Here is a 142,709-nt window from a genome sequence, read left to right as displayed (position 1 = left end):
GAATGTAAGTTTTACCGCACACACCCTCTCCCCCCCACTTCTCCCCCAACCTTATACTGTATATACAACTCTAATGTCTCACATGGAATGTAACTGATCTGCAGAAAAGCTCCCTTGGCTTTTGGGGTTTACTCCTGTGTAAGTGGATAAAAGGAACACCTTCATTTTTTACCTCAAGCACAAGGGAGTGCGGTGGGGTGCCAAGATTATATGCACAGAATAATATTTAGTCATAGGGTGCTTCATGGCAACCTGCTTATTGTGTATCCCTCTTTAATTTGTTTGCAGTGAGATGAAAGGGTATTGGCTGTTTAACAAACATTCATTCTGCTTTGTTTTCAGGGAGGTGACATGTCAAAGCTAAGTGCATTTTCCTGGCATGTTTCCAGTTGCAAAAAGTCTGATCTTTGGGGGAAATGGGCTTGTTGTGGATGATGTCCCAGTCAATTATAATCACACAACTTAAATTTACCGCTATGTGATTGAATCCCACCTGAAAATAGAAACAGTCTGGAAGCACAGTTAGTCTATTTATCACATTGTTTACAAATACATCTATGCCCAAAGTGGTTTTTCGTGCAGATACACAATGGGGCAATGCTGTGCTGCCACCCTCCCAATAGCGGTTACTGAGACAGCACACAGGAAGGGCGGTGGCGAGGTGGCGCTGTGTGGAAGGACCAGGCTGGCTCTGCTGGTACATCTGTGTAGCCCCAACTTTGCCCTCATTGTGGTAAGCAACAGTGGTGCCACTGTCAGGACATGGGGATACAGTGCTCCCTTAACACACCAACCACTCCTGGTGTTCATGTAAAAAACCCAAACAGTCTAAATACAGTAGCACAATCATTATGATACATAATAAAAAAAAGATCATGATTAAAAGTTCATCGAACATATATCCACATTTAAGTAAACAAAGTTCACCAGTAGGTAAAGTAACAATATCCCATAATACTTGAGCCCAGAACCCTGTTTTATCCAAGTTTTACACAGAAGTGAGCCTTCTGGGTTTCAGTGGTGTTCTCTGAGAAGCAAATGTGCAAAAGATGCCATGCTTAAAATAACATTCAAACCTGTCCAGGAGGACAGGCGCGAAACAGCAATGGCGGTCCTCTTCAGTTGTTGAAGAGGGGCTCCGCGGAAAAGGGTCGTGCGCTGCGGCACAGCGACGACCCGTTTAGGAAAACCACGGGTAGAGTGAGCCCGTGGCCGTGGGATTCGGCGGGCACCAGGAGCGACCTCGGATACGCAGAAGGGACCCCGTAAGGGGCTCCGGAACGTGGAGGGGGTAGCGGTGCTGTGAATCCATCGCTCTTTCCGCGGAAGCGAAGCCGCGCGGCTGCTGCTGATGAGCGCTGACCTTTCTTCTTTGAACATTTGATTGGAAACAACAAACTCGTGAGTAAGAAATTTGAGGCTTTATTTGGACATCAAATTGGTGAATTTCGGCTGAAAGCGGGAGACGCTAAAAAGGAAGTCAGTCTTCCGTCCCTGTTTAAAGTACTGAGCAAAGTTTTTTTAAAGCGGAAGCGTTGAAAGGAGTTTAAAAGAAGTTGGAACTTACCCTGCAAGTTTGGATTTGATTGTGAGACTGTGCTATACCTCTCTATATTTTGTGGATTATAAAGTTATAAGCCCCAGCTCACGGGCTGCCTGGATACAAAGTAACATCAGACTGTGGCAACTGTGTATAGAGACATAAAGTTACATTGGGCTACTTTGCAGTTACAAAAAAGGAACTGTTGTTCACACCTTCGCAAAGAACCTTTATCATCTGCAGTTTAAAGTGAATTTAGAGGGTTTCCCCCCCTTATTTTGGATTTTACCATATTTGGGAATTAAATGGTGGAAACTTTTGGGGAGCTCCCCCTGCTGGATTGTGGAAATATAAACCTCTGAGAACTGCTGGTTGTTTTGGAAATCTTTTTGCCTGGATGATTGCTTTTCCCATGGGATTTACAATTTGACCTTGAAACCTAGACAGTTGTGGAATGAGTGTGGCAGGAAAAACAAGGGCTGCCAAGAAAGCAAAACAAACTGAACTATTGCAATCAACTTTGCCTGTGCAGCCACGTAGATCATCTGTTCCAATTGTGACAGGTCTGCAAGAAGGACAATTCAAACAGCCAGTTTTGGAGGATATGGCTGCAGGAGGATTAGACCCTATTCCTAAAGAAATATTGGATCAACTGGCAGCATTAAATAAGAAAGCTGATGAACAAGCGGCTAAATTTGACCAGGTTACAGCAACGATTAATAAGTTGACAGACCAAGTTGCTCAAAACACACAGGCGATAGGAAATTTTGAAAAGACTATATCAGAGAACCGAAAATTAGCTGAGGACGCAAACACGAAAGCAGACCAAAACAAAAAAAGGATTGAGGAATTAAGAGGGGAAGTAAGACCACTGAGTAGACAGGTCACTGAACAACAGGCCTATCTGTCTATGGCGGAGCTGAAAAACCGGGAAAGTAATCTTAGGATTAGAAATATTCCAGAACTAGAAAAGGAAGATTTGGCTGGCTTTTTGACTGCAGAAATATCCAAGTTCTGGGGTTTGGCAGAAGAGAAAGACTTCAAAATCGTCACCGCTTTTAGATTGGGAAGAGTGGCCAAGAAAGATAAACCAAGGGATTGCTTGATCATATTGAGATACAAGCAAGAAAAAGACAACATACTTGGCCTACATTTTAAAAACCCATTGGTGATACAGGGAAAGACAGCAGAAATCTTCAGAGACATACCAAAACAATTGTTGGACTTAAGAACTACATACAAGGATCTGGCAAGATTATTAAGAAACAACACAATCCCTTACAGGTGGGAATTCCCCCAAGGATTATCTTTTAATTTGAAAGGGAAGAAGGTGAGAATCAGAACAGCAGAAGAGCAAGAAAAATTCCTAAACGATCACGGGGAGGACCTTCGAAAAGGGACAGCAGGTACCTGGCCACCCCCCACGCCTGGTACAAAAGATCCACCTCCAGACATAGACGAGAAGGGAGACAACCCCATCGGCTAACAAGCTGATCCAGGATGTCTCTGCAGCTTTTTAGTTGGAATATCCATGGGGCAAATTCCCCTGAAAAAAGGAAAAGGATTTTTCACATTTTGAGGAAAGAACAACTAGACGTCATTTGTCTCCAGGAAACCCATGTGACTAGGCTCCACAGAAGAGTGCTAATAAACAAGCGACTAGGCCAAGAATTTATTTCATCAGCTAAAGAAAAGAAAAGGGGAGTCGTGATATATGCAAAGGAGAGCCTAGCACCAAAATTTGTGTTCAAAGATGAACAAGGAAGAATTTTGGCGATCGAAATACAATCACAAGGAGAAAAATTTTTGATAATTGGAATTTATGCACCAAATGAGGGGAAATCTGAATTTTATGGGAAGCTGCATGAGACAATGCTGGACCATATGGACTATAATAACATCATTCTGATGGGAGATATGAATGGGGTTGTCTCCACACACATGGATAAGTCACAAAATCAAAATGTGACTAAAGATGGCAGACTACCAAAGACTTTTTTTGAACTCACAGACAATATGGACTTGATTGATATCTGGAGGACAAAGAACCCCCTAGGTAGAGAGGGAACATTCTTTTCTGAGGCCCACCTATCCTGGACAAGAATCGACCAAATCTGGATATCTAGAGGACTGGCACCCAAGACCAAAAAAGTAGAGATCTGCCCTAAAACTTGCTCCGACCATAACCCCTTGAAAATGGACTTGAGACTTACACCAGCTGGATCCTTCAGATGGAGAATGAATGATGCATTGTTTAGAGACCAGGAGATAGTGAAGAAGGCCCAAAAGACGATGAAAGACTACTTTGAACTAAATTTGAACACTTCGGTGGAAAAAAAAACAATCTGGGACGCAAGCAAAGCTGTTATGAGAGGGTTTCTGATACAGCAGAATTCTATTAAGAAAAAACTCTGGAACGGTAAAAAGGACAAGATCTTGGAAAGGATAAAAGACGGAGAGAAAAAGTTGAGACTAAATCCAAAATCAAAAGAAGTTTTGAGAGAAATAAAATTCCATCAAGCACAATATGCAAAACTGATAAATCAAGAAGTTGAATGGAAAATCAAACAGATGAAACAAAGATCATTTGAATCGGCAAATAAATGTGGGAAGCTGCTATCATGGCAGCTGAAAAAGAGACAAAAACTGAACTTTGTTACCAATCTAGAGGTTGAAGGAGAATGTATTCAGAAACCAGAGGAAATTAGAAAGTGTTTCCAGAGATATTTTAAAAAATTGTTTTCCCAAGGACCCCAAGTGGAGACTGAAATAAATAAATTTTTAAAAAGCTATGGCCTACAAAAACTAACACAAGACAAACAAACTGACCTGAATTATAAAATAACCCAACAGGAAATCGAAAATGCCATTCAGAACATGCAACTAGGCAAATCCCCGGGCCCAGATGGACTTACCTCCAAATACTATAAGATATTGAAGGAATACCTGACTCAGCCATTGATGGAGGTATGTAATCAAATTATGGAAGGGAAGGGGGCACCAGAATCGTGGAAAGAGGCATTCATCACTTTGATACCAAAATTGGAATCTGAAAAGACTCAACTTAAGAACTACCGTCCCATCTCACTCCTAAACGTGGATTACAAGATTTTTGCTGACATTTTGGCAAATAGATTGAAAAAAGTCTTAAATGGAGTTATTCATAAAGACCAAGCAGGCTTTCTCCCTGGCAGGCATTTGTCAGATAATACTAGGAACATTGTTGACGTTCTGGAACTTCTACAGACAAATTTGAATACAAAAGCAGTTTTGATATTTATAGACGCGGAGAAGGCCTTTGACAATATATCTTGGAAATTTATGAAGAAGAATTTGGAAGGGATGGGAGTGGGAAGGGCGTTCCAAAATGGCATAGATGCAATATATTCAGAACAAAAGGCTAAATTGATAGTAAACAATGTGGTGACAGAAGAGTTTAAAATTGAAAAAGGAACACGACAGGGGTGCCCCCTATCACCCTTGCTATTTATTTCTGTCCTTGAGGTTTTGCTAAATTTGATCAGGAAGGATCAGCAGGTGGAAGGAATACAGGTCGGAGGAAAACAATATAAACTGAAGGCCTTTGCAGATGACTTGGTTTTGACATTACAGGAGCCGGTGTCCAGCACAAAAAGAGTATTGGAATTAATTTCTGAGTTTGGTCGGGTGGCGGGATTCAAGTTAAACAAACAAAAAACTAAGGTTTTGGCAAAAAACTTGACACCTTTAGAAATAGATGGGTTTCAGAAGGAAACAGAACTAAACGTTGTTAATAAAGTGAAATACCTGGGGGTCAACTTGACTGGGAAAAATTTGAATCTGTTTAAAGATAATTATGAAAAATGTTGGTCTGAAATTAAAAAGGATCTAGAAATCTGGTCAAGATTGAAACTTTCCTTGTTGGGAAGAATTGTAGCAGTAAAGATGAATGTATTGCCAAAAATGCTGTTTCTGTTCCAGACCCTACAGATCGTGGACAGAGTGGAATGTTTTGGAAAGTGGCAGAGGGACATTATGAAGTTTGTCTGGCAGGGCAAAAAGCCCCGAATAAAATTTAAAATATTAACAGATGCAAAGGAAAGAGGGGGTTTTGCCCTGCCGGACTTAAGGTTGTATTATGAAGCTGCATCCCTCTGCTGGCTGAAAGATTGGTTTTTGCTAGAAAACACTGATGTCCTAGATCTGGAAGGGTTCAACAATGCTTTTGGGTGGCATGCATATTTGTGGTACGACAAGGTAAAGTCTCATAAGTTGTTTAAAAACCATATTGTAAGGAAATCTCTGTTTTCTGTCTGGACTAAATACAAGGACTTATTTGAAAACAAGACTCCGAGGTGGTTATCACCGATGGAGGCTAAAGCCACAAAAATACTTAATATGGGGGGTGGCTGGGCAAAATACTGTGAAATAATAGAAAGAGTGGGTGACACTTGGAGGTTGCAGAGCTTTGAAAAATTGAAAGGGAAGGTGCGAGACTGGTTTCACTATGCCCAAATTTTAGAGATCTTTAAAAAAGATAAAAAAATTGGTTTCCAGGTGGAAAAATCAAAATTAGAACTAGAATTACTTGAACCTAAGACGAAAGTGCTTTCAAGAATGTACAACTTGCTGCTTAAATGGAATACTCAAGATGAGACAGTCAAATCAGCCATGATAAAATGGGCACAAGATATTGGATACAACATTATGTTTGAGGACTGGGAAAGGTTATGGACCACCGGTATGAAATTTACGGCATGTAGTGCCTTAAAGGAAAATATTATGAAAATGATGTACAGGTGGTACATGACCCCAGTCAAACTTGCAAAGATATACCATTTGTCTGATAATAAATGTTGGAAATGTAAGGAGGCTGAAGGAACTTTTTACCACCTCTGGTGGACATGCCCGAGGGTGAAGGCCTTCTGGGAAATGATTTATAACGAGTTGAAAAAGGTATTTAAGTATACCTTTCAGAAGAAACCAGAGGCCTTCCTCTTGGGCATTGTGGGCCAGAGGATACCTAAGAAAGACAGAACCTTCTTTCTATATGCAACGACTGCAGCAAGAATTCTCATAGCTAAATACTGGAAGGCACAGGAGCTACCCACACTGGAAGAATGGCACACACAACTGATGGACTATATGCAACTAGCCGAAATGACTGGCAGAATCCGAGACCTGGGAGAAGAGGCTGCGGAAGAGGATTGGAAAAAATTTAAGGACTATTTACAAAAACATTATAAGATATATGAATGTTAAAAATTTGCTAAGGTTTGAGGTAAATATGCTTCAGTATTGAAATTCGGAGTTGATAGAAACAAAGTTAATGATTGAGAAAAGTTTTAATTTCAGAGTGAATAATTAGATGAAAATACAAAAACACAGGAAACAAGGTATTAATTTGCTGTTTATATTTATTATAAAGAATGCAGGGATGGAGGAGATGGGGAAGTCCAGTGGATGATGAAAAAAAAAAAAAAAGACTTCGAAAAATGAATTTTTTCTTGTTTAATTTCTTTTTCTTTCTGTAAAACCGCTTTTGTTGTGTTATTGATGATGGATTTAGATTCTGGAAAAAAGCAATAAAAAAAATTTATAAAAAAAAAACAAACCTGTCCAGGATTAGAAAGCAGAGCTTCATTTGATATGCAGTTCATCATAGGTCAGATCAGGAACCCATTTTTTACAACATAGAAGCTCAGGCCCTAGAGCAGTGGTTCCCAACCTTTTTGTGGCCATGCCCCACCTAAGTATCTCTAAAATCCTGATGCTCCCCCCCCCCCCGGTGACATATAATTCTTATTATTAGAAAAGTGAACTCCTATTTACATGGAGGAAGTCTAAAAGGCCATTCACTGTTAATAACTCATTCTTGCTTCAGGATGTGAACAGAAATCGGGCAGTGGCAGCATGGCGGCAGCAAGAGGCCCCATTAGCTAAAGTGGTACCTCAGGTTAAGAACAGTTTCAGGTTAAGAACGGACCTCCAGAACGATTTAAGTTCTTAACCTGAGGTACCACTGTACTGGTGAGGTAGGAATTTGGTTATAGGATGTGACTTAAGGTAGTGTCTGATAATAACACATAAGCTATTTCTTTGGTTCCTGTGTTGCCAACCACTGTGTGACACTTTCAATGCTAGACCTTTACCTGTCCCTCTAAACAACTGGCATGGATGCTCCGCAAAGATGCCACAAACACCTTTTTTCATGGCTGCCACGTGCACACAACACTCCTCAGGTATCATCTGTACACACCCTTGAATAGCTGCAATAACAAATAGCAATGCAAGTACAGTAGTGCTTATTTATTTCATAACATTTATACACTGCTTGCTGGGGGTGGGGAGCCAACCACCCTCAAATCAGTTTGCAAAAAGTAAAATGAATATATGCAGTAAAGCACATGCAGTATACCATTTCAGGAACTGTTGAATAGTCCTGCTGATTTCAGTTTAGATAGTTGAATCTGAATGTATAAGGAAGGGATGGCCACAGACTTTTTAGTACCTGAGGTGAACCACAAAATGGTGCCTCTCCATCCCCAGCAGGGAAGAAGGATGTGCAGACCATCTTCACACCCAGAAGAGGGTGTAATGGGGCTGGGCTGGGCTTTGCTTCATGGTATTACATGTGACACGGAGCCACAGCCAATCCTTACTCGCTTGTGTACACACACACATACACACAGAGAGAGCCAGAAATATACACATTATAGTTAAATGTGAACATTTTTAAATTTTTTTGCATGCATTCACAGAAAATGTAATCAGTCAGAAGAATAGAATACTTAGGATTTTTTTTTTAATGGAATAAAAACTGGCTGGAATAAAAACAAGTCCATTGCTTGGCAGGCAAACAACCAATTATTTAAAAATGATATATTGCCCACTGGTGCAACTAATAGACCAGAGAAACTAAAGGACAACAGTATCAATAGGACACAACAATCTGTTTCTAAAAAATAAGTGAGAATATATTTTCCCTTACCAGACCACATTTGAATTTTGTTTTTTAAAAAATCACATGGGAAAGATATCAAGGAATCAAACAGAACTACTGTTATCAGGGGTTGTGGCCATTGTCACAAGTTGTACAATAATCTGCTGCTGCTCTAACATATAACCTTATTCAAATATAATTATAGCATTCTGGGACTTCCACGTCTCATCAAATGTTTGCATAAGATTTAGAAAGAAATATCTGTTCTGAGCTTGACTGTTGCGAGTCAAAACATTTTCTATTCCTAGAAGTATAGATTGCTGTGAGATCACCTGGATTTCCTCAGCTCACACTTTAAAAAGAAAAGAAAAAGCAAAGCTAGCATTTTTAAAAATTATTATTCCTGGTGGGCAAAAAAACAAAAAGGGGAGACAGAGTAGTGAGTCACTCATTATGTGCTGCAAGAGCTATGCAACTAACTGCAAGGAAACATTAAACCTCTGAATCATTCTCTGTCTGCCAGACCATGGAAACCTGGCAGTTCTAGCATGGACATAAGAAAACGCTTGTCTCCCAACCTGATTTTTTTAAAAATCTGAAGAAATTTGACACCACAGTAGCTGGTTTTGAGACATCAAAAATGAGCTCGAAATATGTCATTTATATCTCTGAAATGTATCGCTTTATTTTAAAGCAGTGCGTGCAGATAAAATTCCATTTGTGACATTGAAACTGGTTATCAGCTTCTGTTAGTGCATTCTGGCATGCAAAGTAAGTTATAACCTCATCATTTGCCTTCATGATATTATGTGAGACAGAGGGCGAAGGGGACGCAGGGTGAGTGATTTCAGTGCCCCATTACCACCACAAGGTGGCCTTAGTTAAATATATATTTCAGCACAGCGTGAGAGGCAGAATGAACATGCATCTGTGTTTTGATACTCCTGGGCAAAAAGTACTCATGAATGCTTGACCAGCAGTGGAAACAGTGTATGGCAGGCATCCCCAACCTGCGGCCCTCCAGATGTTTCGACCTACAACTCCCATGATCCCTAGCTAACAGGACCAGCGGTCAGGGATGATGTAAATTATAGTCCAAAACATCTGGAGGGCTGAAGGTTGGGGATACCTGGTGTATGGCTTTCACCAATAGAGAAAGTAGCTGCATGAAGGGGTTGTGCTTTCCCTGTGTCTGAGAAACACTGCTCCCAGATATTGGGTAAGAGTGTTGGTGGTGCATTACAGTTGAGGCCAAATGCAACTTTTGCATATGGCAAAGGGGAGGGGGGAACATGAGAAGAAAGCATACTTTGCAGCAACCCTCCCCTTCCCTTTCTTACCTGTATATGGTGCTATTGGAGCTTACCTGCAAATGGAAATTAGTGCATCCCCTGTGTTTGGGGCTCCCTGTCATTTTAAGGTGAAGGTCACAATAGCTTTGGAATATGATTTTGGTCTCTGGATTGTGTGTCATGTTAATATAAAAAAAGCAAATAAATATATAAACAATGATGCCATTGAGATTCTGGAATGATGACTACCCTAGTCGCAGCACTTTTTATAATGGCAGGCTTAAGTCCTTCATATCATCAGCAGTGAAATAAGTAGGAGATAATACCACACTGAAGCAACATCACTGTCATCAATTTTAGAAAATGACTCAGTAGATCAGCCAAAGCTTTACCGATGACAGCAGTGTGTTGTTAACATCTTTCTCCGTAGTGTCATTGGAAGTAGGGATATGCCAGACATCATTCCCTGTCTTAGAGATCAAAAACAGAAGAGAGAGAGAGAGAGAGAGAGAGAGAGAGAGAGAGAGAGAGAGAGAGAGAGAGAGATGTTATTAATAGATTATACAACAATCTGGAATGGTTGTCACCATAATGAAGGACAAATAAGGGCAACCCTTGTATTAGCTAAGTGGGACAGTTGCTTTCTGATTGGAAGTTCCATTTTAAGAACTGTCTCTTCCTATAATAATCTGCAGTGCTTTGGTGCATTGCAAAAAGGTTATAGATTTCTTCAAGTGGAGGAACTCGTCTCATCATAGTTGATACTGGTGGTGCCCTAATAGTGCTCTGATAGAACTCCATTTTGCTTGTATGCGTGCAAGTTAAACCACAAATAGCTTTGGGGGAGAGGACAAGAAGATTGTAACATGTCTGTTTATATAATCAGATTTTCCTCTTCGGTGCAGCTCATTCCTCTTTTGGGGGCTGTTTACATTTAGGTGGCCTTCCCCTGGGGAACTAACACTGCAGATGTCTAGTGCTATGCCATCTGCCTTTCATGTTCCTATATCCATTATGCCCATGGCTGCAGCTTAAAGGACAATCTTGGTGGGTCGGGGGAATAACCTTTTTTTAAAATAAATTTTAAAAATCACAGGAGGTACTGCAGAGAATGAGCACAGGAAAGTTTTTAAAAACTAGAAAAAGAATAAAACAGGTTTGGTTGTTTTTATGGGTGCAGAGATAGATTTGGTCAAAATGGCATGAAGGAGAAACCTGCGACATCTTGCATTGTGTCACTAATACAGTCTGTTTCTGTGTTATTACTGACAACAGTTTTGTGAATGGCCCACTTTTAATTACTGTATATCACCTGTGTTACTGTATTTCAGTTCCCTCTGGCCTCACTTTTCTCCTGTAACTATGTAATCCAGGATAGGACTTCATGCATCTGCTAAAGGGGACTCTAGTCCACAAACACTTGTTGTTGTTGTTTAGTCGTTTAGTCGTGTCCGACTCTTCGTGACCCCATGGACCAGAGCACGCCAGGCACTCCTGTCTTCCACTGCCTCCCGCAGTTTGGTCAAACTCATGCTGGTAGCTTCGAGAACACTATCCAACCACCTCATCCTCTGTCATCCCCTTCTCCTTGTGCCCTTCATCTTTCCCAACATCAGGGTCTTTTCCAGGGAGTCTTCTCTTCTCATGAGGTGGCCAAAGTATTGGAGCCTCAGCTTCAGGATCTGTCCTTCCTGGGAGCACTCAGGGCTGATTTCCTTCAGAATGGATAGGTTTGATCTTCTTGCAGTTCATGGGACTCTCAAGAGTCTCCTCCAGCACCATAATTCAAAAGCATCAATTCTTCGGCAATCAGCCTTCTTTATGGTGCAGCTCTCACTTCCATATATCACTACTGGGAAAACCATAGCTTTAACTATACGGACCTTTTTTTGGCAAGGTGATGTCTCTGCTTTTTAAGATGCTTTCTTATGCTGTAATAAATGTATTAGTACTAAATGTATTAGTCTTTAAGATGCTGTAATGCTCTTGTTTTTTTGCTGTAACAGACTAACAGTTACCCATCTCTGGCTGTTTGGGACCTTCAAGTGACGGGGAAGACATGCTACAGTTCTCTTTGCTGTGGCTGAGGTTTGCTGTGGTTGTGTTTGCCAGCAACTTGGCATCCAGGATTGTAAGTTGGCAAACTGCATTTCTCCCATTAGAGGGGCACTATTTGAGATGATATCATCTGTCTGTTCCAGTCAGGGTCCACAAGCTCCTGCTATTCCAAGAATCTAATTTGTGTGTTATTTTATTTCTTACATTTCTATGCCTTCTTTCATCCAAGGATCATGGGGCAGTTTACATTATAAGAACACAAAAATACATAACATAGTAACAAACAGAAACAGTAACTCCTCCACCCTGACACATAGGTTGTTTAAGGCTTGGGATAAGAGGAATGTTTCCCCCCCTAATGCCTAAAGATATGTACGGTAGTTCAAAAGAAAGCAGTGTAATGCATTTGGCACCAGCTTGGCTCCAGGAGTTGCTGGAAGGAGTCACACAAGGCACTATCCAACCATCTTAGGAACTCCACTCCAGATTTGTGTAGGGTTTACCTACCTTTTGTTGTCCTGAAGATATCCTGCAAGGCAGTGGAAGTATAGGAACAGTTTCCCTAGAGGGGCTACCTTTCCAGTCTGACAAGCCCCACCTGCTCTTCAGCCCAGGAGATGTAATTTTCAACAACAACAAAATTCAGAGAAAACAAGCCATCCCATCCAAGGAGTTAATGACTTCTGTTGAACATCCACCAATACGTTATTGAGCTCATAGCAGTTATTTCTGAAATGCCAACTGAGAACTATTTCTGGCTGGCTAGAATCCATTTGAAGCAGGCCAACAAAAGATATAATGGGGCAGGATGAAACAAGGGTGTAAGTGTGCATCTAGTGAAGTTCATGGAGCCAAGCGCTTTGAGAAAGAGTACTTAGGCTAGAACCTAAGGTTGTAACAGATAATCATTTACTTGGAACAGCTTCCCCATTTGTATTTCTGGGGCATCAGCCCTGAGCCAATATCAGCAGTTTGATAATGGTACTAGTGGAACAGAAGAAGACAAGTACAAAAGGAATAAATAGAAGTCGACCGATCCTCACTGATGCATCTACAAGCTTGTTTACGCTTTAATTCCACTTGCTGTCTCCTAGGTTGATAGAATCCAAATTACTAAACTAAATAATGAACAGCCAGTCTGGTAAATTTCACTAGTTAGCGATCCTAAACTTTTTAGTGGGGAAGGAATTGAAGAAACATGAAACAATCATTACAATTTATTTATTTTTAAATAAAAATATTTTTAAATAATTATTATTTTAAAAAGTGCTTTGAGAGTCAGTGTGCTCCTGTCCAGAGCATTGTCGAGTATCCTAGAAACTAACTAAGACAGAGGTTCTTCTTCTCTTGTCCTAAATGGAATTTGCCTTTATGACTTTAAAGAAAAAGCATTCAGTGTTGAAGTTTAAAAAGGTAAGGTATTTTTAAAGGAGTTTTTAAAGTTTGCATCTGGCCACATAGGTTACAGTGGCTCCCAAGCTTTTTCCCAAACAGACTACTTGAAAATTGCTGAGGGTCCTGGCAAACCACTTAAAATGATTTTTCTGCCTGTTGTAGCAATTGTAACATTCTGTGCCAGATGCTACATAAGAACTTGTCGCGATTCTTAAGGTTTGCATGTGGTAGATCTAGTGAAGAGCAGTTTCACAGTTTTGATTAAAGTTTTTAAAAATACCCACCACCATTCTATCAATATTCTTTTTGCTGCTTTCCTTCTCTTCCCGATGCCTCAGGTGTAGTTTCCTACCACCACAAATTCTGTGAAAAACATAAAAATTCTGAAGCACCAGAAACTGACAGCAAGAAAAATAGTTCATAAACAATAGGTTGGTTGTGCAAATTAATGTCATTCCATTAAAAGTCCATTCATCTAACTAAATATGCTTAGCATTGGCACTGCTTCACCCTTATGATTCTGGGCCAAATTAGCAGTCATGTTAATTGTATGAATATAATTAATGTGCACCATTATTGTTAAGAAAATAGGAAGCCTGGGAAGCCCTGAGCCAGTGTGGTGTAGTGGTTAAGAGCGGTAGTCTCGTAATCTGGGGATCCGGGTTCGCGTCTCTGCTCCTCCACATGCAGCTGCTGGGTGACCTTGGGCCAGTCACACTTCTCTGAAGTCTCTCAGCCCCACTCCCCTCACAGAGTGTTTGTTGTGGGGGAGGAAGGGAAAGGAGATTGTTAGCCGCTTTGAGACTCTTTAAAGGGAGTGAAAGGCGGGATATCAAATCCAAACTCTTCTTCTTCTTCTTCTTCTTCTTCTTCTTCTTCTTCTTCTTCTTCTTCTTCTTCTTCTGAGACTATGAAGGAATGGGAACTTTAAACCTTTCCTTGGAATGGGCCTCGCAAAAGTCCCATCTCTGAAGCTGTCCTGAAGCTCTTGATTCCTGAGAAGGGTGTGAACAGAAAACAGAATAGTATGATTGTATCAGAAGGCCCAAGGCAGATTTTTTGAGGGATGCAAGACTTTAGCATGTTGTTGTTGTTGCAGCACTGGCCAAACATATATCCACAGCTACTGGGGGTGGAGTACCCATAATTTTCAATTATTTTCTTTATTTCTTTTATTGAAGGTTAACATACAAAGAAGTCAATTTTAGAGAAATTAAACAATATGAATAAATGTTCTCATATCACCACAGTAAACAAATCTTAGAGAAAAGAGAGCTAAATATTGACTGATCTTGACTGAAGAAGAAATACGATAGTGGCATAATAGATAAGGCATGTGTCCACCTGCTGCAAAAGTCAGTAAATAGTGTGTGAAGGGGGTTGCTTTTGTTTTGAGCAACATGCAAGTTCTACAACTCAAAGAACAGTTGAGCTTCCATTTTCCTACCCTGGAAAAAAGGGAAAACATTGATCAAGATTAAATGAAAATGCATAAAGGAAGTTACTAATTCCCACCTTTCACACTACCACAATTGCTACCACTCGTCTTCTGAAATATGTAGAAACTCTGTGGTAACATAAAGATAACTTGCAGAATAAAATTGAAATATGCTGGGCTTTTTTATTTCTTTAAGGAATGCATTATTACTTCAGTGCCATCTGGTGGATTCTGCGTGTAACAGGTTTAAATGTCAACTTTCACACAGAGGCCCAGGTGACCTCAGTGGTTCAGAGTGTCTTTTACCAGCTTAACATGGTAAAACAGCATAGCCACTTCTAGAAAAAGGATGGGGTGACTATTGTCATATGTGGGCTGGTATCCTCCAGATTGGATTACTGCAATGTGCTCTATTTGGGACTGCCCCTGAGGTTCGTCAAGAAGTGTTGCAGTGCGATTGCTCACTGGGGTAGACCTTCCCCATTGTATTAAGCTGCTGCTGAAAGAACTGCACTGGCTGCCAATTAAGCTACTGGACTAAGTTCAAGGTACAAGCACTGGTGTGCAAAGCCCTATACAGCTTGGGACCAAGATACCTAAAAGATAGTCTCGCCTCTTACATACCAAACTGATCACTGCACTTTGCAGGAGAGGGACTCCAGCAGATACTATCTGTCCCTTCTTCTTCTTTGGCAGTCACTAGTAGCTGAGTAAGATTGTCTTCCATAAACACGGTTTTAACAATGAGTCCGTAAGTGACTGTGGAGGCCAATTCTGGACCTACATGTCCTTCCACAGTGGAGACATTGGCTTCTGGGCGGGAGTTGAACCCAGTCTGCATCTGCATTAGAACCATTTTAAACTGTTTTCATACGTGGAATTGTTTTAAATGTTCCCATTGTTTTCATATGCGGAACTGTTTTTATGAGGGCTTGGTATATTTGGAATCTTGGCCGTTGGACAGATAACGAGGTCAAATGGTAAGGTAATTTCCCCCCAGAACTACACATTCACATACATAAACCCCCATAACCTCATTGTATATGTGTGGCTTGTTCAGCATGAAATTAAAGCTACGGATATGTACAATGCAATTGGAAAGAAGAGCAATGCGTCAATATCCACATTTTAATATATTTTATTGGATTTCAGAAATCCATAAATGAGGAGAAGATAACCACTTACACAGAACAATGAGGACTGAGAGAGCAAAACAGTTCCCCTAAAGTGTGTATACATATTTTTAGTTATAGAAATTATATAATGGTAGATCATAAAATATCAGGGTGGTGTAAAAGGACAAAACATAAACCCCATTATAAACAGTACAAAATAATCATTAATGTGACTTGCCAAAGCACTGGCCCTTGCAAGCCCATAAGTATGGAAAGAGGTTGCAAACATGTTATTGACGTTGCCATTTATATGACAGGGTGTACTTGCCAAGTAACTAAAGATAGTTGCTGGCAGATACAAAATTTGCATACCAGCGCAGCAATAATTGTTATAAGAGGTTTACATTGAAGATGACCCTTGAAAGGCTAGCTCTGGAATTTCAACCAGACAGATAAGAAAAGGGCGGCCCAGATTGTAGCAATGAAGAGTCGCAGCTGCTTGTTTAGACATGCTTACAAATACCAATTCATGGGAAGGTTAGCAACTCTGCTCCAGCTTGCCCATCACATTTTGAAAGTTGTTGTGCGGAGTTTGCACAGTTAAATGCTCTGGTGCAGGTTTCCTGGAGAACTGAGAAGAATCATACCAGGTTCCTTACTCAGCAGTGAATATCCAATATGCTTTGTATGTATCAGCAGCTTTCATTTGACACTAAACAATATACATTTGTATTTTAAAAATATAAGTATGGGTACTTGGCTATGTGATTATTGTACCAGTGATGTGTCACTGTCTGATAAATGGTCAATATTATATACGCCTCTGCAGTCATTCCCACCCTGAAGCCTATTGCTGTCTCCTTACCTTGCAAAGTCTTCCTTTGGACATGGAAATGTATTCATGCTTTCAGACCAATCTGCAGTTTTTTCATTTTTGAAAATAGTATTTTTAATAACCACTCATTAATGATAAGTTATTGTGGCAGTGCACATCAATTTTTTCAAAGCCATAAAATGTGCAAATTCAATATGAAACTTTAAAACAAGATCGGAATAAAGCCAGAATAGGAGCAGGAGTCAGTTAGAAACTGCATCATTGCTCGGAACCAATTTGAAGTTAAATTTCCCCCAAAGAAAAATGTTTCCTTAAAGTCTAAATAATAATAATAAAATAACCTGCTTTGATAACTGCAGTATCAGAGTTGCTGTGGCTGCAGTGATATGAGGGAGATTTCTTTTTTGAAAACCCACTATGTTAAGCCCTTCTGCAATTCCAGTTTATGAATGGTTTCTGATACTGAGAAATAAAGGCATCTACAGAGAAATCTGTTCATTTTAATAGCTGGTGTAACAATGTGCATATACTGAAACCCTTACAAAATATATCACATACCAGCAGTTCGGTTGGAATATCTCTTGGAAGTCAGCATTTGCCTTGTCTTAAAGCTGGTCTATGGGGTGAAGAAGTGTAATCAATGGTCTGCTGTATTTGACTGAGTGTAAGATGCAAGGGCGAGACAAGCTTCCCAGCCAAAGGTTTACTTGTAATGGTTTAGATGTCGTCTTTGGGTTGCTGCTGTGGAATTTTACGTGCAAATTTAGTGGGGATAAAAGTGACAGGTTCACATTCAGTAGATAGACAGGTGCTTCACAAGTTTATTCCCTTAGTTCTGCCAAAGCACACCCCCCTGATCTGTGGCATCCCTGCTATGTGTCCCCACAGCTATCCTGTGCCAAATGGTGTTTCTTCCAAAGTTCACAAACGCTGCTGTCAGATCAGAAATAACTGTGACTGCCTGTGCTTTGCACATGTTTGCTTGAATAGCACCATCGGCAGCGGCTTGCTGCAAAGCCTACCGATATCTGAAAATTGTGTGTTGATATGCAAGGAAGGGCTCCCATTTATGATGGATGCACATCTTTGGAACTTTTGAATGGAGTTGAAAAGGTTGAGTGATAATAACTGCTCAAGTACACCTAGCGAGTTTAATGGGTGAATGGGGATTTGAACCAGGATCTTCCTACGTAGCAGCCATAAATATATACAAATTGAAAGACTCCCTGTTCCTCTGAACATTTCAGGAAGATCAGTAGGAAGATGACAATCCCATGATAAACGCTTCAAAACATTACAGATGACAGTGTGGCTCATTCACAGTAGGTAATTTGTTTCAGTGGCATCACCATGATAAATATAACCAATGCAACGAACCCTTGTGACTGTTCTGCATTTGTTCGTTTCCTGTGCTGTCTCTCAAGTGCCATGAATTCTGGGGCCTGAGCAAATGGGACTTTCCATAATCAGTGACAAAAGTCTGGATCACTTTTAAAAATGTGGGTGGCATGTAGTCACAGTGAAAGACAATGGAGACATAGGAAGGCCTGTTGCTCAGAGAACATGCAGAAAGTCCCAAGTTCAATTACTGGAATATTCACTTGGAGCAGTTGGTAGAGCATGAGACTCTTGATCTCAAGGTTGTGGGTTTGAGCCCCACATTGGGCAAATGTTTCCTGCATTGTAGGGGGTTGGAATAGATGATCCCTGTGGTCCCTTTCAACTTGACAATCCTATGATTCCTTATTTTCTTTGCTTTTTTAATTTTTTTAAATTAATTTTCACAATTTTCACAATTAAACACTATCATCATATAAGTATAAAAGAATAAACTACACACACAAAAATAAAAAATAGAAAATAAAACATTTTCACACAACATTGAATCCATATTTTGGGATTACTCAGAGCCCTCGACTTCCCTCCATTCCCTCCCCTGGTTCTTTTATATTATATCAATTTATACATGTCAATAATTTCCTTAATTATCTCCAAATTTAAACATTCTCCTTAACGTTACAAGTGTTTTTTAAAAGCCTGCTACTGTATTAACTTCCCTACAATGCTTTTGTACATATGCAATAAACATTTTCCATTCTTTTTTATATCTGTTATCGTCTTGATTTCTAAGTCTTCCAGTTAATTTAGCCATTTTGGCATATTCCATTAATTTGAGTTGCCAGTCTTCTTTAGTGGGGACTTGTTCCTCTTTCCAGTGTTGGGTAACAATATCCGTGCGGCCATTGTTGCAGACATAAACTGATTCTTATATTCTTTCGGTATATCCATTCCTATAATACCTATTAAAAATGCTTGTAGGGTTTTTTGCTGTTGTTCTTTTTGCACTGGTTATTTTAAACATTTTTTTCAATTCATTATAAATCATTTCCCAAAAACTTTTTATAACTTTAAAAATAAATAAATAAAAAGATTCCTTATTTTCTCTTTTTCTCCTGCAGTGGCTGTATGTTTCTCTTCTGTCTTGCTTGAGGGTACAGTAAACCTACAACTTACATGGGGATTACATTTCAGGGATGGGCCCTAAAGTCAAAATTGCATATAGTGAAAACACATTGGGTGCAATGGTGAGTGGGATTGCCAAAGTCTCATTTCCTAGGCACCTACCCGCTTTTTATTTTTTGCCAAGTGTGTAAAGCTGAATGTGCACAAGTTAAATGCACATAAGTTGTGAGCTTAGTGTACAGTAATATTAAAAATGAGGCAAGGGTACCATTACTCTGCAATCCTAGAGCCCCATGGCCATAGAAGTGGGAATGGTGTGTGTGTCTAAAGGAGGAGATTATTTTATGTGGCCAGTATAAGTGTAGCACCAAAAGAAAGAAACACCCTCTTCCTGAAAAAGTATTCACCAGCAGATGAATATTCTGATCTGAGTGCTTCCTCAAAAGCAAAGAATGCTCTGTAAGCATAAGGATGCAGGACTGAGGTTGGGTGCAAAGGAAAATGACTTGATTACTGCCAGTCTACTGTGAGATATCATTTGTCAGTTCCCATCCACTGACTACATACACATGAGTAACAGGAAGAGGAATAGAGGGATTCTTGTGGTCCAAGCAAGAGCTGTAGGGGGACAATGGGCAACAACTCACACTGCACCCATTGCTGCTTTTTAGAATCATCTTCCAGATAGGTGCAGAATCTTCCCTTAGCAGTTCCACAAACACATGCAGGGCTCCAAAGTTATCATCTACACCTCGTGATCAAACTGTATCAAATACAGCTGATAAGGTGTAATAAGATCAACGGGTTTCAATTTGTTTCTGCCACTCTCCAAACATCAGTTGTTGTAAATCACAGCCTAGTGCCATCTCTGAGCCATAACGCAGTTCAGAGTCAGATCCGCATGAATGTCACATTGTCTAGGTGCATCTGGAATTGCTGTACAACCACATGGAGCTGCTGGTCTACCATTCAGGGTGGAAGCCCTCCAGCCGGCACTCCCACACGGCGCCCTGCCTGCCCCACTGCCTCTGCCAGTGGTAGAGAAGCACCGCCACCATTGGTGCTGATTGTGGGAAAGATAATGTCCTGATCTTGTAAGAAATGGGTGCTGTCCAGCAGGTCACATAGCAATTGGTGGTAGCGGAAGCAGCAAGAGCAGCAGGTGGCAATTTCAATTTTGCATAACTGTTCCTGACTAGGAGTGACTTTGAGAGGGATGATTGGAGTTGTAGTCAAGGATGATTGCCAACAGATGGAGGTATACTTACATACCAAGGTGCAAGGTATACTTAGATACAACTACCCTTGATCAAGAGTTCCACATTTATCAAGGCAGTTTCTGGGTAGGCGTTCTTCCATTTTGTAAAGCTGCAGCTTGCTAGTGCTTTATAGCTATGGCTATGGCCACTTCCATGTTATGGAAGGAAGCTAATCTTGCAGATGAAATCAATCCATTTCTGACAAAACTAGCAGCCTGTTAAAAAAAAATAATAATGCAGAGAAGTTACCACCACTAGTGGTGAAGCCTCCTAAAATTTCAGTGCTTCCTCTTCTTGCTGTTCTTCTACACGTTGGTAGCAACATGAGCAACTTTGGCCATGGAAACCCAATAAACAAGGCCAGCTGCATTCCAATAATACTTTTAGCTGCTGAAAAAACATGGAAGCTTAAATTAGTGAATGTCTTTCAGCAGCAGGTGCTTGCTATCAGCAAGCATGCAAGCAAGAAATCAGGCTGCAGAAACAGGAACTGCAAAAGCCCCAAGTAATTTATGAAACAAACCCATCACAAAAAAACTTAAAGGAAAAGAGGTCAACTGACATAGGTGGTTAAGTTTGTAGCCTCCTGTGACCTGCCAACACCTTCTGCAATGCCACTGACCATGCTCACATTAAGGCCAAGATATAGAGAATATAATCCTGGTGTCTGTGGATCATAACAGTGAAACCTGAGATTCCACCTGGCATGTAGAAGACACTGCTACAGAAATGCTCTTAGAGATCTCTTAAGATGTTAATCAACTATGGAATTCAGCATAATGACTGACGTGTGGCCAAATTAGACAGTGTTCTGTTGGTGTTTACACTTCAGCACTAACATACTGCTCTGTAAAACACATCCTGCTGTCGCATTCCAAGTTTCAAATAGTAAAATTCTAAAAATATTAGTTCTGCAGAGCATCCAGTGGGTGGTGCCAAATAGCAACTGGAAAGCTACATTTTTGTCTCTCTAAAATGTGGTCAAGTCTGAACTTTTGCATTCTATTTTCTAACCATTTCTATACCATTTATCTCTCCATTCCCCCCTTCCAAAAGCCACAATCATTTTGCAATTTTTGTTTGACGGCCTTTTGTGCCATGTATACATTGTTGGGTTTTTTTGCCTTTATACTAAGAGCACCAAAATCCTGGTTGGGTTTTGCACACCACATACATTATGAAATAACATTATTTATATTCATTTATATATTGGTGATATAATATCAGTATATATTATATGGCACTGATCTGCCATACCCTGCTATTCAGTGTTATGTTTAGTATACCTCTTTCCTTGTTCATTTTATATGCATGTCTGCTGTTTTTCCCCCCATTCTGCTTATACAATGTGTGTGTGTGATTAATATTATCTCTATTTTACACATAGACCGACAAAGAGGTCACATTTGGGAGCTTTATAGTTTAGGGGGGGAAACACAACAAAATGGGGGACATGACAAAATTTTAAATATGTGTGAACAAAGAGTTGAGAGTGGTCCTCCTTACCTTTATGAACATTGCAGACATTCAAGGAAGTTGCCAAGCAGTAAATTCAAGGCAGGCAAATAATGTATTTATTCATACCATCCATACCATTGCCATTAAATACGTGGTGACTGCAATGCTTAGACAGCATTTGATACAAATTAATAGGGGGCAAGTCTACCAATAGAACCTTCTTGTTCAGAGAACATAAGAGCAGCCAATGGCCCATCTTGTCCAACCTCCTGTTCTCATAGTGGCCAACCAGATGACTGTGAAAAACAGGACCCTCAAACAGGACCTGAGCACAAGAGCCCCTTCCCTTGCTGTGATTGCCAACAACTGGTATTCAGAAACATTACTGCCTCATATTGTAGATACAGAGCATAGCCCTCATGGCTAGTTGCTATTTATGGCCTTACCCTCCATGAATTTGTCCAAGCAGTATGTCTCTGAATACCAGGTACTGGAGATGAATAACATGGGAAACTGGGCCTTGTTGGCAGCTAGTGAGTGCTTAGAAGTGTCTGGCTAGGTGATGTTAGAAACACTCCCGTTCATTCCAGTAAGACAGTTACTTACATTCTTAAGTTGTTATTGTTTGTTGGCTATGTTTTTAAGGGATTGTAAAAAAAAATGTGCACGTACATACTTTGCATTCTTGGGCATTTCTTTTGCTGTATCAGATGCTCCGTTATCTGATGTTCCGCCTAGGACTTTGACTGTGAGATGAGAAAAGTTAGTCATCTGCATGTTCAGAACATGAGAACGTAAGAATAGCCTGCTGGAAAAAGCCAAGGGCCCATTTTTTTCTGCTAAGTTCTGCTAGTTGCAAAAAAGACACCTCTGTTTTTCCAGTGTCGAAAAAGAAGGAAAAGGAAGAAGAAATGAGGTGTTTTCTGCCATTTGTGTCCCATGTGCCAGTGTTTGTAGCCTGACTGCCTCTGCTTTTAGTTTTTAATTATTTTCCTGGTACTTGCTTATAAAGGTTAAAGCAAGGGAACTAGCCTTTGCTTTCCTTTTCAGGCTTGCTTCCAGCAAAGCTATTTGTGATTTGGAGTGGATGAGCTCCTTGCTAGTGACAAGGACTGTCTGTCTGCATCGGAGATCAACTGTGGCTCCACGAGGGCATTCTGTCTTTCATATGGTGCTGGATCACAGGTGTGATAATTTTTATAAAGGTCATTTCAGCCCCACCTCCCGGTGAGCAGCCTGCCACTGACTTAATGTTTTCCACAGGGTGGTTATATCACATTATATATTGCGCAATCCCTGCCCTTTGCTGTGATAAAAACAGGTCAGATGGAACATCTAGATTACCTGCTTTCAGGATAGGCAAAGCAGAAGGCAAACACAAGAAGCCAGGGTGGGATGTCAATGGGCCTTGTGGTTTCTGCTGACTTTGCAGCTTGGACCATAGTGATATGCAAGGATTAATGAAATCACACTGGTGCACACTGACTGACACTTTCCTCGGTAGTATCCAAGCACATTATAGGGTATGTCACTGACTGAGCAGGCTAAACAAGCAAATATCAAGTAGAGCCTGAACTGTAAACAGTAGACAGCCACAGGGATTATGCTTCACTGAAATTCATTTGTGCTTGTCAAAAAAGCAGCTTTGATCACAGGTTTGGCAATCATGGAATTTAATAATGGGTGGGTTCCTTTCACAAACCTTATACGTTAAGCGTTTCTTCAGAGATGCGTCACTATAGACACCCAGCAAATTTAAAGTAAAAACCCGTGACATATCAAAGGGGGCAAAGAGGATGGGACAGGAGGGTAAAGGAGGGGACCCCTCTTTTTGCTTTCTCCTGCCTTCCTTCTTTCTCCAGACAGGCACAGCCCCATTCCATCTAAGCAATAGGCAGAAGAGCTAGCACATGGGTAGGCAAACTAAGGCCCGGGGGCTGGATCTGGCCCAATCGCTTTCTAAATCCGGCCTGTGAATGGTCTGGGAATCAGTGTGTTTTTACATGAGTAGAATGTGTGCTTTTATTTAAAACGCATCTCTGGGTTATTTGTGGGGCATAGGAATTCGTTCATCCCCCCAAAAAAATATAGTCTGCCCCCCCCACAAGGTCTGAGGGACAGTGGACCCTGCTGAAAAGGTTTGCTGACCCCTGAGCTAGCATTTGCTGCAAGACTCATCTTGGCTGGCCCTCAATGGTCTGTTTTCATGGAGACAATTTACCAGAGGTGTTCACACATTACATCCAATGCATGTACAATCTGTGCACACCTTTGTATGCAAGCAGTTGAGCTGTATGAATCAATATAGATACACTCTTTCACACAAACACCTGTACGTGTGCAGAGATAGCTTGTACCTATGTTCAGTACAGCTGGCAAACACACCTACGGAACAGGTTGAAGGGTGCTGCCGCCACAAGACCACCCAACTCAAGGTGATTTACTTGGGTAGACCTAATATATTATTTCAGTGACCTAAGATGGGCATGTTTCTTTTGCCAACTTCCTATGCCCAGCTAGTGGGGGAGCAGTGGAACATTCACTGGTGGCAGGATGCTTGGTGACTGATGAAGCCTGCTTATTTAGATCACTTGAGAGATGCCAAGTGACTTGCGTTCAGAGTAATTTTTGTCAATAAAAGTGTCACCTGATCAGGTTCCTTCCGAAGCTCTCTTCATGCTGTTTTATCTTTCCAGTTATATATTGCCAGCCTGATTTTTCATTGCAGTGCTGCTGACAGCAATGTGAGTGACAAAAATGCAGAAAATATTAAACAGAAACAAATCTCAGCATCAAATATTATACTTCTCTACACATACTTGCCACCAATAAGGTGAATATAAACTTAGCAAGTGGTTTATACACTGCCACTTGGTATATTCACCTGCTTTGTCCTGCCACTTCCTTTTCTCTAGATTTCTGATCAGTTGTAGAAGTGAGATAAAATTGTCATCATCACTTTGCAGAACAAACAGACTACCCATATACCTCCTGGTGGTGCAGCAATAAAACCGTTAGCATATTTGCCAAGCTAAGCAGGGTCTGGTATGGTATCAAACTGAATGGGGGACCAAGTGTTGAGATTCCTGTATTGCAGGGGTTGGGGTTAGATGACTGTTGGGGTCCCTTCCAACTGTATGATTCTATGATTTACCACAGTGTGTTAAGCCCACAGTAAATGGCTGCCTTCAACTTCTATGGGTGCTCAGGTTCTTCAGAATCCTGCTCACTGCCTCCGATAGTTATTTTATAGGCATTTCAATGCAATCCAAATATGGCCTGCACATGCAGCTGTCCACCTTGGATAGAATTGGGGCAACTGCACAAACTTTTCCCATTCCTAGTACCCTGTTGGTAAAGTGTTAATGAACCTCTTCCACCCCAAGACAGGCAGCTCCCAGTTGGCCTTCATAGTTGTGTTTGGGGTGATGCATCAGCAAATGCTTATGGTTAAGACTCAATCATCTAGTGGCTTCACCCTTCTGGGAAACCTATTCTGCAGTCATATGCCCCTGCATGGTGGTGCAGCTGGAGAGGCCGCAGGAAAATCATCCTCACACTTGGAGGATGATGGAAGAGTGCAGAAAGTTTTGCTGAGTGACAGATGACCACCTGAAGCAGAGCCCTCCTCAGATCAAACTGGGACCCTGGGAGAAAGGACATGGCAGTGAGAAGCCCATCCTCACACCTGGGTTCTGGCATGGCAGAGTCACCCTATGTGAACTGAAGAGTTCTGCAAGTAGGATGAAGCACTGAAGCTACAGCAAAAGGGAATATGGAGGCCTCCATTTTGCAGCTCCTCAACTAGCCTCTGCCATTCTCCCTTTCCAGCAAAGAACAAGCAGGAGAACGTTGGTTGGTAAAATATCATGTTGGTGAAATATACAGTAAACCCCCCCCCCCCCAGTTATGGGTTTGAAGTTAGGATTCACTAAACAGAGAGTGTATAAAATAAACGTATAAGGTGCAGGATGACATGGAGATGGTGTTAAATTCAAATTGGGATATGTGTCTCTCCATGTGCAGCACTAGGCACCAAGAGTGTTTGATTGGAAGCATATCATTGTGAGGGGCCAGCACGGTACAGTATGTATACAAACTTTTGGTCTGGTTTAAATAGGATGCTAGCTGTGTAGAAGCTGATATGAGTATGTGGGTTTAAAAAATGAGCCAAAGAAATAATATATTTTGAGCCAGAATGCGGTAGCCAAACATCATAAACACAGCTTTAATGCAAGATTTCACATCAAAGATCTGCATAAAATATGGTGAAAAAACTCTATGCCCCATAACTTATCAAGCAAAATCATACACAGTCACTTTTCTGTCCCTGACACCTGTGGCAAATGGTTTATCATTTCTTATTTTGTCTAAGCAGCTGTTCTTATGTATAAAATAAATGAATTGTACTACACTTGACTGAATCAGAAATCTGAGATACATAAACACGCATAATAGTTAAATGATATTCCTGTTACAGTTCTCTACTCTTCTTTCTTTCTTTCTTTCTTTCTTTCTTTCTTTCTTTCTTTTAAAAAATCTTTTCTTTTTAAAATTATAACAGAATACTAATACTTTGCTTGTGTTTGGTTTGGGAAAATGCACAGCAGAGCTCAATGCTGGTTTATCATGCTATTCTGTTTCCACAAGAAACAGCATGAAGCCAAGTCCTGCTTAAACCCTTTCACCTACTCTGCAATGAGCAAAAGGGGTTTGCTTGTGAAGCAGCTGTGAAATCAATATACACACATGCAGAAGACATTTTTAGATGTGAATTTGCTGCTGAAGCGACTTTAGGATAGCAGGCACATGTTGCTGTGAAATAGTTTGTGTTTCATAACCTCAGATTTACTAGCCCCATAGCACCGCAACCTATAAAAAGGTTTTAATCTCTTATGCAAAGAGTTTGAGCTATCTTTGCAGTCGATAGAGTTGGTGGTTCTTGGAATAAGATAAGCAAACATGTGTATCTTCGGTGTAACTTTTAAGATTTGTTTGTTTGTTATAATGCTTTGTAGCCCCAAGAAGCGCTCAAAGCAGGTTACAAAAGATTATTAGAATAAAAATCACAAATCTAGACCAGAAAGAGAAAAAACAAGATGCAGTAAAGGGGATTTTGCTTAAATTGTTGGTGCCTTTTAGGTCTGTTCTGTATATTGTAATCATGCATGCAAATTGGCAAGACAGAGAAACAAGCTTTTTTTAAACGAACAAACAAGATCTAGTTTTGCATTTTTGCCTTGAATATAATGACATGAATATAATGCTATTCAATTCTATATTACAAAATAATCCATTTGTAGTATCTCCACTACCCTCCAACCTCGCTACTCAAAAGTTTTTAAAGAAATGTTTAAACCATAGACAAAATTAAAGTCTTCAAAATAAAAGGTGCTATCTAATCTCAAAATATGGAGTTTACGGTTGATTTAAGACTGCATTCATCAGCAACCCTAGAAATTTGGGGATGCCTTGCCAGAATACAGAACCACTAAGAAGCTGTGGACTGGAGAAGGACCACAGTTCAGCTTTGTATGCTAGAAGTCCCACATTCAATCCTTGGCATCTTGTGGAAGAGGGCTGGAAAGGACCACATCTGAAATTCCCTTCCAGCCATTTAGCTTGTTCCCATCATTCAGTATCCAGAAGACTTGAGCAAGAGGGATTGGTATAAGACAGCTTCCCGTGTCCTTGCATTCTGTGTTAAAGTATGTTCTCCAATAAATGAGAGCACATGTTGCGGTGTGGGCCGCCGGGCCAGGCCTCTTGTTGCCAGGCAGGTTAAGAGTTGTTGCCTGGCATTATGATTGGGTAACCGGGTTGCTGGGGCAAATTGTATGTTGCAAATTGGGTGGGTGGGACCATAGTCTTTAAATATTGGTGCACTCTGGTTTCTCTTTCTCTTTGCAGAGTGCAACGGATCACCCGCCCGTCCGCCCTCTTTTCCGGTTGACCTTGCTTTGCCTGTCATGGGGTCGTCTGCTTTGGAGCAGGGGCCTAGTAGGAATTTTGCCATTTGGTGATTGGCTGTGCCATTTGGTTTTTGCCTACTACTCAGCAATTCGTCACAACTTGTAAGGTTGCGGTTAGGCATTGGTTATAATATGCTGGTGGTGGAGGGGTCAGGATAGGCTGTGCCTGCCCCTCCTATTGCGCTGAAGGGAATTCCGTTAAAGGAATCCTGGGGCTTGCCACGATTTTGTCCAATCCCTGTCATGGGACCAGGGCCGGCAAGCTTTCGGGGAGCTGCTGGGGTGAGCGGCGTGGGTCCGACGCTTAGCTCAAATGACCTCCAAGTTTGACTTTCCCTTCTACTGGCTACCGATCGGACCTCGGGATGCCAGTTCTGTCCCAGGCGGGGGGACAGATAGTCATAACCAATGTCTAAACAACCACTCACTGATTTTGTATTTTAATAAAGTTGTGGCCAAAATAATGCCCAAAAACCAAAACTAAAATTACGTGTTATGTGTGAAGTTATTTGAGGGGTGGCCTGAGGACCTACACACGCAAAAAGTGAAGTCATACCAGAAAACCTGTCAGGTCAGCAAAAATCCCTGTTTTTAACCCCAAACCAAGAGCAGTTGACATGCCATGTTCTACTTTTTTGGAGAGTTTCTAGCTTAGTCCTTCTTTGGTCAGAGAACAATGAACTCAATTGACTTCTACTGACTCATGTTAGACTGCTGATTTGGCATGAGTCAGACTCAACATATCCTCCACTATAAAACCACAGCTGTGCATTCAAGGTTTGGGATGCAATGTATCAGACAGGCTCTTCTGTGTGCGTGTTAATGCGTACAAGAAAAAAAGTGTGCAACCTAAGATGTCCATTTCTGAAGCCCAGCTATTTGACCTGCTGCTGATTTGCTCAGAAATCTTAGTATTTATTTATTTATATTTCTTTTATAGTTGCTTAACATTTCATTTCTATTAGTTTTCCCCCTCTAGTTATTTACACAAATTTACTGCCCAATGCTTCTGACAGCATTATAACATTGAAGGAAATAAAACAGACATTTCTGGAAAACTGGATTTGAAATCCCCCAACCTTTAAAGAAAATACCCAGTTCCCACAGATTGCATGTTTAATAACGCCTGTGCCCATGTGTTATGGCACTGACCCCACTCATACCAGTAGAAGCCACACTAGTTCACCCCTCCATACATTCAGAAAATGCTTGATTTGCATTAGCCTACAATCCCAGCATGGTGGGACGACAAAAACAGGGGTGGGAATTACTATGTGAATCTACACTCTATTTCCTCCAGTCTCATCCTGTCCATTTCATGGAAGTGTGTGTGCCATATGTCTCCCCCACCCCATCCTGCTCCCCCACCCTGCCAGCTCCACTTTTGAGCTTCCTGACAGTCTGTTTCCTTTACCTTGAATATCCTCTCCCTCTTCTATTTCCCAAGCCAACTCCATAGTCTCATCCTCTAAAAATCCTTCAACAGACATCTATTCTGCAAAGCCTTTGCTGGATGACAGGTGTGATCTTTCCTCTGGTTTTGCTACCAGTTCATTTTCCATTAGGTCCACTGTTGCTGCTTTCTCTCTCTTTTTTAATCAAAGGAAGCCATTTGGTTTCATCCAGACTTCCTGCCAGGCACAGGATCCTCTTTGCAAGCAAGAACTGGCAGCAACCTTCTCCAGTTTAGGATCCTTGAATCCTGGAAACATCCTATAAACAATACAGCATTCACTTTTGTACTGCAGAAACATATTTGTGTGAAAGTTGAGAAAATTTTAACCACCTCTGCCTGTCTTTGCATACACAGACTTAAGGAAATATAGGCTGTTGGTCTAGGAAGGGTGATGTTTATGAAATCTGTGCTTACCATTTTGGTAGCTTGACCCCACAAAGCCATTTTATTCTCTATCGTCATGTTGGTGCTTTGTAACACTAAAACAGAATTCTGTTTCACCCAAATTGGGAATCTGTGATCCTTTGCTAATTCCCCCTGCTATTCAGTGCAACATTCCCACAACTGGTGCACCACAACTCTGGGCCCAAGATCTTGAAATATCACACTTTCACAGTGACATGTGACATGTAAAAAGGTAAAGGGACCCCTGACCATTAGGTCCAGTCGTGACCGACTCTGGGGTTGCACGCTCATCTCGCTCTATAGGCCAAGGGAGCTGGTGTTTGTCCGCAGACAGCTTCTGGGTCATGTGGCCAGCATGACTAAACCGCTTCTGGCAAACCAGAGCAGCGCACAGAAACGCCGTTTACCTTCCTGCCAGAGCAGTACCTATTTATCTACTTGCACTTTGCTGTGCTTTCGAACTGCTAGGTTGGCAGGAGCAGGGACCGAGCAACAGGAGCTCACCCCGTTGCGGGGATTTGAACCGCCGACCATCTGATCGGCAAGTCCTAGGCTCTGTGGTTTAACCCACAGCGCCACCCGCATCCCTATGTGGCATGTAGGCTAACATAAAATGTATGAATATGAAGAGGTGTGAGCTTGGAAACATTATGCCACAGTAGCAGTTCTTCCACAATATACTATTTGCGACTTGTTGGTCTACACTTTTAAAAAGAGATACTGACTTCCTCTTTGATCAAACTTCCAAACACATGTGATGTGTGGACAGAAAAACACAGTTGAATAATGTTAGGGATTAGGAGAGGCAGAGCACGTCGCTGTGAGTACAAGCCTCAAGGTTCTATCAAGGCTTGATCTGAAATCTCTTTAAGTCAGATGAATTATTGGGTAAGCCTTTAATAGTAAAGGAAGTTGCTGTTTTATAAGCGACTTAAATAAACTATTTCTTCAAAGCACGCAGTGTTTCTTAAGCAACCGAAGCAAGTGGGGCAGCATGTGTTATTACTTACCTACTCTTTGCACAAACATCACTCTGTCAGTTTATAATGGCTCAGGTAGCTGCCACTGTGTTTATACGTTAATAATGTACTTGGGGCAGGGAGAGGCACAGTCATTCTGTTTCAGCCATTGCACAATGCTGTGGAGTGTGGGACCCTGTAAAAATTTTTTTTATTAGCTTCTGCTTCAAATGACAATATTGTAAGAAGTGGAGTTATTGGGGATGCACGTCATGATAGAGAGGCATGCACAAATTTAGCCAGATTTTTTTCCTCACCCCAACGCCCTTGGCAGCACACCCACACAGCAACACCCACACAAACAATTCCTGCACACAGTGCTAGTCTAGATGCAGAAGAGGCAGACTATCCTGGATTTGGTATTATGGTCCTTATTTTATTGGTCTTCAACTGGTGGGTCACACCCAAACTAATAATGGGTTGCCATTCCTTTTCTTCAGTGTTTGCTTTCGTTCTTGGCTACCACTACTGCTGAGCTATGGTCAGGGAGGGAGGGAGGTTACTCCATGCACATTCAAGCCACTACTACCTAGATGTTAGTGGTGGGTGTGTGGGGATGGGTGTGTGGATGGACAGCAGTTTTGATCCATGTGGTGTTCATTGCAAGGGCAAAATAGGTATATGGAAAAGAGACTTCCTGGATGCCAAGATCCAGGTTTGGGGCAAGTACTCTTTGGTGAGAGAACCCCAGACGAGGATTTAATCACACACAAAAATCACAAAATATGAAGCAAAGTAAAGCATGGAAATATAGACTGCTGGACCTTTAAAATATGCCCTTCTTACTTCTAAAGTTCCCTTCTTCTCCTAGCGTAGAAAGAGACTACAAATTTGGTAAGCTAAAAATTGTTCACTTACAAACTTTCCAAAGATCAGATTCACGTGCTTTTCCATACAGCATTCAGAAAAAGTTGCACAGGCAGCAAAACATCTCTTAGCTACAGAAGTGAAAGTTCTTAACTTATTGATATAGGAATTAAAGAGTGGCTTGTGAGAGGCATGCGGCTAAGCTGGAGCAAGCATCTTAGGTGGAATCTAGACACATATTAAAAGTGTTCTGAAAATGCCCTTTTTTAAAAAAAAAAGGTTTTGAAGAAGATATTGAATTTGCCGTAGCTCACAATCACCATCTAGTGTCACATTTGTATAATGCACTTTACAGCACACTTAAAACATTTTAATTGCAGCTGTATAGCTGAGTCCTTAGCCTCTTCACACACTGAGTTCTTCAGGTAGACAGATGGAGAACAAAGGCTTGATTACCTAATCCCTCCCAAGGTGAGCTAAGCCTGGCAGGACAGCTTACTTTATGGCTTTAACCCCTTCATGCATTAACTAGACTTAACCATGTTGGTTATATGAGGCTGGTTATCCCACACTTGGTACAGATGCTTCTATGTGGCACTTTCTTGAAGTCTCTAGCAAGCCACCATCTAATGACATCAGTTAATGCCTTTACAACTCACTGAGTATGTCTACACTGATTCATTTGGCACCCAGATACCAGGACTCCCCTCTCCTAAAAAACAGTATAGTTTAGGGTAGGCTATCAGACAAAGATGTAGAGGAAGACACAATTTGTGGGAATTTTTAAAGCATATATTTGGAAAGACCATTGTTCCTATATCCCCTTACAAAGATCCAGTGTCTAATGACTTTCTTCTTGCTGCATTGCTATGCAAAGTCCGACTCCAGACCCCAGCTAAAGGAGAAAGGACAGAGCAGTCACTAGCACTTCTCAACTAGCACCAACAATTTCTACAATTAATCTAAGATGGCTCATCGATTCAGATTCTGTTAGATCAGCGAAGTTGCTTGTACATTTCATAAGTCAACTGAGTGGTGCTAACCTACACCAATAATGCTGCAGACTCCTTCCCTTTGTTTTAATTCATTATTTTTACACAGCAAAACCCCAGGCACAGCTGCCAGTAATCCTCACTCCAAAGGCTTAGTGGTTTTCTCCCTTTGACTGACTCACTAACTTTACATACTGTGATTAATCCACCTGCCATGAATGAGACTAGCTGTGAAAATACAGTACCATCAGTGCCTACACATTCCCTGAAGGCCTGGTCCTGTGAAATGTCTGCTGGTATACCTTCTCTTGTTTTATGTAAGTGGTTTTCTAAGTCAGTACACCTAATCCCTCAGTTCAAATAAAGCTACCCAAATAGATTACTTGCAGGCGAAGAAACTGAAATTCCTTCTGAGGCTTTTCCCTTCAGTTGTAAATAACAATATTTATTTCATGGATGCTTTAAATATTTTTACCTTGCCAGCATGGTCCAGAAGAGCCTTCAAGGCATCTTAGAATATATAAACACATTTTAAAACAACAGTGTCCCTAAAAACAACAGACAAAATGGTATTAGCCCTCAGGTGATAATACAGCATAACAAAAAATAGCTGGAACAGAGAGATCTCACAGTAACATCCATAACATGATTGAAAACCCACTAACCAAATCCACCTGCTTGCTGAATCGGTACACATCCTGCATACCTGCTTAGAGAGAGAATTCCTTCTTGCGGCGAAGGGCAGGAAAGAAATCTAATTATAGATTTATTTTATTTATTTATACCCCACCAAGTTCTTGAGGTGGCTTACAGTATATATTCAAATAACCATCAAAATAGATGGCAATACAATAGTCACTACAGCAGACTAACAATGTATGGAAGTCCCCACTCCTTTTCTTTTACAGTTTCCAAACAAATTCCTTTCTGCAGCTGAATCTCCTGGCTGTTGAAGGAGCTAAGCATCAGTCCCACACAGGCCAGGATGTCCTCACTGGGTGGCTGCTACTGATCATACTAATCACTGTATCAATAGTAGTGGTGTCACTGATAAAGGCCCTGCTCTTTGACCCAACCAACCTAACAGCTGCCCATAAGTGGAAGCCCACACCAGGACTATGAGAGGAAAAGTATTTCAGGGGTTTGTACAAATTTGAAGTACAGGAAGCGGTGAATATTTAGGGGGAAAGGAAGCATCAAAAGTGCAGAACAGTATTGCTAGGAGCTTTCGGAAACGAAATGTGTTTTTCAAATGTGTTTGTCTTTATTGCCTTCTGCATCGTTAGAATGAATGTGCACAGATTTCCTGCCAATGTGCATCACTAGGACTCTAGCAGTAGCATTATTGAATGTAGTCCATGTTGTAGTTACAGAGGAACCAATTTCAGTTCCTGGGTTTTTCAAATATGCTGGTGAAAATGCCATGTAAACCTTCATAACTGCATATGCCTTTATGGAAAGAGGGCAATTCTGCTTGTGATTGTTTTTTTTATTAGCAACCAACATTCTATTTTGATGCTGTGTGTGTCTCAGGCTAGAAGAGATTTTATTGCTCATTATGGAGGGGCTGAAATATTTACGGCACTCAAGCCTGCTAAATATAATCTTGCTAAATTTAGTGATTTTTTATCTTCCTTTATTTGGAATATTTGCCAGAGCTACTTATGTCCTGTCTCATTCTGAACATTAGTTGAGATCTTACTAATCTGAGCACCATATTTCAAACATTAGTATTATTGTTATTTTTTGCCATTTGTGGAATAATACTGGAATCTGCCCTTTTCATTTCAGACATTTTTTTGTATAAGGCATGACCATTATTTCCAGGAAGCTGGTTCGTTGCAGTTCCTTATTAAATGGTTACCCACACCAAGTTTATTACAGTATTGCCACATCTGTAAATATTAGCACATGACCTTGTGGCTGAGATAAAGATAAATGTGTTGCACAGGCATTCAACTCTATCCTCAAAGGGTCATCCACACAAAAAATAAAATAAAATGATATTGTATGAAGGTAAAAAACCCACACCCAGCATTCAGAGATATGCTGGATTGGCATCACATTGAGTTAGAATTCCTTGGCAAACTGTTTGAAATCGCCCAGATATCTATCAGCAGCTTTCCAGATCTACCATCTGCCCACTCCTTCTCCAGCGTGCTGACTGATGGAGCTGGTCCTTAAAGCTGAAGCAACGTACATTAAGCTCCCTGAACATTTTCCTCCTCCTTGCGTTCTCTCTCTCTGTGTACTCCTCCATGCCTGGCTTTGAGCCTGCACGCTGAACAAAAAGGTGCATTGTTGAATGGTTTAATTACAATGTGATTAGCTCACATACCTACCCAAATCCTCATTTTCTAACACAGTTAAAAAAAAGCTAACGTTTGTATAGCTCTTTCAATTATTCCACCTTGTTTATTATTAGGGCTTTTAACAAAGAAGTAAAAGGCGAACCTCCCTCCTTTTGGTTTCCAGAGTGAGGCCCGGGGCACTTAGACTTTGGCATTTACCCAAATCCAATAAAAGAGAATATTTAAAGTAAAAAAATGTCTTGAGCTACTTGGGTTATGGTCACTGTTTGTCCAATATCCACATGATAATGTTATTGGAGTGTTTGTGATTGCAAAAGATTTATCCTTCCACAGAAGACTCACACAGGGACAGTTATAAGACTTTGTTTTTTTGCTAGAGGACTCCAGGGTGGAACAGCACCTGCAATGTACTCTTCTTTCCTTCTTGGAGGAGAGCCTATCCCAATGGCATTTGCTATGCATACACTGATGGCCATGAAGAAATTACTCTTCTCTGCTGTGCTGTTCGCTGTCTCTCAACATTCCCTTGTGTACATGAATAGAATCAGTGGCATGCAGGCAGTATTTGAGCCAGATTCCATTGACTATGAGGATGACCCAAATACAAAAGAGGCGAGAGCTCTTAAGCCTCTGGTGGTGACTGTGTAGGAAGTAGTAGTGCTTGGAAGGTGTGTTTTGTGATGAAGAGATGATGAAATATCCAGACTTGCCGAAATGTTCTCTTCTGTGCAATTATTAAAGACACAGGAACGCAAGACTTCCATTGCATCTAGCCACCCTACTGACTATGTGAATACAAGATCTGCAGTCTGAGGAGGAACGAGAACATGATCACTTCACGTGGTCAATTCACCAATAATGCCAAGCTCCTGTTTGGTGCTATGGGAAGGAATCTTCTGCTCACACCCACCTTCTGATGTAATATCTTTAGCATCAAGCAATCCTTTGCGATTGCATCTGGAACAGCAGACTATGGTTTGCACTTGCCTTGCACACCAGGATCAAACCCTGATTTGCAATTCTGGCTTGCACAATGTATTATTTATGCTATTTATTAAATTTATACACCCCACCCTTACTTACAAGAGAGCTGAGGACACAAACTGTAACTTGTTGGTTCAGATGTAGCAGCAAACCATGGTTTTCTACAACTATGGAAGTAACTAATTAAGTGTGAGCAAGTGCAGATTTACATAGTGGAGCCTTGGTGGTTTAATCTGAAGCTGAGCTAGGTTTGACCTAGCTGATAATATTTATGATTTCTCTTTCTTCATGTTATTGTTGGTATTTGTTTTACATTATGGTTTGTAGTCTGACAAATTATAATGAGACTGCCGTGGCCTTTGGATAGTACAATAAACTTACTGATTGATAGTGTCAAATCATGGTTTGCCATTAAATCTGAAACAAGTGATCCCACAGTCAAGGCAGTATTGCTCTTTTTATCGAGCCATATAATAAAAGTTGTTATTGTTGCATTTCTGTTTCTTTCATTGCACGCCTATGTGTAGAGTAGGATTCTGAAAAGTGTTAGCAAAGCAGAAAGTTGTCATGGGTGGTATGAAGAAAAGGCAATAGAAGGGGTTGTTGCTGCACCAGAGTGGGAGTCATCGCTCCTTAATAATATCTTGCTGCCTTGAAGCTGTTAAAGTAACAAGCGTTGTCTCCTTGAGTCAGGGGCTGGCAAGCTTAGTGATACAGTCATAAGTCGTAGGCAGTGTTTAATTTTAAAAATGACAGGTCCCTGTCTGGGAGTCATTCCTTCCGACCTGGAAATTCTTCCCCTTTGTACTAAATGTGTGTGTGGCAGAGTGGGGGGGTGGGAAGCAGCTTGTGGTTACTCAGTGGTCAGAAAAAATGTAGTCTGCTCATGCTTGTTCTACATTTATTACTTCATATTTTCCACAGCCGATACTGGAACTAAGGTTGTGTTCACACTCCCGTTTGCTGTGACCTCACTGTGTTTCCAGTGCTGGGTTCTTAATCCATATTCACAGGGCATTATCCAGGACAAGGAATGGGAAAACAGAGGCAGATGTGAGAAAATCAGTGTGCACTTAAGTACGGCTTACACATACTTAAAACTTGGTTTCAGTGGGGACTGAGGGGATTAAAACAAAGGCTACACGGAAGAAGGTAGGTTCTGAGGAGTGAGTGACTGAGAGCTGCTATTGTGGGTAAAAGGTCAGTCCATTTATGCTCCAGGGTGAACGTTTATCAGTCTGTCGGCATCATCTAGACAATACTGACTGCAGTTTGGAATCCACTTAGCTGTTGTTGGGTAATAAGTGACTTCAGGAGGAATGTGGTCACTTTGATTTATCAAATAGTTTTTGGCTTAGAGAACAGGATTTTGTAGTCCTCGTGAATTTGTCCCATTCTTCAGCAGCCTGCCTGATCTTCTGCCTCTTGGCCCCCCCTTCTCTTCAGCCTCCTCTTCTGCCTCTGATTCTGGACTGCTGTCTGCCACAAACTCTTCCTGCTCAGTAAACCCTGCTCACTTCAGCTTCTGACACCTCCCCCTCCCCGTCTGGCACCTGGGAAGGCTGCAGAATGCAGATCATCAGAAAGATTATTTGTACAATGGAAGAAAGGACAGACACAAATGCCTCCTCCCCACTTTGAAAGTAATGTAAGCTAAAAAGAAAAACCCCTAAGATCTCACAACCCCCCCTCCTTTGATAACTTTTCAATGCAACCTCTTTTCGGCAATGGGGGCAGAGAGGATATAAACTTAAGGCATTTGCAGATGATGTGGTGATATCGGTAGAGGAACCCATGGTCAGAGTACCAAGGGTTTTAGAACAAATTTCTGAATTTGGAGAGGTAGCAGGTTTAAATCTTTTTTAAAAAGATAAAAATTATGGTGGAAGATATGAATGACCACATAAAAATGATCTACAATTATCAACAGGGTTAATGATTGAAAATAAAATTAAATATTTAGGAGTATGGTTAACTCCGAGGAATATAAACATTTTAAAAGACAATTATATGAAGGCTTGGAGAGGGGTTAAGAAGAGCCTAGAAATTTGGGGAAGGATGAACTTGTCACTTATGGGGAGGATATATGTGATAAAAATGAATGTGCTACCAAAAATGTTATTTCTGTTTCAAACAATACCAGTGATCAGCAATACAATATACTTTAAAGAATGGCAGAAAGATATCCCTAGAGTTATCTGGCAGGGAAAGAAACTAATAATAAAGTATAAATTATTGAAAGATGCCAAAGAAAGATTTTCCTTACCAGATATGACATTATATTTTGAGGTGTCTGGTCTTTGCTGGTTAAAGGAATGGATATAGTTGGAAAACGCTTCCATATTAGATCTTGAAGGACATGATAACAGATTTGGTCGGCACGCCTATTTGTGGTATGGCAAGGTTAAAGTTCATAAAGTTTAAATCATGTTATAAGGAAACTGGTGTATGAAGAATGGGGGAAGTTTATGATCTATTTGAAAAACTATTGTAAACAATTACACACACTGGTAGGATTGACAGAAAACTTGTAGTAAAAAATTGAACTATGGAATGATAAAGGATTTATGAGTTATGAAAGAGACACAGAGGGAAAAATCATTATATTAAGATCCACAAAGGGGTGGGGGAGGAAGTCAAAGGGGATTATATGTTTATGTTTTTATTTCGCTTGTATATATAAAATAGAAAATGCAAAAATATATTTTTTCAAAAAAAGGAAAAGGACAAAAAAAAATCAGATTTTTTCCCCCAGTACAGTACTGCTTTATATTCTGCCTTTCTATCATGTTGTAATTCAAGGCAGTATACTAAGGATTGCCAAGCAGTCTCTCAGGCATTGCTCAAACTCAGACCTGCATGGCTTCAGCAAGTTCACTGTATCACGAGCCTTCAGACCATGCCCTGGGGCTAAACAGATGTAGCCGATTGCTTCCCGTCTAGTTTAGCTTTAGGCTTTATAATTCCAGTGCTAAACCCAAACCTATGCCTCCAGCAACCATATTCTAGATTACAGCCCCCCCCCCATTAATATGGTTACAGGCTTTCTATATGTTGGTTTATTTATACAGTATGTCTATATGTTTGTTCAATCGATTTTTATTTTGAAAAATCTGCTCCCAGACCCTGGAATTGCCTCCGTTGAGAAACTAGACTAGTCCCACTCCTCATTGTCCTTCTGCTGCCAGATGAAAACCTTGCTGCGGGAGGCTTTGGGGAACTGATTGCTTTTAATAAAAGGGCTGGTGTCGTGTTGTTTTATTGTAGTTATTTGTATGTTTTAAATAGATTTTATAAGTGCATAAAGTTCTGATTCTGTTAATGCTTAATTGTTTTTTAATTATAGTTTTTTCTGTGTTTTTAGCTATTTTTGCTTTTATCTGTAAGCAACGCTGAGTCCCATCAGGGAAAAATGCAGGATATTAATATAATGATAATAATAATTTGTGCTTAGAATTTTCTTTAGTAAGCTGTCCAGAGAGACCTTGCCCCAAAAGAGCTAGAGAAGGGAAGGATAAACTTCCTTCATGGTGGACTGACACTGGAGGATCTTGAGGCTAAAATGAAGTGGGAGTAAAAGAAGACTTAGCTGTACAGTGGTACCTCTGGTCATGTACTTAATTCGTTCCGGAGGTCCATTCTTAACCTGAAACTGTTCTTAACCTGAAGACCACTTTAGCTAATGGGGCCTCCTGCTGCAGCTGCACCATCGGAGCACGATTTCTGTTCTCATCCTGAAGCAAAGTTCTTAACCCGAGGTACTATTTCTGGGTTAGCGGAGTCTGTAACCTGAAGCGTATGTAACACGAGGTACCACTGTACATTACACATTGAGTGTAATGCTTTATTTTACCCTTAGAGGGCACACCAGTCAGGAAGTGAGTTAGGAAAAGACCAGTTACTGGAAATGCCTGACTCCATCCAAATCCATCTAAGTCCAATGCCACCTAGTGACTAAACCACTTAGTGACACTACAGAGTGTCTGAGATGAAGGGTAGAGGTTATGTCCCAAATTGAAACCCAATTGCTCCATGTTCATTTCTTGTTTATGCTAAAGTGTGATGAAGCATTGAGCACTGGCTTACTGAACTAAAAAGCTTCAGAATATTCATGCTGAAGAGGCTGTCGTGATGTGGCTGTTGCCTTGGTATGCATGATGCCAAGGTAAGTCTGATCCTGAGAGCCTCAAACCAGATTTAACCAAGTTTAACTTGTAGCATGTGAATTGATTTGAAGGTATGGCTCATAGTTTTGAAGTCAGAGTTCAAGTCTTTCCCCCCACTGGCTCCAATGAATGTCCTCAGTGTATGGTTGAGTGAAACAATCATTGTGTGTTCTACAAGGGAAATGTTATGTACTGAAGTTCTCACCCTGGGCCAGCAGGGGGATACTGTAGATAGTTTCCACTCAGGTCCACATATGCAAATAAGGAATTGAAAGTGACGTTCAATGATTGGATAGTTACAGAAAGTTGTTACTGATGCATTGTAGTGGAGCTCTAAATAAGCAGGCTGGCTGAACCCTTCAGTTTAGTTCTGTTCTGGCCTGTGAATAAACAAGAGCTGTTCGAAGAATCGCTGTCGTCTGATATGTTCACCCACAACTTAACAGGAAATATATTGGAAACATAAATAGATAGAATCTGATCTAAATGCTGCATCACTAAAATACTCTCTGCTGAGCAGGCCCTTAGTCTGCAAACTGCAAATGATTATAGCATTTATGCCTTGCTCCTTCCTGCTTACGGAGCAGAAATTGCATACCTACAAAGAAAGCTAAATAAGATAATATTTCACATAATTCCTTTCACCTCATAATCTGCATCTGATTATGGAGGAAGGTACTTCTGAGGCAAGATGCAGAACTGACAGTCAGAACCTCAGATTAGAACTGGACTTCAGAAGGTTTGAAATATATTCATAGTTAAGCCGGAATGAACACTTTTGTGAACCATCTATTTTCTCCTTACTGATTGGATCTGTTTTTTGTCTAGTTTCTGCACATGTTTTGGGACTGAGACAGCTCTGCTTGCTGTTGTGGACAGGGGAAGTGCATCTCAGTGGCCTTTAACACAACAGTAATGGTATCCTTCTGAAGTGCCTTTCTGTTACATCCAGTCATGATCTGTGCCTGTGGTGGAATCTTCCCACAATTGTTTGCTGTGAGCAAAGTGCAAACTAGGCCAATAAAAACAAGAAGGCCGTCACATGCTCACCTCCTGTGTGAAATTCTACAGTCCATAACCACAATACATGTTGTTTACACAGAGGAATTAGTTCCAAACGAAAAAAATTATGCTCACAAGTTGGACTGTATAGATTAATCAGAAAAACCTTTTGATGTTACAAAGGGAACCTATGGAAGCATCAGATAGATAGATAGATAGATAGATAGATAGATAGATGATTTAGTTTAGTTTCGATTAGATTAGATTATATATAGTAGGGAAAAATTAATGGAAAATGGAGTGGCATCATAGTGGGAGACCCACAGGAGCAGTAAAATGTTGTGGTTTCTGTATTTTTAAAAAGATGGGGTGTGGGGGCCTGGGAGGTTGGATTCAGTTTGCAGGTTAGTCATCCCTGAACTAGAACCATCTATGAGAACTACAACAAACACAAGTAGGAAAATGCTATATATAGCCGTAGCGTGGTGAACCCTTTTGAGTTCCTTGTGGGTTGGACTGGAGGAAAACCAGTGTGACCTCTCCCTTTGTAAAGTAGGCCACCTTCCAATCATGTAAAAGCCAGAGGTTAACACTCTGCATCCTCCATCTAGAAAAGCCAGCAAGAGGTAGGACCAAAGTTGAAGGACACAGGCTAAAACACTCAAGAAAGCACTAAGCAGATGCAAGTGAGGGCTGTAGCCTGGGGATGCGGGCCTTGTTTGAGGAGATCATTGAGGGCAAGATGGAGATGACTTGATGGGGGTGGAGCACATTCAGTTCCTTGGCCTGAGATTCCCCAGGCCTGCTGTACTGTGTATACTGTTTTAAGCTGGTTTCCAGATCTGTAGAAGGAAGCATGTTTTCCTTGTTCTGCTACAGCTCCACCCTTTCAGTTTGAAGCTTAACTTCTCTAATTGCCTCCTACCACCGTACGCAGAGCCATGTGGGACAAAGCCATTTATGTGGCCAATCATCTGAGTCCAATTAGCTTGGGATCCTTCTTGTCACAGAGATCAGGAAGTGACTAGTTATACTGCTTGAGACACTTTCTGGTGACTAGTGGTCTGTCTGAACAGGAAACATATTGCAAGAAACTTAAGGCATGGGGACTATAAATAGTGCATGTTTTGATAATGGTTTTCTTTCGGGACAACACATTTTACAGCCTATTGGCAAGAACTCTTGCAAAAAAATAGGTCATGACTGGGAAAGAGAGACCAGAATTTCTCTGAGAAGAAAATAGAAGGAAGCTTTCCTTTCAGCTCATTAAGATAGCCATATTAACTTCCAGGAACACAGTAATAAATGCTTGATTTTAAGAGCAATTTATTTTGGCAGCTGATCTCTTCCCCTGCCCCCTGAGCTTCTGTTAAAGAATTCCAGGAAGATATTTTTGAAGCCCATCCTTTTTTTGGTTACCCAAGATCCTCTTGAAGTAATATGCAATGTATTATAAGCTGGCTCACAGATGCTAATTTTTGTTTACCGTGTACATGGGCAGTATCACTCCTACCAGGACCCTTCAGAATTATAATATTATCTGGTGCCACTTAATTCCATTATATAAGCAAGCCTTACTTCCTCCTGTTGATCATTGCTAGGGTGAGACAATTGTACAAAGGAAGACATGGACTCTGTGCCTTTGACAGAAAGAGTTAAGCACATTCAGAGCAATGAGGAAAGCTGCACTTGTGAAAATCCTCTCTTCTAGAAAATGATTTAAGGTACATGAGCTCTGACCTTCATTGCTAGTGATCACACATCCAACTGGTCCAGGTAAGGTAGTGGCAACAGGTTGACAGGCATGCCTTGGCCTTTGTAGATTATGAATATTTGTCAATGCCTTTTGTTCCCTGCAAGTGGCACAATCTTATGGGGCTGTGAGAAAATGGAGACACAGTTAGCCCTCCACTTAAAGGTAAAGGGACCCCTGACCATTCAGTCCAGTCGTGGCTGACTCTGGGGTTGTGGTGCTCATCTCGCTTTATTGGCCGCGGGAGCCGGCATGCAGCTTCCGGGTCATGTGGCCAGCATGACTAAGCCGCTTCTGGCGAACTACAGCAGCGCACAGAAATGCCATTTACCTTCCCGCCGAGCGGCACCTATTTATCTACTTGCACTTTGAGGTGCTTTCGAACTGCTAGGCTGGCAGGAGCAGGGACTGAGCAACGGGAGCTCATCCAGTCGCAGGGATTCAAATCGCCGACCTTCTGATCGGCAAGTCCTAGGCTCTGTGGTTTAACCCACAGCACCACCCGTGTCCCTAGCCCTCCACTTATCTACTACTAAAGCAAGAGTCTCAATAGGGTGACTGTCCTGCAAATGTGGAAAGGCTTCCTTTGAGCCAGGGCTCCATCCTTGAATATTTCAGCACAGTTCTGAAATCTCTCTTAGGTGTGAGAGCTGAGCCACAATATATTAAATGAGTTGATTGATGTGTCTGGCCACAACTTAATTTAAAAAATAACCATCATACAATGAACTAAAAACAACAAAATAAACAACACAGCAGGTAACCAGCAGAAAAGAAAATTCTATTTATATTTCTTCAAAAATAACAGGGGGGGGGGGGGACTAGCCTGTGGCAAACATTTGACTCATCTTCTGTATATGTGAATCTGTAATAAAATGTAATCAGAAAACTTTGGATGGGACTGGTAATAGTCCTAAATAAATAAATAAGATGGGATGGGGTTTTTTTGGTTACTCAATCTGTAACCTTGTTTAAGTATGCCCCCCCTTCCCCCAAATAACAGTATTGGAGTAGACGGCATACTCCACCCAAAAAGGTATGCCAAAAAAAAAATTGTCTTTTTCTTCCAAAGCACACAAAGACTTGACACATTTCCATGGTGATATAACATCACTTGCTGAGGACAGCTTGGATGGCCAGATATCCCATTTTTGGAAATATCTTTTCCCTTGTTTCCTCACACCACCGCTGTACAAAATGCAAGTCCCAACTGGAAAGGCACCACAGTTCCCCAGCCCATGTTGTCCCTAATCTAATCTGGCAGCCTGAGACATTAATACACATGGATTTAAAAGAGTGCTTCAAATCTAAATGGGTATTTTGGAAACACTTAGAAAAACAATTTTAGCTTTGAAATTGAAATTGCAGCTCTCAAAACTCAAAATTGTTTTTATTCATTGGAGCTTGAAAGGATTAGTTCCTTTGTTTGAGGATTATTTGTTGAATGTTGGGGAATTTATCTATATAGATGAGGGGTATGCAACCTAAGGCCCAGGGGCTGGATGCGGCCCAATCACCTTCTCAATCAGGCCCACGGACGGTCCAGGAATCAGCATGTTTTTACATGAGTAGAATGTGTCCTTTAAGTTAAAATGCATCTCTGGGTTATTTGTGGGGCCTGCCTGGTGTTTTTACATGAGTAGAATGTGTGCTTTTATTTAGAATGCATCTCTGGGTTATTTGTGGGGCATAGAAATTCGTTCATTTCCCCCCCTTCAAAATATAGTCCGGCCCACCACATGGTTTGAGGGATGGTGGACCAGCCTATGGCTGAAAAAGGTTGCTGACGCCTGATATAGATAAATCCAGTACCATCCCGTTTGCAATTCAAGCACAAGGGTTAGACGAGGCTGGCCACTCCATGAGGACTCATGCCAAGCCATAGGTCTGTCTCGGTGTTACGTGTAAATCAGGCCATTTTTAAAAGATAAATATTGTTGTAAGATGCCAGGGGTTTCAGGCGCTTACCCAGGGTTCAGTTCCCTACAACCCGAGCCTACAATGGAGAGGCTCAAGAATCAACACACCCAACTCTGGCCTTTGTCCTTCTAACTAACAGCTAGTTGAGAGAGCAGGGGCGCACCCATTTGCCGTCTGACATGGAGCCATTTCCTTTGTTACCTTCACTACCCATACTTTAGGGGAGCACTACCTCACCAAGAAGCTGGCCTAGCTATTTCAGCAATTGAATCCTAGCTGGATCCAGCAATTAGAAAAGGATTTAGGCATGCAGCCTAATCCCCCTGCCCCCCGCGCGCAAAAATCCCCTCACAATATGCTGGTTGTTGTGGCTATCAAATAAACAGAATTGTCCTTTCCAAATGGCTGGGTTTATGCATCTACTTAAACATTATCTGTTTATGTTCACAATGAAACGTACATGTTGGCTCATGTTATTACTATAAACTGGATGAATTCCAACTCTTTTAGTATCTAGTAGCTCTAGAAATCACGAAGCAGAAGCTCACCCTTGTTTAATAATGGATTAAGTAAGGAAGTTGAAATGAAAAACAAAATTGTAAGATAAAACAACCTTGGTTAGAAATACTGAAAGGGGTTGATTAAAAGTAATCCTATACATGTCACTCACAAGCAAGTCCCACTGAGTTCACTGTGGGACTTACTTTTTTGCAGAGATCCTGAGTCCTCCTTCACATGCACACCTTGCAACATGATCAGTGTGCTCTAGGCTTGTGGGGTATCTGTATGATATAGCCATGACCACATGTAAAACAATTTCTGCCCTAGTTCTCTACCCATAGGGCACTCAGCACAGCTTCACAGTATAAGAAAAACAATACCAATCAAAAAAGGTAAGAGAACAAATATCAAACTACCAGAAGCTGCAATCTAAAATACAAACACTGGCAGCAGTTACACTTAAAACATTAAAAGAAGGGGTTTTGTCTCTCTTTCAGGTCTATGGTGACACTCCAGAAAAAAATGCCCTGTATATTGAGGTCATTTGCTCAAGAGCTCACACATCGGCAGAGTATATCATAAGGAGTTTTTCTCATAGACACTGTATCCCACTGGAAGGAAGGTGTTGGATCTGATTACCTGGGAAAGGACCACCTAACTGTCCCAGGTATCCCGTTTACGCCTGTGACATGGGATTGGGCCATGCTGAAGTGGCCCCCTCCTTGATAAGGCATGAGTGTGGATGAATTTTCATCATTTTTAATTCCTGACGCCCCACCAATCTTTCTGTGACTCACTGGCAGTCTCAGTGATTAATCTAAGATTATTCATACAGCTCAATCTCAATGATTAATCTAATCTTATTCATGTAGCTGCAAATTGGGGGGACGTGGCACAGTTGATGCAGGCAGCATACCTAACTTACAACTCGGCTGCTATTTATTAGCTGAGAAAGAAAGTCCATGGAAGGAATTCAGCATAGTGCTATGGCAATCGTTCCATCAGCACAAGCATTTGGGCTTCCTAGATGGGACAGTCTCCCCTCCCTCCTCCCCCTGTGGGGCTGTTCTGGAGGTTCTCCTGACTCTCCCCAGAGCCAATTCAGGGGGAGGAGACGGGTGAAACCCTGTTATGCTAGCAGGGCAGGACTTTCTCTGAGCGGGACTTGTTGGCCGAATCCAGCCTCATCCCTTGATGGCAGGGCCAGGGAACCTCAGTCCCAGCCTGTCAGGCCTCTGTATCTGACCCTTAGAACTCTCCTCAGGCCACACCCCTCACTGCCTCTGCTTCCCACCCTGGGTGTTTTTGCCTGGCTGGAATGTGTCCTTTATGTTATTTTCACTAATACATGAATAACATGATTGAAGAACTACACTGCAAAATTCAGCAAAGTGTTTCATTTATTTTATTTTAGGGACGTGTGAATTAAATGCAAACTAATTTCAGTTTCTCTCTCATCCCTAGCAGTCAGCAGCTGTAATCACTGAGGCATGTACCTTTGAATGATACAGAATTGGAGACTGAGGAGGATGGATCCACCTGCTTTCCACATAATGCTGTGCCCTTTTCAGCCCCAAAGAAGGCTAACTGCCCAATCCTAATGGTATTTACTTGGATTGATTTCAATAAGACTCACTTCCAAGTTTTCAAGAACTTTCAAGAACGCTTTAAAGAGCTTCACACTGAAAACATGGTTTGAGCAATGTTCTGTTTGCAACTGTTTCAGCTATAATATTGTCATAATAGACTAAAATATTATCCTAAGTATGGGATAAGCTACACATGAGGTAAGGAGTTAAGTTCAGGTCATTAAGAGTATGAAGTTTAACAGGTCAGGCTTCGAGCTAAGTTTGAAATAACCCTGAAGGGCACTTTTAATAGATTCCAGGAGTGTAAATAATACAGTGATAATTCAGCCAACTAATATACTAAGTTCCTACTATAGGGTTTCATCTGGGAATGCAGCAGTTGCCTGACAGCTTAATTTTCAGCTGTTGCAAAAACAAACCCAAACCCAAACTCACTTGTTGCACTTTTGGGTTTTCCACATAGCCCACTGTTATGACCATTCTGGCAAGCTCAGAATATCTTGGGTTCCCCTTTTGCTGGACAACTCTTATGGAATGGGATCCTAGTTCATTGGTTACTGAAATCTGAGACAGTAAGCACAAGAATTATAGAGAGATGTGAGGCACTTTGTTGACAAATTTTCAGAGTCTTGTAATGCAGCTTGCCTCTGCGGAGACCAATGTTCAGCTATCTTAGCCTATTAACAGCTACATGATATACGTAACATTGTTTCCGCTGTTCTCACGAAACAATCAGATAATCATAAGCTCAACTATTACAAACTCTGTGAAAGATCTAAGGCAGAACATAGGGCAGTTTTTAAAATGTTTATTCTTGCAAGCAACAGCCTGTATTTCAAGTTCTTTTATAGCCCTGACAGGTAAGAAAGAGAAGGATTACTTTAGGATGCTAAATTGATGTTACTTATCATTTCCTTTCAGAGAATATGCAGCCGGGGGGCAACTTGGTCACGTGGAAAGTTTTTACCACTCATCAACAAGTGATATCGGTATACTGCCCAGGCTTATAAGTCACCTGCTGTTAGCTGATTTTCTGAGCCCATCTACTTTGAAATTTTATGTAAATTGTCATATTCATCTTACTTTTGCCAGGCGGGTGAGAAATTCCAGGGCTGCAGCAGCCCTTACCCAGGTTTTTCTTTTGAAGGGTATCACTGATTGTGTGTGAATTTCAAATATACAGTTGAGCACAAGTAGAAGCACAGATTAATTGGGCCAACAGCTTGGCCTGGCCCACCCATAAGGCAGGGTGAAGCAGTCACCCCGGGTGGCAGAAGCCCCCAAGGCAGCACTCTGAGGGCACCTTGCCCACCCTACTGCCTGTGCTTCTGGCAGAGAAACAATGCTGGCATTGGCGCCAGTTTCTGGTGAGATTGAGATCTCACCAAAATCTCATGCGATCTCACAGAGTGTACAAGATCTTGCTGGAAATCAGCTAATGCCAGTACTACTTCTCCACCAGTGGTGGTGGGGTGGTGATGCTGCAGCAGCAGGGCAGGAAAGTACTTTCCCGTTTTGCCTCAAGTGGTGAAAAGGAACGCGCTGGCCCTGTCAAGAGCCAAGTCCACTGCCTGCACACCAGATCTCCTTGGAGATGTTCAGTGCCTTAAGATACTTACAGAACCCAGTCTTAGTGCTCTCTCTCTTGCTCTTACCTGTCTTTGATGCAAAATGGCAGTTTCCCCCTTTGTTTCTTTCACAGACCCCTAGGTAACAGCACCCCTGGTGGTGGGAGGAGGCATACCCTTTAGCCAAAATGGTTCTCACTTTCCAGAGGAATGTCCAGCTATTTCCTGGTTGATGTGGGAAACTATTAGCTATCACTTCTCTAAATAGAGGCTTAACCAGGCCATTAAAGAAGTACTTCAGGCTCTGTAAGCTCTTTCTTGTCTTGCCGCTCCCTCCCCTATTTTGCAGTACAATCTTTGTGGGTAGGTGTTGCAGGAGGCCCTCAAGAGTCTTGTTGAAAGTCATTGTTTTTAGACAGGCTACTTATCTAGCTGTGACAGTTTCACAGTCCAAACTCTGAGTTCTTTTGGAGCTGGGACAGAAGTTTATAGAGAAGTCTGCAGAAACTTCCCATGGACCCAAATCCTTATAAATCAGACTTGTTCAGGAAATTTATTATTTTTTGTTTAAATCTTTATTTCCTTTTCTGTATCTCTTGAAGAAATACACATCATGTTGTCTATCAGGGCTGAGCTCAAGTTAATAATCTGATATGGAACAGGAGCCTACTGTAACATAAGGGGGTCAGAGCTGAAGGACAGAATTGAAGTCAGAACCCAAAAGCAAATCAGGAGGTAGGATAACAGAGCATATCAGAACCAGAAGCCACAGCAGAGGCAACCAGCAGAGGTAACCTGGCCAGTATGGACAATGGGAGGGCTGGTGGGAGTTGCACTCCAACATCTGGAGACCAGCACATTGGCTATCCCTAGCTATAGGAACACACGCAAACTTGGGAAGACCATGTCTATTAGCCAAAGTGTAACAGCAACTGGAAGGCCTCAATAGCAAGATTGGGTGGGTAGAGGGACTGCACATAGATTCAAATACTACCAGTAAACTGGGAAAATGAGCTTCTGAAATGTGCTGTTTACTTACATTGCCTTGATTTACTCTTTCCTAACTCCTCTGCTGAGTCCTGACTGCCATTGGTCTGGTGTTCCACTGAAACTGCCCTTACTAAATTGCTTCTTCATCTCACTTCATTCTCATCCACCTTTCTGGTACCTTGCTTACAGTTACCCTTTCCTCCTTGATCCCGTCTATCCCTTAGGCTTCTAGGGCTCTTATCTCAACACACTGTCTTGTTATTTAGCAGCTTAGTCATTCAAATACAGAAAACCACACACCCCAACCTCCACAGACTTCTCCCTCCCAGTTGGTTCAGTTCAAAGTTCTCCTCTGGACCCTGTGCAATTCTCACTGTACAGTATATACTGTCATGGGTGACCTCATCAACTCCTGTGGATTTCAGATGGTATCAAGCTGTTCCATTCTATTCTTTCTGTTCCAGCAGCTCAGTCGTACTCAAACATGGCAAAGGCTGAAGTACTATTTCCTGCAAAGTCATTCTCTTCCCAATCACTCATATCCACTGACAGGGTCACCACCCACCCAACCCTGTTGACCAGGCACAATGTGTTGGCTCTATGTTTTTATTTAGCCTTATCCTTTGTCCCTCATTTTCATCCTGCTAACAAGTCATTTCACTTTTCTCTGTACAGTGGTACCTCTGGTTGCGAATGGGATCTGTTCCGGAGGCTCGTCCGCAACATGAAAAGAGTGCAACCCGCAGCGGCGCATTTGCACACATGCGGGTTGCGATTCGTCGCTTCTGCGCATGCACGTGACATCATTTTGCGCTTCTGCACATGTGCAAGTGGCAAAACCCAGAAGTAACCCTTTCTGGTACTTCCGGGTCGCTGTGGGATGTAACCCGAAAGAACGTAACATGAGGTATGACTGTATAAGATTTCTAAATTGTGCCACCTTCTCTCCAGTTCCTTGGCTAAAGCAACAGTGCAGTTCTGGATGCCTTGGTTTCTGCAACTTTCTTCTGCCTCCCCTTCCCTCAAGCCTCTCACCTCTGTCCAAATCTCTGCTGTTACAATAATTCATCTATTGCCAATTGGACCATGTGACACAATACCACTTCTCAAATGGCCACATCCCTCTTTTCTGTCCAGCTTATTTGCCCTGTCCAGCTTTGAAGGGTTCAATGGCCTTGCCCCACCTTATATCTCTGCTATTATTTCTCATCATGCTCCTACCTTGGACCTTTGTGCCTCCAGCTCTCCTTCTTGTAACCATACCTAAGTCTCCTGCCCCCTTCACCATTCTTCCTTGCTGCCATCCCCAAAACAACTTCATTCTTTCCACTTCTTCCTCAGAATGCAACATTTAAAATCAACAGCACACTAAGAGTGATACAAACTAATAAAGTTATATTGGTTTGATTTTCTAGTTTGCAAGGAACTTATGTGCCTCTATGGCTGTGACTATCTTGTTTTGGATTCAACTTTGCAATATTTCAGAATAAAATGAATATAAGAGACAGTGATTTGTTAAATACAACTTATCTTGCAAAAGTGACCTTGATTCCTGTGCTCACAATTGGTTATTTCTGTCTGGAAGTGATATTGAATACGAATGCTTCTAATCTATTTCTAGGAAGAGATAATATGAAACATTCCACAAATAACTGGATAATTTTATCACCTGTTTCTCAGCACTGTCCACAATGAAAGCAAGATATGGATGATCACGGTAAACAACTTTGTTTCAGAGACTAGTTAACATTACTAAGCGGAAACAATGTCCTTAAATTTCATGTGACTTACAAAAAGCAAGAACTCCAAATCAAGAACATAGAGATTGGAGATGTCATTGTAACTAGTGCAGGGTACACCTAATAAATACATTTCACTGCAACATGAGAACAGCACTAATTCTGAACAAAGGTTTGTTGTGACCCTTGTTTTCTCAGTATGATTATATAAGTTGGATTGATTTCTGTCACAAAGTTTTTGGAGCCATTCAAGTAATGCTATTTCAAATTTGAATAGATTCCTCCCCCCTCCACTTTCATTTCAACTCTACTATCCATGTCCCAGCAAAGCTAATGGTAGTGGAAGTTAGTTATGATGGATTACACTTATGATTATTTGCCATGTGGCAAGCAAGCTAGCTTCACCTTAATGTTTTTCAAGCTGCAATTGTAAATACACATATATTTAAATGAATTTATATATGACTGATAGACCTTCTACTCCCTAAGTACCCCTTTAGACTTTGATGGAACATCTGTGGAATTAGACTTACACCATAATTGTGTACATGCCCTTAGAATTCCCAAAGAGTTCCTGTTTGGGCTTACTTTCTGAGTTACTTTCGGCAAAAGCCCATCTTCCAGAAGGTCTATTTAATAATGGCATACAGTGGGACATGTATATCATCTTTGATCCAAACCTAAAGTGCTAGTGCCCAGATATGGTTACAGATAAATGATTCCCATTTAAGGCTATGGTCATATGCACACCTCCTTGGGAACAAACCCATTGCATTCAGTGAGGTTTCCTCCAGAATAAAAATGCATTGAGTTAGGCTGCACAATTGCAGCTCCTAACCACATTTATTAGAGAGCAGGGCTCTATGCACTCCTTACATTTAAAGCACACCACTTCCCCAGAAGAATCCTGGGCACCGTGGTTTTCCCCTCAAAGGGTACACTACAATTCGCAGCATCCTTAACAAAGTCGTATGCTTTCAATATGCTTTTAAATGCATGGTGTGAATGCAGCTGAACCAGTTTATACATTTAGCAGAATCAAGTAACAAAGCTTTTCCTGGACTGTACCACTTCAGGCTACAGGTGGGAGATTATGTCTAAAACATAAGAGCAAACAACTAGGGGCCGTGAGGGTTTCGGCCCCCACAATAAAATATTTGAAGGGGCCGGGCCTCCACAAAGTTGATATGCATTCCCATTCAGATTGTGTGTGTACACTGTGTCATGTGATCAATTATCCAGGGTGGGGCTTACCTGGCCCCCCACAATAGTTTATTCAAGATGGCATGCCTGGTCTGAACCTTGAGGTGGGTATGTATAGAAAACTAGCTTGTCAGGAGTTTGGCCCCTGATATGTTGATTTATGGAGAAGCTGAAAAATTCAATCACTGGTCTGTAGGCTGAAGTTCTACAATCCATGAAAACATTTTCTGGATGCATAAAGCATAGCTGTCAACTTTTCCCTTTTCTTGCGAGGAATCCTATTTGGAATAAGGGAATTTCCCTTAAAAAAAGGGAAACGTTGACAGCTAGTTCAGTGACACAACACATACAGTATCTTGCATACAGAACGACTCAGGTCCAATCCATGGCATCTCCAGGTTCTCCTGGGAAAGATCCCTGCCTGGAACCGGAAAGACAAGTCAGCTAGATCCCTGGTTCCCAAAGTGGAGAGTAGCGCCCCCTGGAGGGCGGTAAGAGGCAAGGAGGCAGCAGGGTAGGTGTAAATGAATACAGTACCAGACTTTGAAAAGCTGGTATCGCTGGATCAAGTTAATCAGTTGCGCAATTAATGAAGTGCGCAATTAATGAAGACTTAGTGAGTCGTGCAAACCGCTGTTCCAAATGATGCTTTGGATCGAGTGCAGCAGAGTAAGGGGGCCACTGGAGATGAGTTATTGGAACCGAGAGGGCGGCGCTGGCCCGAAAAAATTACATGGGCCAGATGGCCCAATGGCCTAACTCGGTGTAAGGGAGCCTCTTCTATTTTCTGCCTTTCACAGGCTTAGGGTTGCGCTCTTCCACCAGTCCAAGCCCTCCTTCCGGCGAATACTGAGAGAAGTCTCAAGCCCTCCGAGAGAGAGAGAGCGAGCAATAAAAAAGGAAGCCGCCTCAGCTCTCCCTGCTTTGCTCCCACGTGCGAGCTCGCGCTGACAGGACTCCCTCAGGCCGCCTTCGGATTGGCCGAGAGAGAGCGAGAGAGCTCGCCTGGAGCCACGCCCAGCCCCAGCGCTCTGGGCTCTGGCGAGCGAGACAGTCCCGGCAGCCAGTGCCGCGCGTATCGCCTCGCGCAAAGTTGCGCGCGCGCGCAAGGAGGGGAAGGCATGTGCGTGGCTCCCAGCAGAGCCCCCCGGGAAAGAAGCCGGAGCGCCGCCGGCTTCTCCTGCCTCTGAGGGAACATGCTGAGCGGGGGCTCTCGGTAAGTCACCGGAGGGCGCGCGCGCGCGTTTGGCGCTTGGGTTCTTGCGTAAGGAGGTCCGGGCGCGCTTCCCGACCGGAGGCGTCGCGGTTCCCGCGGCTGCGCCCTGTCCGGAGCCGCCGGCTCAGCCCTGGCTTCCCTGGGCAATTCTATCTCGCCTGCCCTTGGCCGCGGCGGAGCAGGTGGCATTTGGTTCAGGACTCAGGCGCCCGGGAGCAGCGCTAAATAATTCACCCGGAGTGCGGATCTGATCTCAACGCCGTTGCCTCGAGGAACCCCGGGAAGCCTCCGGCTGGGGAGAAAGGGATCTGAGCGTACAGTCCTTGTTTCTTTAAAAAGAAAGGGCGGGAGAGGGGGGGGACAGAGAACCGCTCGTCAAACAGATAAAAATGTGGCGCGTTGAAAAAAAAGGAAGAAACAGGACGTGGTATAGGCAACCCCAAAGCCACATCCCTGGCAGAGGCGGAAATAAATGAAAATCCTGCTTGTGTGGGTGTTCGTTCTTTCTCGCTGTGTTACTCAGATGTGAACTATTTTGCACTGCGGCACCTTTTAGGGTCTCTTTCAATTCAGCTCTTCGGGCTTAAGAACAGGTGGCTTTCGAGACACACGCTCTGCTATAGCCTGCGCTGCTTAGACTTGGTTTTAAAACTAGGGGGAGATCCCGAGGTTTTTCGAAATATATTAAAAAGATAAGTTTTTATAAGTTGATCAGAGCATTTAATTGTAGCGTTTTTCTTCCTTTCAGTTACTGAAGAGGCTGGTTAGAGTTTAAAGAGAGCAGGCAGTGTCGCAAAACAGATGGTTCCTCGTATTTGTATTAGAGGTTTGGGTGGATTGGGGGAGCCTGTGTACATTGTTTTCTCATAAGTAAACCCTATTGAGCTCAGTAGTACTTACTCCCAGGTAAGTATAGCATTGCAACCCACCAGATCTGATATGGCATAAGTCTTGGAAGACTGCAGGCCACTGTGTCAGGTGGTGAAAGTTTTTTTGATTGGCGGGGTGTGTGTTTATGTGAAGCATATACATGGAGAGGAAAAATGCTAAACTTGGGGGTCATGTGGCAATTAAGTTGTGTTATGCAACTCCCAAATCCTTATGTGACCGAAGACGTCCTGAAGTGTTAGTGGCACATTTCTTAGTGTCCTAAAAGTGACAGGTCATCCGAAGAGAGGTTTTAGAACCTAAAGGGAAAAATGAGGTGCGGTAGATGAGGAATGTAGATAGAAGCCGGCTGGGTGTGGACGGGAAGTCGGAGATTGTTTACAGACAGTTGCAAGCATGCTGTTTGTTCCCTGTTATGGGTGAAGAAGGAGAGCTTTAATAGTATACTAAGCCACAGAAGTGGGACATCCCTATAATAAAAATGTAAGCAAAACATGGCAAGGAGAATGGGCAGTGTAACTCTTCTGCTGCTCCAAGGAGAATGGCTTGTTAATACATGCTGCAAAGTCCATATAATCACCATCAATTAATAATACATTGAAGATGGAATAGTGGCTTGCAAGCTTCGGGAAACTGAACTTTAAAGGAATGTGATCAGCATTTCTGATGGCACTTGTTGATGCATTTGTGTGCTAGTCTTCCTATCAGCATGCTACTTGACCATGTGTGTGCCCTGCATAGTGTGAAATTGTGTGTCTATTTAAGGAGGTGTGTGCATATGCAGTTGGGGGCGGGGAGCGTGTGTAGATTGATTATTCAAGTCTATCTGAGTTCCTCTTGGATTTGTCTTCACTGCACTACGAGTGTGGGGATTTGTGGATGGCTTTCTGCCCCTTTAAGAGGTGTACATACTCCAGCCACATATTGTTTTGTTTTTTCACCTATCTTCTGGTCTGTCGCATTCACATTTTACCCACAATTCGTTTGTTTCTCAATTAATCTGTACTTTAAAAAACCCCTCTTAAAGTAGTATTTTAAAATGTGTATTTAAATTCTCATTTTCCTTATCGTTAAGTTGCCAATAAACCACCACAATGTTCCTGTAAGTACAAAAGTTGGTGGATAGTTAAGTTCTGGTCTGCACCCTCATCTATGCAGTGTGGATCAGGTAATTTCTTACATGAGCTCACACAGGTTGAGTTGCTTAAGAATTTGCACTTTGGACTCTACTCCTGTTCTCCTGACTTCAGAGTTTGTGTAGATATCTCCATTGCAAATATACCTTTGAATGGGTCTTTTGGTGGATAGTGGAAGGCTGAGCAGAAATCGTGTTAAAAATTACTTTTTACTTTTTGAAATATGGCAACCCTTGATTGTTCTAGTGCTGCATCGTTTAAAAAATATTGTTAGTATTTTGTGTCATGTTAATACTATCAGACTATACCTACCAATATTATTCCATATATTGTGAAAAAAGCACAGATTAAGATACTTAACAAAATCTGCAGCAGGTGGTATTTCCTTTATGCCTGCCAGTTACTTAAATAAGATCTGCTGACAGCCTTTTTTCCCTACTGAATAAGGTTAACAACAGCTGCTTGAGTAGGTGACTTTTTAAATAGGCAAACCCACCTCCTTCCATGGCTCCTTGAAAGATTCATAGTAAAGTGGAGATAATTCTAAAGAGAGGCCTTTTTGTTTTTGTTTTGTTTTGTTTGTTTGTTTGAATGAATGATGATATTTGATGGTATTTTGTACCAATCTTTCCTCTTGGCACTGATGGCAGGAAGGTTTGCTCAATAATCTGCAGCAGTACTTAATCTGTCACAATGCTTGCTCAACATCAGGCTTGTAAATATTTTGCAAGAATGTGATGCTATCACTGACTTGTGAAATTCAGTGCGAATGGGTCTCTCTGAATTCATTGGCTCTTCAATTTGTTCTCTCATGTTGGGCTTAATTAGATATGCTACCCCATTGCTATCTACCCTGGCTTTGGAGTGCCAGTGTTTGAAGTGTTCTTTATTATGTTGTTATATGTATTGTGTGCATTTAAACAGAGATTGTTTTGAAAAATGCAAAACAAAGGATCCTGGATATCTCTCCTGAGTGACACAGGTAGGTTGGAATCTTATCTTTAGATTCCAACTTAAATTTACCATTGGTAACTAACAGTCTGATCCACCACCCAGTTAATTTAGGTTACAATTGCACAAGACTACAATTCCCAGGATTCACTGTGTGTATGTGTGTGTGTGTGTGTGTGTGTGTGTGTGTATGACTGATAAAATGGTTTTAAGTTCTAACTTTCACCCTGTTTAGGTGCTTTGTACCAGCAGAAACACATGGGCCATAGCTGTTGGTGTGCTCAAGAGCCACATACGGAATACTTGCATTGCATGCTAGTGCAGCAAAGTACGTAAACTATCTTTACAATTGGCATCCAGGCCAATAATCGCAGCCAAGAAGCAATTTGAGAGTGGAATTTGAATGACGTTCTCACCATTAGAGATGGCCACTTCAGGTCAGAGTTTAGAAACAGTCATGGGAGCAGAAAACGTCTTGTTCCAATTATGAGTACTTGTTGGCTATTTATTCCAGGGTTTTATATATTAAGGAATTGGTGTGGTAAGAAATAACACAGTGGAGGGAAAAGGTGTCTTTCTCTTCTTGTTTTCTACCAGCTCACTAGGGGCAAGCTTCTTAACCTGTTTGATCTGATTCCTGTTTTTTTATATATGAAAATAAGACTTGCAAGGCTTGCTTGCCTGGGATGCTAAGCCCTAATTAACGATGCAAAGTATTGTTCTCTCGATGAGAGAGGCTATGGAAGTGTCCTATTGCCCTTACAGGCTGAGTCACTTGGTAATTGCGCTGGAAAAGTGTCTTGTATGAAGAAACAAATTATAAACAATACTTATTCAAATTTATAAAAGCATAGCTATAGGCATTCATTGCAAAGCCCAGACGTACAGGTCTTCTTTCTTGCATTTGTTTTTGAATAGTAACTTTACTGAAGTAATGTTCCATCCATGGCAAATACTGACTTAAAAATTCTAAGAAATCTTTAACTTATGCAATTGCAGGATGCATATCTCTCACCATGAAGGAAGTACATGAGAAGGCATCAATAAATTGGGGCCTATCTTCCTCCTTGCCTGGAGTATGCATGCTGGATGCACTTCCTGGTACACTTCCTGCCTCCCTGTCCAGCACTTCCTTTTCAATCCAGGGCTGCAACTGGGAATGCACTTGAGTTTGAGGAGGAAAAAGAAGGCTCTTTGGGGCTCCACTGCAGTCTCTCTGTGCACATGCAGCTGGGATCATAACAAGAAACATAGGGTCTACAGTGGGTAGCATCCAACTCAATCATACTCTGCGCAGATCTGCTGAAATCAACATATCGAAGTGCACCGATTTCAGTGGGTCGACTCAGATGGGATTAGTGTTGAAATGTCAACATAGTTTCAGTTACTATTTAGAGAACATACCATACTTTTCCGTGTATAACACGCCCCCTTGTATAAGATGCCCCCTATTTTGGGGGACTCCAATTTTAGAAAATGGCCCAAAGTTGTTTTTGAGCTTTTTTTGGGGGGGGGAGGAGGATACAGTAAATCAATTGCACCGCTCGCTAACGATCACTTGTGTCTGCTACAAGCGTCTGCTCAAGCGCCAACAGTGGAAGTACATAGCAACCACAATTGCCGCCGCCACAGCCAATCCTCAGCAGCCCTTGCCGCAGCCACCAATCACATTACAATCGCCAATGACAATCTGCAGCTCTCAGCTGCAACCAATCACCAGTCACCCCTACCCACAACCCATATATAAGATGCCCCCAGTTTTTAATCCTTTTTTAGTAAAAAAACCTCTTGTCTTATACACGGAAAACTACGGTACATTAGCAAAACTTAATTCACTGATAATTGTGGAAATTGTTAGTATCTGGATTCTCACAGAAGCTATGAAACAAATACAAGAAAGCTGTGATGGAGATGGATTGTGCTGTTGCTTGTTTCTGTATGCCTGTCATTGCAAGCCTCATGTTGTTAAAGAGTTATAACAAACAAACTTTTGAGGAGACATATTTGATAAACAATGCAGAAATACTGTTTTCTTTAAACATAGCACATGTTCTTTAAATTATCATTTACAGGTAAAACACCATCCACGCATGTATCTAAAGTCAGCTTTAACTGATAGCGGTTTTAGAAAATGAATATGCTTTTTTGTGAATAAAGTTTATGACAAAGAAAACATGTGCCGTTCTTGCTGGTGGTGGTGCAGAAACCACCTTTAGGCAGCAACCCTATAGAACATGGGGTTTGTGCCAGGGTGGCAGTTTGTGCCAGAGACCAAAGCGGGCAGGGCAGAGCAACAGATATAGCTTCTGCTTTTGTGCAACAGGTTGCACTCTAGCCATGTAAACACCAGTGGCTTCTACTTATACCTCTGCACACACCCCTCTCCATCTGGAGAAGCACAAGAAGGCATTGTCAGAGTTCAAGGACTCATTCAAGCCTTAAGGCTAAGGCTCTGAAGAGTGGTCTGGAGCAGGTGCTGGTGTGGTCTAGGGAAAAGGGGAGCGATCGGGAAGGCCACATTCTGGCCCCACACCTGAGGTTCCCCGCTTCCTATATATAACCAGTTAAGTTTCATGGAATGCAATGGAAGCAGGTGGGACGTTCTGCTGCAAGTACTGATTCAGGCCACAATCAGATAGTTGTGTGTTCTGGCAAATAGGACTACACCTCTCACCCCTCCCACACCATTTCTAGTGTAATCTTATCAAAGCGAAGTTTCCTGTAAGAAACAAATGAGAGAGTTAAAGCCAGATACATGGGGCATGGCCTTTTCAACTCTTGGAGTAAATCTGTTTATAATAAAATTGTTCTCTTAATCTACAACCACTTTATCTAATGGGGTAAAGCTGAAAGCTTCATTTAAGCAGCCTGTTTGCTTGATCTTCTGCCCCTTGGTTCCTTATCTCCCCACTCGACTTCGGTGTTGCCATTCTTAAGCAGAGAGAATGGTGTTGCATTGGAATGGGATCCCTGACTCTGGCTATAGGCATGGGGACATGAATAACATAACAAGTTTTACTGCCATAGTGTCCTTCAGATGCACATTAGGACTTCGGTTTGGTAGTCTTTTTATCCATCCTTTCTATTTGTGAGAACTGAAATTGGCACATCACCACCCTGAAGAAAGGTGGCAACATTCGGGGCTTTTTAGGGTAAAGTAAGGTGTGTGTGTGTGTGTGTAGGATTGTTCATGTTTGGAGAAAGTGGGTAGGGAGAATAGATTGTTGGATGCTGAATGTTGGAAGATTCAGAACAGGCAAAATAAACCACTACTTCATACAGAAGCAGATAATTGTAGGGGAGGTAGCAGCAGCAGCGCTCACCTGACACCCTGGTTGCCAGGAAGTGGGGGGGGGCGGAGTCAGCAGTGAGATCAGTGGAGTGCTGGATTTATTCTGCTGGTGCACTTGTGTGCTGTACCAGTCATGCTGCTATCTCACCCTTCTTCCTCTACCACCCAGTAAGTAGCAGCAACATGACCAAGCAGAGCTCAAGTGATAGCCCTCCCTCCCACAACCAGGGCTCCCCCCCCCCCAACCAGAACCATATGATTCTGAGTACCATCTGCTGGGATTTCAAGTGGTGAGAGCTCTATGGCACTCGGGTTCTGCTTGTGGGCTTCCCATAGGCATTTGATTGACCACTGTAAGAACGAGATTTTGGACTAGGCGGGCCTTTGGGTCTGAACCAGCAGGGCTTGCCTTACCTTATTTTCTGATCATGCTGCATTCTTTCAATAATGGTATGTTCACAAAGAGCACTGTTAAAATGTACCGGTTAGGGCTAGACAAAACCTACTTCTGCCGACTGAGGCAGAATGCTGATACAAATATCAATGACAAGACAAGGTCACTTGATGTTGTTCCTTTCCGTTGTGTGCAGGATTAGCAGTAGAATATGCCATATTTATCAGCATGGTTGTTAACAGCAGTTTCTGGTTCATGCTCAAGGGACTGCATTGCACCAATCCAGTCTTGAATAATAAATCTCTGTGTAGGGGGAAATGCAAAAAAAGTCTTTATCATGTCAGTTTTGTCATATTTTTCACAAATAATGGTGAACATGGGTTCACTTAACACTTCTGTGTCGTTGTTGTTTTATCTGTGTAGGAACTGCCTTGAGTGAAGTAGCTCAGGCCAGCCCTGATGCTAGTTTTTGTACATACCTGTGGATATGCTCCTTTCTCTTAAATGATTTTCTTCACAAATAATGCTAATTTTGTGCAGCTTCAGGAACATATATAAGTTACAGAGTACTAAAGAACATGAAGGAAACTTTATAGTTGGCCTGAGAAATAGCTGAATTATGGGACTGAAGTCAACTTGGAAACGAGAGGTTGAAATAGCCTGATTCTGCAGAGATATAAGCGTGTGTGTGTGTGTGTGTGTGTGTGTGTGTGTGTGAAACAAGCAAATTCTTTGGTTTTGTTAATTGAAGATAAACCCTTCTCAGACTTCTTAAACCTGCAGATTATTGCTTGGCTGTGCTGGTATAACACTTAAAGGAGCTTTTCTAGTTGTCTTTCAGCATTCATCTAGCATACTTTCAGTATGTTTGTCTATCTGATCATATTGAAACATCATGAACCCATTTTGAAATTTAAAGTTGGTACATAACTGTCAACTGATAATTTAAGTCTTCATTTTCTTAACTGATTAACGCATATAATAAGGCATTTGTGGGTTATTGCATGCATTGTATGCTTTGAAAACTTAACTTGTATACATACAGTTTTGTGTCACTCTAAATCCTTTTAGCAAGCAGATTGAATTTAACACAGCCTTTTGAAATAAGACCTTGTAATTGTTAGTTTGGAATAGTATTGTAGGTGTGTAAAGCTTTATTTTACAATAAATAGTATTGTAGGTGTGGGGCAAAAGTAACTTGCAGAAAATGTAGCTGGAGGTAAAGGGTTAAACCAGCATCATTCATAGATCCAGTATTTTGCCATCATTGTAGTTTAGTGCTTACTAGCAAAGAAGTGAAAAGCATTCTCTTAAGTCTTTGAAGATTTCCAGGTAGAGTGGTTAAAAATCTTCATTTATATATAACTAGCAGGAAGATCTCGATAATCCTGATTAATGACTGGGTGAGTCCATCTGTTAAAGAGAGTTATACCCTCCCTTCCCAATGCCATGATCTCAGTCTGCACACAAAGAGGATAGGACAACAGATGTGTTAGGAAGAATAGAGATAAAAGGTTGCAGAATATGCATAAAATATAACAGTGCCAATTGATTAAATAGTTTTGATTGGCTGCTGAAGCTCCCTCATTCAGCTTTACCCTACAATATCCTCCTCACAGTGGTGGGCCATCAGTGACTCTTCCATGGTTTTGTTAACCCAACTGCTACTTGCAAGTACTTTCTGCTGAAGTTCATTACAGAGGAAAAAAGCTTGAACTCCACAGGTGTGCCTGTGAGAGTCATTTAGGGACAAAGTACAGTGAGGACTGGGACCAGTTTAAAAAAAGGAACATTGCTTTGTTTTCTCTGGCCAATAAGAGCTGTATGCAGGGGAACAAGCACATAAAACAGTACAGTGGCTGAAATCAGGTCTGAGTATAATTAGGTCTCTAAGCTAGGTTTGCCGCTGAACTTTGGAAACAACATTCAAGCTGAAACTAGAGGGAGGGAACAAGTCCACCTACAGATTTGCTGGCATCTTGAAGTTGATTTTTTAACATTAAGATACAAAACTCTCTTCAACCCAACCATCAACTATCTGAAGGACTCTCTCTCTCTCTCTCTGAAAAATCCTCTTATTCTTCCCAAGAGTAATCTTAATATTTGTTGTTTAGTCGTGTCCGACTCTTCGTGACCCCATGGACCAGAGCACGCCAGGCACTCCTGTCTTCCACTGCCTCCCGCAGTTTGGTCAGGCTCATGTTTGTAGCTTTGAGAACATCTTAATATACACACCCTCATTGTCTGCTTTCTTGCATCTAGAGTTGACAATTCCTATTGTGACTGAGGGGGGGAAGGGACTCCAAAATATTTGACGGCTCATAAAATACCATTCTTAAACTTATAAAAATCTGTCAAGAAGCCAAAGAGTTTATTCTTTTACAAGTTAAGTGGGAACGCACTACAGTGGACGCTCGGGTTGTGAACATGATCCATGCAGGAGGCACGTTTGCAACCCGCAGCGTTCGCAACCCGCAGTGCCGTGTCTGCGCACGCGTATGTTGTGATTCAGCACTTCTGCGCATGTGCAAAGCGCGAGCGCCCAAACCCAGAGGTAACCTGTTCCGGTATTTCTGGGTTTGGCGCTGTGCGCAACCTGAAAACATGCAACCTGAAGCATTTGACTATATTTCCAGTGCAATCCTATGCATGTCCACTCAGGATAAATCCCATTGACCTCAATGGTGCCTGCTACCAAGTAAGTAGGAGCCTGAGCTGAATAAACACTGCACTTGAGCTGAATAAATGCCAGAAATATACTGTTGCTTGCCACCCCTATCTCTGAGCAGTGCAAGATTCCAGGGGTTCCAGGAGTTTACCCAGGGTTTGTGTTTCCTTTTGGAATGAGGCACAGCAGAAACATTAACACCCCAAAAGTGTCTTGCCTTTCCCATAGCTACAGCCTTGGATTCAGATAGAAATCAACCATTGCTCTGAGGCCTCTTCAGCCTGCAGCTTTTCTCCCAGCTTCTGGCTCACATAACTCAACTCACATAGCTCAGGCTTTCTCCCCTCTATCCTTGAGTTGAAGCTCACCCATTTGTCATCTGACACAAAGCCCCCTTTCCTTTGTTCTCTTAATGGCCCATCACCCCTGGTGATTACCTCAGCAGGAAGCTAACCTGGCTTGTATTTCAACACTTGCTGGACCCAGGAGTTCAGGAAGCTAGCCTGGCTTGATTAGCTTCTTGCACTTGTTAGATCCAGGGATTTGAAAGGTCTGGCACCCACAAAGTCATAACAATGCTAAACATTATTTTTGGAGCGCTTGAGTAAGTGCCTACAGTCTTCCATCCTGTGTAGGATGTTCAGAAACCTGAATGTGCTATTTTCCTGTATCCACCCAACCTCTGTGTGCTACAGAGGCTTAAGCACCATTCATATTTCATTGGGTGTGCTTTGAAACAGCATTTTAAGTATCTGACTGTCCATCTAAGAGCGTTCTTTATTAATGGGTGGTTCAAAAGGCACTGAAGGTGTGAATCCTCTCTACTGAAAGTACATACCCAAAGTAAGTGAGGTTCAATTAATGTTAAACTTCTGTAATATTAAGGGTGGGTGCTCTGGAAGAAGGGAGGAGGTTTATTTTGTTATTATCTAGTTTAAAAATTGTATGGGTGGAGCAGCTACACAAGGTCTAGGTTTTAGGATAGATAGAAAGGGGCAGGATAGGAGATGAGTTTGCAGCTCAGCTTTCTTACAGTGGGGCACGTGATGGAGTTGTATGTGTGGAGCGAGGATGAGCTACTTCTTCATACTGTAATTTTGAAACAGAATTGGGCACCTCTTCATCCTATGGACATTGAGTCCAGTGGAACATGGATTTTGTAGCAAGATTTGCCACCCTACTGTTGCCTTTCATGGCTGATTTCTGGAATGCTTAAGACTTCAAGGTATTCATGCTACAAAATGGATAATGGTTGTAGTAGAAATAAGATGCGAGTGCAAGCGATTTCTATATATGGGAAAAGTGGCTGTTTTCTTAGATCCTTGAAGCAGGAAAACCCTTATACCATGTGGGCACAATTGTGGGCTTCTGTATGTTCCATTCCAGCCAAGTGAAAGGTACTTGTCAGCATTACTTAAATAATTACCTTAAATAGGTAAACATTCCACCCTATGTTTTCTTTCTTATGCACAGTTGTTGAGACCACAAGCGTAATTAAAAATAGATTTCTGTGCCTTGAAGATTTCTAACTAGGGTCTATTACATGCAATAATAGGGAAGGGAGTGTATTTGCAATTTGATGGATCTGATAAAGTCCCTTCCTAGTGTAAAGGAGAGTGGGCCTGCATAAGAAAGTGTGTTGAGAAATGATGGTTCCAGGCCTGTGCCAAAACATCTCTGTCTTGTAGAATGAGGCGATCCCTTTGACTCCTAGAATGGGCTTTGAGGATGTTCTGGCAAGGGTAGCCAATAGAGAAACCTGACTGAGCTATTGGAACGTTAGGGTTAGTAGTCTGGTACGTTCAAAGAACAAAGCAGATGTCCTTTTTACACCTTAGTGTGTCCGTGTCTGACCACAACATGCTGAAACAGGAATGGGCAGCCTCTCTGTCCATTCTACTCTCGAAGCAGTGACATGTTCCACAGGCTAGCTCTGTTATAAAGTCTCTAAGCAGCAATCAACTGGGAATTACATGCAGAACTTGGATATAAGGTTAGAATACCCAAATCTCTCTTTCCACTCTTAAACTGTTTATTTTCCATGGTGAAATGTATCTGAACCCTGCCTGTTAATTCCTGAGTCTGGATGCAATTGCTTTGTTGGTCAGATGGGTTAAGACTGACCACATTAGAGGCCACATGTGTATTTCTAGTAAAAGGGAGTGATCCCTAACAGCAAGACCAGTGTATCCTATTCAGGTTGTGAAAGGACAGCAGAGTTTTGGATTACACTTAAAGGAGGACAGGGTGTATTCCCCAAAAAGAGATTGGAAAACTTCCAAAAATACAGTAATCTCACCATTCTTCTTCATACTGTAGTTTCTTGACATTTGGAAAAGTATAAATATAAGAACTATGAAATAATCCTACCATGCTGCCTATCCCCCACCCCCAACCTTAATTCTTAAATGTTGGCATGTGATGTGGTGAAGGCTTAATTCCAGTCCATGTGCTCTTACCATGTTAATAATTTCAGCTTGATCTCCAATGTCTTTGGTGTCTGAATTTGTATTGTTAATGTGAAACCACCTCCTTAACTTGAACAACAGGAATTGCTTAGCTATTTCATCTGTTTACTCAGAGTGCATTATCATTTCAAAGCTAGGATCAAGGTGTATCTCGATATGAGCCAGCATAACTCACATGGGTCCTGCCCTCAGTTTGACAGCATATTTTTCTAGCACCTCTTTGTAATAGAGTAATTTATATGCACATTTAAAATAAAACCGAAGATGCTGTAAAGCAGTCAATAGGTTGCTGTCTGCTATTTTGTGTGTTTCATGTAGCACTGTATTCAGGTTCCTGCTTAAAAAAAGAAAAATCAATTTATAGGGCCATGATGGGAATCACCAAACAAATGTCTTAATCTTTGCTTGGAAAACAACTTTATTCTTGCTTTCCCAAGACAAGCCTGCTATCCAGAGTTGTTCATGTACAGTGGTACCTTGGTTTGCAACCATAATCTGTTCCGGCGGTCCATTTGTAAACCAAAACAGGTTGTAACCCAAGGCATGCTTTCGCCAATGGGGCCTCAAAAAAAAATTGTCCGTATTCCAAAAAAATTGGGTTGTAATCCAAAAAAAGGTTGCAAACCAGGACACACACTTCCGGGTTTGACATGTTTGTAATCCAAAACATATGCAAACCAAGGTACCACTGTAATCTGTAGAAGACTGACCATAGACAGACTTCAGATTTCTATGCACTGCATAGCATATATGAAATTCAAAAACATTAAATACAACCTATTTCTGGACAGCCAGAAGTAGATAATCAGTTTCTAATGAGTACAGAATGCTAATTCTGGAGCATAATGTTAGCTGAAAAAGCATAGATATCACCAGGGAGTGTGTTTCCCTGCCTCCCTTTTTGTCTGTCCATCAGACTGTAGCAGAGATGGGAAGCATAGGCATTCCTAAGAGACCAGCTGCCTTGCTCTTCCTCAGCTGTCTCCAAGCAGCAGCTATTCCATCTGGCTGCAGCAGTAGAAAGATGGGAAGCATCAGTTCTGCTGAGACGCCATCTCCTTTTGGCACCTTCTCATCCCTGAACTGTATACACCAGGGGTCAGCAACCTTTTTCAGCAGGGGGTCCACTGTCCCTCAGACCTTGTGGGGGGCCGGACTATTTTTTTTTGGGGGGGGGGCGAGAACGAATTCCTATGCCCCACAAATAACCCAGAGATGCATTTCAAATAAAAGGACACATTCTACTCATGTAAAAACGCACTGATTCCCAGACCGGCCGGATTGAGAAGGCGATTGGGCCGGATCTGGCCCCTGGGCCTTAGTTTGCCAACCCATGGTTTACACCCTTGCAGGTCCTTTTAAGGATGTTGTGTGAGTTTTCTGCCCCTCCACCCCACTCACCTTTTGTGTTCTGAGGGCAGGGAAGATATTTTTTATTCATCTGTAAGCCACTTTGTGTGCCTGAAGAGCAGAATAAAAATGTTTTTTAAAACTGGGTTCAGTGTGTGTCTCCAAGCTCATTTTTAGTCAGTGTGGGTAATGGTTTTATTTTTATAATGAGTTAAATCCTGGTGAAGATAGAAGGGGAGCTTATCCAAGTGGATGGGGAGAGCATGTTTTCTTGTAGCATTTTCCTTGTGTAAACTCCTGTTAATTGCACTTCCTTATTAGCCCTTGTCTTGAACAGCATTGTTCGTACAGGCCAGATCTAGGTCACTGCTTTCTGAAGTAGAAGAGCTGGATAAAAGAATTGAAGTGGGTACTGGTGCAGTCAAGGTCACAGATTTCAGGAAGTGACCTCTGTAGTACTTTATCAGCCACCAGTGCTCAGATGACTGACAGTCCGTAAAGTCCCCTCTCCTCCTGTGGCACAATCTGCATTGCCTTATCTGATCACAAACTTTATTATCAAATGCAATGAAGGATAAGGTAAAATCCACAGCTCTGTCCAAGCCACCAAATTTTAACATAGACATTAATTCTCATACTATAGATAATAGCCTGGATGTTTAGAGGTACCGTTAATTGTTGCAGATATATTTGTACAGTCACATAGCACAAGTTTGACATTGGGTGTACATGCTAAGAGGTTGGGAGGGTGGAAGGCAAACAAATACTCTTCCTCACCTGTTAAGACTGATAATAAATGCAATATATATAGTGTGCCATTATTTAAGTAACTGTGGATACTAGTTGATAGTATTGAAATGTCTTTTTCTATACAAAAGATATATATATATATATATTTCTCTTTTTTAATCAGGGAGATTATTTCATTCCTTTGGTGTCTTGATCAAATTTCAGGAAAACCTTACGGAATTATATAGTGATATAACCTTTTAGTCAGAATATTTCAGCATACTTGATGGAGCTGATTTGTTCAAATAACTTCCAGAAGAGGGAGCCTCCTTTTATTTAGGCATATAATTGCAGAAGCTCATAAACCTTGCTCCTACTGTATTTTTTTTTGAAAAGAAAGCAGTACTTCAGCAACATAATGTCAATTTACAAATACCTGTTATCTCTTCAGCACAAGAAAATATTCATTTACCCTAATTATTTAATAAAATTTATATACAACAAGGTGGTGGAGGCATAACAGGTTGTAGGCTTTTCACCAATTTCTGATTGGCTTAATACTATCTTACTTCACTTTAGTACACTATATCCCCTTTTCAGACTACAGTGGTACCTCGGGTTAAGTACTTAATTCGTTCCAGAGGTCCGTACTTAACCTGAAACTGTTCTTAACCTGAAGCACCACTTTAGCTAATGGGGCCTCCCGCTGCCGCCGCGCCGCCGGAGCACGATTTCTGTTCTCATCCTGAAGCAAAGTTCTTAACCCGAGGTACTATTTCTGGGTTAGCAGAGTCTGTAACCTGAAGCGTATGTAACCTGAAGCGTATGTAACCTGAAGCATATGTAACCCGAGGTACCACTGTATTCAATTCATCTTAAAAGCTTTTCTAACTTCTGGGATTTGTGGGACTTATTTTTTGAGTGATATGAAATGTAAGAATATAGAAAGTTGCCTTATACCAACTTGGATGATTGGTCTATCTAGCTCAGTGTTGTCAACACTGGCTGGCAGCTGCTGTCCAGGATTTTCAGACAGAGTTCTCCCCCTCTCCTACCTGGAGATGTTGTGGATTGAACCTGGGACCACCAGGTTTGGCAGATGCTTTACTACTGAGCTATGGCACTTCCCTATGTTGTTAAGATGATGTTGGACTAAATACAAGGAAGTTGGAGAATCGGGAGCCAGGAGCAATCAGGAGCCAGGAGCTGCAAGATGGGCTGGTCATTGGGAATAAATGAGCAAATCAGGACTGAAAGGGAAAAACTAGAGGCAGGTTCAAGGAATGCACAAGTATACAGCAATAGACAAGAACTCAGGAAGGCTTTATTTTTAATTTTTGCTTGATACAGTAAAGGCCTTTCTACTCTTCCTGCACAGTAAGATCCAGCAGTCAGCCCAAGTGGGTAGTGTCAGTCTAGAAGGTTCTTCACTAAGAAGGCTGCCACCTGAAGTTCAGTGCTTCATCATACAGATTCCTGTGAACTCCTGACAGTTGAGTTTGTTTTATGACTTGGCCTGTGCGCCACATTTTTTACTAAATTGCAGCAGAGGCGTTTTGTAGTGCTTTAGTATACAAACTGCTTGTTTTGTAAATTACCTCCTAATTAGTCTTCCCGTGCATAAAAATACGACTTCCCTTCTGTGGTTTTCATATATGCTCTTTCCAGCTGACACAGTCTGTCATGATCCTATTAAGACACTCAAAGCAGTGGATTAGCTTCTGAGAGTGAGAATATCAGCCCTGTGTGATGATGAGCAGCAATGCTCATGGGCACAATTCAGAAAATTTGGGATGAGGAATAACTGGAGTTGGAGAGACTGTCCTGTGAGAGTGAAACTGCTATCCTATTGCAAGGCAATGAATGATTAACACTAAGAATCGAAGTCTTACATTTGGGAAATGTAAACATGATCTGTCAGTTATGCTTGCTTGGCATTTTGCCCTCTTATGCTTGCTCCGTGTGTACAGCAGATCATCAGATTTTGCCCAACAGAACATGTGATTGCACCAATCTGCTCTATTTCCAAGGGCTGAAAATGTTGACACACTGAACTTCTTTGGCTTGTCAAAACAACTCTTGAAAAAAAGGAGAGAGGCTTAACCAAAGTCCTAATTAGATGATGACCTGGTTTGGATACCTGCCTTGCCTTGCAGGCATGCTCAGATCCAACCTTTTAACCTGCAGATGACTAATATCCAGCCTGCAGCAGTGAGTGTACACATGGACAAAGGTGAACAGCACTGGGAATCCCATAGGAATTAGCCAGTGCCTCTCATACTTCTGATAAGATTTATTCATCACATCTACTCAAAAGAATCGTGCTCAGTTACTGTGAAGGCATCTTGCAGTTACCCTCTGTTCTCCTGCAGTAAAACAGAAGTAGATATTCTCTACATGACACACTTAAAGAATGGGATCTCTACCCCTTCCCACTTTCTCCTGCTTTTGAAACTTTTTGTGGTTTCTAAAGTTCTCTTAAGAGAAAGAAATGCCTTCAGCCATGGTAGCTTCCCTTTCTGCAGATTCACACTGATCCTGTTTCAACTCTGATAGATCATGATGATTCTTTTTTGTGTGTGGATGAAGCTGGTTTGATTCTTTTTTTTTTTTTTGCTTGGCTTCCACGTTGCCAGAATAGCCTATCAGTGGCTCTGCTGTCTCATTTGGGTGTGTAAATGAACTTACTGGTGTTACCAGCTTTGACATTTTCTTTAGGTTTTGTTTGTTTGCTTTTTGCGATTCCACTCAATGACATGTCCAAGCAGGTTAAGGATTTGATATGAAGATGACTAATCTCTGAGCGCGCGCACACACACACACCCCTCCAAAAAATAGGGCCAGTTTTGTAAGCTGGGAGTGAGCAGTATGCTTTAGTAAACTGACTGAACTGGCCCTGTGTTGAGAAAACGTTATTGCCCTATACAACAGCTATGTATAGGGCAATAATGTTCCCCCAGGACCACAGCAACCCATCTAGGGTTATAAAAGTAATCTGAATTGTCCCATGCATTTGAAACTAAATTTTATTTCATCTGTTGCTGACTTGTACCTTTTATATTTTATATGCTCAAGGCTGCGTAACTGATGGCTTGACACTAATTCTGTACTGGGCAACAAATGAAGTGATTGTAGTAGGGCATCATGTGACTGTGGCTTATGGTCCGATTTCTCTCACCACACTCTTATTCAAAGCTTTATTGCTAATGCTTGGCATCTTTTGCTGCAGCAGAAAACAGTGAACTCATTGTAAACTGTGGTTAATGGTAGAAAAGCAGAAACAATTTGTTTTCATGATCAGACCGTTGTCTTGGTACTAGTTACTTGTAGCAGGTACCTGGCAAATGGAACAATGCTCTGCAGCATCCTGTTGTGCAAAACCACTCCTGGGGCATTTGTACTGGCAGTCCCCTCAAGGCCAGGTGAGGGTACAAGCCAAATAATAGACCAGGATACATATGTAGGTGAAAATTGGCCACAGCTTGATTGACTAACAGAAATAGCTGGACCTGGCCTGGCATTAGGACAGAATCTGTTGACGAAGGAATGTCTGATCTGAAGTCTGATCTTGATCCCCACAGGACTGCTGGGGTATCTTATGGGGAGTTATCCAGCATTAAGGACCCAGCATGGCACAAAACAGTACAGTGGTACCTCAGGTTAAGTACTTAATTTGTTCCGGAGGTCTGTTCTTAGCCTGAAACTGTTCTTAACCTGAAGCATCACTTTAGCTAATGGGCCTCCTGCTGCTGCCGTGCTGCTGGAGCCCGATTTCTGTTCTCATCCTGAAGCAAAGTTCTTAACCTGAAGCACTATTTCTGGGTTAGCAGAGTGTGTAACCTGAAGTGTATGTAACCTGAAGCGTACCACTGTACTTCTAATAGCTTTAGATGGCTACTGATCAGCTTGGCTGCTAAGGCCCCTTTTACATATACTCTACCCAATGCCGCTTCTGCCCAAATTCTGACAATAAAGACAAGATGCCTAACAAACATGTGCTGTTCACTGGGAGAAAGGCAAAATCTCCTAACCTAGAGCCAGTTGCAGTTGAGAATAAAATTCCTTTCTGACCTTGTAAACCAGTGACCACTGGAAGTCTTAGAGGGAGCCTTTAAACTGAAGGAGGGAGGATTGGGAAAGTTTGCCCTACTTGTGGTGGGGAGGAAGAAGGCTGGGCAGAATGGCAGGCAGTCCTTTTAGACGAAGGGCCACCAGTCTACCCTTCCCTGAGATCTCACTGGGCTGTGCAGAGGGCCCAAGATCTCGTGGGAGGACTACTCTTTCCCTCTAGCCATAATAGCTACTGTGCCACTCCACAAATCAGCTGATGGTTCCAACATTCTTGCCAGGCCACAATATGTAGAGCAAGACATGCAGTTGTTCAGTCTATAACTTAGGCACAGAAAATAGGTATTAACTTTTTCTCTTGAGTAGCCTTCAGAAACTAAGAGGTGTGCCTTCCCCCAGTACAATATTGTAATATGTTTAAAGAGGAAACTACTTGCATGGTCTGAAGGCGCATGAGCTGAAGCTAAGCAGGTCTGGATCTGACCAGTGTCTGAATGAGTGACTGCCAAGGAGCCACATATACACTGCCTTGGAATGAATTGTGGAATAGAAATGTAAAAATGTAAAATAACTCCCTATTTAAAATTAATATTTGCAGGGTTTTCTTTTTAGACTCTTCTTTTTTTCTTTTAGAAATCTGAGATCCAAAATTGGTGCTAGCACATTGAATAATTGTTGCAAAATAACTTGGCTTGTCTGTAGCAAATTTGTCATTTGCTCTTAACTTCTGATCATTATCATCGTATTAAGCAGGAATGTTCCCAGTACCTGCAGGTGCAAGAGCCTCACGTGCTTTAAAGGTGGAATATGGAGGTGGATGTTGAAACAGACAACTTGTGATTTGTAGTAGGTGTTTGAATGCTTGCTGAGATGCTTTAGACATTACAAGAAACAGGAAGTGGGAGTGAGTTGTGCTTCCTCCTTCGCCCATAATGTATTAGGAAGGGGAGAAGGAGAGTCACTGGCTGTTCTCCTATCTAGAAGGCGGGTGCATCCTGGGATGGGGTGGGGAATTCATGACCCTGCCCTAATCTTGCATGCTACAGTAGAAACATATCATGGATTTACAGCGATAAGAAACAAAGACTAAGTGTGCATAATATATGAGAACAACCTAGAAAAATAGAGCACAGTCAAGAAAACGGGTATTCATGGAGCCTTCCAAAGTCAAAACTTCATGATGCTTAAGACAGAGTGCCTCCACACACAAGTCTTTGTGAAAGTAATATGCTGTACTGAAAGATGTTTTTATGCATGTGCGCGCGCACACAGTGGCATGACCGCATCAAGCACTTCATTCAAAAGCAGCATTGCTTTTTAAATGTTCTCCCTGCTCTATCAAAAGGCCTCAAGCTAGGTTATCTATCATATGTGTGGGAAAATATTACTCCCTTTACAAAAACAAAATACAAAATCCACAGTTGTTCCTTCAACAGCAATGTGATAGTAGGCTGGGCTGAGACTTTTCTTAGAGCTATTGATGCTGTGACTTGATGACCATGGTGGTTTGAGAGTGGGAGGTCCAAATTAAAATCTCCACTCTTCTCAGCTCATTGGGTGGGCCTTTGATAGGATACTGTTGCTTTGGTGGTTTTGATTCCTGCTTGTGTGCGACCCATGCATCGATGGATTTATGCATTTATTCAGTATGATAAACGTATGTTCAAGGTTGCCCCCTGATTTTGATACAGCTTTGTTAAATACATGCTTGCACATGTATAGTAAGCTATAACCACAAACAAATTATGCTTTACTGCCAAGTGAGCAGTGTGATAGTGCACATTGCTCAAATCGTGCCCAATCCTCACTGCCCTTTGTCAGCAAGGGAGAAAGCAGATTACAGTCCTGACTTAATGTTACATTACAAACCTTGGCTTCCTTTTGTGAGTTGTTTGGAGAGAAACAAACCACAGGTGCTGGTTTGCAGATAATGCTTAGTTAGCACTTTCCTGGTTGGCAAAAGGGAGAGTGGGGGAATGAGAGATTTCAACAGCATCCATCAGCATGCTTCATGTTCAGTGTAAGCCATAGTTTGCATCTACGACTTACCGTGATGCCCAAACCAGGCCTTAATAGTTCTTGGATACAGAGCCAATAAGCAGAATCTTTTGTACTTTAGTCAGTCACTACAAAGCTTTCTTTTAATTGGCTGTCTGACTACATTTCTTGGCGCTCTTGCATTAAAAACCATCTATCTAAAACTGTTGGCTTTCAACCAAGATATGTTTTCCTTTTAATATTTGTTAAAAAAATAAGGTTTAATTTGATGGGAGTTGAAATACAGCTTCTTACATGATAGAATCATAGAGCTGTAGAGTTGGAACAGACTACAAGGGGCATCTAGTCCAACTCCTTGCAGTACAGGTACCATGAGGTTCCCCCATCCCATTCGGAAGCATACCAGACCCTGCTTAGCTTTGCAAATGTGTTAGAAGTTTTATTGCAATGAGCCTTTGTTATTCACATTTGGTAAGAGCATCACTAGAGCCAAGCTTGTTACTTTTTAAAAATTAAATATCACTGTGAGGTACTGGTCAAATTAGAAGCTCTCTTGGAATCTAGAAAGGGTAACAAAACTAGATAGTGCCCCTGCATACTGTTGACACTGACTTGGATTTCTGAGTGTAGTTTGTTCCCTGACCTAGTTTTGCTATCATGCATACCATGTGCTCATTAAGTGACGGAGAATTCTGGGAAAGTCTGAAGAGGAATTTAAGGTTTGTTGTCACCTGCTTCTTAAATTAATCCAACTTTTAACCACAAATTACACCTTCCTCCACACTCCCATCACAGTGTTTACACCTATGGTCATTGCTTAGCCTTCAGTCATGTGCCTTCATCTATGTGCAGTGGTGTAGACTGAGTTCGTTCCATTTTTGACCAAGTGGTAAGCAAATAGGGCTCAATGAGATAAGCAGCTTAGAAGGCCTGCTGATTCTTGGGAAACTAAACAGACCCCCTGCTATAAACTGAAAATCTATTGTCCCTCATCCATATTTCTAATTGCTGCTCCTTACTTCCTTGGCTTTGTCCTCACTGGTATTTGCAGAAATTTTGGGAAGGGAACTAGATGGTATTCCATGGACAGGGTTTGCTCCTTTCATGTTATTTAGAAGCAACGTGAATGTAATTGGCTTCTGTCAAACTTTCCTGGATGTTGAGGATTTCTCATCCCAGTTGATCTTCTCTGCCTCTGGGTGGATGTTGGGGAACCTAGAGAAACAAGCTTTGCTTGTAGGTGAAATAAATAGCTGGAATGGCTGGCAGGTTTGGGCTTGTCATCCCTGTGCTTATGCCAAACTTGTTTCTGGCAGTTGTTTAGCAATACTACAGCTGATAAGATCTTGATAAGGTTGGGTGGCTGGCCAACGTTAATGTTGATATTTTCAGTACACATTATAGATTGATGCTATATATCAGGAGGTTGCTGCTATAAAAGGAGCTGAATTATTTGTGTCTGTCTGTGAAAGATGCATGGTGTGAAAGATTCGTGGTGGATACATATGAATGTAGTGATACTTTCAGGAAGGGAGTCAGGGAAGTTACGACAATAATGGTGACAAGAGGAGAAGTTGTAGACTTATTCAATGCAGATACCTTTCCAGGTTCTATTAGTACCCACCCAACAGTTCATAAATGTCACATTTTGATTCTATAAAAAATCATAATTTGTCCCTATGATTGGCCTCTTTGTATGAGGATTGGAGTGGCCAAATATAACACCATTTTTTAAAAAAAGAATCCAGAGGAAATCTGGGAAATTAAATTTAAAATATTGCTTGAGTTGAAAGATTGTACACTGAATATTGCAGGCTTTTAAAATTAGAGCAGAACTTTACTTTAAAAAAGACCCCACTCAAAAGCACTACAAGCATGCCTGTTAATAGTAAACAGTATGTAAAACACATCAGTGAGAAGATTCTAATTTTCATCCCCGCCCCCATTTTTTTATTTACTGGTAGGTGATCAGAATATGCTGTGTAGAAATTGCCATTAACAATGCACTGGGAGATAATGAACTTAATCTCGAATATAGTTCATTAAAAATCTGATGAAGTGGAAGGGAGAATAATGCATAACTTGATTAAATTACTCTTGAACCTTCGAGCCATGATATTCCTGACAATGAAGGAAAAGAGTTTTGGGTGTGGACTACTTCTGGAGCTTATCCCTAGTGAACTACCAACTTGTATCTTGGTGCTAAGGTGGGTTGTGTCAAATTCTTAGTTTTAATGCCATTTACTGATTTGTTATAAATACATCATTGTTGATTTAGGCTATCTCTTTGCCTTCAAGATTAGAGAGAAAGAAACTACTCCTTTGTCCTCTTCCTCTTTTTAGCAAGATCAAGATGATGATGAAAGGGACCCATCCAGATGGACTTAGTTCCTCTTTAAGGGATGCGGTTACTTGTGGCTTTTATCTCAGACTTCAGTCATTGCTACTTAATGATATGCAAAGCATTCACTTTATTACTTCAGCTTCAAGTTTTAAAGGGCCAACGAAGCTTTGGTGGTTGATTAAAATTGGAGGGCGGGTTACTAAAAATGATGCGGCTGTTAATCACATGCGTATGGGTTGTGTCTTTTTAAAAACGTATTGCCGCAATATGCAACAACAAAATAAAATGAAGATGGCCCTTTTAACAATGAGCGGAATCCGAAATTTAGTAAACAGCTTTCAATATTTCCACTTTTCAGAAGAAAGTGATTATTGCATGGCTCTTCTTTTCCCTGGTCTGTAAAACATACATGTTATGAAAGACACGCACACACGTACTAACCCTCTCAATGTATTACTCATGTGTAGGGCATAAGTGTATAAAGTTAGGCCGTGCTTTTAGCCCTGCCTGGGACATTGCTTCCTTCTCATTTTTTGAGAAGAGTGTTCAGCACGTGAACACTTGCCTTTGAGAAGGGGCTTTGGAGGACCAGGGCACCTGACCATGTGGTATCCCAATTGTGAGGAGCCTCTACAGTGGTACCTCGGGTTAAGTACTTAATTCGTTCCGGAGGTCCGTTCTTAACCTGAAACTGTTCTTAACCTGAAGCACCACTTTAGCTAATGGGGCCTGCTGCTGCTGCTGCCGTGCCACCGGAGCACAATTTCTGTTCTCATCCTGAAGCAAAGTTCTTAACCTGAAGCACATGTAACCTGAAGCGTATGTAACCCGAGGTACCACTGTACTTGCAAGCAGGTGCTTGCATGCTGGGCTTGCTTCTCGCATAGCCACGCACAGTGAAAGGATGACACAACAGGGGTGGCTCTAAAAGTTCCTTACTCTACACACTTATGGCCTACATGTGAGTAACATGTGACTAAGGCTCAAGTGCTTAGGTATGTGAGCTTTTTCTTACTGAGCACTAGTGCAAATACTGTCACACCTTTTTTTAAAAAAAAGAAAATGGTTAAAAAACAACAACCAACACACACACTCCTCTTCAATGCTTCAATACTGTTTGACTGCAGCAATTTACAACTATAGCTAGAAGGTTTTTCAGAGTGAACTTTGCAATCAATTAACGTGAATTTGCTTCACATCTTGGAAAGCGCTTCCCATGAGGATCATAATATCAGGCTAATTTAGTTCAATATAAAATGGTTGTGGGTAGCTTTTCTATAAAACATGGAGGCTATTTTAAAACTTTTTTAAATTAAAGGTTGCCAGATAGCTTTAAAGCTAACTTTAGTTAGCCTTACTGTGTGTCTTGGATGCGATTTAAAGCAAAGGCAGGAAATAAAGGCAGAGTGAATGCTTAGTCTTTGTAATAAAAAGAAATTGGAGCACCACATAGGGACTTGCTTTAGTAGTGCTGACAATATCCCAGGAATATAACATGGAAAAAACATTATGTCCAGGAATTGAGCTAAAAGTTAAGATTACTGTAAATGAAGCAGCACGGTGATAAAAAATATACAGTGACCCATAAATACTGTTTAGGAGAGAATATGTGTTAACCACTGAATTATGATGTTTTAATGCTTTAGGGCAGTATTTTCCAGACATCTAGTCCTGGGATACAGTCCCTCCCCCATTAAAGCTGGAGGCTCAATCCACTGTACTCTCTTTAGAAAAAAGTGTATCTGCTTTCCTAGATCAATAGACAAGCATCTTCCTTAGAAATACTGTACAGGTTAGCATAATGAAGACTCAGGGTTGAGGCAGGATTGCTGGGCAAGGTGGGGATTCAGCCTGTTAGTTGCAACATGAGCTGTGCTGCTCCCTTAGTCATTGGCCATAGATCATAGGAGCATGCTGGCCCATCTAGTCCAGCATCCTGTTCTCACAGTGGTCAACCAGATGTCTGAAGGAAACCTGGCAAACAGGACCTGAGCTATCCATCAACCCCTATTGTCTCTCCTAGTATTTCACTGGTTCGTAACTGCAGTCTGGGCAATACAGTGGTTTAATTTTCTGAGGTACACATCATCCTCTCTTTCAGCACACAGAATAGGGCTCAATACCCTAGGGGGATACTCAAGGTAAGGTTGGTGGATTCTATCCCAGACAAGAGGACTGTGGTGAATTTACCTCTCTCTGTATGTGGAGAACCATATTTGATTTACCACTGCTGATTTTCCAGGTGTCTGTAGGGGTTCCTGTTTTTCTCCCACTGCCAGCCACTCTTGCATTTCAACACCTCATAACCACTGCCACCAGGCATTGAGACTATGCTGCCTAGCAAACAGTATAATGAATGGTTATTTCTTATTCACTGTAAAGGTAAAATAATGTAAATACTATATTCAGTTGGTAGCTGTTTCTTTAAGGCTTATGCAGCTAGGTAACAGCTAACTTTCAGCTGCCAGTGGATACTACGAGATCCCAAGCCTGACTTTCAACATTCCATAAATGTTTGAAACTTGGGATTGCTGTGATATTTGTAGCCCTTCCTGTATTCTCTGACTTGGCTGAATAGGCAGTGTGCACTAGTAGGGTTTGTACATACAGCCCTTATATATGAAGAGATTAAATTTAATATTTATGTCCTGTTTTCTGTTAAAGTAATACGCAAAGTTGCTTATAATGGAGAACAAAACACAACGTAGCAAAATGAAACATCAGAACACTAAAGTTGCATATATAATATAAAAACAGTGTCGGGAATCAGAATTTCTCCCGGTTGCTGTTCCTTTTGCTGTTTCCAGCAGAGCAGAGTCTCTGGGGTTCTGACTTGGTTCCACTAAAGGATCACTCCAAAGGGTTGCTTTTCCTTTGGCAGTCACTTTCCAGGCAGCAGTTCCTCCTACTGGTGGTGTCCTTCATGCTGTTTTGGATTTCAGTTTTTGGCTGTGGGTTAAGTCATCCTTTGTGACCTCATAATTTTAAATTATTTTAAAATAAACCATTTTAATATTGCTGAGAATTAAAATCATCAATACATGGTGATTTGTGTTCCAAGACCTGCTGTCACCATCTTCAAACGTGTATGGTGAGCTTCCCTAAATACACAGAAAATTATGGGAGAGCAACAGCCCATGAGACTTCTGCTTGTTTGGTTCCCTTTCAGTCAGACAGCATTGGTGGTGCAGTGGGGATGGAACTTTTCATGCTGAGAACCAGTGGCGGAATTTAGGAAGACAAAAACATTTAGAAACTATGGCACAGGACCTCATGCATCTGGTGGCCACCATCCTGAGGCTTGATAGAATGAGACATTTTTCCTTAGAGGATCTGAAGTGGCGCCAGCTAAACCTGGGAGGTGTCTTTCCTTGAAACAGCTGAACCCATGTGACTTTCTAGCTTTAGACATTGGCAGACTGTATAGCATCGGCCTACAACTCCCAGCATCCCTAGCCATTGGCTATGCTGGTTGGGGCTGATGGGAGTTGGAATCCAACAGCATCTGGAGAGTACCAAGTTGGCCACCACTGCTCAAGGTGCTCTGTATGGACTAATGAGTTCCGGCACAACTAGAGCAGTGCAGGGGAAATGGCAAAATGCTGAAGATCCACTGGGAAACTTCCTTACTATGCCTGGTCAGACCATTGGTCCATCTAGCCCAGTATCTTCTGCTCTCAGGAAGCAACTCTCCAGGGTCTCTCCCCCTCCACTACCTGATCCTGTTAACTGGGAATGCCATGGATTGCCTACTAGGTTTTGTTCAACCATAACATAGACAGGTCCCTGCACCCGAAGAGTTAGCCTCAAAAATAAAAGGAAATAGATGGCCTGAAACATATGTGCTGTAAGAAGTGCAAGGCAAATTACCATAGTATTGCAGAATATAAGCACTAGCTTGCAGCGCATGGCTGTGCAAAGTGCCGAGCAAGAGAAATGATCTTTTCAGAAGGGTTGCTGACTTGCTTGCAAAGCTTTGTTTACTGTATTATAAACACTATGTTAAGAAGAAGAATAGCAGCTCATCATTTTGAAAGAAAGAGGTGATGGAGAAAGGCCAAAGCAACAGTTTCAACAGAGGTTCTGTCGTTGCTCCTGATAATACTTACTCAAAGCCTTAGAAAAAAAGAAGTTTCAATCCAATCCTTTTGGAAGCACTTATGCACAGAAGGCTCTCTAGCAGGCATAAACAAATCCCTGTTCCTGTTTCCCTCTTTTTCCACAGTGTGTGCATATGAGTGGTCAATGCAGCAGGCTATTGTGAGGATAAACCTGTTTGCACCTTCCATAAGCCTCTCCAGGTTTTCTTCATTTGGGTAGTTAAGGAGTGCTAAAGAAGTGGGCTGCGCAGGAGCTCATGAGGAATCGTAACAGTGTGACATGCTGAATGCAGTTGTGTGTACCCCACAGAGCAGAGCTGGGTGGGAAGAGATACTTGTTATGGCCACTCATAATTTGTCCGTGCAGAAGCACTGTTCTGAAATAGGACGAAATTGAGACTTACCGAAACCATGATTGTTGGATGCACACTGATGTTCTTGTCACACTGAATGGCTTGATGGAGACTGAAAGCTTTCCATCACGTAGTACAACATCCAGTTTATGTTTTGGTAGTGAATGTGCCGTGTGTGCATATCCCCTTCATTTTTGTAAAGTATTGCAATCATATACGACCATTTGCCTCTCCTTCTCTCAACTTCAAATCCAAGCACAATATCAAGCATTTTTGTGATTTTGAAATTGGAATCCATTATCGTAATGGGGCAGCAATCTTGTGCATTTTCTTTTGCATTGCTGAATAAAGTATAGTTAATATTATGAGCTGGGAGAGTGATGGATTAGAATTCTCTGGTTAGTACAGATAAAATAATAGGGGGCTGCGCAGACTCTAGGAAGAGGGGAGGTTGTTCGGTGGAGCTCATGTTCTGTAATGAATGAAGAACAATCTTGCACAAGTAAGCTGCAGGCACCAATTTGATGCCCTCCAGATGTTGCTGGACTTTATCTTCCATCATTCTTGGCCAGTGACCGTGTTTGCTGTTGCTGATGGGAGTTGGGGGAGTCCAACAACATTTGGAAGGCATCACGTTGACTGTAGTGAGGTAAGAAATGTCTAGCAATATTACCAGTGTAGGGAGAGAGATTTTATACTTTGACTGCTCTGTTTCACTGCAATTATTTGGCAATGCCTTTTATCCACTTCTTCTTAATTCTTTTTTAAAAAGTTGATTTTAATTGAAGTTTTATATTTATGAATGTACAACATAAAAAAAATCTGACCAAGCAGAATAAAGTACCGTTCATGAGAATGTCAAGGATAGAATTACCAAATAGCACCTTATAAACCCCTTCCACTTCATGACTTGACTCGCTAGAGGTTGCAACAGGATCCCATCCTTTTTCAGATAGGATATGAAAGCCCCCCAGATAAGCTGAAATTTATCTCTTCTGATTATCACTCTCACAACATGGCTTTGATAAGCAAGTCTTTTCAATAAGGCCATGCTCTAAAAAATTTCCAAGCCAATCTTTGATAGAAAATCCACATTTTCCAATTACCAGCAACAGCTAAATGAGTTGCAGTGAGGTAATGTGACCAACTCCCAATGAATCAACTTTTGCTTCTAAGAAGATTGGATCTTGAGAAGCACCAAGGATTGATCTGGCAGAATAATTTGCCCTGTGACAGATGAAATTCTGTGTTCCAAAATAGAAGTCCTCTGTGTTCCTCCTGGGCAGCATTGCTAAAAAACATTATGGTACTGTTGGACAATGTTGCTAAAAGATGAAATTATGGGTATAATTGAAGCAGTTGCAATGTGTGCCATGAGGATCATCTCATGGGTATGCTCAGCCACAAAAAAGATATATTTTCATTAAAAAGTAATCAATAAATTGAGTAATAAATATTCTGCAGAAATATACATGTCACATCAGACCTTTAAAAAATTTGTGTTAATCGTCTGAGCTTGGCAGAAACAATTCCCTAAAAATACTTAAAAATACTGAGGAGCTTCACTTTTGTGATCTTCTGTTCTGGGCAGGAATTTTATTCATGCCTTAGGCTCAGTCAGCTTTACAGATGTAGCGTATCAATGCAAAGGAGAATCACCTACTAGAATAAACAGCCTGGTGGAAAGGGAACAGGAATTTATTTTGTCATAGTGCAGAGTGAGCACCCTTCATAAACACTGTTGTCTATCTAAGTAAATTGTGCAAAAAAGGATGCCTCAAGAATGCATTGTGCATAATACATCAGGGTGTGGGTGGGTGTTGGACGAATAATCCTATAGTAACCCAAATCCTCTAACAGGTTGGATGTTACAAATGGTTAGTGAAACACAAGTTCTTGACCTTTGAAACACTTAACCATGAGTTAATGTCTGATGTGACTAGACTGTACTTTGCCCTATTAAGTTGTAACCTTACATGTACTTCTAAAACAGTACAGCCGATTCAGTACAGAATGAGAAGGTGAGGGAAACCATTGCGATTGCCACCTTGTGAAGAGAGCCTATAAAGATTGTTCCCCGCTTTTAATGTCATGTTTCCCGAGGATGTGTGTTTTGGCAACAGCATAGCTTGTTTGGGAACTTGGAAGATTTTGGTTTTGTGTGAAATAACTTTGGGGGTAATTTTGAAGACACAAATGGTAGGAAGGGGAAAGTCAAGCAGCACCTTCGCTTGTTGCTGTTCCTGCTGTCTTACAAGAAACTATACAACTGATCAACAAGTGTATGCTGAGCATCAGTTAATTGTTGTTAAATTAAACATATTGCTTGGATACTGCTTGATGAAATCCTGAGAATCTCAATTTTCACAGTTTGAAGGGTCAGTATGCTTACAACCCTTAAAGTAAGAAAAATACTGGGTGATCTGATAGTAACAAATGCTAAGGACATTTTGAAAACCGCACTCTAGGAAAGTGGGAAAGAAGCAGTAGGTTGTCACTGAAAAAGGTAAATCTGCCATCCTTTCTATTGCAGTTTTGCAAAAGTAAAGGTAAAGGGACCCCTGACCATTTGTCCAGTTGCGGATGACTCTGGGGTTGCGGCACTCATCTTGCTTTATTGGCCAAGGGAGCCGGCGTACCGCTTCCGGGTCATGTGGCCAGCATGACTAAGCCTCTTCTGGTGAACCAGAGCAGCGCATGCAAACCCGTTTACCTTCCCACCGGAGCGGTACCTATTTATCTAGCACTTTGACGTGCTTTTGAACTGCTAGGTTGACAGGAGCTGGGACAGAGCAACAGGAGCTCAACCCGTTTGCAAAAGTAGCTAGTTATAAATAAAACAGAGCAGAAGCATCTTATTTGGGAATTCTGCTTTACATAGGATACACAATTTGCTGAAAACTACTGTGTTCAATTATTCGGAAGTGTTTGTCCCTCAAGGTCCATAGCTTATTCCCACAATGTGCTTTGTATCCCGCAGGCTTCTTAACCTGTAGTTTGTAAGGATTTGAATCTTGTCCTAAGGTGGCACTAACTTGACCTATATCTGTCTCTTCCTAGGTGTTACATGCTTGCGAAAACCTGATAGCATATTTCAGCTGAACCCCAGCCTAAGAGCATGCCATTAGGATATTCTTCTTTTACTACTTGGAACATGGGGGAAAAGGACGATGAGAAATATAGCCAAGCTGGCCAAATATTTGAAAACTTTGTCCAAGCCTCAACATGCAAAGGTACAATTCAGGCCTTTAATATCCTCACTCGTCAACTTGAACTAGATCCTTTGGACAACAGGAACTTTTATACCAAACTTAAATCAAAGGTGACCAGTTGGAAGGCCAAAGCCTTGTGGAACAAGCTAGATAAAAGAGCAAGCCATAAGGAATATAAGCGTGGAAAATCTTGTGTGAACACCAAGGTAAGATCATAGACTTTAATTCTGATGCTCTGTTTTGAAAGTTGGACCCTTGCTTCTTCTGCATGTCAATGCTGTGCTGTTCAAGTTGCAAATTGTGCCTGGTAGCCACAATTTGGAAGTGTGCAACTGTCACTGCTTTAATTACTCCCCACCCCCCATGATGATCAGCATATACTTCATGCTTTTTATGGTCTATTTATGGATCACTTCCCTCATCTTCGTATGTTTTTGGAACGTTGATTGGCTTATCTCCCCTTGCAGGTAGTCTATCAGAAGTCCCCTTGGTTCACTCCACTGCCAATTCATATCCATAGTCTGCCATAATCTACAGGTTGTGTGCATTTGTCTTTCATCATCGGATATATATATTTTTATATGTGTGTTTCTAATTACTTTAATCTTTACAGTGGTGAAGCAAAATGCAACCACAAGAATGTGACGATTTAACACTTAAGTTTGTGATGAATTAAAATCTAATGTGCCTGTCTATGGTTGCCTCATCTATTCCTCTTTCGAAGAGGCTTATCTGCATGTGTTACTTCATTCAAATCAAAGCCAGGAGAGGAAGGAGTGTGGGAAACTCATCTGGCTGATAACCCACAGCATCCCTGCAGTTTCTGCTAGTTGGCCTAACAGGAAGTTGTCAGTGAGTTTATATCACAGCCTAAAGGAAGCATCTTGTCAAAAGACTGAGCCTCTGGGGGATTGGGTAGGCCTTTCAGTCTATTAAGCTTTGATATTTCATTCAGCATCCTTCTGTAATTTGCAGGACTTTGTTTATTATTGTATTTGTATAATATATGTCCTCGAGCTCTGAGCAGTGAATATGGGATTGTCCCATTTCCCCCTGAGGAATGGCTCTTCATGATAGTAGGGAGCAGGGGTGGAGAATGAGAGCAGTGGACAGAATATGAATAAATGAAACAAGCACAATGTTGGCTAATATATTAGCTGTATCTGTCACTTAAACTAGCCCATAAATGACCCAGATTTGTTTTTACTGCTTATCGGTGTAAGCAGCCTGAATATATGAAAATGCTTAATCTGGGGAATGCAAATGAAAACACTGGCTATGGACTGCAGGCTTACTGTGGCTATCTAGCAAGCATTCCTTGCTTATGATTCATAGTCTGCTGTGAAAATATATCTATGGCACATGAATGATAGGAAGCGCATCCAGACAAGAGCAACTCCCCAGTGATTACGTTGACGTCATGCTGTTTTTGGGAGGTTAAACGTACCAGCCTGTGAACTAGCACCTTAATAGATCCATCATGGTAAAATGACTTGCCAGCATAGGAGTAATTGCAGGGAAGCGGGTGGGCTTTCAGAAATGGGATGGAATATATTTGCATATTGAACAGGGAATGAGTCTCACTGTGGATTCAAGAGTCAAGGAACTGAACCCAGGCCAGTGACTGGTCCAGTGTGGAAAAGCCCAGTTCAAATCCTTGCAGTGCCATGAAGATTGGTGTGGTCTTGTGCAAAGTCAAGTCTCAGTCTAACCTACCTTTTCATACTTCATTATGATGCTAACCAATGTATGTTAAGCATCTTCCAAGTATTAACATTAGGGCAATAAAATTATGCTATAAAAATTACGCTTCAGGCTTTGTGCTAGAGAGAAAACATAAAACATAAAGAGAAGCTCAAAGCTGCATGTTTGTGTCAATACAGAGGGAAAAGTAGAAATGGAAACAGAACGCTCACTTGTATTAACTACTGAGGCTTTTCTCCCTGGCATTGCAAGTCGAAGCAGCAATGATAGTTTTAAGCCTCACATCTGAAAAGTCTCTTGAAAACTGATAACTTGTCAGACAAAATGTAAAGTTTATAGCTGTCTGCCCAAGCAATGCCAAAACCAGGGGGAGTTCTCAGGAACATAGAAAGCTGCCTTAAACTGAGTCAAACCCCTTGGTCCTTCTAGCTCATAGAATCATAGACTTGTAGAGTTGGAAGGGACCCCAAGGATCATCTAGTCTAACCCCCTGCAATGCAGAAATATGCAGGTGGCCTATATGGTGATCAGACCTGTGACGTTGTCATTATCAGCACCACACTCTAACCAGCTGAGCTAACTGCTCAGTATTCTCTACACTGACTTGCAGTTGTTTTCCAGGGTTTCACACTGGGGACATTCTCAGCCCTCCGTAGAACTGAAACTGGGTTTTCTGCATTAAATGCAAATGCTCTTCTCACTTAGCTACAGCCTTACAGTTTGTGGATGGTTTAGTTGATAGCTTCCTGAAGGTTTCATAGTTTACTAACTTGGCTATGGGTCATCTACAGGGGTCTGCAACCTTTTTCAGCCGTGGGGCAGTCTACCATCCCTCATACCATGTGGTGGGCCGGACTATATTTTGAAAAACAATAATGAACCAATTCCTATGCCCCACAAATAATCCAGAGATGCATTTTAAATAAAAGAACACATTCTACTCATGTAAAAACACGCTGATTCCCAGACCATTTGCAGACCAGATTGAGAAGGTAATTGGGCTGCATCTGGCCCCCAGGCCTTAGGTTGCCTACCCCTGGGTCATCACATTTGTGCAGTGGACTTCCATTTGCCTAAAGAGACTTGCCCTTCCTTTCCTCTTCATGCAGCCTGCATGAGCCTGCTTAGCTTCAGCAAGTTGATGGCCTCATGTGTCTTCATATCATACTCAGGCCCATTACATTTCTTGATTCAGGAAGACTCTGTGTAGGGTACAGGGAAGGTAGGTACTATCTGGATGGTCCCACAGAGCACTTCAATTTTATCATGGCTTTTATGAGATGATGCTTCACTGAATTACTCATATCCTGAGTAAGGAAGAGTATGTAGGAAGAGTATGTAGATTACTTTCCAAACCAAGCTAGGTGGCAAGCAGAGCTTACTCATGTCTGTCTGCTAGTACAATTAATTCTATGCTGATCTCGTAACATTTCTTCCATCCACCTGATTATTACTCAGGCCGTTTTGTCATGCTGAACAATTAGAACTGCTGTGCTAGGGGAAAAGTAAGCTGTCCTCGGTTATTTCATTGTGTTAATTTTTCTTTAACATTAATTACTTTTCAAGAAGGTTAGCTGAGGTGTGTCTATAAAAGAAGACTTTTTTTGATTATGTGATTCTGGTTGGAGCTGATCTTTGCTGACAAAGTCTAGGCAGGCTGTTGCCGATCCTCTCAGATGAAGAGTGGAAAGAAGTGAGGGGACTTGTTATAAGTGTTGTCCTGATTAGTGTTGGCAATTTCATTCCTTCTCCCTTTCAATAGTGATGGGGTGAGACAAGTAACAGGCATGCTGTGCTACTGAGGTAATTCCAGATGTCTGGAGTTGGTATGCTAGTTTTAGCTTCGGCTGTGCTGTCTCAGGCCATTGTGATCTGTGACTGTATAGAGGTGACCCTTCAGTTCTGTGAAAATGACTAGGGCAAAGCCCTGGCTTAACTTCACAGGAAATGTGAAGGCGGGTGACTTTAAAAATAACAACAACATTGACGAACATGCTTTGCAGTTGAGTGGAAAAAGTCAACTCTGTTTGTCCAGGCCGAACATCATCCAGAATGATAAAGCAAAGTAAGATGTCCTGAGAATAACAGTGGCATTAGCTTGTTGCTTATATGAAAAACGGATGCTGTTGAACTAGTCCCAGAACACAGCTGTTAAAGGCAATATATTATTTCTTGTTCCTTTTGGCTTCCTTGCTTTAATTTGCAACTTTTAAGAATCTTTGGTTATCAATGTATAATTGGGAATTCATATAGGCATGCCTTTTTCCCTTCTATCCAGGTAATATAAAAGTGTTGTCACATTTTAAAATACTGGTATGACAGCACACCTGTAGTCTGCCTTTTGAGAGGGAAGAGAGCCAAGCGAACTAGATAAACAAATCATTCCTACTTAACTTCACTCCTGCCACCAAGTAGATACCTTAATTTTTCCTTTGGCTGCCTCCACTAAATATTCCTTTTATACAGTGGTACCTCAGGTTACAGACGCTTCAGGTTACAGACTCTGCTAACCCAGAAATAGTACCTCAGGTTAAGAACTTTGCTTCAGGATGAGAATAGAAATCGTGCGGCGGCAGCTGGAGACCCCATTAGCTAAAGTGGTGTCTCAGATTAAGAACAGTTTCAGGTTAAGAACGGACCTCCGGAACGAGTTAAGTTCTTAACTTGAGGTACACCACTGTACTTTTGGACTTTAGGTGCCATAACCTACTCCCTATATTGGCTAGAATAGTATTTCAGGCAGGAGATGTCATGATGCTCAATAGTGGAGCAGAATGTAATGGCCAATAAGTTGGCTGGAAAGCAGCCTATTTTAGATGGATGTGATGTGGTAGGAAACTCAGAACTTAGAGGTTTTCAACCTGTTTGAGTCCACGGCTCCCTTGACCAACTACATTCTTTCTGCAGCACCCCTGTGGGGCTCGGGAGCCCAGTTATGTCACTCCTTCCCTGCAGAGCTGGCAGCCTCTCAACTTTTTTCGAACACCTTCCCTTGTGGTGTGTTCCCTTAGCATCCTTTCATCTCCCCTCTGCTTGGGAGTCCTCCAGGCAGCTACTGTTTCTGTCCCTGGCCTCTAAGTTGCCCCCCCCCCCCGAGAGGTGCCTCACAGAGGCACCATTCACCTGTGGAGATTATAGCCAGGGCTGCTGCAATAAACAGCTTTGCAAGCCATTGGGAGGCAGAGACGTGATAGGGCATCAGAGGAGGGAGGGAAGGAAAGAGGGACAGTGGCCAGTATTGCCTGTGGCACCCTGACCATCATTCTAGGCACCCCAGGGTGCCACGACACACTGGTACCATGAACCACTGTCCTAGCCAACTAGAGAATGACCTGTCTCAACAGTGATTTGACTCAAGTTTGAGATTCTTTCTCACAACCAAGTGAAAACATAAATTGAAGCATTTTTGGGCTTGGTAGGATAATGTCTTGGTAACTTTTTAGGTCATGATTCAAATCTAGCAGCACACTGTTAAAAAGAGACTTGTTTGAGAGATGTTGGTATGCTTGGACTTTACAGTTGGTGGTTTATAACTGAGATGTTGGTATGAGTGGCTTTTATAACTGAGATTATCTAAGCACACCTTTTGTTCTGTATCTCTATATATTTTCATTTTTGGCAGTTGGTAGATAGAAAGGCTGTTAAGTCATTTGAACAAAAATGTTTGCAGAAGAACAAAATCACACCACATTTCATTTTTTGTGTTTATATTGGCTTGTGGCTTAGTTTTCATGCATTAGGGTGTGTTTTTTAAGGAGCTAGTTCTTGTTTTGACAAGTATCGGTGATGAAAGGATACATAGGAGACTCAATTTTCTGAAAATGGAGTGATGTATTAGACTCTTGGTACATATTGTTTTAAAGCATTAAATTAGGTTAAATTACATCAGTGAGAGCAGTTTTTTCTGGCATTTGATTATTGCATAACGAGACCACTGCAGATCATGCATAGCACAGATGCTTTGTAAGTATATAATTTATATCCTACCAACTCTGATTCTGTGAGGCAGTTGGCTATGGTTTCAGACAGTTCAGCTAACTTTTTTCCAGGGTTTTTTAAAAATAGAATAAGTGGGGTTGATTTTTGAACATCAAAACACCATCTACCAGGTGTTACATAGAAAACACATTCTTTCTAGAAGGGAGACACAGCAAGGTCAGGTGATGAATGAGAAGTCAATAGTGGAGATGGGACAGCAATGTATCATGTGGGGTAAAACTTTGATACTGGGGAGGTGGGATAAATGCAGTTTATCTTGATTGTAATGAGTAAATGATGAGGGAAGTTTCTTGCTGGACCAATAGTTAAAACAAGGTTTTAAAAGTGTGGTTAGAACAAACTATAATTCCTTGAGTCCACTGAAAATAAGTAACTGTGGTTTATACCAGTGTAAAAGCAGAAACTTTCTCTCCTAGTGCATAGAGTAAAACTCAGGCTCACTTATTATCATATATAAACCATGATTTAGATCTGAGTTGTGTTTCTTACTATGGCCACATGCTGAAACCTCTTGTATGGTAAGTGTTTCCCTTCAAAAGAATGGACCACATTATATTTATGGCAGAAAGTGATTTTTCAAAAATAAATGTGCTTAGGAATCGGGTGGAGTTGTTTTGGATAGAAATAGAAAGTTAGAGAAGGGTTTCAATGAAGCAGAGCTGTTACTTCTGTAAAAAGTCTACTTCTTTTTCATGTTCAAAGTATGTTCTCAATCAGTAGCATCCATGTCAAGTATGAGAATTCACTGCACTTGACCTTAGCTCAAAGGCTGAAAAGCGATTCACTAGTGAAGCTATTACTGCTCTGTTCTCCTTAACCCTTTTGACAGGCTTTCCCTCTCTGTATCCAGTCATTTTCTGGAAGGCAAAGGATGTTGTAATAACTAGGAGTGCCAGTCTTTGATTTAAACCTGTCTGACCTGCCTCAGCATTTCTTATGCCACTTTAAGTAGTCTTGGACAAAAAAAGGACTTTGCTTCTGCACACCTAGGTAACATAAGAGTTCCAGTGCTACTACATATGTTGTGATCCTTGTACAGGTCTACTTTTTCTCTTTTTACAGTTGTTTAATTGTAACCTACTGGAACTCTTTGAATAACCACATATCAAAATGCCCTTCGCCTTAACAAAAATTATCCTTTGGGAGGGAAAAGGTATTTTCAAGCCTCACAGCATATGGATAATTAGACCCTACATCCCTGAAGGGTTGCTGCAGAACCTTCCCCTGGAACCCCAGTTGAAGGCTAATGCTTCTGGATTATTAATGTGGAAAATCAGGCTATCAGTGGCTGGTAGTCATGATGGCAGTATGGCTGTGGAAAGTGCTCCTATCCTAGGTGTGGGATATAATTGGACACTGTGGAAAACAGGATGCTGGGCTAGATAGGCCTTTGGTCTGATCCAAATGGTTCCGCTGTTGTTCCTAACATTGTTAACACAGATGGAGGAAACTCTTAAAAGTTGTAAGTTTAAATTTACATAAAATGCGTGTTTTAATTCATTCTATTTGAAATGCTAGAAAGAGAAGATTACCTTAAGCAAAAAAGTTTCACTCTGGCCAATGCGTCAGAGAAGGCTGGGATTTTTCCATTACAATGAGTTAAGCTACCTGATGACTTGGAAACAGGAAGTGCAGAGCTTGAACAGCAGGAAGCTGAAAGTTAAGAAGCTGTGTCTGCTTGTTGGAGATGTAGTAGCAATAGCTGCTGCAGCAGCAGTTGCTTAAAGGTTCTGAAGAAGCTTAGGGTCTCTCTCAGGGACCAGAGAGAGGAAAGTTTCCTGAACTGCATAGAGGACCGAACCGCATTGCTTGTTTGCAATGTGTTGCTTTGTTATTTTGTAACGTTAAACTTATTGTAACTAGCATTTCGGACGGTCTTGCAGTAGAGCACGGGTGTCAAACACAAGGCCCGCGGGCCGAATCCGGCCCGCCAGACCTCGTCATGTGGCCCGTGTAGCTAGTCCATCAATCCAAGACCTCCCCCCTCCCCGCCTTTACCTTAGTTTCCCCTTTGCAAGGCCCACGTGGGGGCGGGGCGGGGTGGGGGGAGGCAGCAGCTAGAACTGCTGCCGGGTCCTTCGAAGCCGGATACACAACGTTCGAAAGGGGCGGAGCTCCTCGGCACGCGGCCAACAGGGAGGAGGGTAGGGAGGAGGAAGAGGAGTGGCTTAAGACCTTGTGAATGGGGAGGGTGTCAAGCTGGTTTTGTTCCCTTGGAATAATTTTTTTTTTTAAAGAATTGGAAGGAGCCCAAATGGTCATTTAGTCTTACCCCCTGCAATGGGGGAGTGGGTGGAGGCTGGTCTCCCTGTATAGATGCAATCAAATCATGTAGCATGTGTTTTGGCTGGAAGTAAGTGAAGAAGCTACCTTCTGTAACCTTACTCAGGAGTAAGAGACATAGGGGGCTTACTCCCAGGTAAGCGGATCTAGGATTGTAGGCTTACACAGAACAAGTCCTTCAAAAAGGTGCTGGCTGCAACCCGTAACATAGGGTACTCCACTGAGCACAGGGGAGCTAGTTATTACTTACATTATTACAAAAAACAGTAATAATTGAATGCAGTGACAATAATTTATGATAATAAAGAGTGGACACATAGTCCTACAGATACAACCGGCCCTTTCAGGGTGACCAAACTGCTGATGCGGCCCCCAATGAATTTGAGTTTGACACCCTTGCAGTAGAGCTTTGAAAACTCATTCTTGTGGTGGAGAGAATTCACACAATGTCCAGATCACAGATTCTGTTGAACAACTGTAACAGAAACCTATCCATGCTAGTGTTCCTGTCACATAGATGCTGCTACTTGCTCAGCCAAAGCTTTCCCTTCATGTTACTTTAGTTCTCTAAATTAGCCATGCCACTCTTTTATACTTCCCATTTTGAAATGCATATACAGTAGTTGCAGTACTAATTCTATTGGTTGTAAACTGTGTAAACACCTTTATAGCCTGGACATGTTGTTAGAGTAAATTAAAGGTAGTATTGTGGAATTCTGATTTTCCCCCTCTGGTGGCTCAGATTATCACATTTGTTTCCTTGTGTGGGTGGATAATGTTTAAAATTCTGTGGGTGGGATTCACCTAATGAACCCTGTCAGCAGAAGCCCTTGTTGGGATTCCCTCCTCTCCTTCTCCCATTCCCTTGCACCTCCTAAAATTGGCTGGGAGGGGGTTGTTGTTCAGGAAAACTCCCCCAGAACAGCATGCAAGGGGGTTGTTATTGGGCCTGGCAAACTGATACACTTGTGCAGATAGAACATTTGCAGTAGTGTGATGTTAAATTCCACCCAGTGCCCATGACATACCTGTACCTACAAATGACAGTCATAAAGAGGTATGCCTGCTAGTGATTTTGGCCTGTGTAGTAGTTGCTTGCATTTATCGCCAAGCAACAAGGTGGCAGTCCAGGCAGGAAAGGTTTCATAAAGTATCAAACAAGTTGTAAATGCGTGAAACAGATTCATTGATTTCTTTTCAATAGGATTATGAATGTAAATGATTTGTTGTCTGATACCCTAATTAGAATTCAAACACTGTTATGTGTTCATGAATCTAGTTAGATTTGGTTTTGTTTAATTGTGTTTCAAAGAAAAATTGATGCGCAGCTGGTGTTAGTAATATTTAAAAGTAAAAATAGATTCTGAATTATCTCTCACATTATATTAAGCAATTATATTGGATTTTAGTTCACTCATGATAATTCACAGTCTGCCACTGACTGGCTTAGGTTCTAAAATAGAAGCATCAGCTGAAGGAACAGTAAGTCTTATGAAGCTTTTGGAAGAGACTTTTGCCAAAAATTCTTCAATTTCTACATATAGGGTTAAAGTATGAAAAAGCTCTCTTGTAGGGCAGAGGTTAGAGACTTCTCACTGAAGCATTGCTTAACTGCCTCCTTTTTAGTTGCTGTAGCAGCTGCTGTTCATTGGAAACAAATTGGATTAATTCCATGGAAGTCTCAATTTATCCTGTGAAGTAATTGCCTTTTATCGAGATGGTACTGAGTACTTAGGCTGGAAGTCTCTCCAGAAAGTGTTCGCCCAAGTTTCTGTATTCTACCATCATGCAATAAAAGTTGTATCAAATGATGGCAACTTGTGAGAATGGAACGCTTTCCCGTCCATTCTCAGAAAACTCCACTAGAGCTAAAAGCCTTCTGTGGGTGAAGGGACACAATTGTGTGAAAGCTTACAATAGGCTTGATTGTGCATGCATGTTTCATTCTGGGTAGTGGTTTTCTAAATTAACATCAAAATGCATGATTTTCCCCGAGGGAAATAAAAAGGAGGTTCAGTAATGCAAATGTTAATTAGAAAAATATTAATCAACATAGTTTCAAACTTACCTTTGCAGTCTATGAGGATTAGAAACCTGTATTCCAAAATGTAGTATGAGATTTTCAGGATGCTTAGCTTTGTACTGAATATCAAATTATGGATTTATATGAAACTGGAATATTGAAATACCTGCAGGGTAGTAGGAAACTATCATGTCTAGACCACTCTGGATGGCAAATGGGTAACAGCTTCCACTCAGACCCAGCTCTTGTTCCCTTGAGGTGCAGCCTCTGATGTTCTTGACATCTGTAGTTCTCTCCTATAAAGAGGGCCAATGTAGAGAAATAATGCCTGCTCTTCTCTCCTCTCGTTCTCTGCACCCTCTAAATCTCTGGAGGGTTGAGCAATTTATATATTTTTAAAACCCAGCAAGATGGGGACACCTCTTCAGTTCTCTGGCACATGCAGAGGACTTGAGCGAGGGGGAGCCATGGTGATGACAACTTTTGCAGGTCATCTCTCATCTCCCAGCGTCCCTTGGGAATCGTATAATGGGTTTTGAACATCATATATGCAAAAAGCCCTATAGGAACTAATTTGTTTGCTTATTTTGGGGGGGGGGGAGCTCAACAACTTTTCACTTTGGCAACCATAGTATCATAGGAAATTGACAATTTGGGGGTTTCATAGTGTAAGTATGGGGGAATTATCTGAGTGATTATCCAATAAAGATTATAAGTGGGTAGAAATAGTTAGGGCTTGTGAGTACTGTACTAAGTTCAGCTGAAATCAGGAAGTGAAATCTGTTTCTTTTTGTTGTCCCTGACTTCAAATAAAAAATTAGATCCTCTGTTTTTGCATTACTTTTACTAACCTGCGTTAAGAAATACATTGAATTGAAATGAATTACTTATTTTATTTTGGATTATTTCTAATCTTACTCAAATAATATCAAAGTGTTGAACAATATAGACTTAAAATACACATGAAAAGCAGCAGTATACCATTTATAACCACATCAGAGAAAGAAACTAAATAGCCGAATACATAGCAAATGAGTAACAAATTGGATTCCGTATTGCCTCTTCAGTATTTGAGTATTACCTTTGTTGTGCTCAGCAAACATGTAGGTGGGGGAAGCAGTGGGGAAGAGTATGCTGTCACCTCACGGTCCAACTCATGAAAGGTGACCTTCTGAAGCAGGGATCCTTCTGTACATGTGAAATCTAAGCATTTTAGAACCCTGCTTTTCCAGAATCCTGAAATGGGGGTAGGGAGTCTTCTCAAGTCTTCCCATACCACACAGTTGTCCTCAGTGAGTTGAAGGATGATGGAAACAATGATGAACATAGAGTGGAGGAGTGCGGAGCTCGGTTGTTTTCTCCCACTGCCCCCTTCATGCAGTTGCTGAGCCATACATGGCAACACTTGAACTGGACTTGTGTCTAGTTGTGATCAACATGTGGATGGTCTTTGTAGACCAGAGATGGAAACCTAGCACCCTCCAGCTGGCTTGGGTATACCAATAGCATAAATATAACCATAATTTAAAAGCCAGCAGGTAGTTTTCAAAGCCATTCTTAAAATGCTTTTCTCTTCTCTGAATTCCAACCCAGCAAGCAGTAGTGAGTGAACTGGTGGGAGGCAAACTCTTCAGCCAGAAGTGCTGAAGCCAAAATTCATTCCCACCCCAAGCTGTTGGTCGAGGCCACTAGGAACCAGAAGGCTGCATATACAGAACCTAGGAATAGTGCTGGAGGGGATCCTTTGTCCAGCTGTTCTGCTTTTTGCAGGTTGCTTTGGCATTTTATCTCTACCCTACCACTACTTGTGAGTGGACACAGCTGGGATTAAAAGAGGAAGTCTGGCATTTTTAGCCTAGTCCAGAAGTTTCTAAAAAGCACAGCTCAGTGGTTGCATTTATTTCCTTATGTAACCTGAGTTCTAAGTGGCTTGGCTTCTTTCCTCCTTTCGCAATTCTTGTTCTGTCCTTTTCATAATTTAATATAGGTAAAAGTCTAAACACTCCTGAGTTCAGTGTTGTCAAGAGCCCTGCTGCTTTGTCTCCACAATATTTAAATATCAGCGGTACATTGCCATGTGTAAACTGTGCTTCAATAGGAGATCTTCACAAATAAATCAAAGAGCAAATACATTTGAAGCAAAGATAAATACGTTGCTAGATGGTAACCCCAGATTATGGCTTTAAAAGGTTTGCTGCCTGAAGTGCTTTGGAGCAAATAGGTGGGGCTTTTCCTCTTGTCTGGAGGGATGAAGACATTATTCACTGGAAGGCCTATGTTTGAATGAGTCGCTTTTGGTAACTGCCATTGTTTATATACATAGATCTTTGTTTGCTTGGGGACTCAAAGTGGATGAAACCATTTATGGTATGCATTTGTTGAGTACAACGAAATACTGTGTACCACTGTTAAGCTGCAAATGCATTAATTCGGAGTTCTCATGTTAATCAGAAAGAGTTTACTGCAAAAACTTCCTAAACTCCTGCCAACTGTCCTGCTTTTCCCAGTCTTGATAGCATCCTGGACTCAGTCTTGTCCATCCATATAATTGAGTCATTTGCTACCTTTTCTTACGATAGAAGCTGACACCCCTGCTCTGAAAAGGAGAGCCTAGAAAGTTCTCTAGAATTAAGCCAAGCCCGCTTTGCATTTTAATTATTTGTGTAAGATTCCTTGCCATGCCCTTCTCCTTAAGGTCCCAAGGAAGGTTACAGGAGAACAATCATCCTTAAATGGACTAGTTAACCAGTGTGAGAATATTTTGACCCTTTGTCTTGTTTTTATTTGTTTGGGACATTTCTATCCCACATTTCTTTCATCTTGAAACTCAGTGGAAAGGCTGAGTCCGAGAACACAACTCTGAATTGATTGACCAATTTCTGATTAAGTTTGTTTTGGACTGAATGTATGAGAAGGTTTCTCAAAATCGTCTCCTGATTGTGGAGCATCATGAAATAAAATCGTATCAAAACATCTATAAAATATTTTCAGATATCTTAATATATTAAGCTTCTCTGTTTCCTCCTGCAGTGTTTGATTGTTGGAGGTGGGCCCTGTGGTTTGCGGACTGCCATAGAACTTGCCTTTCTAGGAGCCAAAGTCGTCGTTGTGGAGAAACGAGACACTTTTTCAAGAAACAATGTGCTTCACCTCTGGCCTTTTACTATTCATGATCTTCGAAGCCTAGGAGCAAAGAAATTCTATGGAAAGTTCTGTGGAGGATCCATTGATCACATTAGTAAGTATCATTCACTAAGAATGGACATTGCATGAAAGTTCAGTGTGAATACATCTCTAGCTACACGGCAGGAAAATTGGCTGTAGCTCATTACACAGCTGTGTGCAGACACCTTCTGTTGAATTCATTTGAGCTTGTGCAGGGTTGTAGCTCTTCTCCTGATATGGTATACCAGTATATCACAACAGATTTAACCGATGAAGCCTGTATCCACTGTAGGAAACAGCCCATGCTGGGTGTTTTTGGAAGAAGATGAAAGAAATGTTTCAGTATATAGAGAATGGAACATGGCATCCCACTCCTTTTAGCAGGTGTCCCCTACCCATATTTTTAGCAAGTTTTGTATAAATTGAACGCCAACACATTTCTTCAAATTTTCAAGAAGGTTAAGTTGACAGCCTTCATTTTTCAAATTTATGTTTTATTATTTATTTATTTATATCCCATCTTTCCTCAAGAACCTCAGCTCAAGGCAGCTCACAAAAATTAAAACAATGGATAAACCAGATAGCTGTGTGTGTGAGAGAGTTGGTGTGGAGTGTTCATGCTCACTTTTGCCGTGGCCACTGCTGGTTTGTGGCTGTTGGACTGAAAAAAGTTAGCTATATTTTTTTCCTATTTCTTAAGCGCACGCGCACACACACACAGACACCGAAATAAGCTGAGAGAGCTAGTGAGTTGTGATCAGCATGAATTAAGGTACCACCCAATTAATTTTTTAAAAAACATAATTATTCTAGTTAAATCTCTTTCTCTCTGTGTATTGCAGTTGCTTAGATTTGTACATAGTGGATTCCTTGTATCCTTTTACACTGCTGGTAAAGTTATCCAGGATACTTTAAAAAAGAGAAAGAAAACCATGAATTAGCAAATCAGTTGGCTAAACTGAAAATAGCAACATTGGAGTGCTTTTCCTTCTGAAGGCTTTCACTGTATTAGGAAACAAGTATAACTGCCACCGCAATGAAATGTACGTTCAAACGTTGACTAATGCACATCCTAAAATAACCATATTGTTTCTCTTTTGCAGGTATTAGGCAGCTTCAGCTCATCCTCTTCAAGGTTGCACTCATGTTGGGAGTTGAAATCCACGTGAATTTAGAATTTGTGAAAGTTTTGGAACCTCCTGAAGATCAAGAAAATCAAAGTACGGCATGACTTTCGTTAAGAAAAGTATTGCACAGAAATAAGGCGATCAGTTTAAACCTTAAGGAATTGGGTATTCTGCTTGGTGTGAGTGAGCGCATTTAATTTAAATCTGTTTAGTCTCTTTCTATTGGCATTTTGGCTATACCTTATGCCAAATAAACTTCAGTTCAGTTTGCTTGGATGGAGTTTGAATGTTTTCTCCAATAAGTTCAAGGATGCCTGGAGCAAGGCTTTCTGGGCAAGAGGGTGCTTGCACTGCCTTGGTTTTGCTTCCACGGCTAGAAATTCTCCTTCAAAATTAGTTGAAAGCTTAATTTCATTTTAGCAACTTTTAACTTTTTAAAAAATGTTTAGCTTCCACGGACCACCTAACCTAGTATGCCTCACTCTGTGGAAGGGCCCCTTTCCTCAGAACAACAGGCAGTGACAATAGGGATATGAGTTGGGGTTTAAATATGCTGCCCTCTTGCTACCTGAGGTAATTTTCTCAGTTTACCTCATGGTAGGGCTGGCCCTGCTGTGCAGTCTTTACAGGGACGTCTCTCGTGTTGCTTGGAGCTGATACATGGAGCCCAAAGGTGTTGACAATGCAGTTTGAATTACCCACTGTTTGACCACTTGTGTGGCTGACTGACCTACTGCTTTCAGAAATAGGTTGGCGTGCTGAATTTCTCCCAATGGATCATCCTTTGTCAGAATATGAATTTGATGTCGTTATTGGTGCTGATGGCCGCAGAAACAGCTTGGAAGGTATGTTGTAAAAGTTGTAGCAAAAGGCCTACTTGTTTTCTTACTACAGGAATGGCAGTAGAGTGGGGATAATGACTGGTTTTAAATTACTGCTTTTTTAGTTTTTTACAGAAAAGTTACATTCTTGCTTTTAAAAGTCATTTTATTGTCATATATATTGCTTTTATTCCACTTGCCTTCAAACAGAACGAGAGCAGCTAACAATGTTTATAAAATGTGGCATTAAAACCAAGTTAAAACACAATTCATCGTAAAATACATTAACAGCAGTGTATCACATTGTGCTTGTGGATTTTTTATTTTTTTTTACATTGTGGAATAATACCTGACAGAAAGGTTTCATGGTTTTATCAGGAACGGCACAAGCAAGTCAACAATGGCCTACATTTTGTGTTGTAGGCCATGTGTATTCAAAATAATCATCACCTACAGTGCCTGCTGGGGATCTGGTGAAGATGTCTGAAGGAATAATTAGGAAGATATGATTTTAAGAACAGTCACTTAGGGCAAGGATTTGAGGAAGAAGAAACAGCTGAAGGAAAGGAATATTCTGTTGCAATAGCTGCAAATAATAATTGAGGAAAATTCCAACCCTCTGAGTCGGCTTCTCTCAATGAGACATTAGTTGAGCAGTTCTTGCTAGCCATATCACATGAACCAACCTAGTTAAGTATGTACTCCCATTGGACTTAATTAGGTGATTTTTTAAAAAAATTGGCTTATCAAGTAAATGCCAGTGAAACACCAAAGGCAATGGGAGTAGATGCCATGGGGAATTGTAGGACCCTGGTGCATGCCTGTTTCATTTTTGAGAACATGAGTGTATCTCCTCTCTGCTCTTTATACACTGAGGAAACATTGGTGCACTGAATCTGTTGAATAGTTCTAAGGGGTTCTTAAGCCCAAGTGACTCATGAGGCTCAGTTGTATTCCATGTAACTTCCCTCCCCACTGGTGAGAAACCAGATTGGGGGGTGGGGAGCGTTTTGTGTGGGCAACCAGTAAGGGAGTCAGGCAACTCTGTTGTTCTTCATTCCAAAAACAAAACCACTTGGGACAGGGGGAAGAATCATGCGGGTGAACATCATGAGGAGTTTGGGTCCCTGTGTCATGGGAAAGATCACTCCCTTTATGGGGGCCGATGCACATTTCATTGCATATCTAGTCCACAGCATCAGTGTTTTTTAAAATTAACACTGGATGTGGACTTTAGGACTGCAGCATGGAGAAGACGTTTATCTCCCTGCATGAAAATCACTCTCCATGTGCCTTTTAAGGAAAAAAACCTCCCATCAGCACCCATGCTGCATTGGGTTATGCGGAAGCAAAGGAAGATAGACAGGGCTGGTTTCAAGGCGGAGGATGGAAGAAAATGGGCAGAAATGGAAGCACAAAGTGTTAAGCAGGAAAGGGGAACCTACGGACCTGCAGGTGTTGTTGGACTCCAGTTCCCATCACTCCCAGCCACCATGACCAATGACCAGGAATGATGGGAATTGTAGTCAAGCAATGTCTTGAGGGCCACAGGATCCCCATACTGGCTGTTAAGTGGGTTGTAAGTACAACGTTCACAAAGGCTTTGAAAGATGAAAATATGCCTGTGGTGGAAAAGGAGAGGAATTGAGGTTTGGCAAGATGACTAACATGAGGAATCTGCCTTGGGTGATAAGGCAACTACTTTGTAGCAGGTGTGGTTTCAACTAATAAACAGGTAATAAGGGAAGCAGAAAGGAGGAACTTGAAATAGTTGAAGCAGGATATTATTATACAATGAATCAGAATTTGGCTGGGATAATTGAATGAGGAAAGTGTGCACAGTAGCAACACCGTAGGAGTTGATGTTAATTTATGATCCTCAAAAACAATATTTGGGGTGGGGGTGAGCTTTCTTCCAGACAGGTACCAGAAAGACATAATCTTGGACTGAGAACCATCAACCAGCTACTGCCAGAAGTTTGTATTTTTACAGTTATTAGCTAACAGTTGAACAAATGGCTAATTTAAAAATTGCACTGTGAGAGATGATGCTTTTTGCTTTACATCTTAAACTTATGAAAATACTTTGGTTTGAGCTGAGCAGCAGACAAATGATGGTTTGGTTGCTTTTCTGTACAAGGCTTTAGGAGGAAGGAATTTCGTGGAAAGCTGGCGATTGCAATCACTGCCAACTTTATAAACAGAAATACAACAGCAGAAGCCAAGGTGGAGGAGATCAGTGGTGTTGCTTTCATCTTCAATCAAAAATTCTTCCAAGATCTGAAAGAAGACACAGGTGGGTTATCTGATCTCCCCCCCCTTCTTTTCAAAGGAAAATAAAGAATAATAAGAGAACCTAACTCACTAGCAGCTCTGTACCAGTTACTAAGTTGAGTGACGGCGATTACTTCATTTCAGACTACTGAAAGCAGATATATTTATCCTTATCCTTCCCCAGTTGCGTCTCTTACATGAAGTTTTGTAATGTTTTTTTCTTAAAGTGTACACAAATATTTTCAATAGCACAGATTCCCCCCCTCCGAGTACCTAAGGCCTGTGTGGTGCGCATGGAATTTAACCAGTGTTTTATGGCTTATTGTTGTTTTTCTTGCTGTATGATTAGCTATATGCTGCTTGACTCTGTTAACTCTGCTGTTAACTCTGAGAGTCGAAGAAACATGAGCCATGACTGACCGGTTTTGAACTGGGTCTGGCCATCTTTCAGCCCAATGTACCTTCCCAGTATCAACTTCCTGTGAAAATGCAGTTTAGGAACCAAGAGGAAGTCTCTTGTTGTTGCTGTGGCTGCTGTTGTAAATATATCTCAGTTACTCATACTCATTTTTGGCATCACTGTAGACATTTATTAAATGTACAATCAGGAGCCTGGTAGATGTGAGCAAATTCAAACCAGTTAGAGCTAAGTAGAAGTGTAGACCATTGTTTTGATGACCTTTATAAAAGCTATTAAAATACACAACTGGAAAACATGCTGATTAGCTGCACAGGAGCTAATTCACAGTATTCTTTGAAATAAACATGAGATGGATACAATTTGGTTGTGATCCAGCTGCACTGGAGTTTTGAAGTAAACAAATCATTACAACTGTTCTGTTCTCCTAAAATAAGGAACAGGTTTGTGCCAGAAGTCAAGTAGATAAAGGAGAAATTTGCACAGCTATAAGCCTGCCTGAAATTCAGAATTGGCACCTGAGAACCTGCTGTTTGGTATGCAAGTAAGAGCTGTTGGATCAACAGGTGCCAGTGGCAGAGCCTTTTTGGTGGTGGCCCCACATATTGAGAACTCCCTTCCTAGGGAGGTATCTATGGCTCTGTAATTACTGTTTTCTAAGAGAATGTATAAGGTGGGAGTCGTATAAGGTGGGAGTCACCTAACAAATATTGTGAGCAGAAGCGAAGTGCAAGGGCTTTCACACTGGGGCTTTTCCTCATCTTCTCATTTTGCACTCCCGCAAAATTGGCTCCAAAGGGATCAGGAGGAAACCCCCCACACACACACACACACGCAGCAGAGCATGAGGAGAGGGAAGAGAATTATTTCCTCTGGCAAGCTGATATGCTTGGGCAGATTGTATGTTTGTAAGAGCATGACATTTGTTTGCAAGCTCTCAACCACTGCTGATTTTAATTATGGTTTAAACTGTCATTTGTTGAATGTATTGTGTTTCTGGTGCTTTGTTTATGAAATATATTTCTTCCCTAGGAATTGACCTGGAGAATATTGTTTACTATAAAGATAGCACCCACTATTTTGTGATGACGGCAAAAAAGCAGAGCCTTCTGGAGAAGGGCGTCATAATCGATGTAGGTATTCAAATGTGGGTTAAGGCCTTTCTATCATATGCTAGTTTGGAGGGAGTCTATAAACCACAGTTTCCTTCTTCAGATGTCACAGGAAGCTGTGGTTTAAGAAAGGTAGCTTCACTTACCCCAGGGGCACAAGAGGAGAGGTGAGGAGGGAGCATGCGTTTGGCTAGTATCCAACCCAATAAACCATGTAATAATCCCAATCAAATAAACCTTTAAATATATAAGTATCACTCACACTTTGTATTACCCCAGGAGTGTTGAACTTACATCCTGCAGACCGAATGTGGTCCACCAGGCCATTTTCAGGAAGCCCCACCCACCTGCCCTATACCTGACACTGTACCTGAGTGTGTAGGGGTAGGACTTCAAAAGAAGAAGCTCAAAGCTCCCAGTTGTTCCTTGGATCCAGCAAGGTGAGTTCCCACCAGTCCATCAGCTGATGGGAGGATTGCAGCACACTATTGGGTACCATGAATTTCCTCCTTCGCATCGTGGTGGTTTGAAGGAGGAGCATAGAGGAGAGATCATTCAAAAGCACACTTCCATTCTCTCATCAGCTGATGGGTGAATCTGATCTTACCTTCAATCCCTTCACCTGGATTTAGTATAAACAAACATGCAGGCTTCCAGTGGGGTGGTTATGACCACAGCACTCTGTCCCCAGTTCTGCTGCTGCTGAACTCCACAGGGTTAAACCATGGTTTGGCTTAGCATTACATCCAATCCAAGCCTTATATTCTGCTTTCCCCAGACAAATCACGAGTGGTAAGCCAAGATCAAGCCTTGGCTCCAGGCTCATGGTTCATTTGGCATAAGACACACGATGGGGTCAGATTCAGACATAACTAAGCCCAACCATGTTCTATCCCTAGGTAGCATGACAGCAAAAGGATCAAGGGACAAGCATTGTGGCCTCAATCTTTTTCTCCAGGAACCCACGTGTTTTCTCATTTGTGCTTAAGCCATGGTTTAATCTAGTATTGCGTGAAGGCCAGATCATGGTCTCTAAACTTGACTTAAATATACTGAGTACCATAAGATAAATACCTCGATACATTGTTAATAGAAAGAAGTCAGAATATAACCTGAATCTTATCGAACCTTCAGTTCTTCCCATGTGGAATATCATAATCTTTTTTGTGTAGCAGTCGTGCGAACATCCAAAGATCTCTAATGATACAGTTTTGTCTTCCAATGTAGGATTATATCGATACTGAAATGCTACTCTGTGGGGAAAATGTAGACCAAGACAATCTACTGTCCTATGCAAGAGAAGCTGCCGATTTTGCAACTGATTACCAACTGCCTGCCTTGGATTTTGCAATCAATCACTACGGTCAACCAGATGTAGCCATGTTTGATTTTACTTCCATGTATGCCTCTGAAAATGCTGCATTAATACGAGAGAGACACAGGCACCAGCTGTTGGTTGCTCTTGTTGGAGACAGTTTACTAGAGGTAGTGTGTCGTTGTCACCCTTTTTTAAAAAAAAGTTTAGGCAGGTGGCTTCTTTGATACCATGGAGCACCTTGGAGATTTTAGCAATTACATATTCAAAGCTGTGCAGCCATGAGAGCTCAAAACTTATTTTTTATTTACAAGCTGTAGTTCCAGGATCTTATGTAAATACCATGGCTTGCACCAAATCATAGTGAGTTTGTTAATTTTAAATAATATGGAACACAAGATCTTCATTGGGTTGTATCCAGTGCTCCACACACATAGTTCTGCTGACCCAGTGGGGCTTCAGTTTCCTCTTCTTATCTCCATGTGCTCCCAGATCTGCTCTGGACGTTCCCCCAACTCTCCAGAGCTGATTGATTGGGGTAGTGGGGTGGGGAGCTGGAGGGGAAAAGATAGGTGAAGGAGGCTCCATCATGCACATGGAAGTTTGTTTCGTCAGCAGAGCTGCAACATTGGAGAGGGTGAATTGTTCCAAAGAGAACAGAAATAGGATTTGAATTTTGCCTGTTCAGACTACAATGAAAAACAATAGGTTTGATTTAGAAATGTTAGCTCACATCGGTGGAATCCCTTACATTCTCCCAGCAAATGGATATAGGCCCTGTGGATCTAGAGCTTTTTATTAACTCTCCTACATTCTATGGGCATTTGTCTTTTCCATTTGGCAGGATGACATCATATGTGTCTTGTAAGTGGATACTTTAACCAGTCACCACATTAGGGGACATATTGATTAAATGTTTTATGCCAATATATGGTGGAGTTGCTGATTTGAAGTCTCTAAGAACAGTTTTCTACCATTCTGAAGAGCACAGTAATAGCTGTGTGGTCATTTCAGAATGATCATGATGTTAGAGTTCATCTAATATGTTGATGTTATTTCACAGCCGTTCTGGCCCATGGGCACTGGTTGTGCAAGAGGGTTCCTGGCTGCGTTTGACACAGCGTGGATGGTGAAAAGTTGGGCACAAGGAAAACATCCACTTGATATCCTTGCAGAAAGGTTGGCATCTCTTGTTTGTTCTTCCCATGTATTACAGTGAAACCAAGCAAACTTCGATTTTCCTGGGGCCTGGGTTGATCCATTTTATTTATTTATTTAAATTTATGTACTGCTTCATTGTAGAACGGCCTCAAAGTGGTTTACAAAAAAAGATGAAACAGTAAAATCATCATTAAAAAAAATTACAACCATAATTTAAAACACACAGAAAGTCAAAACCAAAATAGACCAGACTAAGGCAAATAAAAACATTATGAACATCTGGGTAGGCATGTCTAAATAAGAATGTCTTCAGCAGGCTTTGTGTTTTTCTGTTGTGAAGAGCCCTGAGGCCTTTGAATGAAGGGCAGAATACTAAATAAGTAAGTAAGAATCAAAGAGCCGCTGAGGATTTATTAGGATGGCATTTTGTGTGTTGAGTAATGAAGGCAAGAGTCTGGACTTAGAGAAAGGGCATATAAGGGCTGAGAAAGCATGTTTGTGGATGACAAAAAGTACAGTCGTACTTGGAATCCTCACTGACTAATAATGATTGGGTGAATCTATAGCCGATGCTGTTTTGTGGTTGAAGGAGCTGCTTCCTTGTGTGAAGGGGGGAAAAATCAAAGCCATATGATCTTGGGTGATGTAATCTTATTTCGTCCTAGCTATTTTCCTGCTTGAGGAAGACATACTTAACGTCTGTCTCAGTTATTCCCACCCCAGTCATTTATCATGTTTAGACAATGTGTTCAAGTATTGTGTTCGACATTCTAAATATATGCAGGGAGCACATAAGGTAAAGAAAACACTGTAAGATAGAAAGCACACACACACACACTTGCAACCTTTTGTTTTTACCTTCCAGAGAAAGCATTTATAGGCTCTTACCTCAGACAACACCTGAAAATATCACTAAGAACTTTGACCAGTACACCATTGATCCTGCAACACGTTATCCAAACTTGAACTCAAGTTGTGTTCGACCTCATCAGGTAAGCTGGGGTACATGAGAAATGCCTGTCTCCAGCTGAGTTCTACTCAAGAGCAGGCCAATTAAAATTAATGAGCCTTAGTTACGTCTGCTAATTTCAGAGGGTTTACTCTGAATATGACTAACATTGAATACAACCCACAAGCTCTAGAAAGCAGTGTGAATGCTTACCTATGCTCTGTAAATGACTGACTTTTGTAGAAAAGTCAAGTCACTCAGCCTCCAATTCCCTAGATAAAGCAATGTTTGTATAAGCGAAACATTTGAGAGATTTGGAGATACAGACCCAATTAGGATGATCACATCAGGCTTTATAAATCATGGTGCTCCTGGTTTATATTCCAGGTTTGAGTCAGAAATTTTGATAACCTTTCATGTTACTTGATGGGAAAATGTTGGTATGACAGGCCAATTTTGAGTCTGAATAATTAGCAGATTGAGAATTCAGGGCTGTTATAGCAAGTATTGTATTTTATGGGGTGTGTCTTTCCTTAGGTGAAGCATCTGTACATTACAAATGAGCTTCAGCCATTCCCTCTAGAAAGAGCAGACTCCATTAGAAGATCAATTGGACTTTCAAGACATGGTATGAAATGCATGTTTTGTTATTATGCTTTTTACATCCTATAAATGGTGAGGGGAGGGGAGATTTGTAGCTTTGGACAAGTGACTATACATTTATTTTTTTAAAATCTGCTATTTCAGAATCTGATATAAGGCCAAACAAGCTTTTAACCTGGTGTCAAAAACAAACAGAAGGATACAGGAATGTTAGTGTCATGGACCTCACTACTTCATGGAGGAGTGGCCTTGCCTTATGTGCAATTATGCATCGCTTCAGACCTGACCTCATGTAAGTTCTTATGTCTTTTATATGTGTAATGCTAGCTAATTGCAGGTTCTGCCACCTACAAAAGTATAGACTTGGGTAAAGCCAATCAAAACAGTGAGGAGAGTTTGTTTCCCTTTTTAACATCTTTTTTTTGCAACTAAGCATGTATTTGCTCATTTTTTCCTTCATGAATGTCCTTGGCTCAGTACTAAAAAAAGTAAAAATGCAAGGTATACAGTTTCCAAGAACTACTACTTGAGATTTTAACTGTATTGTTTTTGCTTACTTTTGTCGGAGTCTGAATTGCTTTTTTTTTTTTAAAGCAAGAAACCGCTATAATGCTTTGCAAATATACATGGGAAGATGATATTTGTGGGAAAAAGAATCCCATAGCTTTACTAGGTCTGTGCCAAAAGGGCTCACTGCAACACAAAACATTCAGGATATATACACTACCAATTCTTGAATTGGTATTGGATGGCCAACTTGATATGACTTGTTGTGATGTTAAGGATCCGAACCCTGGGGAGACATCCAACAGTTGGTTCTATGGGTGTTTCCTTGCCTGTTACGCACAGAGTAGTGTGCTACACCATTACCTTCACCAGGCCCTTCAAGAATGAGTGTTAATTCTTCTACTGATGATTTGGCCAGTTTGGTTTACCAGGGACTTGGAAGCATTGTTACAAATGTAGAACTTTGGATTATAAACCCCTTCTGGAAGCTGTCTTTGTATTCCTGCCGTGACTGTATCAGCTCCCAAGTTGGGAGTGATGCAGAAACCATGCAGTTAGTGCCATATGGGGATTTTTTGGGGATAGCCTGAATAAAAGACATTTTAGAATGTGTATGTTAAGCCTCAAGCTCTGTTTTGTATTGTTACCCAAGCCAAAGAACGTGATCTGCCTAAGTAACCTTCTGCCCAGATTATTTAGGGGGCAGCAGAAAAGAACTCAGGGTGGCCCTAAACCTTAAAGCCGTTCCTCCCCATGGATTTGTTTTGAGGTGCAGACAGTGTCAAAAATATATGGTCATGGCACTACTAGAGAAATAGTCCTTACTAGCAGATTTAAACATTGTACATCAGGCATGACCAAACTTGGCCCTCCAGCTGTTTTGGGACTACAACTCCCATCATCCCTAGCTAACAGGACCAGTGGTCAGGGATGATGGGAATTGTAGTCCCAAACGTTTGGCCATGCCTGCTGTACATGATTGGATGGAGGTGGTTTTGTGTGGGGGGTTTTGTCTTACTCCTATGAAAGTACACCTTAGAGTTAAAATGGCTGCTTCAGTAAGTAGCCACAAACACCTGAGAACTATCTGGAGAAGGGCTTGTGCTCTACTGTTGTCCCCCTCCCCCTCTTGTCTTTATTGTTGCTGCTGCTTGGGGCAGGAGCAGCCAGGGGCTTTCTAAATTGCTATGCTCTTGGACTTGATGGCAACACTCCTTAATTCTGAGGGCTTTCTGACAGTTTGTTGAATCTCTTTCTGTTCTTGCTTTCTGATAGTGCTGACAAGGCACTTAGAAAGGTCTGGCTTACCATTTCCCATGGCTTTTATCACCAGTGTGAGAGGGAATGGTTGGAACCAGCAAATGGTAAATGCATCTCTTTAGGAGATAAGGTATGGTGCTGCTAGTTGCCTTGAAGGGGGCAGTAGCGAAGTGGAAGTGGTGAAGGGGGAAGCCTACTTTGACACTAATTGATCTGTCTGGCTGCAACCTGTTCAGGTTAAGGTGCTCAAGCATGTAATTATTCCTGGATGACAGAGATTACCTAGACCCATTTCAGTCATTATTTGGCATGGCTTGCGAACTGAAACTGCCTTGGTTGATGATATTTGTTGAGAGAGGGTGCAGTCTAGCTCTTGCTAATTGATCTGGACTTCTCATTGCCTATCTCATGGACCATGGTATACTTTTTGGGTGGCCTGTCCTGTTGAATGTGGGAGATGCTGTGCTCAAGGACTTCCATTTCTGTTTGAGGGGTTGAAAGTGGGATGGAGTTTTCTTCTTCATAAATCCATTGCATTTGTTATGGTGCTCTGCAAAGTTCTGTTCTGCACACCATACTATTTAACATCAACATTAAGCTGCTAGGAGAGGTTTTCTGGAAGTTGGGGTTTAGGTAGCATGAGTATGCTTCTGCAGTCTCACTCTGCCTTTTTCATCTAATGTGGCTAAAGGTTAGATGAGGATGTCTGACTCTGAATTATCCATAGTGAGATGAATGGGGCTTAGTATACTGAAGTTGAATCCAGATAAGAGAGGGGCACTGTTGGTTGGTGGTTTAACCAACCAGGGCTGTGGAAGTCATCTGCTTTTGGATAGCATTGCATCCTCTCTCAAAGATCAGCTTCACCGCTTAGGGATCTTCTTCAATCTGGCATGGTTTGATTTATCAAGTTACATGTTGAATATCACCAGCTGTGTCCCCTTCCTGAAAGGAAATCATAAGTATAATGGCTAAATCCTTTGAAAGGTGAGGGGAATTCATCCATGTGTAATAGAGCTCAGCCAATGGCATTTCCTTGTTTTCAGAGCTTAATTCTCTCTGGCTGTAAAAGTGGAGAAATATTTGCTGCAGTTTTGGGAGGTGAGCTGGAGAAATGGTTAAAAATCTTTAGGGGCGGAAGATTTACACTTTGATTTGACAGTGGTGGATACTCCAACCCTGGCTGCCTTTTAAAGACTTTGCACCACTGTGGCAAACATCCACTCCTAGTGTGCTTCAGGACCATTTCTGATTCCATACCTGTGTGGAAGGATGCGACATCACAAGATAGCACCTTTTCAGGGTCTGTGCTGGTGGGAACAGGGATTGGTATTCTTTTGAAAGGAAGAATATAGCCTTCCCCCCCCCCAAAAAAAAATATGACTGAAAAAGTTCATCAGATTTTTTTTGGGGGGGGCAGAGCATTGTGTCCAGACATGCTGTTGCTATGTTGCAAGCATCAACCTTCCCTGCTAGCATTTGCCATGTTTGCACCAGGGACAGAAATACCTACCTCAATTCCTAGGATAGGAGTTTCAACATATTATTGTTTGGCACATGTTGTTTCATATAGGTTTTTTTAAATTGTGAATTGGTTGTCGTTGTCAGCAGAGAGGTGACCCCTGTTCCACTCACAGAGCTACAGTTTCCAGAGTTGGTTTAACAGGCAATCCCTCTTCCCAGGGGACCCTGGAAATTGTAGCGCTGTGAGGATAATCGGTTTCTCCTAGCAACTCTCAGCACCCTTTACAAGCTGTAGTTCCCAGGAGTCTTTGGGAGAAGGCATGGTTGTTTAAAGTGGTATGATCCTGATTTGAATGCCTATTGTGGATGGGACTAAGCCACAATTCAAGGTTGTTTCTTTTGCATGACTGAGGATTGAAGATGAGATGGCAACCTTTCAAGGCCCACCCAGTGAGTCGAAGGCTGAAGTGTGATTTGCACCAAGGGTAACACTTGGCTGATTCCTAGACCACACATGTTCAGTTTTGCTCAAGGAGGCAACTTTTTCAACCGAATAGAAGTATTTAGATTTAACTAAATCGAAGTGCTTGGTTACTTTCATGTGTTGTTTGGTGGGGGTGCCAATTTTCCTAAACAAAATTTCTCTGTGGAGGATTACAGCAGGATTCTGAAATGGTTGCTTATAAAATGTTTCCGAAATAGAAGATATTATTGAAGGGCAGGGCAGGGGAACTAAAATATCTACACTTCTGCAGACTGATGTGCCCCTCTTTTTGAATCCCCAAGTGACTTTGACTCCCTGAATGAAGAAGATGCCGTTGGAAACAACCAGCTGGCGTTTGACATTGCTGAGCGAGAGTTTGGAATTCCCCCCGTCACTACGGGGAAAGAGATGGTGTCTTCTGGAGAGCCTGATAAACTCAGTATGGTCATGTACCTCTCAAAATTCTATGAGCTATTTAGGGGAACACCTCTGAGAGCTGTGGGTAAGTCAATCTAGGTTGCTCTTAAGTCTTAAGAGAAGCCAGCCTTTCACTGTTTTACAGCTTGCCTGATTGACCCTGAAGCCGAGCCAAAGTTTGCCTTGCAGCTCCAATATAACTTGCTCTGGAATGTCCAACTGTAATAGCTGTGTTCTGTAGTTATCCCAGGCTTTAAAACGAAATGGGGGTGTAATGTCTAATATTGTGAATGGCTTATGCCGGCTTAAATATTTTATCTAGAGCTGGGTGACATGGTCATTGCCATTCATCTGTACTTAGTGTCGCTGTAATGTTTCACACAAAGTTGTTGGTTTTGCACTCATTCACTCCATCCTAACAAGTAAACAAATCTGACTTATGTACCATGCACCAGGGGTGCTGGGGCATGAGGTTTCTCAGTACAGTGGTATCTGTCAATACCATACCAAAAAGAGAGAGACATATTCCAGTCAACCTTCCACAAGGTCCACAGCCACCAGGATTAGAAAGATCTTCCTCCATTCCACCAGTTAAGGGAAGGGAAGTGGTGATGGGAGTGGCAAGGCTGGAAGACATCTTCCATGTTGATTAAAATCTGAACTAGAGAAGAGCTAGGGCAACAGTATTTGATCTCTTAGATTACAAGCTGCTGAAACTTCTATTTACAGGCCAGGTAATACAAATTTCAGTGATGCATGCTAGTGAAGAAGACACAATGGGGAAATCTTAGATTGGCTTACAGGCAAATGAGTGCAATCTCAGGCACACTTAGCTTGAATAAGACCCATTGAATATAGTGATATTAAAAATTTGATAAATAGGAATAAGATTGTGCTATTTGGCTCAGACAGTGATGTTATTTTAAAATACAGTTGAGTAAAACAGAGCTTTTTGCATTTCGAGGTTAAATTTCAAAACATGCTTTATTAAGAGGAGTATTTCCTTAGCCTAATAAGAATACTCCAGTTGCTGGACAGCATACTTTATATTTATTTCTTTATTTATCCATGTTTGAACAGGTGCTACGGATAAGCGAAATGGAGAAAGAAAGGATCTTTGTTCAGCAAAATCATCCAACTTCAATAACTACATGAATTTAACTTTTCCAAGGAAGAGAATACCTAAAGTAAGCACCCTATAACTTCAGTAGCTCTGTCCTTTTAAAAAACCCCAATTATAAACCAAATTAATATATGCTTGTGTTCATCAAAGAGCTATTAGTTATGATAGCCAAAACAGAATTTTGTATTCAGGGACATTATGTACAGTACAGTATTCAGCTGGCGTTTGGTTTGATTCAGCAAAGCAGTTCCCAGGCTTGTTTGCAGAATACTTTCCTCTAGGAATTCACTGTAGCATTTGTGGGTGGTGAATTGGGGGAGGGATTATGATCAATTGGCAGGGGAGTTATTTGAAATTTTAGAGATCTTACTTATTAGGGGCAGTCGTTACTGGCTGTGTCTTTGCCGAAGTGGCCTTTGCTAAAAGCTTCTGTAGCAGCAGAGTCCCTCTCTGGTTTTTTGTTGGTATTTATCCCCCCCACATTGCCCCATTGAACTGTGAGGCCACAGAGAGCTTCCTTATATTGAGCCAGATCATTTGTCCATCTGGTTAGGTGAGATTATATTGGTTATTTACTGGGTCAAGTAAGATAAACGTCATTGTTTATATTCCAAATGTGAAGTTTCTTTAGCATGCAACAAAATGTTCTGATTCAGTAAAAAAAAATTGTCTTTGTGTGAGGGTATTATTTTTTATTGTATCAAATCAAATGCACACTTTCCTTTGCTTTAATTTCCACTTTTTGGGTTAGGATTTTATTATTTTCTGTTTTCGTGGCAATCTCAGAATGCAAAACAGACTTAACCTTAATGCTGGAAGAGAAATGGGTAAAATGTCTCTGTTGTTTTAAGAGGGTCATAGATGAAGCAGGAAAAGGTTAGGAAATATTATTTTGCCAACTTATAAAATCCTTGTCTGCATTTAAAATTACCTCAGCTGGGTCTTTTGAAACACACTAAATTGTTCTAGGAAGAATTTACTCAGAACTAAGTATAAGATCATTCTTATGTTGCCCATTCTATAAATAACATCCTCAAATCATATGAACACTTAGCTACCAAGCAGTTACCTCATGCCCTTTTTAGGAAACAGCATTTCTTCGCTCAGCCATGCAAACAGAGCTGGCACATTTACTCAACAGAAGCCTAACTGACAAAAATCAAATTTTCTAGGAGAGAAAGAATACCACACCCTCTTAAAGCAAACTTCCAGCAGATTGTTTTGCGAAAAACTTGATATGGTATTTTTCAAGGTGTCACTTAACAACTTTTTTGTTCATGGACAATTCAGTCATTACAACACTGCATACTTGTGCCCTGTTTATATTAGTGCTGGACATTAATAATAACCTGAATTAAAAATTCATATTGAACCCATATTCATTACCCCCCCCCAGTTTTCTTGTTCTTAACTGGACAATAAAAATGTAAATAATATTGTATTTATTAATTCAGAGGGCCTAACAGAACTAATTTCATGTAAAAGATTAGAATTAAGCAAAATCCTTCTCAGAGCCTTACAATTTAAATCTAACTTTATCACCTAAGGGTTGTTGGATCCAGAAATCCCTTGGGTAGAATGCTTACTCACAAAACAATCACACTAATGGAAAGTTTGGCGGTGGGTTTTGTCAGTTTCTTTCCCACCTACATCCACTTGCACCCCCTGAAAAAATTATTTGGTGGATTGTGTGTTGGAAATGGATGGAGCTTGTAGGGGGAAAGGAGAATTGGTGAAGATCTTCCCTTTCCTTTCAACAAGAGGCTTTGCTGGATTAGAGAGCACTTTGTATCCTAATCCCATGTATCTACCAATAATCATTTTGATTCCAACAAAATCTAATATGGGTCTAGGAAAATGAGAACCTTCATTTTTAAGGAAGTCTTTTTTGGACCTCTGCAATCTCAGGGGCATTAAGTAGAAAGAAAAAATAATGGCATGGGGTGGTATCTAACTAAGCCCACCTTTGCACAATGCCTTTAAAACACTCTGATACTGCTTTTTAAACAGCCATGGTTTCCACCAAATAATTCTGGCTGCTGTAGTTTAGGGATGCAAAGAGTTGTTAGGAGACCCCACCCATCAGCCTCACAGAGCTACAATACTTATAGTTACCTAGGAAGAGATTTATTGTCAAACCACTCTGGGAATTATAGGCCTGGGCAGGTACTAGGGGTCTCCTAACAACTCTCAACAACCTTCACAAACTATAGCTCCTAGAATTATTGGGGGGGGGGCATGACTGCTAAAAGTGGTATTGTCGTGCTTTGAATGTATGGTGTTAAGGGGGCCTAAGTCGTACTCAGAGTAGCAACTTAAACCCATGGATTTGGTTCTGTGGTCTAAACCACTGAGCGTCTGGAGCTTGCCGATCAGAAGGTCGGCCGTTTGAATCCCCACAATGGGATGAGCTCCCGCTGTTCTGTCCCAGCTTCTGCCAAACTTGCAGTTTGAAAGCATACCAGTGTCAGTAGATAAATAGGTACCGCTGCGGCAGGAAGATAAATGGTGTTTCCTTGCGCTCTGGCTTCCGTCACAGTGTTCCATTGCGTTTAGTCATGCTGGCCACATGACCCAGAAAGCTGTCTGCAGACAAATGCTGGCTCCCTTGGCCTGAAGCAAGATGAGCGCCGCATCCCATAGTCACCTTTGACTGGACTTAACCGTCCATGAGTCCTTTACCTTTATCTTATTCTGAGGATGACTTAGTTGAATAGCACCCATCGTCAATAAGTTGATAAAAAGCATGACTGTAGAATAGTTCAAATGAAGCATATGGTCTGGAATACTACCTAGTAATTATTTAATTTTGTCAGTATCACCGATTTTTAATTAACCATTGTTATTGAAATGGCTATCATAAGCACCACTTGTTAAAAATGTAGACTGGCATCTGTGGGGAGAAGTTATTCAACTCTTGGCACAATGTTAACAGCATTTGTTATACATAGGGGGAAATGTTTCTACCTGTTCCACCTGCAGCTTATCTCTTTGTTTTTATTCATTTGTTAGCAGCAAATCTTTTCCGTACTGTAGAAAGATCTGAATTTTCTCATTCCTATGTCAGTCATATTCAGCAGTAAGGAGAGACAGAAATCCATTTACCAAAGCCTCCTGTTCAAGACTCCAGATAAGAAGTGTTCTATTGTCCCGTGAGAGGGAACATACAAACTCCAGCAGAACAAATTGTGCCACCGCAGTGTTTAGTCTTGTTAGGCTGACTAATGCTTACACCGAACATGATGCTTTGTTAGTGAGAGCCGGTACTTGGAAGACGTAGTACTTAACATACTGTCATCCATTTCTCTTTCTTTGGGATCAGCCCAAAAGTTAGGGTTGAGATCATTCTTGATTCCTTACACCATGATTTATTATAAGCAGTGGAAATGTAAAAAGGAAGCCCTTGTTTCTTTGATCTTGCTCTCTCCCTCCGCCCCTGCTCAATGCCAGCAGTGCAGATTACAAGGCTGCAGCCTGTGGTTGGTCTTGACATTTGCAGGAACACAGACAGGTTCCGTATTTTTTCCCAGCAAAATGTTTGGTGTGTTTTAAGAAAAGAAAATTGAAACACAATACCAGTCAAGCCAGAGCCTACAACATGTTTGTTGGGTGCTGTAACGTTTTGCTCACCAGTTCGTATAGCAGATAATTTCTCATGTCTGCGAATTAAATCTGTAGATCCATGCAGGCCCTGAATCAGGCAGCACTGGAGTTCTAATCCTCTGAGCTCAGTTACCACAACTGAATGATGTGCTTAAAAGTTATGTGTGCTTCACTGCCACAGTACATTTTGCCTCCGAAGTCCTGCCTAAAGCAACACACTCAGATGCTTTGTAGCATTAGAAAGCTGAGGAGTCTAGACTTCTGTAAGCGTTGGTTATTATGAAAGCATTAGTTATGTAATTCTGACTCGTTTGAAAGAACTCTTGGCTTTGGTCTGAACTAATGTGTCTGAGGCCTCTGGCGTAGCCTTTAATCCACTGACGAGCCTCGGACAAAGTATTTCTCCCAGCTTTTATTTCCTTCATTTGTAAAATGGGAATTGTTATGGGAGTTATGTGATTTCAGGGCCTTATGGAGCTGATCACATAATGACTGCAAACCACTTTGCACATTTGAGCTGCAACCCTGAATATAGCACATGCCCCCATTTATTTCAGTGGTACAGAAACACTTGCAGGATTGCTGTGATACCATAAGCTTCTTGAAGGCATATCTAGCCATTGTCAGCAAACTGAATGCCAAGTTCTTAGTTCATCAGTCTGGTCTATTGGCTAGTGCTGGCCTTGGTTTTTGGGAATCCATACTGAAATATTGACTTAGTTAGGCAATTCAGTTGGTGACCTTGTCTGTCCAACAAAACCATCCTTTCCAGGTGTTTGCAAGGCTAAAATCTACTGAAGACTAGAATGCAAATTGTTTAAAATTAGTTTATGAATAAGAGTTATCTTGGCATTAATTCATAATGAGGCACCAAGTGTATAGGACCAGCCTATGTTAAAGTTACATGGAGGAATTGAAGGACCAGTTCAATGAATTTGTTGCACACATGCCTAATGCTACTTGAGAAATCTCAGATTCCAGCTGTCCCTGGTGGAATGTGCTGTTGCTCAAATTTGACTCTTATGATACCTGAAAATGATGATCTAATTTTTATCGATAATTTTTTGTGTGGCTGCTGTGCTGGCCCTAGGTAGCCATTCTGGAAGTTGATAGCCTAAAGCTATTAATGAGGCCTGTTTCACAAGGAGCAAATATGTTTGGGCAAAATTAAATGTGACTGGGCATCCATGTTTGTTTTAATGTCTGGCCATTCGTGTATACTAAAAGGGGCACATGGATGAAAGCATTTGCAATATCTGGCCTTCCCATGGCTTCAGGCAACTGTTCTTAGTTCAGTTTACTTTTGGTATTTAAGCCGCTGGTGGGGAAAGTGCATGTGCTGACAGAATAGTTAGGCAAGGGGCAGGGAGGATTCAGATCTGACCCCATCCACCCCACTTTTTATGTGAATGGAGAGACAGGAATAAGCAACGTATAATAAGCATTGCTGCCTCATCAAGTCTAGCTTGGTTTCTCCTAGATAACATTTTGCTGAGGATAGGGAGATGCTTATGGAAATAGCAGAACAAGCCTCAGCTAATTTTTATGATGACTGAAAGTGGCCTGGAATGAGTTCTGTAGACATATGTCAGTGGAAACATTTACAAGCTTATTTAGTAATTAAATTAAAGCTAGTGCCTAACCTCAATTCCTCGATCTGATCAACCCATTCATTTTGTCACTGACCAGTGAATTTAGTTTTGTGGGATGTCTTCATTTTAGCTGCCATTCTCTGTTAAGTTGATAGATTCTGAGTGTGTATGCCATTGTGAATGATATGTTTTGCTTCCTCCAATTGTTTTTAGGCAGAAGAAAATGAAACCAGTAAAAGGCGACGTAAAAGTCTCATTAATTTTGAAGAGGTTAGTACTAATTGTCATGATTAAATTTGCTATTGGTATATGGTTTTAACTGATCAACTGTTTTAGGCAAATCAAGTGTCCTGATCTATTATCCTTAAGTCTTTAATGTATAAGAATTGTTGAAAAAAAGTTCTTCCTTTCATATTTCCTTTCATATTTGTGAGCATCCATATTAAATTGACTTCTGTTTGTTTAAATGATTTTGGTATAAGAAGCTGCAGCTGGATTCGCAGCCTGGCTTCTGTTGAAGATGTCGACTCACAGACGCAGTGTCTGACAGGCATTGCTTTAATTTCTCTCCACTATTCTCTAAAAATAGAATCTGCATTATAGATTATAAACATGCCAAAAAAGTTCTGATCCATACACAGACAAGTGTGTGTGTGTGAAGTTACCTTCTTCATCAAAAGTGAAAACCAACCAACCATGCTAGGCCCCACCTTTTAAAGTGGGAGATGGGACCAGATGCCATGCCTAGCACCTTACTATCCCCAGTCTACCTTCTTTTGAAGCCTGACTTATGAACGAATATATATATATATATAGAGAGAGAGAGAGAGAGAAAGTATGTTTCCACAGGCTTTATAGGCTGAACATGGGGAAAGTAAAGCAACCTTCCATTTTTCATAGGCTTTCTGTTTTCTTCCATTACTTGTATGTGTGTCTCAATGCATGCCATTGATTGAGTGATTGATTAATGGCATTTCTATCCCACCTTTTTCTCCAAAGAGCTCAAGTTGGCATACATGGTTCTCCCTCTCCTCATTTAATCCCTACAGCAACCCTGTGAGGTAGGTTAGGCTGAGAGGCAGCGACTGGCCCTAGGTCACCCAGTGAGGGTCATGACTGAGTGAGGATTTGAACACAGTCATAGGCCCACATTCATTTTATCTGAATTTTAAATCTATTGAAGATTCTATTTAAATTTTAAAGTTGGTTTTACTTTTCATGCATTCAGTGACACTTCTGTGGCCTGTGGACTGGTCAAGATGCCATATCAGGCTGTCCCTAACCTTCTCTCTGAAGTGGAGTATATACATTTTCCTTCAATTGTTCCATTGCAGTCTTCAAGTTCTTTGAATCGAGGTACGAATTCTGGTAACCAGCTGGGGGACTTGAAAGAAGGAATGAATCAAAACAAAGTGAAGTCTATGGCAACTCAGCTCTTAGCCAAATTTGAAGAAAATGCTCCTGGTCCTTCACTACGGAGGCAGGTAAGTAAATAATAATTGTAAAATTCTTCTTTGAAAATGGTGGTGAGTTCTTTCTCATGAGTAATCAGCTGTTATGAGCAACATGCCTAGAGCCCGAAGCCTGAAATACTTAAAATGAAAACTGGTAGTTGGAGCTCTTTGGATACTTCACACATGTCATATCCACACAGTTGTTTGAGTATAATGAGATAATTCACACCCATTTCTAGTCAGTAGTTTTGAGGAAACTTTTCCTGGGTTTGCACAAGAACAGTTCTTCTGGGCGGATGCATAGGAAATGGCTAGAATGATCATAGGCAGCGCAGACAGGGAAGGCTGCCTACAGGTAGTTATGGTAATTCTAAGATGTGGGAGGAAAAGAAACATCCATTTTGCATTTCCTGTACAGTGGTACCTCGGGTTACAGACGCTTCAGGTTACAGACTCTGCTGACGCAGAAATAGTACCTCAGATTAAGGATGAGAACAGAAATCGTGCAGCGGCAGCGCGGGGACAGCAGGAGGCCCCATTAGCTAAGGTGGTACCCCAAGTTAAGAACAGTTTCAGGTTAAGAACGGACCTCCAGAACGAATTAAGTTCTTAACCCGAGGTACCACTGTATTTGGGTGGAATGACCAAAGGGCCAAAATGAGTAGCTCTGTTAGGGTGAAATGCACATGGAGTCACTTTAGACACTAGAAAATCTGATAATATTGGTAATGTCCAAGTCACTGTCTGATAACTGGATGTTAGGGTAAAATTATGTAATAATACTGGGATATTGTAACAGATTTTTGTTTTCATGCTGCCTTGAGTAGTTAACAACTTGTATTCATTATAAGTCAATAAAAGTTCAATTGCAGGTAGTATCCAACTAACATAGAGTAGACCCTCTGAATTACATGTGGAAATGGCTTTTAAAGGTTTTTTATGTATTGCTTTCAAAGGTATGTATACCTCCACAGTGATGTGAAGGCCACAATCCAGATTCCACAGACCTAGATGGCTTTGATATGTATTTCACTGAACAACCTGTGCACTGGTTAGCAAACTGCTTTGGGACTCAAGACTTTCAAAGAGTGATGATGGTTAAACAAAATTAGTAGCCCTAGTGGGCACTCTGAAATTTTACACTGCACCAAAATGAGCTAGCTTGAAAAACATTTAAAATTCGACGGACACTTATGTACATGTGTCAAGCTATTTGCTGGGACATACCGTATTTTTCTGTGTACAGTGGTACATCTAGTTACGAACTTAATTCATTCTGGAGGTTCGTTCATAACCTGAAACTGTTCTTAACTAGAGGCGTGCTTTTGCTAATGGGGCCTCTTGCTGCTGCTGTGCCGCTGGCACACGATTTCCGTTCTCATCCTGGAGCAAAGTTCTCAACTCGAGGTAACTCTTCCAGGTTAGCGGAGTTTGTAACCTGAAGCATTTGTAACCTGAGGCGTTTATAACTCGAGGTACCACTGTATAACACCCCCCCTATTTTGGGGGACTCAAAATTAAGAAAATGGGGGTTGATTGCCCCCATGTATAAGATTAAAGGTAAAGGTAAAGGTACCCCTGCCCGTACGGGCCAGTCTTGACAGACTCTAGGGTTGTGCGCCCATCTCACTCAAGAGGCCTGGGGCCAGCGCTGTCCGGAGACACTTCCGGGTCACGTGGCCAGCGTGACAAAGCTGCATCTGGCGAGCCAGCGCAGCACACGGAAACGCCGTTTACCTTCCCGCCAGTAAGTGGTCCCTATTTATCTACTTGCACTTTGACGTGCTTTCAAACTGCTAGGTTGGCAGGCGCTGGGACCGAGCAACAGGAGCGCACCCCGCCGCGGGGTTTTGAACCACCAACCTTTCGATCGGCAAGTCCTAGCCGCTGAGGCTTTTACCCACAGCGCCACCCGCGTCCCCTGTATAAGATTACCCCCCCTTTTAACATTATTTTTAAGTAAAAAAAAACCCTAGTCTTATACACGGAAAAGTATGGTAGATAGTTATGGTAACTTAAAAGCTGCCTCCCTTATTCTGAGCTGGAGTTGTTCTCTGTACATAGGACTTGTGGATGTTATGCTTAGGGAAAATGTTATGCTTCTAGCAATGTCAATGGTGCTGGCTATTCCTCCACATAGAATGAGGATGGTGCTTATGGATAAAGCATTCAGGAGCTGTAACACATTTGTAAGTTGCTTAACACTTAGATCATCTTGATCACATGGTGAGTTATAGTATCACAATTGCACTTCTTGACCATTGACATGAAAAAAAATGACACAACCAAGTAAATTCACATCGTAGGCCGTTAGCAAACTTTAAAGAACCCTCTTGTATTGGTCTCCCAGGGCTCAGATCCGAGCTTTTGAATTGGCTCCGTCTCAAGCTGATCATTCAGCAGACCAGATCTGGAATCTATTTAGACCCTTGCTAGATTTCGGTGTGATAGCTAAACAAAATCGATGTGGGCTACATACACGAACCTTGTGGGGTTATTATTTATTTATTTATTTAGTTAGTTAGTTATTGTTCACGTAATGTTTGCACTTCAGATCTGCCTTCCTAGTAAGTCCACAGAGCATACAAGCCAAAGAACATGTTTAGAAATCACCACCCACCACATATAACATAAGTAATTTGTGGTACAAAGATGACTTGAAAATCATGAGATCATCTCTTATTTGCACTCATGTGTGCAACATCTAGTTTGCCTGTAGCTTGCTCTTTAAATAGTCGCATTTAATGGTGCATTTCACATACTGTTACATCTGTGGGTGTCAAAAGTACAAACTGCGGTATGGTAATAAATTCCAAATGTGTCTTGCAGAAACCCTAACAAAACACCTTTATTAGCCTTCAAATGTGTTTTCTCATTTCTTCTGCCTCATAATGTCTTTCAATCCTGTTCCCAGTCCTCCTAAGATCTTCCTTTATCTCCTTGAACTGTTCTGCTTTTTACATTTAAGGATCTAGTAGATAAGCCAGCTTTGCACCTTTCTTCTGACCCTCCTGTAAATCCTCGCTTTGCTAAACCCAAGGAGCCAACCTGTAACCTGCCACCTCCACCAAAAAGTCAGGTAGGAATTCACTAGGGAGTGACTGACTGTTCTTTCTAACATTAAGGCTGCAAAGCATGGTGGGTAACATCAGTGAGAAACATCAGGAGCATAGAGATGCTTAGCTGCCTTTTTAAGTCTGCTATTTGATAGGAGAATGTGAAGAATAAAGGGGAGTTGAGATCGCATGGGGCTTTGCTGCCATCTTTAGACTTTAATGAAAGGCCTGGTTCACACAACCACCATAGCATGTTGGTGTATGGGTTGATATGGTTTCTACTGTTGTTGTGCTGCACTGCACTCCACACTGGATCATAGTTTACCTTGCCTTTTTAAAGTAGAAGATGTGTGGCAGTTTTGCCATTGGACAAAGGCAGGAGACAATATGCTCCGGTTGTAGCAATACTATAACAAATAATACAATAGCAAAACCCCATAGCTCCTAACCAGGCAGAGCCCAACACACGGGTAATATCAATTGTAAATGATAGCATGTGTTGGTTTCTAAAGCTTGGGCAAAGCAAAGTTTAGTGTGGCATATTTCGAAGCATGCTGTCTGTTATAATACTTAGGCAATTAAAGGTTTTGTTCCAAGGGATGTCTTTGGTATGGTTCGTTGACTCAGAAACCAATAAAAGATCTAGAGCACACCTTTGGGAAATGTTTAGAAATAAACATAGTTAGCCTAGTTTCCCAAATCCCCTGAAAGAGTCTTGCGGTTACAGCTGTCTGAAGAGTTTCCCATGCATTTCGACTTGCCTCTGAGCCTCCTGCTTTTGAATTGCATTCTGGGCTTGGCATATGCCACAAACCAATGTGGCTTGCTAGAGAATGCGAGCTTGATTCCCAAATTCTCCACTTCTGAGGAAGAAGGACAAGTTCAGCTAGGCCAACATGGGCATTTTGAGCTGATCAGTTGTGAATTTTAGATTCATTCCACTCCCCCACCTCTGCACATGTACACTCTCTAGAGGCAGGCTTATAAACTTAAGCATGGGTAGCTGTGTTGTGAGCTACTGTTGCTGAAAGTTTTATGTTCTTATCTCTTCCCTGGCATATTCACTGAACAGAGGAGACTCTATGGCAATACTAGTATAGGAAGACCTGTTAGCAACTATCATTTTATTCTCTGTACTGGAAATTTTTGCAAGTCTTAGAACTGGAAGACAACCCCTAGTCCCCTGTCACATTCCCCTCCCCAAATAAAGAATACCCTGTGGCATATAAGAGTACTTTTTCTTGTAACTCTCCAGCTGGAGATGGACTTCTGCATTTAAATAATTGGTAGTTTGTTGCCTGTTGGTTGCAGTATAAATTAGTTGATTATACAGTGGTTTGTCTTTTCTGAAATAATATATTGAGTTATCCTGCCTTGTTCACCTAGTGAACTCAAGGCAGTTTTCTGACACAGCCTCATAACAGGATAAAAATCAAAATATAATATTCAGATTGTTATGAGACTTCACTGAGGCTTCCAATAATATTTGGTATTTATTGAGTACTGGGGATGCTTAAAGCATTTCATAACATTTTTTCAATGATCCTTGCAACAACTCTATGTGAGTGCCAGTATTATTTCCCTGATGTGGCTGAGAGAGAGGGGCCTGCTTAGGGCCACCCATTAAGTTAATGGCTGAAATGAGGTTTTAATCAGGGACTTAGGGACTCCTGGCTTATTATCTGTAATAAAAATAATAATAATGTGTAGAACTTAAAGGGCCGCTGAACTTCCAAGCTGTTAAGACTTGAGTCTACTCTGTCCACTTTATAAGCTACAGTCCACTGATAACTGCTTGAGTTTTATGCACCACTGCTTCATAAAAGGAATATTCCTATGCATGAGATGCCTGTTTGTATTGCTGCACTCTGACTTTGGCACATGCATTACTTAGGCAGTTTTAATTGCAGAATGTGCTTTGATGGAAGAAAGATCCCTCTTTTCATTTCAAGTATTTCCCAGTTTCAGGCGGTAGCTAGGTCTGAACACATGGCCAGAGAGCCTGTACAATCCTTGCCTGGTCCTCATCCAATGGCCAGGCATTTGAGACACATAGAACGGGCAGAGCTGGAGTCCAGGCTTTCTGAATCCCTTGCGTCTTCCTGTCCTGCTGCATTTGCCCTGTCTGGTGTGCTTCAACGCCTTCAGCATGTGGAGGAAAAATATAAACAGGTGATGGCTCTTTCTTCCTCTCTTTCCCCTTTCCCACTCTCTCTCCCTTCCCTGTTTCCTTCCTTCTCTTTTAGCAGAACCGCTGATCATCTCCAGGACAATTCTGAGCAGTGAAAATGTGGGCAATATTGTTTTGGTTCCTACCATATAAATCTTTCAAGCATACTCACCACATTTATTTGCCGGGTACTGAGGCCTGGTTGAAAGCCTCCTTACAGTGTTCAGAACAAACATGCCCTTCTCATTCTAGAGTTGAGCTCTGGGGTAAGGGGAGTTTTGCGAGTGTCCAGCCAAAACTGTTGATGAAAGTCACTGGCAATTTTGTAAGTGCTGCAAGTATATTTATTTGCTCATTTTATGTATTGAATTATTTTTATATTCCACATTTTCGTCAGATGGCACTCAAGGCATCTTACAACAAAAACTGGGAGTAGACTCATAATATCACCAAGACAACTCCCTATAATCCCCAGAACAGTTTTGCAACAAAAAAACAAAACAAAAAAGTTTCCCCTGTCTTAAAATAAAGGGGCTGGGTGGGAAAAATGGACATATAAATGAATAAGTGTGATTGCACCACTTTACAGATTACAGACGCGTGGGCAGCCTGCCCAAGCAACTGGGGTGGAGGGAGGGCAAAGCTGGTAGCTGACCTGGTTCTCAACCTGACGGAATGTGCAGGAAGAAGGTGATCTGAAAGTGGGGGATATTGACATCAGTCCCTTGTCAATGTCAGATCACTTCCTGTTGAGATTTAGGCTTTCATCACCTTTGCCTATAGAGGTGGGGGACCTATTAGGATGGGCCACCCTGGGCGGCTGATGGATTTTCTGGCTGATATGACTGACATTCCTCTCAACCCCTGGCTGACCTCTGGAACATCTAAATTGCTCAGGCTGTTGACTAGATTGCCCCTGAGTGCCCTCTCTGACTTCGTGAAACCCGCTTGTCTCCCTGGTATATCCCAGAGCTTAGGACAAGGAAATAAGTTGGGAAACACTGCTTCTGAAGATGGTTCAGGAACGTCAGCTGGTGCAGAATTCAGCGACCTGGTTGCTCACTGGGGCAAGACAGTTTGAGAATATTCTATCAACCCTGGCCCAACTGCACTGGCTGCCAGTTAGCTTTCAGGCCCAATTCAGGTTTTGACCTAGAAAGCTTTAAATGTCTCAGGACAACCATGCCTTAAGGACCACCTCTTCCCATATGAACTGACTCAGGCCTTGCAATCATCAGCTGAGGCCCTTCTTCATCTGCCTTCTCCACAAAAAGTCTGGAGGCTGGCAACATGAGAACGGGCCTTTTCTGAGGCGGCTTCCCATTTGTGAAATGGTCTTCCCAGGGAGACTCGCCTGGCACCCTCATTCCATATCTTTAGTCACCAGGCAAAAATGTTTCTGTATAACCAAGCCTTTGGATGATTAACATTCTCTGATATTTTTAATGTGTTTGTGGGAGGTGGGTTATTGGTTGGTTGGTTTGTTTGTTTATTATATATATTTTTGTTCTCATTTTGTATTTTTATATTGTGAACTTCCCTGTGTTCGTCAGATGAAGAGTGGTATAGAAGTTTATTAAAATCATGATAATCTTAATAATTATATACACACTCAAACACTGAAGTCTGTCCCCTTTTTTTCTTCTCACTGCTAGCATTCTGTATTCTGTCCTGCCTGCCTGTTCACACCCTCCCCCGCAACTAACCATTTTTCTGATTAGCGCTATTTCTTCCTTTTCTATGTAACCAAATTCTTTCTTCTGTTTCCTTTCTCTCCCTTATGGCTGCAGAAGAGAGCTCAGTCCATAGCAAATAGAGAATTTCATAAAAAGAGCATTAAAGAAAAAGCCTCTCATCTTGCCTCAATGTTTGGCTATGTCGACATCCCAAAGGTGAATACTTGTGTTGCAGGTGCAGAAAAATAGATTGTGTGTGTGTGTGAGAGAGAGAGAGAACGTTGGTTTTCGTCCTATTTAAGGAAAAAAAGGCTCGTTCATGGCCAATAACCCTTTTGTTTTATTTCACCAAACAGAAATAGAAAACTGAGGAGCAAATGAGACATTAGTCCACCCTCTAACACTGTTAGTTCTGTTTAAATCTAACTGTAGTCTCAGACTGTAGTTTTTTCTTCAGTAATTTTAGTGCATGGTGGTGGCAGTGCCATAATTTTAGCACTCATAAATATGAAAACCATCTGGGATAACTTTCCTCTTTCTGCTCTGTACAGAATAAACTTCCTCCTACTAAAGGTCTCTCCCATTCTCAACTCCCATCTCCCTCTTGCCTTTCATCTCATGATTCAGCTGCTTCTTCTCCATCATCCACTGACTCCGCTTCCCCTGCTGTTCATTCTAAAAAGGTATTCCTTAACAGGTTTCCATGTCAGATTCATGTTGGCACTAAAAACTAGGCAAGGCTGGCTTTGACTCACGAGACCTAGCTTTGCTCAGAGGCTGCGATTCTGTCTCTGTGTGTTCATGCTGCATTTCACTTGAATAAGGTCTGAGCTTGTAAATTTGCATGGTAGCAAAAATAAATAAGTGACAGTAATTCATTCAGTAATTCACGAAGAGTCGGACACAACTAAACGACTAAACAACAACAATTCATGGCCAGCAGGGAATTACGCCAATTTCAGTTTCACTCTTTTTTTGAATTATCAGAACTAAGGCTGCTTCTCTTGTTCAATATGATTTTTAATTTTTAGAAATTAAAAAAAAATTAAAATGGAAACTTTAAAAATGTGGAGCTAGGTCCTGAACTATAGGGCTGACAAGTAGTATTTGTTCCCAGCCCCTACATTCAAACAGGATCTGCTATTGGTGGGCTAATGGCATGTCTTCCAAAGGCCTGCCTCCTGAGTTCACATGCTCTGGCTATTACCAAGACTCCCACACAGTTTTATTATAATTTTCCAAGCAAACCTCCAATACTGCAAGAATGGCTTAAGAACCAAGTAAGAAATTAAAGGAGCTGCTTTGTACTTTGCAGAGTGTGAGGTACTGTAGCAGTTGGTTTATCAAATGTTTGTGGGAACTAAGCTAGTTTGGAATGCCTACTCTTTACTCCAAGGTGTTTGAAGGAATTAAACTTTGCACATGCCTAGAGGTGCTGTCTCCAACATGTTCCAGAGCTTTGCCTTTACACCCTAGTTTGAATTGTTTATTGTGGCAAAGTACCCGAATCCTTTTTTTCTATTTGCTGATTCCTTTGGAACAGTCCTGTAAAAACCATGTATTAATGCTAAACCAAGACTTCTGGCTTATGAGATCTTTCACTTAAACTAGGAATTTTCTGAGACTTTATCTGAAGTAAAGCTGAAATTTCCTTAGGCTTGTAGACTGAATCATTAGTATAGTCTTGCCACTCTTGAGAAGGGGCCCTATTTTTATTTTTGGTCTGTTGCTTCTGTCAAATGCAGCATTTTTGTTTTGCATTCAAAAGTAGGCAGGCGGAAAGAACCCATGCAGTTTAGGTTTGAAATGCTGTTCATATTGTCCTAAAACCCAAAGCATCCACAAATGAACAGAAGGATAAATTGGTCACTTTTAAAGTAATCCATCTGTCACCTTGATTAGCTATGCACCAAGAGTTGAAAGTAACCAAATTCTGCTCCAAGATGACTTAGAGTTTATTAATCCATTTAAAAAAATGGCTTGTAGTTGCTATTACTGGAAAGGCAAGGATCTGTGTAGAAAACCTCTGAGCATGAGGTCTTCCACTGATAATTATAAATCCTACTCGGTGTCCCAACTTCAATCTCTGAGCAGTGAGAGGTGTCAGTTTTCCCAGCATATATCTTGGGTTAAGTTTCCTTGGAATGAAGGTGACTGGAGACAGTGTTTCTGTGACATAATGTTTTATTTACACGTTTGTATTGGCTGAGCATAAGATGGAAAGTTGACAAAATTGCCCATCCAACAGAGCCAGCTCCGCACAGCTTTGGATTCTTCTAGAGAGCAAGTCAGGTTTCTGTCTCCCTCTGCCTCTTTCAGAAACTGTTCCATAACTTCCAGTCTGTTATCTCTTAAACACAGGCAACCTTGATGACATCTCCTCCAGACATTCACCCTTCCAGAGGAGCTCTAGCTATTTTGTGTCTGTGGCAACACATCACCTGTTACCTGGACATCTTTTTACTTATGCAAAGGCTTATTCTCTCAACACATAGAATATGTCAGTCAGTGCTTGTCCACCCTGTTTGCCCTCTTTAGCAGTCTCATTTTAAAACCAAGTCACAGGGCTGCCCCCCAAACCCTATTTAATCTAACCCTAAACCTTTTACCTTATTACACAAGATTAATTCTTAGCAGTTTTATGAGTAAACAAAGTATTTCCATGCTGTTTTGGCCAGTCAAGTTTCCCTTTGGGTGGTACCTGATGTGAGAATTTTGGAGAGCCGGATGAAAAACCTTCCATGATAACCAATTGCCTTTCCTTTACTCGTGTTTGCTTACTACTTCTGTTTTGCTCGTTTCCTGGAAACGTAACAACCAGCTTCCTTGGCTTCATTTTTCCCATTGCCTTTCCCCCAATCTTATCTTGCCCAGTCCAATCTTCACACTTGACATAATCTCACGGGAATTTTGCCTGTTTTAAACAGACCAGAAACACAGTATCTTGTACCTAATTTGTATTGGGTTGAATCCAGAGAAAAGAGAAGCATGAGGAATGAGACTCCTGAAAGTTGGCTTCCCTGCCTCCTCTTCCCTCTGGCAGCCTCTACCACAGGGATCACCATGTTCCTTTTAAAAAATAATAATAATGCATACATACAGAGTATTTGTTAACTAGGAAAGTCAGCATATTATTTTTGAGGAAAGCCAGTTTGCCAATTTGTTTCTTGCCATTTATTTCTCTTGGCTTATCCGTTCAGGTTTATCTAGCCTTTGTAAAGATTGCTTCTACACAGACTAAAAACCAAGTTTTAGTTTTCACAGGCAGCAAATGAGGTCATGTTGCTCTACCAGCTGCCATCATGATTGATGACATTTCATGGGTGGGGCAGCTAATTGACATCAAAGGGTAGAAATCGACTTGTGTTGCCCATCCTTGTTTAATCGTGCATGTCTTTTAAATACTTGCTTAAGCATATTCAGAAAGATCTTGCCTTATATGACTTTCCTTGCAGATTTCATTCAAGCTTCTTTTTTAAAGTATGGAAACATCTAGCAAATTTAAAAATGTATAAGGCATTTTTGAGAACACTAACTTCAATCGGAGATGGACATTATGACTACATTATTGTTTTTATGACTTAGTTTAATGTGCAGAAGGTAAAATAAGGCATGCAGAAAATAATTGTGTCAAAACAACAATATCAAGCAAATTGGCTGGTATTTACATGCACCAATGGCAGTACTGGTCTTGCTATCTGCAGCAAGAAATGTGTGTATGCGTGTGCGCACATGCATTTGTGTGAAATACATAATTATGTAATATTACTTCATACACATTATCCTGGTTTAGTCAGTCCAAATATGGGCTCTTGCAGCAGCTTACACAAATGTAATAATATCCATTCAAATATTTGTGCTATGGATCGGATTCATAAGCTGTGGTCTGCAAATCACTGTGAAGGAATTCATCTGTACTTGGCCTTACACCTAAATAAAATTTTATATCTATGGAGTTTGAGGTCAGATTATTGAACAGGCCAACAAGGTCCTGGCCATGATTTTCATATCATGGCCCTGGTTCTGACAAGGATGTCACTGTGAAAGAATGAAAAGTTTGCTTCATTTTGTTTATAGAAAGAATAAGGCAAGTCTGAGGTAGTCTACAGATACCTCCAGCATAATTACAGCATTGGTTTGGTGCTGCCGAAATCTGAGAAAAGTCCCATTTTGTACATGGGCATGTGGCATTCAGAAGTAAGGTGCAATTAGAAACATTACTTATATCTTATTCACAAGAGAAATTAACAAGAGTGCAGATGATACAATAAAAATCCAAACACAACAGTAATTGGCATACTATTGTCTGTTCTCAAAAAAACCTTCTTTTGTTAGTATTTATTTCTGTCAACAACATAGTATGTTTTGTGCCGTAATTATTACAAAGGAAAATGATCATCTGTGGAGGAGAAAGTAATCAAACAAGATTTTGCTGTTCCCCACTCCATCCCTGCTCATTCATACAAGCCTGGATCTGTTTCTACAAGCTTTGATCGATTTCCATAAGTATTTGTGGAGAACTAATTGAAGACATTATCGTATGCTAACAATTTTAGAGCAGAATTTTTGCATTGCTAAACGAAAAGCATAGGCAGTGTGGCAGAAGTGGGGAGAATTGTGCTTTATAGTGCATGAAATTGCTCACAGCTCTTCTAGCTGCCTGTGTGCCTTTCAAAACTTCAAGCTCGCTTATCACTGCTTTGTTATGTGTCTTATCTGTCGTCTTGTTTCTTTCTTTTTCTTAAACTGTATTCTCACGTTCATTCTGTGCCTCCCATCTTTTCTCTCCCCCTTTTTCCTCCGCTTCTTTGCTGGATGGTAGATGACTGTAGGGAAAGTGTCACGTGGAATAGGGGCCGTGGCGGAAGTTCTTGTCAATCTCTACATGAATGATCACAGGCCCAGTCCATTGTCCAATGCTTTGCAACCGGTAAGGTTCAAACCCACAAATACTTGAATTTGTGCCAAGTTTATTTCTTACTTTACCTGCAGTGTATTTTAAGAGCCACATTTCTGGGCATGTCCTTATACCTTTTCAGGGGTGTGTGTGTGTGTACACCCACACTTTGTCACACTGATGATGCGTTATGGTGAAGATGCACCCGTTCATGCATTTATTGCTTGTAGCTTAAGCACAGCATAGGCTTTGGTTAAGTGTAACAATAGCTATGCAGTTTATAAGGGGCCATGATTAATCTGGAGTGGCTTTTCAAGCAAAGTCTGGGACCCGAAGGTGCCTGGGCATGGGTGTGTGTTTAAACATCAGTTTTCCATGTCTGGGGAGGGAGATTGCTGCTCAGAACAAAAAAGAACCAGTCCCACTGGTTGTGTTATAAGTCCATGTGCACACATCCAGGGACTCACTCACTAGATGCTAGCTAGTATTCATAAATGCTGCTGTTGAAGCTTATGCATTTTTTTCCTTCTTAAATTGTTGCATCAAACTTATTAGAACGTTTTGTTGCATTCAGAGCGAATCTTTGGATGGAGGTGCAGCTGCTGCTTTCCCTTCTTCTCCTACCTCTCAAGCTTTGTCTTCTACTGCTCAAACCTGTCAGGTACCACAGAAAAGTACTGGTGCACGTGGTGTGTCCTCAGAATAGCAAGAAAAGCTATTGTGGGGGGTGGGTGAGATCCCGTGTTGTACTGGGGTTCCACCTTCCTCTTCTCCCCACATCCTTGCACCCACATTGGTTCTGGATGGTTCCCAACCTTCTGTAACAGCTTTAGGAGGCGCGGGGGGTGCAAGGGGAGAAGAGAAAGGGGAACCCCCCATTTGTGCAAACAGAGGTCAACTGCACAAGTAGGATTTCTTGTGTTTGTTGGCCTTGAAATGTATTCTGTTCATAGTCTTTTTGTTTAAGAAGACTTTTTAAGCTATCAATCAGATGGATTCTGAGTTTATTTATTTTTAAGACTTCTCTCTTGTATGTTGCTGGTATTTAAGTTGCTTCAATATACACATCAAACAAATTTCAGATAGAGATAAACAGTGTGCCAAAACAAGTAATTTCTGCAGTACACCTTAATATTTATAAAAAGGCAATTTTCAACATTATTTTCACTGCTTAATCATAGGACAAAGAGCTACTTGGAAATTCAGTGACTTCCATCTGTCCATATTTTGGTGTGCCTTTTCTTCTCCCTTTTCCCTTTCTTTCTGTTTTCTTAAGTGTTCCAGTAATAGATCACAGGTGCTGTTTTATTAGGAGACGGAAGCCATTGAGCATTCTAAAACATGAATGTGTTTATTCACTTAAATATACATGAATGGGTGGAACCAAATGTTATGCGTACATTTACAGAGAACCTAAGTGTGTAGTTGGGTGTGGATAACAATGTTCACATTTAGTATGGGTTATAATAAAATTGTGAAGACCAGTGTAAGACAGGGATGGAGAACTTGTGACCCTCCCAGTGTTGATGAACTCAGTCCAGCCAGCAAGGCCAATAGTCAGGGGTGATAGGTGTTGAAGTTCAGCTTTGTCTGGGTACATGTTCCCTATCCCTTCTATAAGAGCAGCTCCTCACATTGGCTGCAGTCCAGCCCCGCTAAGATCAATGGAGGTTTTGCTGTTGGATTACACCCATTCTGTGTTGAAGTCATTAGAAAATTCCTGTGAGTCACGCCCATACTTACAAAGAAGTTTCAAAGGTTAGGAACGAATACATTAGATTGGCTTTCCCATGCTGTATATAGTGCAGCACCCCAAAAGAATTCTCCATGGATCCTGGAATGTGTCTGCCATGTTAGCACTATTTCCTTTAGGTGTTCCACACGGCGTTTGGAGTTTTCCTTGCATGTTGAGGGAGGCATGCACAACTTGTTGGCTGTCAAGTGAAGCAAAGACCAACCAACCGTGTATTGAGACCTGCTAGGTCTTTCTACCCCTCTTGTTTTTGCAATAAGGATGTAATAAAAACTAAACTTACCATGCCTTGATGAGCCATATATATCCACAAAAGACCTGTTATCCAACTGACTTTGGGCTGCTGCAGGTGTATCTCCTCTGCTCTCTTTTTATAATCTAGTAGGGTATTTAATCAAGCTGTTACATGTATGCTGTACTGTACAAATCTTACAAACGCTTGTTAATATTATTTGCAGGGTTCTTTGAAGAAAGTATTTCCGCAGTCAGTAGGTGGGAGCGACATTTGCTGTTTCTGTCAAAAGAGGGTGTATGTCATGGAGCGCCTGAGTGCAGAAGGCCGCTTTTTCCACCGAGAATGCTTCAGATGTGCCATATGTGCTACAACTCTCCGCCTAGCAACGTATGCCTTTGATGCAGAAGAAGGTAATTAGGAAGTGGAATACGATAGTTAGGATTTCTGCTGTGTAATATGCAACTGGCATATTTCAGCCTCTTCTTGCTCACAAATGCTAGAATCTACCAGATAGTGATGGCGGTTCTCACCTGGAATTGAGAGGTGTCAAAAATCCGATGTTTTCCAAATTGTGGGGTTTTTTTGCTGCCTTATTCTTGCAGATGACGTTAGTGTAAATGACATCCTTGACCTCTGCCAGTATGACAGAGATCTGGTTCACATGATTTCTCTCCCCACCCCCTACCCTGCCACCCTAGAAATAGGTGGGGAGCGATCACATAAACCACAACACTTCACTATGAAAACTTTGCTGCGGTGCATAAAGAAAGTACTAAGGCTTAAATTTCGACTGAAGCAAAAATTCAGCCAGAATGCCTTATATAGCATGAATGTGCCCTCTTCTACAGATAAACAGGTTAAGTTGCAGAAGCTTGCTTGGTCATCCTCTGTTTATTGTGTGAGATAAAACTGACAGGGGAGTTAAAGAAATAACGTTAATAGAAATTAAGCAGGTACAAGATAGAAAGCACACTTTTCTTCAGAGGATATAAAGACATTCTCCCTGAAGCCCAAATCGAGAAAGATGCAGTGTATGCACAGCACCTGTGGCTTCTGTCACTGTTCATTTCCAGATGGAATTAAGTGATTAGTAGAGAGAGAAAGCAAACAATGTCATTCCTCCTGTCCTTGTGTTTTCCAGGTAAATTTTACTGCAAGCTTCATTTTGCACAGTGTAAAACAAATAACAAGCACAGAAAAAGAAGAGTTATGGTAAAGAATCATGAAAAGGTATGTGTGATGGTCCAGAGTTTGTGTAGATCTGATCTACACTGATCTGCCAAAGCCTGGCAGTGAGTGGACAAGGCATGCTAAGAATTATAAATTCCATCTCAATGAAAGTGATAAGCATAAGTCATGCAGTTCAAGTGTCTTGGGGAACCCTAGTGATCTGATACTTTTATGTACCAGACAGTCACTTTGTAGAGGACACTGTCCTGGAGGTGTGGGTATATGATTTGTGGTAGTCCAAAGCTTGTTGCTTCATATTTCAATTTATTTGCTTCTAGATATTCTGGCTACTGCTGGAATTGTTATATAGTTACGGTATATTGAAGCATGCCCAAACTTACAGTTTGGCACACATTTTATGGTTGTAGATGCCATGGTTCATGTGGGTGGTGCTGCAGGAGGATGGCCAGTGGTCATTTTGGAAACTGGCTTCTGCAGACTTGTGTCAACCTGCGCACAATGTCTGCTCAACTTTTTTTTCATTCCAAACCATGTCTTCCATATAATTCAAAGGGAAATTGCTGTTTCTGACTTCCATTGGAAAGTCATTTCTACTATGGGAACAATGTCCTCCTTAGTTTGCAGCAATGATATAATGTTAGCTACCTGCTAGGTTTCCATTTGTTTTCTAGCTGCTCCTTGAAAGAAATTTTCTTACGTTTGGGGAGATGATGATGGTACAATGTTAAGCTGAGTGTCTCTTTAAAGGAGGAAGCAAAACCGTGGCGGCAAGAAGAGCCCATGTCTTCAGAAACCAGCCCAGAAAATGCTTTCGCTGCAGGTGGCAGCTCAGAAGACCGGTCCCCAGGTATCCTGCCTTCATTCTTTAGGAAAACGCTAAGCTGGCCTCTTAAGGTGACAAGGGATCTGCTTGACCTTCCAAGACGCCTCTCTAACTGGATGCATGGTTTCCTGCACGCTGCCAGACTTCATTTCAGGGACAATGCATACAACTATACCTATTTGTATGAACTCCTAAGCTTCAATATGCCATTCCTTTTTGCGCTTCAGGAGTTACTTGGCCATATTTACCGGGAAGCGGAGCTGTCCTATGAGAACATGCTTGAACTGGTGAAAAAATTCTTCAGGGTTTAAAGTTCTTCTGAATCTTTTTTTTTTTTTGGTCGTGCCTTTCAGATTTCCAAAACTAACAGCCTTCTCTGATTACATGTGTACGCACAAGCAAAGATATTTCAATTTAGTATGTGCTTTAAATGAGCCCAAAGCTCTACTTGATAACCATGGTGCAATTCTTTCGATCATTTCAAATTTCTTTTGGATCACGAAGGTCAGTGTCCAGACACATTTCCAAACCATGGAAAATATATGAAGGATGTTTTTATAGGTTAAAAAAAACTCGTTCTATTTCTAGTTATGACCAGATATTCCTCTGAGTTTACATTTTATTATCCTTATTTTAAAGACTGTGAAAGACGGTCCTTTCAGACATTTCTAGGCCAACAGCAAAAGCTGTCTGTCTTTTTGAAAACTGAATATGGCACATACTTCATTTCTTCCCTTGCCCCTCTTGCTTTAACTCTGCTATGGGGCTGCGAGTTTGTTCACATGTGTAGATTTTTTTTTAAGTGAAAAAATATGTATTACAAGCCCATATATTTTCATTGACTTCTCTTTGGTATACTCTGTAAACACTGGGCATTTCCTGTTATTTTTATGAATAAATTCAAAGAGCAAATGTTAGACATTAGTTAATTACAATCAGTTCAGAGAAAAGTATAACACTTGCCTATATTTATTTCTCCAAATTGTGAGGTATGTCATAGTATATACCATGAGAGATGACTTATAGCTAATATTGATGAGGCATATCTTTTGTGTTTATAAGCCCCCTTCCTTCCCCCCCAAATGCCCCTGACAATTTTAGATATGTTAGAATTATTAATATGTGAAATTAACACACATTTGAGAGATTCTGGTATCCACTTCATGATACACTTACAAAATGTTTTCAAGTGTTAGCAAGACCCAAAGAACTTAGGATGCAACTCTGGGAGATTTGAATGAGGACTGGGTGCCAACATGCACTCAGAGTTATCCCCCTCAGTTCAAATAGTCACATACTTTTAAAGCCATACTTGACTAAAACAAGATTTTGAATCTGTTTTGCCATTATGACGGTTTACAGAAGATATATGTGGTATACACTTAAGCACATAACTACTTGGTACTTACGATCCAAGAACAATATCTTTTTGCCAGGGTTTATTACAGCTTGCCACTCTGAGGTCATTGTAGCACAGTGGTAGAATGCATGTTTTGCATACAGAATGTCCTGGTTCAATCCTCTGGCATCTACAGCTGGCTAAGAGAGAATTCTTCCTGAACCGCTAGAGAGAGATTATGTAGGCAATACTGAACCAGATAGGTCAATTATCTAACTTGGCAATAAACAACTTCCTATGGTTGACCCTTCTCTGTGTACCCGCTGTGTTGCGATCTTACATTTTTGCTGCTTCAGAGACAGGGTATGCTAAGAAATTAGTATTATAAACACTTTGCAACATTTATTTCTAAGTAGAGTTTAGCATGGCAAGTGTATACAGTGAGGTTTCTGACACTCTTGTTTACCACTTGACAATATTTTGATGAGCTCATTACTTTCTAATGCAGTTTGATGCAATGTGGGAAACGGCTGTAAAAAAGAAATAAAGTTCCACTGCATGACTGCAAGGCCTTGTAGGTGCTTGACATCCTGCAGATAACAGCTGCTAGCTTTTTAAAAAACAGCAACCATTTTGGTTTTCGTTGACAGAAAGATAGATTGTCTTTCTGTGGATTATCAATTGCCTGAGTTTTATTCACATTGGGGAATGACAAAAATGGATGGATACCTACTTGCTATTAAATATATACATTTGCCTTCATGAAAAACCCTGATTTTATACTTGCATAGAACCATGCATCACTTTAAATTTCATGTTTTCTTAAAAGAGCCACTTGGTACATTGTATTGATGGGTTCCTCCCCCCTAATCTTCCATTCCATTTTACACCTCAATCCTAATCAGACTAACATGGAAGAAGGTCCCATTTGTGGAGTGAAACTTTTAAGGTTTAATACAAAGCACACTTAACTTGAAAGTACGTAAGCTCAGTTTAAAATGAATTGGGAAGTAAAGAAGTTTCAGGCTGCAGTCATTCTTATTTATAGTGCTCCCAGGTAAGTGGTTATAGGATTGTGCACTTAGCCTTTGATTCTTACTGCACTGCCATTAAGGATTTGTTTACGGGCAAGAATTTGTGTAGGCCTGTTGGGTTTGGAAGGAAATGGTTGTATTTAGTTTTGTCACTTGCTCCTTTTAGTTAAAAAGTGAGCTATTTGGCACACAGAGTAGCCACAGAAAGTCTCTTTAAAACTCATGCACATGCTGTTTTCCTGCTTGAGGCCAGCCATTCCAATTCATTCACTGCTGTGTGCAGCACTCGCCATTTTGTGTGTCACCACAAACACTCAGGGAGAGAAAACGTCAAGATTTTCAGTTGTTTCCTATGCACCCAAACATTTGTGAATCACCTTTACAGCAACATCAAGATGCAGAAGTAATTGGAACCCCAAGTAACTAGCACTTTCTGGTTTCATTACATCTCAAGTGTCTGAGCAGTCTCTGAGCTAAAAGAAAATAAGGGGGTGGGATTGCTTCAATCTGCAAATCGTAATACTTTTTGAAAAAGACAACTCTACCTGTTCAGTTGTGAGGTCATTAATATCCTTAATGTTGATTAAAGTGTAGATCAACCTTTAAGACCCCTTGACAACTGTTCATGTAAGGCAGGATTCTTACTCTTACTCTTAAATTTATTACCCACCCTTCAGCTACAGGTCCCAGAGTGGGTTACAAGACTGTTAAAATTCAGACGTAAAAACCCCCATTAAAATACTACGTTCATGAGACTAGGGTGAGTCCTGAAAACACAGATCTCTGGTGTCAAAGGCCAGTGCAAAGAAGTGTGTCTTCAGTATATGGTGCCCTCCAGATGTTGTGGATTACATTTGCCATATCCAACCATTGGCCATTCTGGCTGGGGGGGGGTATGGGAGTTGTGGTTCACAACAGGAACAGGGAAGTTACAGGGAACCAGGCAGAGAGCCTTCTCGGTAGTGGCGCTCACCCTGTGGAATGCCCTCCCATGAGATGTCAAGGAGATAAATAGCTATAAAACATCTGAAGTTTTTAATATTTGATGTTTTATTATGGTTTATATTTGTTGGAAGCCTCCCAGATTGGCTGGGGCAACCCAGTCAGGTGCACAGGGTAGAAATAATAAAATTATTATTATTATCTGGAGGGTACCACGTAATCTACCCAAATGTAACTCTATGCAGTTAATGAAAATTAATGGTGTTGGTTTTTTAAAAGCATTATACACCCTGAGAATAGTGTTGTAGTAGGAACTGTAATATATGGTGTTTCATGATTTTCAGTGTAATGGGTTGCTGTAAAGAGCAGAAAGGGTTGAGAATAAAACCTAAGATTAGCAACATCTCAAGCAAATCAGATTTTGACAAGAGTGTACCATATAACTGCTTAGTTATACGTTCAGTAACTTGCACTAGTATTTTAAAACTATCAATGAACTTGGAAGGGGTCTCACATTGGTGGTAGAAAATTCTGCCTTATTATCCATTCACTTGGATAATAAAAATTTCTGCGTCATGCACTTCACCACTTCAGGAGGCCACAGTTTTCTTGGTTCAGTGTTTGGCATTGTGATGATCACATGTCCACCCAAACCCATGTGGTGTTTGATCACTTTGGTGCTTCTGAGTCAGCTGCATATTAACCTAGAAGCAATGCAGCTTTGAAGATGGGTTTGGAAAACAAAGGGGGCTCCATATGTGGTCAATGTGTGTCCAAAGTCTTGCTCAGATAAACTGAGTCATGTTTACTTTATGTCAAGGTGATGGTTCAGAGTCACACTCATTTTCAAAAAGAGATTTGGAATAACAGAGGGTCTTCTGTAACTGCTATATATTTGATACTTGAAATGTAGCTGATAATGGTTGTTAAATATTCTTCTTTTTATCAATGAAGGCAGGCAATTTCATTTCAGCATACTTTTCTCTACTTTGCAATGTTTGATTGTGCCTAGCAATCTTTTCTTTCAAAGGCTTTATTGTTAGCTAGTTTTGACTATCTTCTTTCCCAATCTCTTACCTTGTCTTTAGTTAATTTCAACATTCCAGTGCTACATCCTCTCATTGGCTGAACCATTTCTGCTGTAAGATGATTGTACTGTTTTGCTATCATTTTTTGAGTGCTGTGACTAATCCCTAATATTTTCTGCCAATGTTACAAAGGCCATTTGAAGTAGTTTGTGTGCTAACTAAAAGAGAAGTTTCTGCATTATCATTTAACCTGCCTTGTAGTTGACAATTTGGAAAAAAACATATCGTTTATTTTTATCCCTTCCCCCATAATTTCTCTCATCTATCTGCATGTATGTTGGGTGGATTTTTTTTTAAAGTTTCATAAATTGACTCATAAATAGGTTTTATTAAAGCTATTTTCTATTTGCAGTAGAAAAAGAGTAAGTGTGCAAGGAAGGGTTTGAGTCTGCTTGGATCTCACTAAACTATAGTTCTAACTATAGTAAATACTAGAAGAGAATAGTAAATTATATTCTAGCTTTACAGACTACTTTAAAGGCTCAGAACCAAAAGTAATTTAGATGTGCGTAGGTATTAAATGTATTCATTTGATAAGCAAGTAAGACATTTCAGAGTCCTGAGTGTTTCGAAACAAAACCTTAAAATGTGAATCCTTAATTGTTTCTAACATCAAACTGCAAATGCAAGGTTACCTGTAATATCTGTAAGTCAGCTTGAGTCCCATCTTAGAAGAAGGCAGGGTATAAATAAATCTTAATAGTAAGAAGAATGTTGCTGTATCACCAGGATAATGTTACTGTATCCTGGTGCATCTGTTGAAATATACCATTCAAAGCACTTCCATGCTAATGCAGTACAGGCGATGACCGTTTAGTGTGGGGGTTCCATTCCTGGGCCCCACACGTGTCAGCGGAGCAGGCATAAATTTGCCCCGGCCCATTTTGCCATGCCCCCCTTCTTCCCTCTTCCAGGTCCAAAACGACCTGTGTGTTGGCAATTGGGCATCCTTTGGACGTGCCTGAAATGGCCACCACATGTATGTATTTTTCTTAGGGTGCACCCATGCCACTGACTTTGCTGCCTGGTTAAACTTCTATGATTAGCGAAGTGTAGCTTTGCAAATAGCAAGAACTTACAAGCCATGTCTTAGACATGCTAAGAATTTGGCCAAGCAAGATAATGGCTGCTAAAACTCGTGTGTCATGAAAGGAGATGGAGGAGAACTTTCACTCTTCACTCACCTCACCGACTTGCTTATAGCAAAGGCAGTGCCCAGCCATCAGTGTCTTGAGGTGAGATAGTTCTGTCAGAGAAGCTCCACCCAATTCCAGATCTATACATGATAAACTTGTTGTGTTGTCATTAGCACCTATGGGACAATGCCTGTGACATCATTCTCAGAGCCCCAACACCCTGTGAAAAAGGGTGACTATTTAGACACTTGAGCATGTAGCCATTTTTAAAGATTGAAAAAAATGCAGGGTTTGCCATTTCTGACAATAATGTGCTGATACTCCAATATTTTTCTCAAAATATTACATTCTTCCTCTGTCTTTTGAGTCGTTCTCAGAAAGGGCATTCCCCCCGCCCCTTATAGGAAAGCTTTCTCTTGCATAATCACGTTACTATTGCAGGAAAGCAACTAGTTGTACAGTAGGACTAAGGGAGATGCTTCTCCTGTTCAGAAAAAAATGGTATATCTAGTACTTAAGTAGTAGATTCTGCTCTTAAACTATCCAAAGCAGTGGGGGGGAAATTCACTTAGAGAACTGATGGATCTTGTTTTCTAAATTTCGTTTCTCACCACCACCCAAAAGAAAGGTTGTGAAAGGGTATCTACATTTATTAACAGCATGATTCTTGTTTGCTGTGACTAACATAAACTCCCTGCCTGTTTCATCAATGGGATTTCTGATGGCAAATTCTCTATCTGTTTCTTGCTATACTTTATTCTTTTTTCTGTTGCAGAGCCTTCATTTCTTAAACAATGCCAATGAGGATTCTGTCCCTCTTCTACTCTTTCAGACTTTTGATTTATTTATTTTTTTGCCTCTGAAACTTAACTGAACATTTTTATTAGGGTGTTTTCTTTCTTTATTTTCTAAAATAAATAAATAAAACTATCACATGGAAATTTGTATTTTGCACACGGTGAATGTTTAACTTTTTAGACTGGCTGTAAACAAATAAATGTAGTTCTCTATAAACATGATTGTTTCCTTTCTTCCTTTGAAAACAAACTCCGCTCTGACGAGGCACCGTTTCGAACTCTGCCGCTGTTTGGGTTCTCATATGATGGAAATCATGCTCTACTTTGTATTTTCCTACTTTATGGTTCAGGGGTTTGAGGCACCTGGAGCCCTATAGATGTTTTTGGACTCAAAACTCCCATCAGTCCCCACCAGCAAGACCAGCAGTTGTGATTGATGGGAGTTGGAGTTCAACATCCATGCTGTAGCTCAAAGGCATTTAAAATGTTGCTGAATGGTAACATTTTAGAATGCGGCTCACAAACCTAGAAGCTGCAAACCTCCATTAAGCAAGAAACATGCTCACTTGCCTTTTGCAACTCATCCTCTGGGTCTTGAGAACATCTTTATCGCTGCATTTTCATTTTGTTTTGTGGAAGCACACCTTTCTCTTTAATCGGGGTGAAATAATGTTTCAAATGACGCCATTTTAATCTGTTTGGAAACAAGCCTCCAGTGCTCATTGTGAACCCAAGATAGAAGGAACTTGATTAGTCTTAGCCGTGGTTACGGTGAGTACTGATGTAATACTAAACTGTGGTTACGGACAGTGGGAGAAAATATGTGTAGTGGAATGAAATATGGGCTCCAAAGGGAGCACTTGAAAAGAGTACCCTGTGGACATAGTCCAGTCTCTACCGTTGATAGATCACTTGAACACCAGGGAGTGTTTGTACTCTGCCAAGAAGAAACAAGGCCCATCTCCCTTTCATCTGACCACAAAACCTTCTCCACGCTAGCAGACCAATGCCTAGCACCTGGACATTGCTCTGTGCTGCTGGGAATATCCCCTGGATATGTGCCTACCTTTACAGAGCAATGAAGATGTCAACATTCCTAAATTGTGAATTGCCTTGGTGCTATGGAGGGAATATATTTGGCTGCAGATGGTGGATGCAAAGGTACTGTTCACTGGTCTGAATTGTGCTGGAAATCTTGCTCCAAGTTTGCTTCCTCTTGGCCTAACTCGAGTCCCAGTTCAGAGGCTCAGAGATACTACACCATGCTGGTTTCTGTGGGCCAGTTTCTCCACAACTACACCAGTTACCATTGGGGGGGGGCAAATGGAACTGAGCAGCCTCAGCTGCCCTTTTGAGATCAGGCAACACCTTAATTTTACTGCTAAAGCATTCCTGTTTAGACAAGCCTACCCAGATGTTTAGAAAGTTGAGCTTATTTTAAACCGCTGTAGTATTTTAACTTTTTGTATGTTTTAGAGCAGGGTTGTAAACTTTTCTTGGTTTTACTGCTTTATCTTTTGTAAAAACTGCTTTTTACAAAGAAGCGGTGTATAAATTTTATGAAATGAATGAATAAATCTCTGAAGTGATACTTGGGAGGGGCAGAGAAATCATGCTGAAAAGAGCTGCACTTTTCTCTGAGGCTGTTCCCCTCTCAAGCAGTTGGTTAATTTCAGTGGGAGGAAGGGGAGCAAATTCCTTTTGGGTTCTGCCTTTCGGATTAGTCTACTCTTTTAAAAGCAGGGTTTTGCCAAGTATTTCTGCTATAAGGCAGTGGCAGACAACCCATGACTCCAGATGCTGCTGGACTCCAGTTCCCATTAAACCCAGGCAACATGGTCAATGGTCAAATATAAAGGGAGTTTTGTTATTTGGTTTCTAATCTAAGGAAGTTGGATCCTGGTCTTCAGTCAAACAGGCTCCCAGGGTGGCTTATGGATCACTTTAAAAAGAAGAGACAGTTGTACTCTAGCAGCATCTAGATCAGGCATAGGCAAACTTGGCCCTCCAGATGTTTTGGGACTACAAGTCCCATCATCCCTAGCTAACAGGACCAGTGGTCAGGGATGACAGGAGTTGTAGTCCCCAAACATCTGAAGGGCCAAGTTTGCCTATGCCTGATCTAGATGACCCAAGGTTCTCCACTGCTGCAAAAGTGTCAGTAATAAATCCCACCCTTTCCTCAGGGCTCTCCTTGTTGGTTCCAATCCCTGATATGCAAATGATTCATACCCTATTATCTTTTTGTGTAGTTCCCCAATCAATCCCTACTGACAGTCTACTCGCTCCCAAACCACTTATTGAAATCAGCTGTGCTAGAGCAAGAAGCAATTGAACATCTGGATGACTTTATCAAAGTTATAATTCATAAGCCCTGACTAGACCACACTGTAG

General features: G+C 41.3%; 1 protein-coding gene across 10 annotated transcripts; it reads left to right on the top strand.

Moving 5' to 3' along the window:
• The first annotated feature begins 53,184 nt into the window (after positions 1–53,184).
• On the top strand, positions 53,185–140,534 carry MICAL2 (microtubule associated monooxygenase, calponin and LIM domain containing 2). Of its 10 annotated transcripts, XM_053390998.1 has the most exons (27): positions 53,186–53,369; positions 83,169–83,526; positions 96,360–96,567; positions 97,598–97,714; positions 98,365–98,466; positions 100,583–100,738; positions 102,167–102,267; positions 103,474–103,731; positions 104,625–104,740; positions 105,588–105,714; positions 106,209–106,299; positions 106,419–106,566; positions 110,292–110,491; positions 111,487–111,593; positions 116,938–116,994; positions 118,059–118,208; positions 121,147–121,257; positions 123,197–123,406; positions 125,195–125,296; positions 125,632–125,763; positions 129,903–130,010; positions 130,552–130,638; positions 132,189–132,375; positions 133,107–133,195; positions 133,904–134,003; positions 138,383–138,435; positions 140,294–140,534. In XM_053390998.1, the coding sequence occupies exons 2-26, from the start codon at positions 83,227–83,229 to the stop codon at positions 138,421–138,423; spliced, it is 3,405 nt and encodes a 1,134-aa protein (XP_053246973.1). In that variant the 5' UTR covers positions 53,186–53,369; positions 83,169–83,226; the 3' UTR covers positions 138,424–138,435; positions 140,294–140,534. The 10 variants fall into 10 exon arrangements, with proteins under 10 accessions (XP_053246948.1, XP_053246943.1, XP_053246963.1 ...); XM_053390973.1 differs by lacking the exons at positions 138,383–138,435; positions 140,294–140,534 and having other exon boundaries at positions 53,185–53,369; positions 123,203–123,406; positions 133,904–134,896; XM_053390968.1 differs by lacking the exons at positions 138,383–138,435; positions 140,294–140,534 and having other exon boundaries at positions 53,185–53,369; positions 133,904–134,896.
• The last annotated feature ends 2,175 nt before the right edge of the window (positions 140,535–142,709 follow it).

The sequence above is a fragment of the Podarcis raffonei genome, chromosome 1, assembly GCF_027172205.1.
Source record: "Podarcis raffonei isolate rPodRaf1 chromosome 1, rPodRaf1.pri, whole genome shotgun sequence".
Classification (NCBI taxonomy): Eukaryota; Metazoa; Chordata; class Lepidosauria; order Squamata; family Lacertidae; genus Podarcis; species Podarcis raffonei.
Note: the sequence above shows the minus strand (reverse complement) of the source record. Positions and strands in the feature narration are given on the sequence as shown.

Coding starts and splice junctions, on each gene's coding strand:
- MICAL2 (XM_053390968.1), top strand. CDS start 83,227: ATGCCATTAGGATATTCTTCTTTTACTACTTGGAACATGGGGGAAAAG. Junction 110,492..111,486: donor AACACCTCTGAGAGCTGTGG/GTAAGTCAATCT, acceptor ATGTTTGAACAG/GTGCTACGGATAAGCGAAAT. Junction 125,764..129,902: donor CTGCTGTTCATTCTAAAAAG/GTATTCCTTAAC, acceptor GCTGGATGGTAG/ATGACTGTAGGGAAAGTGTC.